This window comes from Cantharellus anzutake (genome assembly GCF_015039405.1).
Source record: "Cantharellus anzutake strain C23 chromosome Unknown EI90scaffold_9, whole genome shotgun sequence".
NCBI lineage: Eukaryota > Fungi > Basidiomycota > Agaricomycetes > Cantharellales > Hydnaceae > Cantharellus > Cantharellus anzutake.
Window position 1 is genome coordinate 205,276 of NW_024066959.1, and position 103,811 is coordinate 309,086.

The window sequence follows — 103,811 nt, forward strand, 5'->3', positions numbered from 1 at the left end:
CGCTTCAAACTCGAGTGCGATGCCTCTAACTTTGCCACCGGAGCCGTACTATCCCAGCTCCAGACAGACGGAGAGTTCCACCCCATAGCCTTCATGTCCAAGGGTTTCACGGATGTAGAGCGTAACTATGAAGTGTACGACAAGGAGATGCTCGCAATAGTGCGCACCCTCGAGGAGTGGCGGCATTTCCTACAAGGAGCGGAGGAGAAAGTCGAGGTCTACACCGACCACCACAACTTAGGATATTTCCGCACTGCGCAACGGCTGAACCGGCGCCAAGCACGGTGGTCCCTCTTCCTCTCCCAATTCCACTTCACCCTCATCCACCGCCCTGGGAAACTCATGGGAAAGCCAGACACACTCTCACGCTGCACGGACCACCCGAAAGGCAAGGACGACAATGAGGGGCTGACCCTCCTCCAACCTGCTTGGTTCGAGGCCCGTGCAGCGGAGGCAGTCTTGGTGGAGGGTGAGGAGACGACTATCCTCGAGAGGATTAGCAGGGCAAAAGACCTGGATGAAAAAGTGGTGAAGGCGATGCGGGAACTGGGAGAGGGCACACTGAGGTCAGACGAGTGGGAGAAGCAAGGAGAGCTGGTTCTGTACAGAGGGAAGATATATGTCCCGAAAGACCCACAGCTCCGCCACGACCTGGTGCGGCTACACCACGACACGTGGGCGACGGGACACCCAGGACGGTGGAAAACCCTGGAACTCGTCTCCCACGACTACTGGTGGCCACGGATGGCGGAGTATGTCGGGCAGTACGTCCACGGGTGCGACACCTGCAACCATGTCAAGTCCTTCCCCTCCTGCAAAGTGGGGAAGCTCATTCCGAACAAGATCCCCGCCCACCGCTGGCAGGTGATTTCGGTGGACATGATCAGAGAGCTCCCCGAGTCGAAGGGCTACAATGCCGTCCTGGTCGTAGTGGATCGCCTATCCAAACGCATCCACGCAATCCCAACAGTGACAACGGTGGACTCAGCGGGGATCGCGTGGCTTTTCCTTGAACATGTCTGGAAGCACCACGGCCTCCCCGAGGAAATCCTCAGTGACAGAGGGAGCGCCTTCGTCTCACGATTCTCGAAGGAACTCGTGGACCTCCTCGGCGTCAAGCTCACCCCCTCAACACCCTACCACCCCCAGACAGATGGGCAGACAGAGAGAGTAAACCAAGAGGTAGAAGCCTACCTCCGGGTATTTGTCAACCACCGCCAAGACGATTGGGTGGACTGGCTCCCGCTAGCGGAGTTCACCTATAACAACCATGTCCACTCCTCCACTCGCCACACCCCTTTTGAGCTCGACACTGGCCAACACCCCAGGATGGGGACAGAGCCTACATGCACATCTGAGGTAGAAGCCGCTGATGCCTTCTCATTGAGGATGATGAAGATGCAGGAAGAGGCGAAAGCAGTGCTAGAGCATGCGGTGGACGAGATGGCCCGCTACTATGATCGGAACTGCGAGGCGGCCCCTACGTACCAAGAAGGCGACCGGGTCTGGCTCAGCACCCAGAACTACACAACTGACCGCCCAACCAAGAAGCTAGACCATAAATGGACTGGCCCCTTCACGATCGTTAAAGTCGTCTCCCCTGCCACCGTCAAACTCCAGCTCACCGCCCGACAAAGAGGGATCCACCCAGTTGTATCCGTGACGAACATCAGACTGCACCGCCCCGATGAAATCGCAGAACGCCCCACCGAACCCTGCCCTGGCCCAGACCTCATAGACGGAGAAGAGGAGTATGAGGTCGAGAAAATCCTAGACTCTAAGTGGCTACGCCGAAAACTCCGGTACCTGGTAAAGTATACAGGCTGGCCACACTCAGAAAACCAGTGGCTCACGTGCGACCACCTGACCCACGCCTCCGACCTAGTTGAGGAATTCCACCGAACGCACCCCCACGCCCCAGGGAGAGAGAAGGAGAACCGCCCAGCCACTTCGAGGTGAAGCGGCTTAAGGGGGGGTGATGTCAGGGCACGCCCACCTGACCCTGCGCTGCACCCTGCACCATACTGCACTACCCCGCTATCACTCCCCCTCTCTCCTCCCCCACTTTCCCCTTTCTCTCTATCTCTATTTCTATTTCTATCCTACGGTCGATTTCCCTTTCTCTATGTACCACTACATACCTAACCCCACCCCCCCCTGATCGCCGCACGCACCGCGCACACTCCCGCCTACTGAGCGGCCACCCCCAGGATCTCCCGCGGAGACACCCAGGGAGGTGCGGCTGTGTGCGGAGATGACGTGGCTTCCTCCACGTGACCCTAGCCGCATGTATATAATAGTGCCTGGGGTGGGAACAGAAGAAGCAGCCTTCTTCTCAACTTCCCACTTCAGACTAAGTGGTTGGGGACGCTCACCCCGTGACAGGATCACCACTACACACAGCCGCTATTCGTCCCACCGAGTCCCGTGCGCAGGGACCTCGCCGCTTTCGGAGCTGTCCCTGACATTCAATCAGTGAACACATCGGACATTGCCGAACAGTTTTCCAGTTACTGGAAAAAGAGAAATTCTACTTGTCAACACCAGATAAATTACAATTCTTTGCTGATGAACTAAAAATCCTAGGTCATGTGATTGACAGGAACGGCATCAAAATGGACCCAAACAAAGTGAATTTACAGAATTGGAAAATTCCCACGAACGCATCACTCCTACATGGGTTCTTGGGAGTGGTAGGATACCTAGCACCCAACTGCAAAGGAATTAGGATTCCCATGGGTGGACTGACACCATTAACTAGTGCCAAGAAAGTTTGGAAATGGGATGAGACCCATCAACGGGCATTCGAGCAAATTAAGGAAATTGTCCAGAATTTCCGTGATCACCATAGAAAACCTCTGGACTACTCAGAAAATGCTCTGGCAATCAACCTAGTTACAGACGCCTCATTAACAGGAGCAGGTGGTGTCTTAAGTCAAGGGGACAACGCCCAGATTGCATGTTTCTGGTCCGGGAAGTTCACTCCGATGCAACAAAATTACCCTGTCCATGAGCGAGAATTGTTGGCTATTATTGAGTCACTAAAGCGCTTTTGCAACCAATTGTTAGGCTGTGTCAGGGGACGACTCCCAGGTCCCCATGACCCTCCCCTATGGTCCACAGTCCCAGGTGGAACCAGCCCTGTCCAGGGCACAACCTACTGTGGGTCAGAGATGATATATAAAAGAGAGGCAAGTATATACAACTTGCCTACTGTGGGTCAGAGATGAGAAGGAAGTTAACTTCTCATCTTCCCACAGTGGCCACAATACATCGAAAACTTCCGGAGATATCCGGAAGTCACATGAGACCCGAGACCCGAGGTCCGGGCCATCCGGCCGCACTGAGCATCCGGCACAGGGTGCGTGCGGGGAGTGCAACAGCCGGGTGCAGTCACAGGTGTGGGTGCGAGTGCAGGTGTGGATGCGGTATGGGCTAGGTCAGGGTGTATGCCCTGACAGGCTGTAAGTTCAGACTGTTCACAGATCACAAGCCATTGGAATTCCTGAAATCACAATGGAATTTATCACAACGTCAAGCTCGCTGGCTGGATGCATTGAGTGATTTTGACTTTTCAATCAACTATCTACCCGGTGATGTTAGAACGTGCGGATTCGGACGACTCCGGAGTGGAATCAGAGACTTAGCGTGGAAGGACCTCGGCCTCAGCGACTCAGGCGGAGCGCTGTGCCATTGCTGGTTGTCCTAGGGGTCCCTAATTTCGGATCTAGCAGAGGGAAAGTCTCTTGGGGGAATTCATGTCGATTTCGGACTGAGGTTACAAGTTACTAGGTACATTGTATATAAGGAGGGGTCCGGAATCAAAAGGAACAAGGGTAGGACAAAAGGAGACAAAGGGAGATGGAAAGAGGAACAACACCGAGGGTCAAGTGTTTGACTCAATGGTGTTTCCCAAGGGAGGAATGAAGGGCCAAGGCCCAAGAAGGAAGGAAGGAGGATGGGAGTCAGGAATGGCTAGCTGACTGAATAGAAAGGAAGCAGCAGCCCAAATAGGAATGAGGGAGAATAGCGGAATTGAAATGGACAATGCAATAGTTGCAAGGTCCGGAGTAAGTCCGGAAAGTCCGAACTCGGAGGTTAAACTCCGGAATATTGGCAAAGGTAATTAAATGGAATGGGCTAACCAATACAATGGGTATAAGCGGAGGTGGGGTCAAAGTCCGAGGTTGGAGCTAAGACCGGAGGTTCCGGAGACGAGACATGAACGGGATACCGGAGCGGAGGTCCGGAGTCGGGAGCATAGGTTTTGCGTACTCATCTGGAAGGTGTCGAGGTTGGGGTCGGACCCGGAATGTTCCGGAGTCGGACCGAAGGTGGTGTCCAAGCCAGAGGTGGGATAACCTCTTGGGAGTCGGCAAGGAGAAGGTGATGGAAGGGAAGTAGGGCTCCGGAAGTCGGAGTTCGGAGTTCCGGGAGCCCGGAGCGGAGGTCGGGATTGTATGGATATGACAGGTGAACAAAATTCATTCTCAGATTCCCTATCACGAATATACAGTGATGAGTCACTGGGGACATTACGTGCCCCCTCTGAATTTGTGTCAGAGACTATGGAGGACAATGATGCTGGAACAACGACAGATAGAGTGTACACAGCCACACTAATCACAGGCCCTGCAGTCTCCGAACCATGCAGGTTGCGTATTCATCCACCCAAACCACCTAGGAAGAAGAGAACTGGAAAGACACCCGCAACCCTAGGCTCTCAGGATGATGAACCAGAACCATCACCTGTCACACAAGAAGCCTTAGAAGAGCAACCCCAGGAGGCTTTGAAAATCAGAATCAAAATACCCACCCACATGCGAAAAAGCACCACAGATGAGGATACCCAAGCAACGGGTTCTACCTCAAACCAAGTCCATTCGGAATTGCAGTCCGAGTACGCTGAGACACCTCCAGGACTCTGCATACCAAACGTATCATACGGTGTGCGATCGCTACATGAGATTGTCATCTCTCATGCACATTCCATTCTAGCTCACTTAGGTCCTGAGAAAACAATGATCTACCTTCGTCATCATGTCTGGTGGAAAAACATTTTGCGGGATGCATGTAAGTTCTGTCTGTCTTGCCCAGTTTGCACAACGACAAAATCTTGTACAATGGCAACATTCAGCCTCCTGAAAACCTTACCAATCCCATCACAACCTTGGGAATCTGTGGGAATTGATTTCCTAGGCCCATTGCCACTCTCGAAAACTCGACATGGTGCATTTGATATGATCTGTACAATCATTGATTGTTAGAAATGGGCAGATTCAGACGACTCCGGAGTGGAATCGGAGACTTAGCGTGGAGGACCTTGGCCTCAGCGACTCAAGCGGAGTGCTGTGCCATTGCTGGTTGTCCTGGGGGTCCCTAATTTCAGATCTAGCAGAGGGAAAGTCTCTTGGGGGAATTCAAGTCGATTTCAGACTGAGGTTACAAGTTACTAGGTACATTGTATATAAGGAGGGGTCCGGAATCAAAAGGAACAAAGGTAGGACGAAAGGAGACAAAGGGAGATGGAAAGAGGAACAACACCGAGGGTCAAGTGTTTGACTCAATGGTGTTTCCCAAAGGAGGAATGAAGGGACAAGGCCCAAGGAGGAAGGAAGGAGGATGGGAGTGGGGAATGGCCAGCTGACTGAATAGAAAGGAAGCAGCAGCCCAAATAGGAATGAGGGAGAATAGCGGAATTGAATAGGACAATGCAATAGTTGCAAGGTCTGAGGTAAGTCCGGAAAGTCCGAACTCGGAAGTTAAACTCCGGAATATTGGCAAACGTAATTAAATGGAATGAGCTAACCAATACAATGGGTATAAGCGGAGGTGGGGTCAAAGTCCGAGGTCGGAGCTAAGACCAGAGGTTCCGGAGACAGAGATGCCAACGGGGTTCTGGAGCAGAGGTCCGGAGTCAGGAACATAGGTGTTGCATGCTTGTCTGGAAGGTGTCGAGGTTGAGGTCGAACCTGGAATGTTCCGGAGTCGGACCGAAGGTGGTGTTGGAGCCGGAGGTGGGATAACCTCTTGGAAGTCGGCAAGGAGGAGGTGGCAGAAGGGAAGTAGGACTCTGGAAGTCAGGTTCGGAGTTCCGGGAGCCCGGAGCGGAGGTCGGGATTGTACGGATATGACATTGATCATTTTAGCGGCATGGTTCACCTAGTACCAACGCTGCAGACCTATACAGCCCAGGATATGGCCAAAGTATTTTTCGATACCATTTACAAATTACATGGCCTCCCCCTACGCATTGTAAGTGACAGAGACAGCCTATTCACGTCGACATTTTGGACTGAACTACACAAGCTGATAGGTGTGGAACTACAATTGTCCAGTGCATACCAACCAGAAACGGACGGCACCACGGAACGCACTCACCGGACCCTGTCTCAAATGTTGAGACAAGCAATATCAGGTCATCAAAAGGATTGGGCATCCAAACTCCCAGTCATAGAACTGGCAATAAACATGTCAACATCGGATAGCACAGGATATACACCTTTCAAATTGAATGGAATACGGCAACCAAACCTGATCCTCATCTCGTGAGAGTCCCCTTATCCAGGTGTTCAGGCCGTAGCGTGCAAAATCACGGCAATGACTCTGGATGCTGTAACGGGTCTATCGCTGTAGGCAGGATAATCGCCCACATGCAGCACCAGCTCGGATACCCGTTTCCATGATTAGAAAACCCTTTTTATTCATGCGACGACTCGGTACGGAATTTGGTACCTAAAAATAGTCCTAATTCGTACGATTCTGACGATACCAAGAACGCCCCAATCGGTCGAGATTTGACGGAGTTCTGCATTGGACAGGTTAGGCATGGAAGGTCACGAGTATGTGTGGGCATGGGAACCTCAAGTGGCAATCCAGAATTCCAGCCTCACTCGTTCCCACGGCGTCTAATAAATCGGTAAAAATGCTTATCGACTGCGTAATAGTTCTATTCAGCTACATTTCCAATTTCGGATCTTAATTCCGTAAATCCGTTGAGAAACCGCTTATTTTCTTATATTTTCATATTTTGCCATCATTTCAGTTATTGATCAATATTCTTTTATTGATACTGTTACCTTTTTTTATTACTTCACCTAATAAGGTATGCAGGTGCCATATGGTACCAATATTTCCCATCAATTATTCTAAAAATAATTGTTCCTTATATCCTGTACATACTGGATTCTGGAATAGAAGTTCTCCCCTCCCCCAATTTCTCTAAGGTGCTAGGACGCACTAGAGTTGGAGTGAGTGTGTGGAATCCAACAGTAGGAATAAGGGCAACTGTCTAGCCCACAACGAGTGGGTAGTAGATTAGTTGAGCCTGGACCTTGCGGAATCCTGGAGAACTCACCACGCGGAGTTAAGGATCGAGAGTCAAGCAAAGTCTAGAGAGAAAGTGAAGTTTTAGGAGAGTTTGGCCCCACAAGCTTAGTCGGCATAGAGAGCCGCTAGCCCTCTTGCATCGCCTAGACTTGAGACAGAGAGAAGGGGGAGGGTGGTAGTGTGTGCAGGTGTGGTTCATGGGGCCGGGTTTTGGTCTGTGGGTGCTACTGAGTCTGCAAAAACCTCAAACAAACACTCACCTATGTCTCTCTTGGACGTCAAGGCTGAGTATTATGATGTGAGGGGTCTTAGAAGTGAGCAACTAGCTCAGAGGGGGCATTATAGTCGTGGATGGCGTCTTTGCCACTTTGTCAGGGATCAGCAATGACCCTGGACCCTATGCCAGCTGCACGTATGCGCATGGGAAGTATGCCGGTAATTCCCGTCTACTCCGCTTACCTAAGCCCCGGTGACCCGGATCATCTCCAGCATTGTTCTGGAACATTCTATGATCACGTGATTCTATCGGCAATCTGTTTGGTTTCCTTATTGCTGGACTCTACATGTATATAGCTGACCCTAAGATGGGGACATCCCTTTCCCCCGGCTTTAATCACAACTAGGTTATCGGAGCATCTTGTGCGAGCACACGCGTCCCCTGACACACTTGGATGTAACTTCTGCTTGTCCCTTCACGGGTCTATTCAGTACTAACTTGTTATGTACAAGCTGTTATCTAGTTTATATATGTTTGAAATGGAATGAATGGCATGGGGGAATGTAAACGGGCCGTTAGGCAACCGTAAATGATGAATATCCAATTGGGAACAAAGAAACAATAAAAGAAAAATGAATGAATGGGGAATATGTGATAACGGGTCCAAAATGGAAATTGTGAAAGTTATCTCTGCAACACTTCGCCACAGCGCCCACCTATCCTCCCGTCAGCAACCTCCTCGTCTCCAGCTTTCCAATGAGCCCTCATTCATCCCAATTGGTGCAGTACTTCTTGAGATGTGGCCATTGACAGGTGCTGTCAAGACCACGTGAGGCTATACACCATGCTGAGCCATCCGAATATGGGGTTGCCATTCTGGGAAGTGCTCCGGGGGTAAAGGAGGAAGGTATAGCATCACCAATGGGTAGAAAAATGGCTGGGTTGTATGTGTGGTTATGGAGATCTGGAGAGGGGGTGAAATTAGCGGCGTGGTTGGGCATGGGAATTTGGCTTGGGGCTGTCGGGAATGATGGGGAAAATATGGAAAAATATGGAGTGAGTGTATGGAGTGTTGGATAGTGATAGAATGAGTATCGGGAGCATCAGCAGATATGTACTGCATGTCGGTGACCAAATTCCGCAGAATCCGACTTTTTGCGGTACACGGAGTTGTCCCCACAACAACACGCACGATGCTCTCATCGATGCACAAAGTAATCAAACAGTGATAGCTAACAAACATCGTAAGCAAACACCGTTTATTTCACTCTAAGCTGCTACAACCACACATTCCTAACGATGATATTCTATTCCCCAACCGAAAAGTCAATGAGTATATAGGAATTGGCACCTTGGACGACACATTACTACAACGCATTATAAAGCATGACGGTCAAGGAAAACACGCGAAATTCTTCATTCAATGGTCAAACGGTTCCACAAGTTGGGAGCCTTGGAGCCTACTGTGCGGAAAGGCACCTTTGAATGATTACTTAGATGTCTTAGGGGTAAGCAACATTACGAAATTATGACAGGAAACTACCCCAATATCAGATGTAACTGAACATATAAAAGGACTATCCATTGTGGCAATATCGATAGGTCTCACTTGTAGCTCGACCAACCCCCCCAAATCCACCCTCCCTGACCACGGACATGCCACAATGTTCAATCCACACTCGCACACCATCATCCCGCCTAGGAGAGGATTCACTGCGAAAGTAAAACCAAGATTCACGATAGTGCCCGGCATGGAATCAAAGGACTATGCAGCAGTATGCCGCCATCTTGCCATGATTGAGTCTGGTGGCATGATTACTGGCCCCGAACCGAACTTTTGGACACAATGGGTGGAGGCTAACAACCTCACAGATGTGATTCTGAATGCAATTGAGTCTCATGCGCTCCATGCTCCCTATCTAGAAGCGCAAGCCATCTTGAATTCTGGCATGGTCATCGGTTCCCCTAGCAGGTTCATGTGTCCACTGCCCCCTCCTACATCTCCCTACCACAGCCAAGAGTGGGTGCCACCCCACCACGGAGGTCCTTACACCAGATGTGGTGTTCGCAGACGAAACAAATACCGTAATGTTGGGACGAGGCCTACTGAACGACACACCGACAATGCGGGACCTAGTGGTGGAACCCCAACTCCAACCCCGACTCCCTACCCATTCGCAAACACAGACAACGCGCCAATCAACCCCAACAATCTCTTTGTGAATGCGGAATATGTGCCATCGGTTGCCCCCCCAAACTTTGTAATGCCGGCATCCCCTTCACTTTCAAGCACCATCGGCCATATGAATGACCTCTCAATGGCAACGCTGCGGACGGAACACTCGGTCAACACCACTGAAGGAGCGGCTGAGGCAAGCTCTTCAGCTCCAAAGAACGACTAGACTTCGTCATAAGTGCAGGTTCTGAATTTATTTTATTGTTCCCTTTATCTTTAGTATTATATACAGCTTCTAACGACTAATCCCTAATTCATAGATGCGAGTCGCCAACGTCACAGGAGGGTGACTCTAAGCGATAAGTTTACATAAGCGTAGAGAACCGTATATAAGCTAGAACCTTAGTAGATAGGAAAAGCAGAGATCTTGTATTTACACCCCTAGTGTAATATCGAGTTCGACTTTGGTTCAGCGACTTTCGATTACCCTAAGATTTCATGAGTCCCTTAACCACCTGAACTCAATCGCCGGCCTCTGCCGACGTTAAGGTCCCTCACAACAGATCAGCGCTCGGTTCATGATAGTGTAACTGAATTGTCAAAAATATTACCTAGCGTGTACAGATCAGCGCTAGACAATGAAAGATGTTTAAGTAAACGGTCTAATGAGACCTCACCTCAGTTCACAATAGTGTAACTGAGGAGAGAGAAAAAACAGTCGCGACGAGTGGCTTTTAAGCCTACAATGCCGCCTATCAACAAGAAAGATGGATTGGGAATTATGGAAAATCTCCTGTGGCTGGTGAGTCCATGTGCCATAATAGTGGGACATCGACCTTGTCTCTAATAGCTGGAACGCCAAGGGAGAATCTGAGATACCTGCAGAAACGCGCAGTCTTGGAAAGAAAAGTGAAAATTGAGTCTAAATGCATGAAGAGCACAGTCTTGCGAAGGGGCGAAAGGACAACTCCAGGCCTGAACTATTTACTGTACCAAGGGCAGGTACTGGGAAGAACAGAAGTACTGGTGATGGTGGACACGACGTGGTCGTGGTCAATGGAGACCCACCTTCCAAGCGTCCAAGGGGTTTATGAGAACTTTTCTTCTCTTTGAAAGAAACGATCAAGAGACTTTATACTCTCTTCCAACTCCTGCACACATCCTTCCAAACGATCGGCAAGGCTTATCCTAGTGTTTCCTTCTTCATGCTAGACGCAGTTGCTGAGATCCCTGTGGCAACAAAGGTAGGCAGGTCGTGCCCCGTCACATTTCTGTTTATTCCAATGTAAGTCCGAGCGGAGGGTACTAGATACATGACTAACTTTCTTCCTTTGCCGACACTCTAAACATGATTGTCCATAGCCCGGAAAAGACACTGGGTTAGATGAGGAAGGCTGCTGTCCTGCATTATGCCAGAAAGGCCCCTATTCCTTCCGTAATGCCTGGTCCAGCAGACACTGCCTTGATAGAGTGAAATAACAATAAGGATGGCCGTCAGTGCACTTACACAGTCATTGGCTGGGATAGGACCGAACAAAATTCTAGGAGACTCCCGCGCCAATTCGCAGGTTAACAAGCTGTCCATCATGACTGAGTTTGTGCCCGTGCAACTCGAAACATCAAGCAAGTCATTTGAAAACTGACTTCCTGAAGGCCAACGATCACCCACAGGACGGATGAAATGAATCATCATCCACCTGTTGAATAATTTCAGGAATATAAGGTCATGATTGCTGAGCTAACTTTGTTCCGCACATAAATGATTCTAGCAGTATCAAGGTCGATCTCGTTGGACGAGCAACCAAGTCTCATTACAAGACCTTGTCAGAGACCAGATTCGAGACAAGGGAGAGTCTCCGTAGCGGAGGGCTTTGGCCTCAGTGACTTATGCCAAGAGCGCTGTGCCTAGTGACACGTCCGTGCCCTAACTTACTGACTGGCAATCAGAACCGAAGGGGGGTAACTCTAGTTGATTTTATTACTGGAGTGTAACCTATGTACAAGCGGGATATATATATGGTTACAGCGAAGACGGGTCCGCAATTGGCGGAGCCGAACGGAGCGGAGCTAACGGGGTTAAACATTAGCCGACTGAATATTACCGACGAGTCGGGTCGCGGGGTTAGCGGAAAGGCAGGCGATAACCCAGAAACGGAAAGGAGGGATAGGCCCGAAGGTGGGCTCTGCAGGGCAGGCGAGTGTATTGCCCAGCGGAGGCGGGAGTGTGCTAGCGGACATTGGAGCTGTCCGGAAGTCTTCGGGGCTCCGTACTTAGGGAGGCGTAGGTAATAAATTGAAATGAGGGGGTGGTGACCATCGAGAGGTACCGAGAGGATTGCGGAATACGGGAGCTCCGAGGTTAGTGAGGAAGGAGCGGGGGTAGACCGGAGGGATCGGAGGGACCGGAAGTCGATGGCCAGGGATGGATATGACAGACCTCATGTCTTCAAACGTAATATTGATTCAGCATGAGTCATCATCATGGTCCAAAAACAGTTTGGAGCTGAACATGAGATGTGAGACAAGGTGTCAGATGCCAAGGCTGGGGAAGGTCATCCCTGCCAGTGCAAGTGTCTCTTGAGAATCCCCTCGTTATTCGGCGAAGTCCGCATAATTTCGAGTAAGCGAGTAGCCTGTAGATGCGGAACACCAACTTTGTTTACATCGGTGGCGGTTATTCGTAGCGGTTATTCTGGGGCACTATGAGGCATTGGGGGAGTTTTGCCCTTTCTTATTCAACTTAAAACTCCCTTTGTACGACGACGTTGCCACTCAGGAATGTCGCATATATAAGGGATGAATTCTTAGACTTTTCTCCCTCAGATCTCTTATTTGAGTCTGAGGTGAGAACTATTTCTCAGTATTTTACTTTATAACTCATGTATAACTCTTGTCGCAGTCTAATGCGACATAGTCTTTATTCTAATAGCGGAACTACATCATTGTACTTAATATCATTGCATTGACAATCGGCAGGGTATGGCACATTGTCATGCAACACAGCAAAGCGAAATGAAACCCAAAGTGTATCGGGCAACCCACCCATTGCTTGTGCTCGGCAATGGATCGATAATCTCATCCGAATCGACAGCACCAATTCCAACTGAAGAAGTTCAACTACCGGCATTGCCATTAGGGAGTCCGGATCCTCCCTCCGTGGCTCCAGGCAAGATGAGTAGAGGTAACCATTCCCAAGAATACAACGACGACAATGAAACGATGAGAGTTGGAATGAGATTGTGTTGCAGTTGCAGCTGGTGGAACTGAGAAGCGCCTGGAGGGAGCAGAGAAGGAAGATTGAGAATCGGTTTGAGAGCCGGCATTATTGTTTCGCATGTCCGGGCAATTCAGTACATGATGGAATTCGCACAATCATAATTATATTGTGGGATCCAACACTGTCGCTATTTGCGCAACCAGGACAATTGAGTTTGACATGCTGCATCTTGTCACGGCCGTGCATTCCGGCCCGTTAGCCGCCCGTCCCGATGCCGCCCGAGCCCGTTCCCGCTATGCAAGCGTGAGCGCGAGCCCCAACCTCAGCCCTATCCTCCCTGAGGACTCCCTGCTCACTTCCCCGCTTGCCCCTAGGCTCCCCTACACTTGGCCGACTCCCCCGCTGCTGCACCAACCTCCCCACCCTGAGTCCGCCTCCGGCACCGTGCCCAGCGCGACTCCCCTACCCCGCCCACTTGGCCCCTACAGGGCCGCTATCATCCCCGCGCCCGACTCCGGCCCAACTCCGAGTCCAGCGCCGCTATGATACCATCGCCGCTATCGCGGCCCTACGCTCTTTCTTTATTTATCTATTATTGTTTGTTTTGACCCTCGGTCATTGCCGGCCGCTATGCGGCCAACCCCGCTCCTTCTTCTTGTTTGCTTCCGGACCCTTCGGCCTCCGGCCCGGGTCCGCTTCCATTCATTTCTTCTTCCTATATATATCCTGTATGATACTTTATTGTACCTTAGCTCTAATATCAACTTGACCACGACCCCAAGCCCTGACCCCAACAAGGCAGCCCCAGTAAGTTCGAAATGAGGGCCAAGAGACAACTAGGGGGCACAGCACTCCCTTTAGAGTTGCTGAGGCCAAATGCCCTACCCTCGGGCCTTGTCTGAGGCATCGCGGCCATCGCGGCCCTTAGCGGTCCGCATCGGCAACCTTCGGTGCCCGACCCCGGATCAGTATCTAACACATCTCCTCTTTATGGAATGAGCCACCGAAAAATAATATACTTGTCATGGGTTCATGAATTATATGTCTGACTTGTCTGACTTGATCGACATACTCGGGTCCGGATTCAAATTTTGTATTACAAATGTAGAAGTCACGCTCTGCTTTCAATACAAAAGATCACATGTTACACGGGGATAAACCCAAGTCCGATCATTTAGTCCATTCTGGGAGTGGCAACACGCTTAGGCATTTGCCGAAGTCTGGGAAAACAAGTCTGGGGCATGCGAGGTTCCCATGAAAAACACATGTAAACCACCCAGTTACTTTGCTATGAAGTCGACACCCAAGCCGGTGTTGGGTTACTGCTTATATATTACTTCGCATGCAATAAGGTGTTAGGTGTTGTGGCCCAGATGGCGGAGTGTTAGTTTGTGGCTTCCATTTTGAAGGCATAAGTTCGATTCCCACTGTGTACATATTTTTTTTGTATTCCTGTCAGGGCACACACCCTGACTAGCCCGGACCCGGACCCGCGTCCAGACCCGCTTCCACCCGCTGCACTTCCCGCATGCCTGCACGCTCCATGCGCCGCATGCTCCGGGCCCGGTTCCTACTCCTTCATGTGACTTCCGGGTATCCCCGGAAGTTTTCCTGATATGGTGGCCACTGTGGGAAGATGAGAAGTTAGCTTCCTTCTCATCTTCTTACCCACAGTAGGCAAGTGTACCTTACCTACTGTTTATCTATTCATCTTCTTACCCACAGTAGATTGTGCCCTGGATAGGGCTGGCCAGACCTGAGGCTGTGGGCCATAGGGGAGGGTCATGGGGACCCGGGAGTCGTCCCCTGACAATTCCATGCTTGGCCTGAATACTTATATGAAGGCATGGATTCGGTTCTATTTTTTTCCGGTGTTCCTAATTTACTGGCATTGTGCATAAAACATTCCCACTGCAACCAGATGAGAATGCAAAAACAAAAAAAAAAAAAACAAGATTTACCCCAAGTGGGAATTGAACCCATGGTTTCAAAATAAAAACCACAAGCTAACACTCCACCATCTAGGCCGCAACACCCAACACTTTTGAAGCGTGCGAAGTAATATATAAGTAGGAAACCCAACACAGGCTTGGGTGCCGACTTCATAGCAAAGTAACTGGGCATGTGTCTAGATTTTCCTTCTCTCTGCATGGGAACCTCCCATGCCCCAGACTTGTTTCCTCAGACTTCGGCAAATGCCTGAGCCCACTCCCAGAATGGAGTAAATGATCGGACTTGGGTTTATCTCCGTGTAACATGTGATCTTTTGTATTGAAAGCAGAGCGTGACTTCTACATTTGTAATATAAAATTTGAACCCGGACCTGAGCAGTCATATAATTCATGAACCCGTGACAAGTATATTATTTTTCGGTGGCTCATTCCATACCTCTTTCTTCCCAATGGCGGATCACAATATCTTGAGTATCCAAACTCCCCAACTGATAGACTCGCATTCACCTTCCATAAGTAACCCGATGAAAGGCGTGGTACCTCATGTCGACCATTATAGCTCTTGAGCGGTGCAGCACATATTTGCTTCACTCGTCAATGATGTCGCTCAAGCAGAAGGCCAACGCTCTCAGACGGGATGTTGATAGCTTTCTTGCAGCAGGAGGTGACATTGCCATCCCAATTCTCACAGCCATCAATGCTGCATCCGATGCATTCCCTCCCCTAAAAGGTCCCACTAGCGCCGCCCTCTTCATCTTCAGCGAGGTCCAAGTAAGTAATGGGTTAAGATGAGTCATGAACCAAGGCTCATCCTCTTAACACGCAGAAGTTTAAGGCGGATAGAAAAGAATGGAAGGGATTTGGGAAATATGTGGTTGATGTTGTAGCAAAAGTACTAGTGGCCATCGAGTCCTATGACACTTCAACGGAAGAGGCGAAACCTTGGCTAGAGGATGTCAATGAGCTGAACGAGTGCGTGCTATTGATTTTCGGTCAGTTGGCTATCCCATTTACGTACGACTTCACAGCGCACTAAAACAGATCGCCACTGAAATCGTACCAATCCTCGCAAAAATGGAGAAGCGGCATGCTGTTATCAACTACTTCTCACAGTTGAAGCATCCGGGAAGGATTGATGACTTCAAGAAAGTTCTTGACAAAGCGTTGACATCATTTCAGGTAACTCTTCCTTGCATTGCTATTTCTTTACTATCCTGACTGTTCAGCATCATGTAGCTGAGAACTAACCTGACGACTGGTGCCAAACTAACAGACATAGCAAATAAACAAAGCCGTTCAGAGAGCGCCTCAGTTTTGAGTGAACTGCGATATCCGACCATCGCCCATCATGACCCAGCTGAGGCGTGCATGGAGGGCACCCGAACACGTCTTATCGACCATATCATGAGCTGGTGTCGCAACATGGAGGACGGTGTGAAGCGGGTGATACTACTGACAGCCGTGGCTGGTGCTGGCAAGACATCCGTTGCCCATTCAATCGCAGCGAAGTGTGAGAGCGAAGGGTTACTGCTATTGAGCTTCTTCTTCAAAGCAGGCGAGCAGTCGCGGCCAGATCACCTATTCAGCGGCATGGCTCGATCTCTAGCAAAGCGCGATCCCTCATACTGTGCCAACATCATGTCCATTCTTAGGGATGATCCAACCCTCGCGACCGCATCTTTCCCAGTACAATTCGAGAAGCTTGTGGCTGGTCCTCTCCATTGGAGGGCTTTCAGTGATCCTGTGGTTGTAATCGTGGATGCTTTGGACGAGTGTGAGCCGCGAGACTTGGAACGCCTTGCCGATATACTTCGGAAAGAAGTGCCAGAATTACCATGCAACATCAAGTTCTTTGTTACGTCGAGACAAACTTACCTCGTGGATCGTCTTCTTTCACTCAATTTCCCCATTGACCGACTTGGCATAGATATCTTGGATCATGCCAATAAACAAGACTGTTCTGTCTACATCCGCACGCAGTTACACTGTCTGAAGGATGATCATTTGAGTCGGGGAGAGTAATTTGAGGAAGACTCATTGGTTCAAGACCTATCAGAAAAGGCCGGTGGCTTGTTCATCTGGATCAGCACTGTCTTCCGCTATGTGAGGCTAGCCAAGAACCCGAGGAAAACGCTGGATAGGCTGCTCAACACAGGTGCCTCTCGATCAATGGGTCCTCCTGAAGGAGTGATGGGTACACTGTATATGGCTATTCTGGACAAATGTGGCTGGGAAGATGAGGATTTCATGCATGACTACCCCATTGTTGTGGGGGCGATCTTGATCGCCAAACAACCGCTATCTATTGCGGCATGGGATGCAATTTTGTCACCCTTCTTAAACTCTCCCATCCATGAGACGTTGGTTGAACTTGCTCCCCTCTTGTTAGGAGTCTCCCATTCCAGCACACCAATCCGCATCATTCATCAGTCGTTCCGTGACTTTCTCATGGGTGAAATCGGTCCCGAACCAGATCGTTACGCGGTGGATACGATAGGGGCGAATGCCAAGATGGCCCTGCGCTGCACCGAGATCTTGAATAAGGACCTCTGCTGTGTGAATGGTTTGGGGCTGATTAAATGTTTGGGCCAAAAGGATGAACTGCCACGCATCCCTCAAGAGATTCTGTCGGAACAACTCCGTTACTCATGTCGGTATATCATGTATCACCTCAGGGAGGTTCAGGAACCACTTGAAGAGCTCATTGGACCGGTTCGCACCTTTCTGAATCAGCATATAACATGCTGGCTGGAGGTCTGTGTGAGAACGGCAGGGTACATCAGTGTATCATCATTTCTTGAGTGGGTTAAGGTATGAAACATCAGTAAGGCTTATAAGCGATCCTTATCCAGTCTTGTTCACAGTTGAATGTTAATCAGAGTCCAAAGAAAGACATTCACAAGTTGGTCCAATTACTTGGTAAGGTGGCATGGAATCTAGCATTCTTTTCAAGATTTCAGGAGGCATACGAGCTGGCAAAAGATTCCGTAACCCTCTGCCGTTATCTTGTGTTGGCGGATTCAGAGTCCTACACCCCATATTTGGCTCGATCGCTCCACAATCTTGATGGATCGCTCACTCACCTGGGACGTCATTCTGAGGCACTTGTGGTGAATGAAGAAAGTGTGATGCTCTGGCGTGAGCTCGTTGCTGTTCACCCGACATCATGCACCCCAGATTTGGCTCGGTCACTCCACAGTCTTTACATATCATTGGGAAATCTGGGACGTTATTCCGAGGCACTCCCAGTGATTGAAGAAAGTGTGAAGCTCTGGCGTGAGCTCGTTGCTGTTCATCTCACGTTATACATCCCAAATTTGGCTCGATCGCTCAACGGTCTTTATGCATCATTGGACAATATGGGACGTTATTCCGAGGCGCTCCCGGTGATCGAGGAAAGTGTGAAGTTGCAGCGCAAGCTTGTCGCTATTCATCCGACGTTATACACCCCAGATTTGGCTCAATCACTCCACAATCTTTATGTAGCATTGGAAAAACTGGGACGTCATTCGGAGGCGCTCCCAGTGATCAAAGAAAGTGTTAAGCTCTGGCGTGAGCTCATTGCTGTTCATCCCACGTCATACACCCCAAATATCGCTCAATCGCTCAACAGCCTCAAGATATCGTTGGACAATCTGGGACGTTATTCCGAGGCGCTCCCAGTGATCGAAGAAGCTGTGAAGCTCCAGCGTGAGCTTGCTGCTGTTCATCCCACATCATACAACTCATATTTGGCTGAATCACTCCACAATCTCGCACTCTCGTTTGATTACCTCGATTGCCCCACCGAAGCAGTGCCTTTCATCAAAGAATCCATTTTTATTTGGCGTTCACTACACATTACTCATCCGACCTCATGTGCTGCTGGTTTAGCCTGGGCATTGCGGGATCTATCCAGGATATTTTCACGCCTGGGGCGCTCTGCAGAAGCGTTTGATATGGGTGAAGAGGCAAGATTATACTCTCGTCAGCTTTGTTCTAAGTACCCTGACATCTATGCAAATTATCTTCGACGGTTATATGCCGGTATGGCTGTTCCGTTGGAACGTCTTGGGAGGGGTCATGAGTTAGCGGATATACGCACTCTCATGCAAAATTTATGACGAAGGGCAGAACATACCCTCTACGCGGTGAAGTCTAGCTGCACCACAGCTAACGCGACATATTCTTTCACTAGCCACATATTCAAGCACGAACCCGTGGTCACTCTCACTCTCCTCTTCGCGATGTTCTCTACCCACCAGAGGACTAGCGATTTACCTCCGTCCGATATATTAGCCAGGTGGGTGTGTTCCAACTCTATCGGGACGATGGACATGCAGGAAGAGTGGGCATGGACATGATGGCTCAGGTCGCTGAAACAGATTTGATGCATCGACCGTAATGGAGTATATATCTGGTGCAGTGATGCATACAAGTCTGCCTAACGATAATCCAAATTAATCACTTTCGAAAACTTTGCTAAGCTGTGGGTTCGTGAACTCTATGTTTGCAGTGTAACTAGTGGCTACGAGCGATTGTGAGCTCAAAAGCAACAGCACGGTTGATATCAATGAATGACCTGGTCGAAATGGTGTTGCAACGTGTCTCTCTTCCTCTCCCTGCATAGCACTCCCCAACCTAGTTCAGCCGCGACACCCATACGAACAACTCTACCAGTCCTGGGATCCTGAGAATCAGAAGCATCTGTGTTCAGGCTGTGTCCGGCCATCGCGCGGTGAATAGCAATGAATAGGTTGATAGGTATTCTTCATGCCCCTCGCGTCGCTCATTGAAACGACCCACTCAGGTGCAATTAAAGCTTCTGTTAGGGGCGCAAGGGGTTACCCTGACGCCGTGTTGTTATCCTGGTCCTTGAGAGAAAGAAAAACCCCGAGATTCATATGCGTACCGACCCGCCGACAGCACCATGCTACGGGCCTCGGGGAGCTGACAGGACCGCACGAAGTAGCTTGTAAATATTACGGAGGCCCACATAATTCCATTCGGTCTTCCACTGGGCAGCTGAGAAAAATTGAGGTGATTACGAAGTTCGGAGAGGAAGTATGGTTCCAGTGAAGAAAAAACCCCAATATAAAACGCTGCAAAATAAATGACGTGTGGTTCGTAGATGGTTGATGTCCGCAGAAAGACAGGAAAACGTGGAGTCTCAAAAAGAAAAGTGGAAAATAGATCTAAAAATGGTGTCGTATGAAACTACGTACAAGAGCTCAGCGAACATTGTGCCGATTGGCGAAGTATTATAAAGGCGCAAGGGGTAACAGACGCATAGCCAATCTCGCTTAGGCCGAAAGGACAACTCCGGTGTGGGCAATGCCTGAACTATCTTCTGTACCAAGGGTGGATACCGGGAGTACTGGTGATGGTGGACGCGACGCGGTCGCGGTCAATTGGAGACCCACCTTCCAAGCGTTCAAAGGGTTTATGAGAAGAGGCTTTCTCTTTGAAAGCAGCATCATGAGACTCTCCCAACTCCTGCACGCGTCCTTCCAACCGATCGGCAATGCTTGTTTCCTTCTTCATTGACGCAGGTGCTAAGACCCCTATGGCAACACAGGTAGGCGGGCCGTGTCCCGTCACATTTCTGTTCGTTCCCATGTATGTAAGCCGGAGCGGAGGAGGGTACTAGATACATGACCATCCATAGCCTGGCAAAGACACTGGGTTAGAAGGGCTGTCCTGCGTTATGCCAGAAAGGTCCCTGTGGTGCCTGCCAGTCCAGCAGACGCTGCCTCTATAGAATGGAATAACGGCAAGGATACGTGTCCGCGTACTTACACAGTCATCAGGTGGGATGACACCGAACAAAATTGTAGGAGGTCCCCGCGCCAATTCGTTAGTTTAACAAGCTGTCGATCATGACCGAGTTTGCACCTGCCCAACTCGGAACATCAAGCGAGTCATTGAAAACTGACTTTCTGAGGCTAACGATCCCCACTGGACGGACGAAATGAATGATCCACCCGTTGCATAATTCTGTTTCGGGGAGATGTGAAACAAGGTATCGGAAGCCAGGGTTGGGCAATGTAGTTTTAGGTGAGAAGAGCGGATGTAACTGTTCCCAAGATTAGACCCAGTGCAACGGCAAAGTATGTCCGAAGTAGACAGTAAAGTGGAACGAGGGCGAGGGATGTGAAAGATTGATCCGGAGCTGGCGGCGCGCGTCCGGCGACCGTGCATGATCAGTGATCAGTGGATGAGTTGGCGTCGAGGTGTAAACGATGCGGAGTTGGAAGTGAAGGGATCAAATGAGGGACGTTTGATAGAAAACAAAGAATTAGTGGGTCTTATACGTTATTTGTGCTCTCCGTCGGGTTGGAGCAACAAGGAAGCGAGAGAACACACGCAATTGAACAAAGGCATTTTGTGGTACGTTGAGCCCAGAATTAAAAAACAGACACGAGCAAAAAGCTCCCAAAGGAAGACGATATGAGAAACAATGACATTCTACTGTGGCTGGTGAACCAGAGAGCACTGGGAGAGCACCAGCGTCCCTTAGGAGATCGGAGAGTCGGGCACGATAAACGCGAGACCAGATAGATTTGATCGGAACGATTTCATAGCTGTTGTTGAAGGCCGGGTGTTGTGTTGGCGAATTGAGTCATTTAAACCTCGAGACTACCTGTTGAGGAAACACTTTTCGCTTCGGTTCCAAATTTGTTACTTGGAAGAACGCAGACAGGTAAATTTGTTTCCTGATCCCTGGGGGAAACATAGGTAGGATACGGCATGAAGTATGAAGCCATCAGGGTTGAGATGAGTGGGAGGTAAGTGGAAAGCGACGCGGCCGTGGGTGGAGTCAAGAAGATCAGGTTTGCTGCTCGGAGAAGCCCGAAGAAATGGGACTCTGATGCGATCGATCCAAAAGTCACAACGTCAGTGTATGTGTTGGTCGTCGGTGGGCGCCACCGGGACATCGGGCCCGGCCAAATGACATGTCTTGAGCAATTCATTGATGGGATTCACACGATCATGATTATGGGATCCAGAGCTGACAGTGCAGCCTTGCTTATCTCGCTTCAAGTTGTCCTCGTCCTATCGCTACACAACCGGGATGATCCAGTGCACACTTCGTTCCAATGGCGAATCGCAATATCAAAACCCCCAACCCAATGGAAGGCACGGTACCTCATGTCGACCATTACGGCTCTTGAGCAGTGCAGCATATATTTTATTCACTGCCACCGCGTTGCCGGTCTGCACTGGTCTGTCCCCCCATCAACGATGTCGCTCAAGGAGAAGGCCAACGCTCTCAGACGGGATGTTGATCGCCTTCTTGCAGCAGGAGGTGACATCGCCATCCCAATCCTCACAGCCATTAATGTCGCATCCGATGTATTTCTGCCCCTAAAAGGTCCCACTAGCGCCGCCCTCTTCATCTTCAGCGAGGTCCAAGTAAGTAATGATGAATCAGGAACCCGGGCTCATCACTCGTAAACGCAGAAATTCAGGTCAGATAAGGAAGAATGGAAGGAATTTGGGAAATATGTGGTTGATGTTGTAGCGGATGTGCTAGCGGCGATCGAGTCCTATGACACTTCAACGGAAGAGGCAAAACCTTGGCTAGAGAACATCAAGAGGCTCGACCAGTGCGTGCTATTGATTTTTGGTCGGTCGGCTATCCCATTTACGTGCTACTCCACAGCGCGCTAAAACAGATCGCTACCGAAATCGTACCAATCCTCAAAAAAATGAAGAAGCGTCATGCTGTTACCAACTACCTCTCATTGTTGAAAGATCCGGGAAGGATTGATGACTTCAAGAAAGTTTTGGACAAAGCGTTGGCATCATTTCAGGTAACTCTTCCTCGCATTGCTCTACCATCCTGACTGTTCCGCATCATGTAGCTGAGAACTAACCTGACGACTGGCGCCAAACTAACAAACATAGCAAATAACCAAAGCCGTTCAGAGAGTGACTCAATTTTGAGTGAACTGCGATATCCGACCATCGCCCATCATGACCCAGCTGAGGCATGCATGGAGGGCACCCGAACACGACTTATCAACCGTATCATGAGCCGGTGTCGCAACATGGAGGACGATGCGAAGCGGGTGATGCTACTGACAGCCGTAGCCGGTGCTGGCAAGACATCCGTTGCTCATTCAATCGCGGCGAAGTGCGAGAGCGAAGGGTCACTGTTGTTGACCTTTTTCTTCAAAGCAGGCGAGCAGTCGCGGCCAGATCACCTATTCAGCGGCATGGCTCGATCTCTAGCAAAGCGCGACCCCACATGCTGTGCCTCCATCATATCCACTCTAAGGAACGATCCAACCCTCGTAACTGCATCTTTCCCGGTACAATTCGAGAAGCTCGTGGCTGGACCTCTCCGTCGGAGGGCTTTCGGCGATCCTGTAGTGGTAATTATTGATGCTTTGGATGAGTGCGAGCCGGAGGCCTTGGAACGCCTTGCCGATATACTTCGGAACGAAGTGCCAAAATTACCATGCAACCTCAAATTCTTTGTCACGTCGAGACCAGCTTACCTCGTGAATCGTCTCCTCTCATCCAATTTTCCCATTGACCGGTTTGGCATAGATATCTTGGATAATCCCAATAAACAAGACTGCTCTGTTTACGTCCGCACGCAGCTGCGTCATCTGAAGGATGATCGTTCTGGTTGCGGAGACGAATTCGAGGAAGACGATTCATTGGCTCAAAACATATCGGAAAAAGCTGGTGGCTTGTTCATCTGGATTAGCACTGTCTTCCGTTATGTGAGGCTGGCCAAGAACAGGAGGAAAACGCTGGATAGGTTGCTCAACACCGGTACCTCTCGATCAACAGATCCTCCCGAAAGAGTGATGGACATGCTGTATAGGACCATTCTGGATAAATGTGGCTGGGCAGATCAGGATCTCGTGCATGACTACCCCATCGTTATGGGGGCGATTCTGATCGCCGAACAACCACTGTCTATTGCAGCGTGGGATGCAATTTTGTCACCGTTCTTAAACTCTTCCATTCGTGACACATTGGTTGAACTTGCTCCCCTCTTATTGGGGGTCCTCCATTCCGACACACCAATCCGTATCATTCATCAGTCGTTCCGTGAGTTTCTCACGGGCCAAATCGGTCCTGAATTACTTGATCATCGTTACCTGCTGGATATGACGAGGGCGAATGCCACGATGGCCCTGCGCTGTACCGAGATCTTAAATAAAGATCTTTGCTGCGTGGAGGGTTTGGGGCTGATCAAATATTTGCGCCAAAGGGACGACCTGCCACAGATCCCTTGTGAGGTGCTGTCGGAACAACTCCGTTACTCATGTCGGTATATTGTGTACCACCTCAACAAAGTTCAGGAACCACTAGAGGCGCTCAGCGGATTGGTTCACACATTTCTTAATCAGCATGTAACACGCTGGGCGGAGGTCTGTGTGAGAACCGACGGGTACATCAGTGTATCTTCGTTTCCTGAGTGGGCTAAGGTATGAAATATCAGTGAGGCTTATAGGGGATTCTTATTCAGTCCTGTTCACTTTCAGTTGAGCGTTGATCTGAATTCAAAGAAAGACATTCACAAGTTGATCCAAGTACTTGACGAAGTGAGACGGAATCTGGCATTCTTTTCAAGATTTCAGGAGGCACATGAGTTGGCAAAGGATTCCGTAACCCTCTGCCGTTGCCTCGTGTCAGCAGACTCAGAGTCCTACACCCCGGATTTGGCCCAATCGCTCAACGGTCTTTTCGTATCATTGGATGATCTGGGACATCATTCCGAGGCACTCCCAGTGATCGAAGAAAGTATGAAGCTGTGGCACGAGCTTGTTGCTGTTGATCCGACGTTGTACACCCCATATTTGGCTCAATCACTCCACAATCTTTACGTATCATTGGAAAATCTGGGACGTTACTCTGAGGCGCACCCGGTGATCGAAGAAAGTGTGAAGCTCCGGCGTGCGCTCGTTGCTGTTGATCGGACATCATACACCCCAAATTTGGCTCGATCGCTCCATAATTTAAGTATATCATTGCATCATCTGGGACGTCATTCCGAAGCGCTCCCAGTGACCGAAGAAAGTGTCAAGCTCTGGCGTGAGCTCGTCGCTGTTCATCCCACATCATACACCCCAGATTTGGCTCGATCGCTCCGCAATCTTCATGTATCATTTGGAAATTTGGGACGTTATTCCGATGCGCTCCCGGTGATTGAAGAAAGTGTCAAGCTCTGGTATGAACTCGTTGCTATTCATCCGACGTCATACACCCCAGATTTGGCTCGATCCCTCCACAGTCTTTCCGTATCATTGGAAAATCTGGGACACCATTCCAAGGCACTCCTAGTGATCGAGGAAAGTGTGAAGCTCTGGCATGAGCTCGTTACCATTCATCCCACATCATACACCCCAGATTTGGCTCGATCACTCACCAGTCTTAAGATATCATTGGACCATCTGGGACGTTATTCCGAGGCGCTCCCCGTGATCGAAGAAAGCGTGAAGCTCTGGCGCGAGCTCGTTGCTGTTCATCCGACATCATACACCCCAAATTTGGCTCAATCGCTCAACAGTCTTAAGATGGCATTGGACAATTTGGGACGTTATTCCGAAGCACTCCCGGTGATCAAAAGAAGTGTCAACCTCTGGCGCGAGCTCGTTGCTGCTCATCCCACATCATACAACTCCGATTTGGCTCGATCACTCCACAATCTCGCTCTCTCATTCGATTACCTCAATTGCCCCACCGAAGCAGTTCCTTTCATCAAAGAATCCATTTCTCTTTGGCGTCCTCTCCACATTACTCATCCGACCTCATATGCCGCTGATTTAGCCTGGGCATTGCGGGATCTATCCAGGATACTTTCACGCCTGGGGCACTATGCAGAAGCATTTGATATCGAGGAAGCGGCGAGATTATGCTCTCAACAGCTTCGTTCTGAATACCCTGACATCTATGCAAATTATCTTCGAGGGTTATATGCCTGTATGGCTGCTCCATTGGAAGGTCTTGGAAGGGGTCATGAGTTAGCAGACATACGCACTCTCATGCAAAATCTATGATGAAATATACCCTCCACCCAACGGCGTCCCTCACTCTTTTCGCGATTTCCTCTGACCCACCAGGGACCAGCGATTGTTTACCTCTGTCCGATTTATCAAAGCAGCCAGGTGGCTGTTCCAACTCTATCGAGACGACAGACAAGCAGGAAGAAGTGGGCATGAACATGATGGCTGTCACTGAGACAGATTTCAGATATGGGTCTTATTCCCGATTATGTTCCTGGTGCCGTCGATTGAGCGATTGTGATCGGACTTGGTTCTGTTTTGACGCATCGACTGTAAATGTGTAGTGATGCATACAAGACTGCCTAAAAATTTTGGGGACTTTGCTAGGCTGCGGGTTCCTGACAGTTGTAACTTGTGGCTACGAGCGATCGTGAGCTCAGAAGCGACACGATAATTCAACAGCGCGATCGATATTAATGAATAACCCGATCGAAATGTGTTATAACAACAGGAGCTAATGGAACGAGGCCGTTGTGTCTCTTTCCTCTTCCTGCATGACGCCCATACACCAATGAACTGATAAAAGGTGGTGTGGCGGATGATTATTGGTTCGAAGGCTTCCGTCCCTAGGACAATGGAGTCTGCCAGCGGAGTTATGACAGTCTCATTGTCATAAGAAATACGGGGCATGCGTCAGCGGAGTATGATAATCGACTCAGTTCGGTTGGATTTCCCCCGTGTATTTATATACTCTGATCGGCCTTGGCGCTCTCACGAACAGCCTGGAGTTTACACAACGTTCTCAGAGGAGTTCTGGACAGCAGAACACGTAAACAGCAGGAGTAACTCGAGTGCGAACCAATGAGAAGGCAACAAGTATTGGAATGTAGGGATTCCGAATCCGCTTGCTTCAGCGGTTATACTCGGGAGACCAGAGAGAATTTACTGACGATTTTGCTCAATGCACGTTCGTGCATATACACGAAATGTATTACAACGATGATATACGTAAAATAAACTACTGCGCAAGCGCGCGTACGCAAGCACAGACTAAACTGGAATTATCTAGCACAACAATCCAGAATGCCCCGGAAGGTTCCGGTGACTCGTGATTTCAACAACTAGAATAGAGCAAGAACCAAGAACCAGTGGGTGGAGCGAGAGGAGTGGCGAGAGGAATGATGAGAGGAGTGGGGTCACGTCCGAAGGTGGGTGTACAAGATAGATTTCTATCATGTGATATCCATTCATTCGGGAGCTTCGAGGTCTAGCTCTTCAGTTTCTCTGGCTTGGCGTTCAGGTGTTTCGCGACCCAGGCCTGAGGGGACGCCTCATCCAGGGTAACGTTCGGGCCATACTTGAACCAGGCCAAGACGACCCCGGAAGACGGGTCGGTGAAGGTGATTCCACACCTATTGTACCCAGCCTCCTTGCAAAACGCGACGATTTGCTCGGGAGGCGGTAAATTGGTGGGAATGACTTCGGAGAAATAGGTGAGGTTAGAGACTGCCGTGGCCACTAGAAAACGGTATAGATCATGATGCGATTCGCACGGATGGGCATAAGAAAAGCGACTTTTGACCAATCAGCAAAGGGTTGTTGTTGTTGTTATTTATTCTGGATATTTAACCCCTGCAGACTGTAGGCTGCTCGTGAGAGCGCCAGAGATAAATACACAAAAATAAGGTGAGAAAATAAAGAAATAAATCCGATTCGGGTGTCCTTAATCTCTCCGATAGGGCGTTGCCCGAATGCTGCTCCACTTTTGAGTTGGGTTGACCGTTTCTGGGTGTCGGTTTCAAAAATGGGATGGGTTCCGCCTTCCAGCGGTGTCATATCTCGGGGTGTCTATTCTGTCCTTCTCTCATTCTCGTATGCTCCACTCGCTGACAGAAATCCTGCGACCCTCTCTATTCCTTTCTCGTCCACCAGGAGGTCGGCAAGGATCAGTTTACCTTCATTGTCTGGGAGTAAGTTATTAGCAAAGGGTTGACTCTCGGTAACTGGTTGTGAGAGATCTTGAATCGGCAAAGGCGATAGACGAGCTTAGAGATCGTGAACTTAGCTCAAGAGATCACTGGACCCAAAAGACTCGATTTACACTAAAGAGAGAGGTGTAAATTACAAGATCGCTATCCTACTAGCTGGGTTTATATATCCGTGTTTTTGTTACATAAGTGGCCTCGCTTATACTAGTGTGCGCGCGTGACAGCATTTTCCAGAGTGCACGAACATTATATATTGCCAATGTGCTATTCTCTGGTGTCGTTTATAGGAGTCGTAAAACCGCTTCTCGATCGATGTGCCTCAACCTGAGTTCCAAATGCCCATCATTTGGTCCGCCATTGTCACTCATTCAGTTTTGGATGCACTGCTACAGATTCCAGTTCCGTCTAGTCTCATGTATTCCTTGCTGTTTCATTTCGGGACAAGTGACAACGCGTTGTACGTTGTGCGAATAGTGTGACACAGGTTTCACACTATGCTTTGCGTGGAATGAGTCTTAAACATCGCGCTATCTCTCAGCAACGCCTGTCTCAGTCATGCGGCCGCTAAAAGGAAGTGACCCCCTTCGTCGGACGGTTTTTCTGGCTTTCCCAGCTCACGGGTTTGCTATGCTCTTTTTGCGTTCTTGCCTGGTTTGCCAGCTGGCACTGGCTTACGTTCCTAGTCTCGCTCTTGCAGTCTTCGATAGCCAGTTTCAAGCTTCTTCACGTTCGGGTTCCTACCATGACAACAGTTCCCCTAGCACACGCTATCACAAGGCGTTCCTTCGTCGACACCTTCACAATGCCGCTGGCGGCGCAGGAGTCAATCATGGAAACAAGGTGCCCCTGAACCAAATTTTACCAAAGTATCGGCCACACGATCATTCCCATTTTCCACGAAAGAATAGAGCACATGAGGCAAACATTGATGATGCATCTGGCTCTGGTGCAGAGGTTTCGGATCAAGCTCCTTACCCGCCATCGGAGGCGATTCATCCAACTTCCAAGGTTTCTGCTGCAACCCTTCCCACCCCTACATCAATGCAAATGCATCTGCCTCAACACCCGCCTGTTCCAGCTTCCATGCCTGCTCTACCCAGCTTTGGTTCTGCTGTGCCCGACCCTCCAGTTCGTCCAAAGCCGGAATTACCTTCCCAGCTGTCAACCCCGGAAATGCGCAAACACACATGTTCGGTCCTTTCTAAAATCTACTTCGACATGAATGGCCCGAATTGGATTGTGAACTACGGATGGGCCACAGGTGCTTCATCTAGTTCTGTTCCCATCGCCGACACGTCTTCCCCGGTCCCTGGCATTGGTTCCAACGGCGCAGATGACTGCTGCGCTTGGTATGGAGTTACTTGTAAAGGGCCGGCGGTGGTATCGCTAGATCTTGGCAGGAACGGGCTCTCTGGACCACTCTCGTCGTCTGTGTTTTCCCTTGCTGAGCTCGAGCGATTGTGAGTATCGATCCTCTCTCGTTCGCCCCACCTTCTATGCTATCTCCGTCTCGCCTATCTCTCTGGGCTCTATCAGAGGACTCTAGGCATAGAGTCCTTATCCATAATCTGGTGCTAGTTGCATACTGACATATATTGTCTCATCGCTCACGTTGCAGAAATCTCTCTTCGAATGCACTTGGTGGCTCACTTCCGCCTACGTTCGATGCCCTCCGCTCGCTAAAAAACCTCGATCTTTCCAATACCTCCCTCACCGGTTCGATTCCTAGTTCGCTTTCCTCTCATTCCGTACTCAGCACACTCCACCTCTCAAATAATCAGCTCACTGGAACGGCCGATTTCTCTGCACCCAAACTCGTGAATCTATTGCTGGATAATAATCATTTTGACGGGTTGACCATCGAGAGCACTGCGTCACTGGTTAGATTGACGGCTAACGATAATCAAATGGTGGGATCTTTGCCAGATTTGAGCTCTGCAACGGGACTGCAGATCTTCAACGTCGCAGGGAATTACTTGTAAGTCAAAGATGTGGTACTCTGACATTGGTCTAGCTCATGTCGTCTTTTCGTAGCACCGGACCTCTGTTTGATCTTTCCCGATTGCAAGAACTCTATCGCCTTGATGTCCGTTATAATCAACTGACAGGCAAGTTTACTCTACTCTCGTCAGCCATTTTAGCCCTAAACAACCTATTTGGCAATTCGATGGCAATCACAAAACAAATTGAACGTTTTGACGCTCAAACCAGGCCCGTTCCCCAGCAACATCTCGGCTCTCTCACATCTGACAACCTTCATCATCTCCTCGAACCAGTTTTCAGGGCCTTTCCCTTCGACCCTCTCGCCTCCTTCGCTCAAGACATGCTCCGTGCTCCCTAACAATGTTCAGGTTGTCCCACCCGTTTCAGTCCTCGCCGACACAGATAGCTTGGCTAATCGATGCGGCGTCAAGGCGCCTGGCGGTGCTGATCCTCCAGCTGGGACTCCTGCATCAGTTAGGAGACGGGACACCCAAACGGATGGAACTGGAACGAATGTGCAAATAGAGGGACGGATGCTTGAATCGCTTGAACGTGAGGTGGCAACTTCACCTGGAAAGAGGCTTGGTGGATTGCAGAGACTAGGGCTCGGGAGGACGACGAGGCGAAGGCCAATAGCACAGTGAAATCAAAGGTCGAGAGCGACAGTTTAAATATAACTGACACATCTATTCGGTAAAGATATAATAGCTCGTGTGTTATGAATAGGCTCCTCTGATATTGTAATGTCGCTGTGTTACAGTCGTACATTTAACGGGGGCACTTGACGGAGTATAAAAATACAATGAATGCCAAGTGACTCAGGGGGATTCATGGAGTGAGGAATCTGGGAGACACAAAGTGATTATGGTTATATAAGTAATCCCCATAGTGAGGCTCGGCCCATAATGTATCCAAGGTGCAATGATAAAGGGAGGGAGGTTAAAACGATGAGGTGCTTGAGTCTCGAATGAGATGGAGTGGGGATCGTTTCACCCGCTTGCAGACTCGCAAATATGGAGATAACTCCATAGACCGTAGTCAGCTTCTGGTTCGCAATATGTAAGCACGTCAGGACAGCTCTACTAGTTACCGTATCACAATTGGGATTAGAACAGGTGTCCGGCACTTCGAAGCCAGCATGTCCATGATACTGCGCGATATCGGTTGGGAACCAATCGGGTCGCCAACAAAGGTGAGTGGTTCCTAAACTATTAAAGCTGCCATGAACGAAAAGCTGAGCCAAGATAGATACCTCACGAACAGAAAGAAGTTTCACAACAAAGCCCTCCCCGGATGGCTCGTCCTACACACATGGAGCGGCGATATTGAAAATGAAGCGTGCTTCCCCGAGAATTGGCTGAAATGCAACGGGGTTTTAGTGGGTATACCCGACCCTCCACGGTCGCGTGAGCCCCACACGGTGCGATAATGATTTCGCCAGTGCGATAACGCATTTTCCCCGCGGTGGCAATTCCCATCCTACAGGCACTGCACCGATAGGAAGGCCTCGTCCTTCCCCACAAACCTTCAGGCACTCATGCCCGCGAAAGCTACAGAAGGTTCCCCCAAAAAAAAAAACTCCAACTATCTTGGCTTAAGAAAACTGGCACTCGTGGTGGTGGGTAAACAGTGACATCAGATGAGATCCATGGCGGGGCCTCGAAATTCCTTTCTTGGAGTACGTCGCGTATTTCGACGTCTCCACTCGTATCTTCAATGCGGATAAACCTGCCGTCATTTAAGTCAACAGAGGGGGGACCCCCACGGATCGGCGTTGTAGATGCTCGTCCAGAGTGAGGCATCCCAAACATGGACATTAATTGTCAGGACAGACTGGAGCCAGCCGCTTCCATAAGGCAAGAATTTCACGCATGTAATGCTCTAGTGTACCCTTCCCAAATAACTGGATTGGCATTCTTGCTATATATGTCGGCGTGGACACGATGACTAGGTGACCGCCGCTGGGTGGTGGCAGTTTGACGACACGATGATATGGATCTTGAGTATTTCAGATGCGGATACAATTATTTGTGAAGCGAGACAATGGCCACCAGGTGAACAACGAATGTATGATGGTTCCGTGGAAACAGTGGGTATTGTCTGGATCACCATGTTTCCGATCCGAACAAATGAGTAACGGCTAGTAGGAGACGTTTTAAACCCAGACAGCCAAAACGTACAAGTCTGGCACCACGTTGAAACCGTTCCCACTGGATTGAACTTCCATCTTCTAGAACGAACTAGCCATCGGGCGAGCATCTGCAGGCCTGGATTATAAATCGGTGGAGGCTGTAGGCAAGCTTCATAAGCGAGCAGACCTCCCTATCTTGAGCGTTTGGGCGCAAAATTGAACTGTAGGGCATGGGACGTATGTACTGCCAGGCACAAATCATACAGTTCGTCAAGAGCGCGGTTGAGCTCTCCCTAGCTCTCCATGATCCCACGTGTGATCGCCAAAAACGTGACCTGTCAATCCTGTTCTGAAAATGACAATAATGTACTCTATCAGTAACACCGCTTACATCAAGCTCATACTGCACGCTGCGAAGTACCCGCACGCGACTGTGAACGGCGTCTTACTGGGATCAAAGTCAGGCAATGAAGTCTCCGTCATCGACACTATTCCATTGCTGCACCACTGGACAAGTTTGAGCCCTATGATGGAAATAGGTCTTGACCTTGTATGTGGCATGGATTTTGATTCTTCATCCTGTGTCAACTCAACACTAAGTGCTCAAAACACGACACGCATATCAGTAGGCTCGATCAAGCGCGGAGGAACGTCAGCTTCAGCTTGTAGGCTATTATCAAGCAACGAATCGACCGAACGATAAGGTCCTTGTGCCTGTTGGCGAAAAGGTCGCCTCCTCCATAAAGACAGCATTCCCCGACGCGTTTGCTCTCGTTGTATGTCTTGACTTGCTGGAACCACTGGAATCCTCATGCATTTGTATGTAGATCGATGGCACGTCGTTGGATGGGAGCAACCCAGCTCTGATTGTGTGTGTTATCATGATTCACTTGAAATGAGCCTTACACTTGCTCTGCAGCCGCACGTCTTCAATTCGTCAGCTTCGTCATGGAAACCTCAGTCACCGTTGACGAGCGCTTCTTCGCCTTTCAAGCTACGAAACACATCCTCGCCTTCCCTTGCTTTCAAGTACATCCACGAGGATGGAGTTCATCGACAATTTGGTGATTTCGATGATCATCTGGAGGACGTCACTATCGATTGGCTCAGAAACGCACCTGTTTCATATGTGATTGAAGCATAATTTATCAAGATAGTATGGCAGCTTTAAAACAGGACACAAATACATGAGAGTGTATGATAAATCGTGAGGCCAGAAATGCAGTTCTACAAATATCCCGGAATTCATCAAGTTCTGGCAACATTGTGGTAATGTGGCCCTGGATAATTATATGTCTTCAAGAACACCCTGTCATGTTGCGTTACAAGCCATCTGCCACGGCAAACTCGTCAGAATATTATTCTGTTGTCACCATGGAATTCACGTACTTCATGAAGTCGTTTACGAAATCTCGTAGGATATTGATAGATACTTCATCCATCGAGGTGTGTGCCACCATGTCAGGTAACTTGACTGCAGACAGATCAGCCGAACAAACCGCTTGTGGATACCGCAACTCACCAAAGAGCCGACACAGATGCTCCGCACCGTAGACTTGACTCATTTCTTTTTCTTCCCCTGGGTTGACATGCTGACCTGTTATGTACTGCTTACGCGTTTGTGCATACTGGGGTCGCTCGTAGCGATATAAGAGCATGCTCCCGAGGGATCGGTCGAAGTAAGTCTGGAGTCCTGCCAATAATGTTGGCAGAAGATCAATTTTGGTGCTGTAGACGAATGAGGCGCGAGAAACTGCCTTTAAGACGAATGGGAGCTTGCCTGGGATGCATCTGCGACGTAGCATACTGCTTGAACTCCTCCAGGAGATCCCGTACGCAAGGTTTTCGTGGCAGGGTAACGAGCTACGGATAAAGGTGTTCGTGTGGCGTTCCTTCACGTCAGGATGGGAAGATACCTGGTTATTCTTGGTCACAAACTCCCAATCATTCACCAATATCACTTTAATCGTTTCAGGTATCGTCAGCTTAAGTTCGTATTTCTGGGAACTGTCCTAGAGTTGTGGAGACGGAATGGGTCAATCGTTTCGTTCCCTTGGTAAACCAAACATCTCGCACAATCACCTCTTCTCTTTTTCGCTTCGACCTCGCTGTGTCCGCAACCGCTCGTGAGTCCCTCCTTCCACCACTTCCGGTCTTTGAAGAACCACCAGCGGCAGCGGATGTCCGAGTTTTCCCGTCATTTTTATTCAGCGCTTGTGAATTGATAGTCTTCTGCATTGCCAAACTCTCGTCGTTATATTTCAGCAGCCTGTCCTGGACAACCCACTCGTCCCATCTAATCCCAAAGCGTATGAACAACGGAATAAATCTAACCAAAATAAATACGCACGTTTGCTTCCACCCCTTATAGTGCACAAAATAGTGTGGGCCCGCAGTACCAGTTTTAATGTTAGCGGCATCCCAGATCTCCGCCTTCAGGACCTTGGCCTCGTATATCACAGGACCATGATAGCAGAGGACTTTCTCGCCAACTTGATAATTCAACGTTGAGCCCATTCAGATAGTCGGGCAGCGCCAGAGGGGAGCACGTGATTGCGTAAATCAACCGTTTTCCATCACCGAAGCGCCAAGCATGTCCTTGGACAACGAGCCTTTTTACCTAAGGTAAACCGTAGAGATATGGTGCGCATAGAGCGAGGCTAATCGTATTCCTATATGTATATGCGTAGATATTAGTCAGTGGTGACCTCCCAGCCTCTCCCGATGTTATATGGTCTGACTTACCCGATGTTAATGTCCATGCCGATAACACTCATCAATTTGACGATGGATTTGCATTATCGCCGTACTTGATTTATTTCGGGCATGTTCAGCACCGGGCATTCAGGCAAGCACGGACACGAGTTCCTCGAATTCGAGTATGACAATGGCCGATTACGATACGCCAACAACTCCAACTACCGTAACGACAGTCTTATCCGAAAAGAGAGTAAGCATGGTCCCCACTTGACGTTGATTTTCCTTTGCTTACGGTACTCCGATCGTCTGGATATATTCCATCGCACTCTTTTCTCCAGTGTACATTTCGCCGCTAGTGATAAAAGAGTTGAAGCGGATCGTAGACTCAAGCGAAATCACGAAGTACGTGTCCACCATTCTGCTCTGCCATATGATCCACCCACACCTGGCATGGTAACAGGGAAGATGACACAAATTGGCCCAAAAAGAACATTGTAGGGAAGCAAGAGATGGAAATAAGAATTGGGAATGACCACATTGCTTTTGAGGTACACGATTACTAACATATCCTAACATGCACCGATCTCAATATGGGATTCCATTACAGACCGCTAAAATTGGGTCACTTGTTGACGTACAGGACAGTGAAGACCCAGAAGGCCTTCGCGTCTTTTATTATCTAGTTCAAGACCTCAAGGTTAGCCCCGTCACTCTGTTATTAACTACTGGAATCCAAGAGGATATGCTCATTATCGCCCCCCTTCGCGCAGTGCCTCATTTTCTCCTTGATCACAATGCATTTCAAGATCAAGCCTATATAATGGCCTGATCGGCGTGTTAGCTCGTGGATGTAATCTTGTACTCACCGAATTAATGTGCTCCACCTCACGCACTACGGTAGCTATTGGCTCTGACGGGAGCTGCTGACCCTTCAGATGTGCACGCCTAATTTTTGCAACGACCGTTTCATATCTCCATGAATATGATTCATTGTCGGAGCACGCATTTGACTTGCCTGGTTTACTGGTCCTCGTTCCCTGAAATGTTTTTGCCACGATCCGCGATCTGTGCCCAAATCTCCTCTAGTTAGCCCTCGGTTACGGTTGAGAGTTGGTGTGATGCACTCCTGAGTTATATGTCAAGGACACTCGACTCTTGTGTTCGATGATCCGGCCTACTCTGCCCAGTCTGCAACTAGCTGCGACTCAAGTAGTTTGTGCTCAAGTCACAATGATGACCTGCTATCACGATCCACACAACTGGGCTCCTCAGGAATCTTCGAATTGGACGAGGCGTCTTCTGACTCCTCTGTATCACCCCTTACCAACTTCCCTCCATTGCAGACTTTGCTTCTTCAGAAAATTTCTCCAGGGCTTGCTAGCAACTTCATGCGGCCCGACCTCCAATGGAAGTTTGCCGTCTAGCCACGAGCTGGTGTAGACCCGGTATCAACCATCCAAAGACACTGTCGGGATGCTAGCTTTGTTTCGTGATTACTCAATCGGCACGAGTGAAAAACGGGAGGCTACCCGAAGAGAAAGAGAACAGCTTGAAGTCGAGGGGTTTGCTTCGAGTAGCTGGAGGGTAGGATGGCAGATCCAAGTTTCGCAGCTTCAGTTAATCCTACAGTGTCAGCATCTTCCCTTCCCGTCTCACGAAGTCTTCAGGGCGTCCCATTACATTCAGGCACGAAGATGACCCACATCCTCGCCAATGATAATATAGATCCTTTCTCGTCACTGTGGACAAACCATGATCATGCAGCTCCTACCCACCGCCATCTGATGGCCACGACGCAGACAGCTACCACGAATTGCTCACCATTGTCAATGGCCGATCGGAGCACTTGTTCCGCTATTTGGTCAATGCATGTGAACTTCTGCCCTAGCCACGGAGTAAACACTAAACATTTATGGGCCTTGAGTTGCCCACATCTGCCGGAATTAAACTGCAACTCGTTGTAGTTCTGGTCTTTAGCCTCTACCTGGCCTCAGGGACAAGGCGCCTGTCTTGGAAGTTTTCCACTTTGATCAGGGCCGATGAACTTGTATTGCATTCAGGACATCGTCTAGACAGGTTTAGATAATAAGTCGTGCACCACCACTGTCACGAGCAATGAAGAGTTGACGTAGCGCTTATGAGCTTGCAGATTCTTGCGATAATGATGATTCAGGGGTGGCGGTCGGTGAATCAGAATTAGAATGTATGTCTGGGGGCGAGGATTGTTGGGTTGATAGCGTGGCGGGTGACTCTACTTCTGAAGATGAAGGGTAGTTATCATTTGGCGGAAACTCCAGCCATGAAGCAGGTCCAGATTGAAATGATGCCGATTCGGCTTCAGCAGCGGCAGCGGAAGCCATTTCTGCCTTTATAATCTGGTCTGCGAGCGCTTTGACTCGACCCGAGCTTGTATCCAAATCAAACTTTTCCCGCGATTTAAATAATTCCGACTGCGCGTCCCGTATCCCCTGTAGCTTCTTGGCACCAAATCCAACTTCTGCACGCTCCCACCTAACAACCCTAATACCAATGCCTGGCATCATGTTAATTTCAAGATAACGGATCCACTTGGATAGTACGTCCGGATCCGTATCCCAGACTTTTATTGCTCGCTTGTGAACAACTCTTTCGAAGTTCTCTTGGGACTTCTTATGGACGAATGGCCCACGAAGAACAGTATAGAGGGACCGTTGAGTGGGTAGCGAGACGGCTCGTGAGACCGGCATCCCAAGAGCATAAGCCGCATGAAGTGAAAAGTGTATGAAGAGGGTAAGGAGTTCATGATGAAAGGCACGAATATGAAGAATAGCGACTGGGATTCCATGGATTCTAGGATGTTGCTGGGGAAGTGTAAGGGCTTGTGGTGGTACAGCAGGATCAAAAGCGCGCGGCTTTGGGCGACCTGTGGCTAGTCGATCGGTTGGAGCCCGTGAATCGAGAGCGTAAGGACTGCGAGATGAAGAAACGGTAGATGATGCGTATCTATTGAAATGAGTGAGATATGGGATCATAAATGAAGACAAAGGCCACACCGAACTGCCGCAGAGCAGAATGCCGGTACCTGTGTGGCGATAGGGCCAATTGCAGCCAGCAAAGCTCCTCGACTAAGCATCGTTCCAAGCTCCCAGACAAGCGCCGGGAAAAGTCACTCAATTGAGCCGGTGATCTCCGTCTTCCCAAAAGGGGCGCCGAGGGCTTCGTTGGTGAATAACAATGCCTCCGCCAAGACTCAAAGGAGAAGTCGACAAATTGGCGGGACCTCTGCATCGCCGTATGGTGGTATGCGCGGAGGAGTTCTAGAAGTCCTTGACTATATGTCTCACTAAGGTAACTTAGACGAGCGGGGAGTGGGATCGTATCAACCGGAAGTTGAAGCGCCTCCTGGACGAAAGCGGTTGGACTGATGAAACAAGAGATAGAGCAATTGGTATCCCGGCCAAACTGGACAATACACTTCTCTCATCTAATCAATTAATACCAGAGGAATACAAGCGCTCTCCTAATCTCAAGATACGGGCCTTGGAGTCTGCCGTAACTCCCCAAAGCATTTGTATGTGCTCCTCGTTACTCAAAGCCCATGCTTCCAAACCAAACTTTATTCCAATATGCAGCAAGCGTGCCAATAGAGGTCAAAAAAGAAATCATGGAAGAGATACGACAATTCGTTGAAGAAAATCTTGAACGACCATGACTGTCACCATATACCAGATTGTGCTGACACGGCGGGGATAACAGTGTGGTATATGATTGTATATGCAAACTACACTTTGTACTTTTTCCCCGTAGTGGTAAAGAATGTTTGCAGGACATATATCTGAATACTGATGGGTGTAAGCTTCAGTATAAACCGGATCTTCCAACGATAACCGTACGCACACTGCCATTGTGATGATTGCACAGCAGTCTAGTACTGCATACCAAAAAATTCGACTACAAAGTTCCAGGTGAACTGACCATCATGACCGAATAGTCATCATACTCACTTTTGTGTCGATTTTACTACGGAGAAACCCCGAGTTTCACGGGTGTGGAAGCTGGTAAGAGGATATGAGCTCAGTCGTCCACTCAAACCAATGCCGCAAGACCCACTAGCGTTGCTGGCGCTCTATTGACGTCAACGAACCCCTTAGTCGCCAGATACTTTCATCCAAGGCGCTGGTTTTTTCGGAGATTTGCCCTGGACGAGCAGGCGATTCCCGTCGGGGTTCACTTTCCACCATAATGTCAAAATCAACCAATTTGTGGGTGATTGTTGACATATCGTTCTCGAAACAGAAAGTGTATTCGCCAACATGGTTCGCAGTTAGGATGAAATCCCCTTGATGCTCTCGCTCTCCAGACAATAAAGACCAGCCATTCGGGTCGATGATTTCCCAGTCAATGTCGAACGTCCCGCCTGCTTGCACCTATAAAAGTGCCAAATAAAATAGTATCAAGACGTTGTTAGAATTACAAATGGTTTGTGGGGGTCAGAACGGTACACACCGCAAAGTAGAACTGAAAGCCCATTAGCATGTTTCCAGCTGACTATCAAAACTCGCCAACTCACAGCTATCTTTTCGCCGGCCTTGTCAACGTCAGCATAAAAGCAGAGCCTCTCGTTTGGAGCTACGGTTGTCGTTAGTGCAGAAGGTCGCACAAGGGATGGAAAAATTAGAAATAACACCAAGAGAAGATGAAGGGTCATGAAGGCCGGCCGTTCCATAGCGATGACAGCAGGGTGGATAGGCCTCTGCCTGTCCAACGAAGGCCACTAGTGTTCTGCCTGCTGGACCAAGTCGTTGTTTCAGGATTCAGTAAAAGTCCCGTGACCGTCAGCCATACACGTAGCGGTTTGATTGTCTCACACTACTAGAGCCATATGTGGAAAGAGGCGCTTGTCAGTCTCCCTCGTCTGGGTCCCCACTGCGAAAATGGGCAAGGGAGGAGGTCCCTATGGCCCCGGTAGCTCGCATTTTCCCTGGGCTAAACACGTCATCAGCTCCATGGTATCAAATGACTTGTACTTATCATGTGCAAGTACTTCACTCACCACCACTTCACCACCTCCACCACCTCCACTTCCACCATTATTACTAGCTAAATCGTACTAACCTGGGCGATTAATACTCATACAACCTGTTTCAGGTTTTATCCTCTTCCACACCATCCATAATCCGCTGGCTATAGTTTTCTCTGGATTGTGGTCATCCTAACCTACCTTTTTCGTGACTATCTTGCTTCCCTTTCACATCATACCTCTTCCTCTACCCGCTCTACTCGTTGTCTCCTGAAAACAGAGTTCGGCTCCGACGTGCCCAACAATCGGTATGAGCGAGGATAACGATGAGTTCGTTTTGCCGGGATTAGACGCAGTAGCTATCCAGCCAAGCCCGATTCAAAGCCAACAGACCCTTTCTACCCCTCTTCTCCAATGTTGTGAATTACTTGTTCGCAACCTTCCCGCTGTTTCTCCGGAGTCCGCCGAGGCCCACCTTAGGAAAGTAGTGGCTGATCTGCAAACACAATACGCCAAGGTTGCGGTCTCTCGTTCGTCTACCAGAGGAAAACCTGTTGATTACGCCTATTTGCGTCTTGATGCCTCTGTGCCAGAATCAGTCAAGCAGGCTCGTTCATTGAAGAAATGGATTAAGCCGCTTGAAGAGATGGGTTTCCCGGTCGTATGGAGTCCTATGTTTGGTTTGGATAATCGCAGGGTCATCACACTTAAGCATGATTCCGATTATGGTAACCCAAAGGAGTGGGAGGACCGGGTTATGCATGCAATCAGAGCGATCGATATCGGAGTGTACTATGTAAGCCTCCACGGTGCTTTTACCTCTGCGCTCCTACATTCCGAAGCCGATGTTGCTCTTTTGGTGGACACTGGCCTAACTGTTGGGAGGAAAACTTACAGAGTGAAGGCTAAAGCTTGTGTCCAGCCATTCTGGCCATATGCTGGAGCGGTTGTCGGACTCGCCCGCCATACTGAAAACTTTGCGCAACGACTGGCTGGCATTGTGCAGGCTAGATTTCCTAATCATTATCTGGCAAGTACTTTGGAGCTGGGGAATAACGTTTTAGTTTTCTACGTCAAAGATTGGGACACCATCTCTGAAATCACCAATAATCCTTTGTTCTTTACCGAATACCTTGCCTCATCTGGTGCCGATATTTCCCCCCGAAACTCCTCTACCACCTCAATGAGAAGGGCTTCTTTGTTCCCCGGTCTACTGTCGCCACGGTGAATGGCCCTGCCTACAAGATGTCTAGGGCCTATGACCAGCTTGCCGAGCATCTTCTACAGGCCCTGATTATGGTTGCGAGTGCGTATCATGTTATACTCTGCCTTGCGGAGCAGATGGAACAAATCCTGGACATTGTGAATACCTTGTCCGTGGTCGCCCACACACAAACACATGCGATCGCTGCAGTCAACACAGCGGTGGCTGCAATGGTGTGTGCGGTTGGAGGTCAGATGGAGATTTCAGGGGTTCGTGAGGAGATAAGTCTCCTAATTCGTGAGCGGGATTCTGCGGAATCGGATGTGGAGAAGGAAGCGTTGACCAACAAGATCATGATCCTTCACAAGACGATTCAATCCAATTCTGATGCGTACAGCGCGAACCTCAAGGCATTGGAGGACCTGCAGATGGTCCTAAGCATGGCCGTCGATTCCACGGCTCCCCAAACTATGTCCGCACAAGCCGAGGACACAGGGACCTCCTCTCAGGACCTGGAAGGTTTTGAAGTTGATGGCCTCTCTGTTGGCAACAGATACCGAGCCGATACCTAAGCAACATCGTAAGGTAATGCTTTTGCCACTTTCATACTTCCATTATCCATTTCTGCCAGTCTTTCACTCCATCTCTTTGTATCTCAGGCCTCCGTGCTCACCTCGTTCCGTTTGCTCCTTCCCAGGACGAACTCGCCCCGTCCAAACGTCATCTTTTTATGTGTCAATGTGGTGGATTCTACTGTCACTTCGCATTCTCAGTATGCTTCTTTCAACTCTGTCCGCCTTCCATGCTTGTACTGTTTCTCCGATCTCCTATTGTCCTCCCTCTGCTTTTATACCCAACGTAACCCAAACATCCTCCCACAGAGGCCATCCCCCAAAACTCGTTTTTCATACCTGTGTGTTTCTGATTGTTCTTCCTCTATTGTCAGCTTTTATGTTCACTTTCAACTGCCTGTATGTTTAACGACCCTACTTCTGCCTCCCGACACCCCAAACGCTTGATCTTTGGCCATTGCGCCCCTTTAGTTTGAATTCTACGTTTATTCATGTCATTTTGTTTCCGCTGGAGCCCGGGAATCATCCCCAGACTTCAGTATCCTTGTCACTAACAAACGCTAACATCATCAGATTCAGGAATGCATTTAAAGTGTGTTTAATCGCATCCCTGATTTCGATTTCGTTGTGTTAGCCTTTTCCCTTTGTCCTGTGTGCCTTTGCCCTGTGTGAAACCAAAGTGCCAGCTCCCGGGGCGCCTCCCCTTGCTCGAGGAATGTTCAGATACAACAGCGACTTTCTGTTCCACCCCCCTCGCAGGCTAGAGCCATTGGCCTGGACGTTCTTCTCTCTGCTGGTAGGTAGCCCAAATCTGAAAGTTTTCCTACTGTGAGAGAGAAAATATGTGCTATTCGATTTTTTCTAATTCCTTGCTTCGGAGGCTCAAGCTCCCGCATTCCCCACAACTCTAACTAGGGCGGCGATTCCGTCGTCGTTCCAGGCCGTCTTAACCTTGTCTCACAACATGTTTGCCTCGACGAAGATGACTTCCGAGTCGTAGAGTTGGCCTAATCTTATTGTTGACTATTCGAACGGTTATCTACGTGCATAGTACAATGCCCTCATAGTGTTCATGATGTTTTATACTTGATGTGAACGCTCTTCACCCTCGTCAATTGGTCATATCCTAGCATCACCACAGTTATTCGAAACCAAGGTGGCGCAGTCTCTTCATGGAGCAACTTACCGAATTTGCTCAAGCTGATGCCTCTTCCACTCCATTTAACTCCAGTCCAACTAAGAGCTGGGTCGAGATAATCACAGCGGTTCTGGTATACCGTCCCTGCCTCGACCTTGTCAACCAGCTCGAGGAAATCATCCTGCGAAGAGGTCCATATAGACGCTGTGAGGCCGTAAGGCGAGTCGTTTATTAATTTTATGGCTTCCTCGTCGGATGAAACCTGTTGCATCCACAAATGTAAGGCCGAAGAATTTAGCAGAATACTGGTGGATGCTTACTTTCATGATCCCAATGACAGGACCGAAAGTTTCCTCTTTCATGACATCCATGGCTGGGACACTCTATTAGCAACAACTCGACGCGACGAAAAAAGACTAACAATGGTTCACATCAATAAGCACCTGTGGAGCAACATACGTTGTCCCTCTTTTGCGGGGTCAGAAGGAGGCAACACGCTTTAATCGATTTCTTCTACTTACTCTCTCGCACAAGGGAATAGCTGCTCCGGTATCAAAGCCTTAGCCCCAGCGCCAACTGCGTCCGAAACCTGCTTGCGAATTTTTTCGGCACTAGCCAGAGAGACCACTGGTCCAAGATTCGTATCCTTCTCAGTTGGGTTACCAAGCTTGTATTTCTGTTTGAAGGTGTCAAGTTAGAGAGGGTCGAAACCGTGGTCACGCAAGTGACCGACCTTCACAAGCTCGACATATGCTCTGACGAATTTGTCAAATAGCGACTCATGGACATATATCCTCTATGACCAGAGGTGTCCGATGAGCAGCACCAGACATCATTATCTCGGGAGTCACATACCTCGACGGCACAACAACTTTGTCCGGAATTGAAGAAGGCGCCTTTCACGATTCGTCGTCAGCTCCGGATGCTCACAGGCTGCATGCAGAATGTACTGACCATCCACTAATTCTGCAACGGTATAATCGAAATCCGCATTACCCATTACATATGCAGGATCCTTGCCTCCGAGCTATGTCAATGACGTCAGCTGTGTACAGGCTAGAAAAAATGATCACGTATTTGCCTCTAGCGCGACTCCAGGAAAATTATCGCTTGCGGCAGCTGCTCGACTAACAACTCTCCCATTCTGGACACTTCCGGTGAAGCTGACGAAATCCACTTTGGGGTGCTTGGTAATGGCCTCTACGCCCTGAGGGGTCAGATGAACTACTTGAAGAGTCTCGGGTGGAAGGCTGGCTGTATAAAATGCCGAGGCAAGTCTTTCTGCCGTTAGCTATGCATGCGGACAGCGTTCAGGGAATCATTACTATGCGATTGGATTCTCCTTACCGGTGTCTGCGGAGACGGCTTCAAAATTACGGCGTTTCCAGCTATAAGGGCCGGAAGCACGGAATTAATCATTGTAAGGTAAGGATAGCTGCAGAACAAAGTAACATTATGCGTTAATAAGTGATGCAACATCAATAAATTGCTTACTTCCAGGGTGCGATCACAAAGACTACGCCCAAAGGTTCTCGTCTAATAAAACGCCGGAAACCTGGCTTATCTGAATCCTTCAATTCAACGTCCGAAAGAGACGATGAGGCGATGGAGATCATAAATTTGGACCTATCAAGGGTCCCTCGTATCTCCCCCGCGTTCTGCGAAACAGGCCTAACGGATGAGATGTACTTATTATGAAGCTGCTGTGGCGGTATTCAAATATATTCACCTGCCCATTTGCAACGTCAACTCTGGAATAATTTGTTCGGAAAGCTTCTCAAACTCCTCCTTCAGGCGTGACCTGGTTGAGAATGATTCGCTGCGGGCACATCAACCCGAAGGAACGCACAACGAAACGGTTTGCGATCTCGATTCTCTTCTCGATCGGCACTTTAGCCCACGACCTCTGCGCCGTTGACGCTTTGTTCAATACCGAATCGTAATCTGTGGTCAACTCCCTGGTCACATAGCGAGATTGGTCGTGAGGTGTGATAGTTGTCTGCGGCATTCCGAATGTTGAAGTAAACGGCAGGTCCCGGAGTCCGGAACCTGCGCATTCCAACTTTAAGGCCGTTGCTTGTCGCTGTTTCATAACACCCGATGGTTCATCAAGAATGAGGCAAACTTTTTCCGGATAACCAATTTTGCTACCTTCAGAATTCAAGCACGATCCTACGGAGCAGTTGATAGATATATGGGAACCTGGAGCGTGTACGTCTAAAATATTCATTGAGAACATCATACGAACTGGTTCCTATGGGTTTCACTCCCAAAGAACCACTCCAGACGCCTACGTGCCGAGATTTTGGGTCAGGCCTCCATTCCCCGCCTAATTTTCTGCCAATTCCGCTAATCCACATCAGATCTTCGCTACAATCCGAGAGATTTGTTCCAGGACATCCACTCCCTCGTTCCCGTGCGCACATCCTTGCTTGTATTCCCGGTTTTTTTTGTTTTGTTTTGGAATTTAGAATGTACTGATGTAGTGAATCATTTGTGGCTGACTTATCAGTCATATCATGTTGTACTTTTAACGTTCGGGCGTTCGAGTGTATTCCTGATTGACATTCCTCTATTTCTCGGTGTGTCATTGGCATCGTGAATCCGCAGCATCACGTCAGCAATGTACTTCCTACAGTGGATGTTCGTCGTCCCAGCCAGGCCCTGGAACCCGGCCGGTCTGGGCGAAATATTCATATCAGCGAGGAACGTCGCACCAGCGCATGCATACAACCACAGAAGCTAAATACGGCGACTTGGCCCAGGTAACTGGGCTGTATTTTTCAGGCAACGTGGTCCTCACTGCTTATGTTGGCGCCAAGAAGATTGTCAGCGGTAGGTACCGGTGATACACAAATGGGCGTTCAGGATTCGATTCGACTTGGGGATGGGCAATCACTAACTCTCGGAGGAACTTAGGAATGTGAACGATCGATCGTTACTAAGCTAAGAGCTCCGCCAGGAAGCAGCGCATTTCGTGGTGCTTTTGTGACGTCAGTCAGAGTTGTCAAGTCCTGCTTTGAACATCAGTAGAGCAGCAGCATGCCGACACATCACCTTATGGTCGATGGGCGGGTCAAAGAATTTGCGCTGTGGTTGGCCATTCATGATCATGTTCACCCCAGATCGGTAACCCAAAACTACGCAGTTTCCCACGCTTCATTACACGCGTGCATTGCGCCTGCAAACTTGGTGTGCTCAAACCTGCACCTTCAGCGTCAGAACGCTTATAATTCTTTCCCAGAAGGGTTATTCCTGGACTCGGCGCGCGGAATATACTACGGTAATTGGCTCTTAACCGCTTCAAACTTCGCTACTCAATGGGAGCTTGGCATGCATGGGTACTCTTCACGGTGTGCTGTATAATGATAACAGAGTTAACATGTGCTTCAATTTTAGGAGGAGCCGTATGCACTCCTTCGCTTGATACTAGGTGGTTTTGTTCCGTTTTTCCTTGTTATCAGTTTCGTCTTAGGCTCTCAGCCGGCTGTTCACCGGGTTTTCTCCCCAATCACTAAACATTGTTCTGCGTTCATTACCAAGCGAGAGGCGGAAGATACTCTTCTCTTCGATCGCGCATCTGATACTACAGAACTCCGAGACGGACCATCCCGGATTTCGAACTGGAAAACGGGCCTCATTGTTTCCATCGGCTTAACGGAGACCATTATTTGGATCATATATGGGGCGTATGCAGTTGCTGCATTGGTGGAATCTCATTGGGGAGCTTTGATATTCCCTTTCTTCGTGGCACTTTCCTGGGTTTACGTCCTTTTGCGGCCTCTAATTCGGCCCATCGTCACCACCCCATTCGACCTATTTGTCCTTATTGGTTTCCACTTGACAATATCCACTGTTGATATCGCAGCCCTAATATACGGGAAAATCGCAATGGGAACAGAAATGCGCAATATTTTGTTATTCGCGCTTTTGGTCAGTAAATGGCTCGCCTCCCTGGTGGTTCTTGTCATTGTCCTGGGAACTCCACTGGATATACCTTCGGCGAACGTCACTTCCGGGAAAATAGAAGGAAAGTATCCTGAAGATTATACTACGCTTTGGGGTTGGATTTCCTTCTCTTGGATGCAGCCTCTTATGCATGAGGTTCGTGTCTCGTGGTGTTGTTCATTAATTTTTTTCCGCTAACCCCACGGCTCAGGGCCTAGTACGAACACTGAACGAAGAAGACGTCCCAGACATGAGCGTCACCTCGCAATCTAAACCTCTCTTCATGAAGTTCAATACACTCCAAAATAAATCGCTCTTACGACGACTGTTCGTGGCCAATAGGCGCGATTTGTTCGTAAGTTCAGTTGTTCCCCCGCATAGTAAGAGATGTCTAATCCACGCATTGCGCAGGTCGACTTCGTACTTACTGAGGCGTCTGTGTTTCTCCAATACGCTTCACCATTCTTTCTCAACGAGATCCTCAAGACCTTCGAGAGTCCCACCCCGGAGGCGCGTTCCAAGGGTTATATTTACGCAATCCTCTCCTTTGTTTGCTTGGTCTGCAAAGCCCAGGCTGATGCTCAACACCTTTACTTTGGTCGTCGGGCTGCCACCAGATTGCGATCGGAGCTCATGGCATCTGTATACGATAAAGCGCTCAAGAGGCGTGACGTATCTGGGACTTTTAAGAAAAGGAAAGATGACGAAGAAGTCAAAGGGCATAATAAGGGGTCTTTTTTCTCATCCAGAAGTCAATTGAAGAACAAACCAACGGATGACACGAGCAGCGCAGACATCGGAAAAGTCGTCAACCTCATGAGCGGTGATGCGAACCGAGTGGCAATATTCGTTTCATCAGCATATTTCTTTTACGGGGCACCAGTAGAGATCATCATTGCCGGCACCTTCCTCTTCAAGTGCGTCTCTACGTTTCCTCTGCTGGAACTTCCGTATTAACACAAGCTCTCGTAGCATTTTGGGTTGGGCAGCATTCTCTGGCTTCCTCGTATTGATCTTGACGGCCCCTCTGAACGCTTATTTGTCACGGAGGGCAGTGAAGGTACGTACTAAAAAGCAGGTTTTGCATTCACCATGATGACCCGATTTTAATACAAAGATAAACAAATCTTTGTCGGCCGCTCGGGACAAACGTATGGGAGTTTTAAACGAGTTCATAAGTTGTAAGTTCTCGGGCGTCGCTCCTTCGAAACAAGTCGCCACTAATGTTTGCTCGCTAAGCAATAAAATTTATCAAATTCTTCGCATGGGAGGAGAATTTTCTGGGGTTCGTTCTTCCGTGAATTTATCTGCTCAAGCCGCTGACGTCTAATCAGACGATCTCAAGATGCACGGAAGAAAGAATTGAAGATATTGGCTAAAGGTGCGAATGCCTGTCGCTGATACCGGAGACATATTCAATGATAGTGAACAATATAAGAACGGACAAATACTATCCTGTTCTCACTGCTGTGGGTGACTCTGCACCTGTCTCGTTTGTACTCACCCTGATGGAAAATGAAGTTGGAGCGTTGCGCCAATATCCGTGTCCATTGTCACATTCTTGACTTACACTGTGATTCTCCAAAGGGAACTCACTGTCCCAACCGCGTTCACTGCCATCGCCATATTCAACATGTACGTTTCTAGATGCAGCTCCGTTTGCTGGTAGCTTTGACCTTCTCGCACAAGGCTCCGTATCCCTTTGAACGTCATCCCTAACTTCGTCGTTCAACTGCTCCAAGCATCTGTTTCCCTCAAGCGTATCGAAGAGTTCCTGAACGAGGAGGAGGTTGACCCGGAAGTCTCATCTTTGAAGCGAGAAGTCGTCCGTACTTCGTCGCAACCTTCAAGCATCGGGATTCGGAGTGCATCGTTTCAATGGGCTAAAGGCGCGTCTCACTCCACCCTGTCTCTGACGTCACCTCGGACAGACACCGCAGTGGATGCATCTAAAGTTACACATGCACCCGAGGATTCGGTTTTCGAATTGCGTGACATATCCGTGGAGTTCCCTAACGGTGTGCTGTCAGTGATTACAGGTGCGTCCGCCAGGAGATCCATCCAGCTCCGATGCCTGAATGCAGCCTTCATAAGGTCCTACGGCGTCGGGAAAGAGTGCACTTCTATTTGCCTTGCTCGGTGAAATGACTATGCTTCCTGAAGGGCAGCGCTTACTCCCCAAGGATCCTTCCAGCGTGGACGAGTTCGGTCTCACTAATTCCATTAGTTATTGTGCTCAGACTCCCTGTAGGCTTTATTTCATCGAATGTGACCGGCAGGTACTGACGTTGTGATAGGGCTTCAATATATGTCGATAAGGGAAAATATCTTGTTTGGTGCAAAATACGATAGCGAACGTTATAACGAAGTGCTCGAGTGCTGCGCCTTATCGCCAGATCTTGCTATATTTGAAGACGGAGATGCGACGGAGGTCGGTGCTCGTGGTGTAACATTGTGCGTATCCTTGCGGAATCATTCTATTCGTGCCGCTGACGAAACGCGACTTAAGGTCTGGTGGCCAAAAAGCAAGGTTATTGTGGCTATTGATGGTTACCCTTGACTTTTTCTGAAATTTCCATGACAGAGTTGCACTGGCTCGTGCAGCATACAGCTATTCCAAGTTTGTGCTCCTTGACGATGTATTTGCTGCTGGTGAGCTGAAGCGCTTGTTTGACGCGAAGGAGACTGAGTGTCGGCTATAGTTGACAGTCACACTGCAAATGTTTTATGGGATAAGTTATTCCAGGGACCCCTGATGAGAAACAGAACCGTTATTGTGAAGACACTGTATTTTCGACCATTCTGCTGGGCGCTGACATGGATTCTTAGCTTGTCACTCACCATCTAGATTTGGTGCTCGGAGGAGCACACTACCTGGTTCGCATGCTGGACGGACGTATCGCTCTCCAAGGAGAGATAGATGATTTACGTTCCAAAGGCAAACTGGATGCGGTTAAGCAGGATGCAGTGACTCAGGTTGAGGTCTCGCCACAGATCGCTCACATTCCTGAAGAATCCGATCCGGTCGTGGAAGGTTCTCCGGAAGCGAATGGCAACAGTAGATCGGCGCGGAAGCTCGTCAAAGACGAGGAAAGGGCGAAAGGAAGCGTCAAATGGTCTGTGTATAAAACATACCTGACCGCGTGTGGGTACTGGGTTCTGCCTTGCGTGGTCGCTGGCATCGTGCTCTATCAGATAGAGTAATTGCTACCGTTTCAACCAACCATTAGCTCTCTGACGATCCCCTTCAGTGTTTTGGGAGAAAAGCTGTGGATAAGGCAATGGGGTATTGCCTACGAATCTCACGAGCACAGTTCCCTTGTGTCAACATACTTCTCCAGTTATTCCTCGGTTATTCATTTCGAACCAAAGATGGCAATCGGTTTACCATACGCCAATGGGACTACGATCAGCGCGGAAGCGTTGCCATCGCCGTACACTCACCCGCTGTTTTATGTCCTGATATATGGAGCCATCGCTCTGGGTGGCGCTTTGGTCACCTGTATGAACACCATCGTGCAATATTACGGAGCATTCACTGCATCGAGGTTGGGCGAATGTTTCGTCTGGGGTGGGGTTTTTTTATTCACAAGATTTCACTAGGCGACTTTTTAACAGGCTTCTTGTTTCCGTTGTTCGTTCGCCAATGAGATGGTGAGGCGATTTACTAACCTAAGAGGTCGGGAGGTGCTAACTACTCGTTGTCAAATAGGTTTGATACAACGCCGATAGGTATATCTGAAAGGAAACATTTTCCTATTGTGATCTTACATTTTTCTCCCCAGGGAGGATTCTCAACCGTTTTGGCTCTGATATCATTACGATCGACTCCTCGATTAGGTCTGACTACCCTTTCTGTCTCTCAGCAGCAGCAGCTTACTAACCGCACATTACGTTAGCGCGTCCCTACGCGGTACAACATCGTGGATTGCTGCTTTCATCGCCGCCATGCTTACGGTCACAATAGTCCTCCCACTATTTTTGCCCGCTGCTTGCGTCATGGGTTCGTGTGCCTGACCTTGGACCAAGAAACAGGTTGGAGACTGACATTGGTTTTCAGGATATTTCTACTACCGGTACTCTGTTGCTTATGTGCGAACAGGAAGGGATTTGAGGCGTATGGAAAGCAATTCTCGCAGCCCCATCTTTGCATCCTTCGGTGAACTATTGGATGGAATTGTGACAGTTCGGTATGTCTTCTGTCCAGTTCACCGCCTAACGGTTCTCACCCAGTTCATAGTGCATATTCAGCGGAACAGCGTTTCTTCAACACCCTTCACACCAAAGTACAAATCTTCGCTTTCTTTCGAGTTGAAGGAGCGTTAACTTGAGCCATAGGTGGATGCGACGACTAAAATGTGGTTCCAATTTTGGATGGCCAACCGGTTCCTACTGCTCCATTTTGATTTCCTATCTGCAACCAGTATCCTGCTTACAACTATTGTAGCAATATCCTTGGGCGTTGATCCAGGCACAGCCGGTCAGTTGCGACTCGGCTTAAGCACCCATCTTCATTTTAAGTTTCATGCCCAGGTCTTTGCATTACGAGCGCCATGGCGCTCACATCCTCAGTGTACTGGACATGTCGGTTCATCACTCAGCTGGAAATGGGTGAGCACCATCATTATTACCACTTCATTTTCACATATCTATTGTAGACACTAACGCCGTTGAGCGTGTTGTTGAGTATTTGAATCTGGCCCAGGAGCCCCCCGCCATCATCGAATCAAACCGACCTCCTGCCTATTGGCCATCAAACTCGTCAGAGTATATAGTGCATGTGAATGACCTCGTTATTAAATATGCCAAGGAGTTGGATCCGGTGATAAGAGGCGTTACATTTTCGCTACGCAGCGGAGAGAGAATAGGATTGGTGGGGAGGACCGGATCTGGAAAATCGACCCTTGCGTTGTCATTTCTCCGTTTTGTTGACCCTTCCGAGGGCAGCATTATTATCGATGGCATTGACATTGTCACTATCGGAGTACAAGACCTTCGGTCTCGAGTGGTGAGTCATAGCCAGCCTTGACAGCAAGTAGTCATTTCAAGTCCCATATTTCTAGACGTTGATACCGCAGGATGCGGTGTGTACAGTTTATCGTCATGGGTTTCGCGACTGGGACTGAGTTCCGTTAAGACACTTTTCAGTGGTACTATCAGAGAGAACTTGGATCCATTCGAAGGTTCATTTCGTGGTTTCTCGCCGCTGGGTGATTTCTGACAGTACCTTAGAACATTCTGATGACGAGCTTCTCGATTCGTTATTCCGTGTTCAGCTCATCACTCCGAGTCAGTACAATTCGCGAAGATCAACTAGAGCATCTACCCGAGCGTCTTCCCCCGCTGCCCTGGAGCCTGAGGACCAGCCGCATCCAGAGACAGGGTCCATCCCTATTCCACCTCCCGTGCAGGTAGTCGCCACCCTTCCTGAAAACATGGAGCCCAAAATCGACATCAATCTGGACACACAAGTGGCAGCAGGAGGGTTGAACTTTAGCCAAGGTCAACGACAGGTACGTTGCATCAGGCCTTAATGCCTTGCAAAAGCTGATTGTTTCCAGCTCATCGCGATGGCCCGTGCTTTGCTGAGGTGAGTGCCTCATTGAGTAATCGCCATTCAGGAATAATTTTTGTCCAGACAAAACGCGATTGTCATAATGGTTCGTAGCGTTTTTGTGTAACTGCACGCTTCGCTCTTATCCAAACCTATTTCTCCAAATTTAGGATGAGGCAACGGTTAGTGGTTAGTTCGGCCATCAGTTCTTTCCGTGCTAACTACGAAGGAAGAGTTCCATTGATTTCGAGACAGACGCAAAAATTCAAAACACTATACGAGATGAGTTCAAGTCAAGCTTATTGATCACGATTGCGCACCGATTGGTGAATAACTTAACGTTGGCTAACGCACCGTGATTCTGACTTTGCTTCTACCCAGCGTACGGTCATTGATTATGATCGATTAATAGTACTCGATCAAGGGAAAATAGTGGAAATGGACACTCCAGCAAATCTCATCTGCAAAGAAGGGGGCGTCTTCCAACGAATGTGTCTCAAATCTGGAGACTTTGCGCAGCTTAAAGAATCAGCCCTGGCTGCGGCGCACACTCACACTCAGTGATGTCCATTTATGCTAGATTAACGAATTATAGACGGTGAACGCGTCACACGATGAAGCTCGTACTTCAGATTGGTCCTCTTTGATCAACCCCCGGCGCCGTTGCTCTCAGTAATTCCTTCCTTGAATCGTCCAGTTTTTTCGTGATCGCCCAAATGTCCTTGGTAAGTTCTGGGGAATGAAAGGATAGAGACATCAACCTGAAACAACGTCAAAATAAGTGGTCCAATAACGATAGGGCCGTAAGATGCATGTACACCTTGCCAATGACATCCGAAGTATGAGATCATCGGACGTGACAGGAGAAGGGGATGATTGACGCCCCCGAACATAGTCTTGCTGAATGAACTGGATGATAGCGTTAATACTTGGCTTCGGTTCAGTATTGGCTGACCAAAACCCTTACTTGCGATATCTCTTCACTGATTTGGACTTTGCCTTGCTTGGCGCCTCCGAGCAAATCCCTAAAGTGTTTCAATTTCTCCGCTGGTGGTTTCTGTACCTGCGCAGCGTCTTTATACAGCACCGAAACGCCCTCCCCAGGTCTCAATGGCACGTAAACATCGGTCTGTCGAACAATGTGAGATCCAGTCACCCATAACGCTGGATTCTCATACCTCGACGAAAGGTGATGTTCGTCCCTGTGCTAGAGCTATGAACTCCAAATCCGTTTGGAAAGGGAACGAACTATAAGGGAAAATATAATCCAGCGTCTGATTCCTGACGCATTGTTTGAGTGCTGCCACATTTCGCACTCCGGCTGGGGAGCGAACGATCATGATCTAGTTTTTAAGCCTCAAGTCGTAAACCTACTCTCGTGAAGCGTCCCTTCAGAGACAGCGCTGTCCGAAACAAGGACCACAGTCCCAGCGGGAAGCTGGAGACACCCACTAAGCAACTCCTCGTCCACGCTTTGTGGTTGGAAGCGGGATTCGTTCATGAAGGAGATAGAGAGGGGCAAATGGACTAGGGCAGGAAGCAACAGCTGTAGAACGTGCTTGATCGTTGGCTCGAGAATCACCCTTGTAGGTGAGGTGTTCGGAATAGGGGGCGGGGAGGAAAAGAGGAGATAGTCAAGGAAAGGGGAAGTATGGGTGGTTCTCGAGATTGTCTAAAGAACATTAGTTTATGGAGAAAGAAGGGGAGCGTTTTGGCTCACACACGACTTATGCACGCCATCAAGATCCACTCGGCGACGGTGGTGTCTCCGCCAAGGCCCTCCGCGGCAATCCAGGCGATAAGTTCGGAACGTAGAGCATGGAGTGGGCCCAGTGTGAGATTTTGAATTATGTCATTTGGGGCGCCCAACACAAGCATATCCATAGGGAATTTGAAGGGCAGTCTGCTCTCATCCGGAGAACGGTGAAACACGGTATGCAAAGTCGGCACCTCAATCTCTTCTTCGTTAACATTGAGTATCCTTTTTGGGATCGCAGGAAGACATGATAAGATGCGGCGGGATGAGGGAAGTTTTTAGGCTCACGGTGCGTTTACAAGGATGCCAACAAACGTCACAACATCAGTCAGTTTTAAGGATTCTGCCTCCGATCCATAAAGCTGGATGGGAGAAGGAGGTTCAGCACTGCACCTTCAGTCAGCCAGATGACGGCTTACTTTGACGTTGACTCCAAGGTGTGCTTGGGAAGGAAAAGGATTCTTCTTGGATTGAGCACTTGTTTGACTCAGCGTTTCTATGCGGGAGATGAGACAAGCGGAGGAAAGGGAGACGTCATGGGCGGACCTTCTTCTGATCCAACCTAATCGTCATCAGAATGAGACTAACGCAAGCCTGTAGGCAACTGACCGCTGTACCGGATGCCCAGGCCGATTCACCAGGAACAGATACTGCCCAAAGGGTCGTCCGATCATCGAGGAAATGCTCATAGGCGTGTGAAGTTGGATCGTCATCCACTCGGTCTCCACATTCTTCTGCAAGTCCCCAGCCACCGAGCTGCCGGGCAGGGAGCTCTTTGCAATATACTTCTGTTCCAGTCGATTGCACCATAGCACGAAAACGTACTAGAGGCCTTTTCTCGGATAGAAGGCTATCGAGGCAACCTTTGGCCGTGGTTAGATTGGGAATCTATACGATCGACATTTCCTGAACAAGTGCAGATAAACAGGTTCTGAATGCGTACTTGTTGGATGTCCGCATCAGAAGCGAAGACCGACGCAAAGTGGTGTACCACCACACGAGGGAAGTTGTTTGCTTCTCGGTTCTTCTGATAGAGATCCTGGAGGACTGATGATGGATCTGATAACGCGTCCGCAAGCAGAGAGGAGACCATCGAATCGGGTCGCGAAGATCAAGCCTATGTAAACTGAACTCAAAGCTTGCAATTTGACAGAGGTACGAGATTAAATAAGACTCGCATTGTGGTCGCCTAATACTAATACTATGTAATAGTTCATATCGGATTGTTCACATCATTCCTTACACAAACACTTTTTTCGTTGGTTGTGCGACTGGTATCCAACCACAATCCTGTTCCCATTTAATATTGGCCGGTAGCGCACAAGTCTGGGCGTGTAATCGAATTGTCTCCACATACGCTAAGCTACTGCCGTATAAAAACGAGGTGTAGGAGTAAAGTGACACAGAATGGAAGTCGTCAACGTCCCCTCTGCCGGGTAACTCGGCGTCCAGCTTGGACACGGGCCCCGGAACGCGTGACCCTTCTAGGTGGAGAAATCAATCCCGCGCGCCGTGCATGTCGGGTCCGTGTGACATGTGAACTAAGTATATTCGTACTGTTCTTGGGAGGAGGCTCAACCTCCGCGCTCGATTCTTCCTCCCCTCCTCGGCTGTCAAGAGTTTGAGATGGTGGGTAACCAGCAAAACGGGTAGGCTTACAGGTCTTCTTCTACCTCTTGTGTCGACTCGTTAGCAGCAGCACTGTTTCCATCACCGTCTGGACTTTCCTGAAGTTTGCGCGGCCGCTTGGCCCACTCCGCCTGATTTTCTGGATCCCCTTCTCTGATACGGCCGAATCCGCTCTCGCTGCTATTTGACTCGTCTGCATCACGAGAATGACTCTCAGATCGTGGAACTTCGCCTCGGGGGGAGTCCGCCGAATGGGCACTTAAATTCCGCCCCGGGCGCAGCTCTCGCACTGTAGGCCGCCTAAGTGACTGGGCGCTGTCTGACCTTTCCTCCGCAGACGAACCACTGATCCCAGCTATGTGGGAGATATGATGAATCGCAGGGGTGCGGGCGATTTTCCTGGGTTTTGGCCGTGGCCGATATTCCCCATCGCTATCGTCTTCAGAGGTGGCCCTGCTGCGTCTACTGCCATTTCCAGAGCCCTCTGGAATATCAGGGGGAGATTCGCGTCGTGGGAGCCGACGTTTGGGAAGCTCGTGACGCTGGGGAGAAACCGACCCCTCGCTGTGAAAGTCCAGATCCTCAAATTCATCATCCCCACTTGAGATGCCATGTTTCTCTTTATAGCGGTCGATTTGCCTATCATAAAACTCCATGTGCTTCTTGTAATGGTTGTTCCAAGATTGCACTGTGTGATTTTTGGCCCACGGATAGATGTCAAGGTTTCTGTAGAGGTTCTCGTAGAGCAAGTATCCGGCTCGTGACCCGGGCCGTCTTTGGCTCGATTTTTTGGGGGCCATTCGTGCTGTACGGGACAGAAGTTGTTTCACGCTAACTGTAAGCCGGAGAGGTCTTCCTACCTGCGTATCGTACTAGATTCGTCATGTCCTCTCGAGTGAAAGGGCGAGTCCTTGAAAACATTAGCTACTATCATTATCCTGAGAAGCATTGGTTGTCCTTACTCTTGCCCTGGTCGTCGGCCAGGCACCCTGGTTACTCTGTATGAAGAAAGCTTTGCGCGTTTTTTCCGGATACAGTCACGGAACCATGATATGCCCTGAACTTCGCCTTTAGCGAGTCGATAGTATTGCTCGATGTCATTCCCAGGTTCGTCGCCGACAAGAATCAGATCGGCGTCTGAGTCAACACGAGTGACTACACCTCCATATTTCTATCCACATCAAGCTGAGAATCAATATCGGTGACAGGACATCGCTTACCGCTATGTCAAATTTTAATAATTCTCTCACATCACCCCGCGGGATCGTCTGGTGTATGAAAAATTCAAGCGGTATGAAGCCACGCATATATCCTTTTGCGTTTTCATTCCCGGAGAGGAAAACGGGGTAGACATCTAGGTTCGTCGTATCGAGTAGCTCACGGGCTTGAATACATGCAGGAATGAACGTGAAACACTTGAGCGTATTCAGAGGAGAACCTAACGGAGGCAAGAGCTATTTACCACAACGGGGGTTCCATCTTCTACCTGAGGTTTGGAGGCATTATCTCGAGGATCCCAGAGGACATAATCCGCATCTAAAGGATCAGAGACGGTCTCACCCTCTTGTTCCTTCGTTGCTGATGAGGACATTTGGCAGAGTAACAGAAGTGAGCTCTCACATGTATGATTTGACGTAGTTCCTTTTGCAGAACGGGGTGAAGGCCACTCAAGTAGAACTTGTATGCCCCATTCGCGGTCCTGAAGAGAGCCATCCGGGGGGTTCGAGATGGGCTCGAGACGATGCAAGTGAAATGAGCGACTAAGTGGAAGGCAGCACCGACAGGGCTTTGTTGATATTTGTTTTGTTCTCCCATTGACGCGTCCAAAACCACCGACTCAGCACTCCAATGAAGCGAACACGCCACATACCGAGGCAAAACGCGCCCAATCACGTCCGTGTCGAAGAAAGCAGCTCGGAGAGCGCGTCAGAGCTTCGACCTCCCATGCCACCATATCCTCGCGCCGTGGAATTCCCAAACCCAAGCTCTGCTGATCCCAAGAACTTAAGGCCACCTCGCTCACCTCAACCTCGATACCGTGCGGTTTCTCCTTCTTTTGAAGTATCTTCGGCCAAAGATTTGAAAGAGTCTGAGCTGGGTGCCGAATCGTTGGGGTTTAACTCTATTTCTGCGCCGCGTGACAACCCGGTCGGGAACAAGCATCACAAATCCTCCCGTTTGCAGCCTCCGAGAGTCTCTTCTGCTCGTTACCGGAGCCGTTCACCCTCTAATCTTCCCCCCAGACGAGAAAGGCACATTGCAGACGATATTTCCTCATCTGATGAAGCGGGACACCCGTATCGGAAGTCTATGGCCCCCCAGCCCCAACTGCAGCATGTCCTTCCGTCGCCCCGATCTAAAGATGGAAGCACTACTGTTAGAGGCAGAGATGGTGGTTTGGCTGCTCCACCAGTCGCAGAAGTCCCTCTTTCCCCATTCACTGGCGATGCCGTCCAGAAGAGAGCGGGACGTTTCGATACTCCCCAAAGGATTGCCATATCCGGTCAATATCGGCTTGCCGAAGGGAGTAACCAGGCTACACCACCCTACGCTGCAATGATGATGCCAAGGCCGCAGGCTCTCGACCAACCCCCGTCTTCTGTTCCGTCGCCTTCACCCACCGGGAATCGTATTGACTCTTATGTGGGGCCCATTGACCCCAGGGCCACTCCCACTGAGGGGAGTAAAAGCTTTGTCTCCTCATCTCGGGTCACGTTTGCATCTCGTCCGCGAGCGTCAACTTTCAATCTTGGCGGGAGAAGCGAAGCGAACCCACGAAAACCGAATTTGGATAGGAAAATACCTGAAGTCAAGGCCATAAGTGATATCAATGCATCTAAGGACCAAACGAGGAATGGCCTTCCGGCGTCCAATGAGGAATTTAGATCAGAAGTCTCCGATGCTGACAGTCAAACCTCCCAGATCGTGATTGATGAGGAAAGGAGTCGTTCTCAGAAGAGGGAACTTAAGCCTGGCTTACGCTCGAAAAGTGTTGGACATTCTTCGCATTCTGCGTTCCGCAGGTCAGTAATCACAGTCATCTGGTTGTTTAACTTTCCTAAAACGTGGACATAGTCACAAAATTTCCCCAACGATTGCTTTTGACAAGTCGAAACGAGATCCGCTTCCAGTGAGTTTGGATATCGTCACAGACCATCAAGACGCTACTGGAGGAATCCCGAAATCATCTCGCATGTGAGACTTCCGGACCAGTTTATGTTCCGGTTCCTGACTATGTTGTGTACTAGCCCGCAACACGCATCTCAAACGAGGAAAAAAGGAGCCGTCTCGTTCGCTCCAGGGAACGAGTATGTCTCAGGTCGTACTCAGACAGTTGACACAAAGAAAAGTCGTGCCGAATCAAATAGCCTTACTGAAGCGCGGAGGCTTGATACACCTGCTCCTCTTCCCCAAGGTCCTCTCGCGAGGCCCCGCAACACAATAAATGAGTCGGGAGGCGACTTGCATGTATCAGAACATTTCGTGCCTGGTTCGCCGAGTGCCCATCCCCATGAAGAGAAACTTGATACAACGCCGATCATTCCGTCCTTCACCACGGTGCACCAGGATACACATTCTCAGCCGTCTTGTGGTCAAGGTACTCCGCATGCGAATGCTCAGGCTCAAAATTCTTGTATCTTTAACTCGCCCGGCGTGTCTCAAGCCACAGCTGTTCATCCTGCTACTGATAGAAAGAAGAGATTGTCTGCTCTCAAAAGGATCACGCTTACCCAAACTGCACAGCCCGAACAACGGCGCCTTGCTAGGGACCTTTCTCACGTTGGTGATTACTCTCGGTCACCAGGTCCCACTTCGGCGAATGACGCATCTCCTTTATCTAATCCTTTGTTCTTGGCTTTGACAGACGCACTGTCTCAATCGAACCCGAGTGCTCTTCATTCCGCCGGCTATCCTCGGTTGTCTTGGCTTGGCGACAATGATGCCGAGGAACAATATTGGACACCAGTTGATGACTCAGCCCAGAAGCCTGCGGCTGGTCATTTTCCCTCAGTGTCTAGTCCAATCTCATATGTCGTCGCACCCAAAATCCGGGGGAATAAAAACTCCCCGCCAGAACAGCCCGCCGTCCAGAGCGCATTTTCTAGCTTCCAAAGCGACCTCTCTTCGCTGGTGACCGACGAACCTTCTGTTTCAGATACTGGTACATCTATCAGTGCTCCAGCCGAGGAGCTGTTCAAGACTCTGGAGGACTCAAGACAAGATGAGAATCATTCATCGTCTACGCGCCATCACAATGACCTCAGTGGTGTTGAGCCGAAAACGTGGAGAGAGACATTAACTGATGATGCTTATGCTGCTCTACTTGCTAAATATGACGTGTTTGAAATGCGACGCCAGGAAGTGATCTGGGAATTGCGTCGATCAGAATCGGACTTCATCGCTGACTTGCAAACAGCAGTTCGCCTCTTTGTACAACCTCTTCGTGTCGAACACAATACGCGGTGGATCCCAGGTCTGAACTCAGACATTGCAAAACTTTTCGACTGGCTGGATGATATCGCTCAGCTCCACAGAAGATTACTTTCAACAATGCAAGGATGCAGAGAAAACCAGGTGACGTAAGATGTGTCATTGTGCAGTGGTACCTCTCATCTCTGCTCTAGTTCCCTATTGTCACTCAAATTGCCGAGTCACTTCGTCCTTTTGTCTCAGAACTTGAGGTCTATCAGCCTTACTTAGTTCACCTCGATGACTGTATAGACTGGATTGAAGGCGTTGCTCTTAATCCAGACAGTGATTTTGGGGAATTCATTAGGATACAGTCCATGGCCCCCGAATGCCCAGCCTCTCTTTCAGTCTTATTGCAGAAGCCCGTTCAGCGATTACTCAGGTATCCTTCTCGCTTCAAGGTCAGCGTCCGATCCCGGTTGTTTGAACTTCTCTTAAAACAATTTTCAGGAATTACTGAGTCTGACGCCTCATCGTCATCCTGATCACTTGAGCATGTTCTCATTACTTCATAGCACCGAACTGGTCATCAGGGTTCTTCAGACCGTTAAACTGCGGGAGTCGGAATACACAACAGTTAAGCACTTGGCTGCAAAGATTCATGGCCTTCCGACGGAGTTTGAGCTCGCCAGCAGAGAGCGAAGATTAATAGCGCAAGGCCCTCTTCTTAGGTTACGTCCTGCAGAAGGGGATCCAAATAATGAGATTCCACCTTTACGTACTCCTCTCATCAGAAAATACAGCCCAGACCCGTTGTCACCAGACTCTGGCTCTCCTACTTTGGGATCCAAAAAATACAAGGAACGTCACTCGCCGCGTCGTACACCCAAGAACACTTATGACCACTCCATGTCTAACATCCGACACCGTGATAACACTCCCGATACCTCGGTAAACATCAAGGTTGTGATAACAAAAGCTGAAGAGCCAGAAGCCGACGGAGCCTTTGAAGAGGACAAATGGATATACGCCTTCGTCTTCACTGACGTCGTTGTCCTTACGGAGACCCTGGAGTGGACGGCTCCAATCTCAAGGCATCATGGAATGGATTCACCACTTGAGGATTCATGGGATCTGTTGGAAGACATTGGACTAGCTCGAGTTCTTGGCTTTTCTGACCTATCGACTCAAGCGCGTAAGGGCTTCTACTATCGTTGTGCCTATATCCCCTATAAATATGTTTCCAGGAGGCCACTTGATTGCTGTGGATCTTCTGCCTCTGGATGTTGGATCAACCGAGCATCTCCATTCCTCCGCCACTCGGACGTATTTCAGTTTGCAAGCTTCATCGGAAGTGGGTCCAAACAACGTTTCGACTGTGCTGGGTGATGCTCGTCAGCAATGGAATGTCGCCTTCGGTCGGTGCTACGTCTACACTTTACGTTCTTTGTGTTTCCCAGAAGCATACAGTATGGATGGCTCAAGGAAAGATACCCGTCCAAGAACGATTTTGTCCGTCTTATCATCCGGTCAACCCCTCCCAAGGAGCCCCTCACTACAACTTCAGGACACACGGCTGGATTCTGTTAACCAAGAGCGAGAGGAGCGCGTTTGGTGGGCTATGCGCTTTCGTCAGATCCTTGAAGAAGTGACTTCGAGAGATGATGTTGAGGACTTCACGCCACCTGTGCAATCCGACATGAAAGACAACGTTTTCGACGACCACAATCTGGCACCAAATCAAGCCTCAAATCGATCCACGTCATTGTTCAAAGAAGCAACATCAAAGCTTTTCCGACTCAGGCGATAACTATGTCTATATTTATTGTATTCGTGTATGTGTGTACTTCGTTACTTTTGTTCGTCACTTCTCGTACAACTTCGTCCAAAAATGCGTACAAGCGTGTTCTCTGCGTGACCACTACTTCAACTGAGCAAGACTGGCAAGTAAAACGTCCTGATCGATTTTTGAGGCTGAAAGGACGAGCGCGTCAGAGGTAAACAAATGATGGAGGAAGGATAGTCGTCACCTTTGAGAACAAGCTTGGTGAACCGTTTTGCGTCCTCCGGATGTTCTTTCTCCAGGCGAGTAAGAGCTGTGTTTTCCATCTTCCACAGTACAGATGGCCGCTCTGCGACCATCGTGGCATTTCTCGGTTCCCCAGCAAGTGCAGTTAACTCTCCCGCCAAGGTACCAGCCACGCAACTCTCCTCGACAACATCAGCGTGTTCGCCAAAGATGTACGTAGCTCGAAGGATGCCGGATTCTATGAGATATAGTCCATCTGCGATATCACCTTGGCGGAAGACAACCTCGCCAGGTTCGAAGATCAAAGGTTTGAAATATGGTGTGATGCGGGAGATAAAACCGTCATCCAAGTCGGTATGTGTTGGGAATGTTTTCATGATGGTGCTGAAGGGTTGCTCATTATGGTTCGGAACTTCTTGTGTACCTGAAGGAGAGTATGAGATCAATTCCCAGTGCGAGAACTAGAGAAGCGACTGACCAGCAGGCGTTTCCATGATTCTTAATCCCGCAGCTCGGACGTGTATGCGACGCGGTGAGTTTGTGAAAGACTCGCTAAGGAGGGATGGTACATCGAGATGTCTGTTACGAACGTCTAAGAATGGAAGTTGTAAGACGCGGAGTGAATAGGGGATGTTGCAAGGCGAAGGGCAACTCACTGATAGGGACGTTTATTGCATCTTCCTGTTTGTGGGCCAGTGAATTGAACCATAGCTTGATATAGGCATTCTCAGTCCACTCAAGTGCCTACCACGTGGGAGTGAGTGCAACGACCCTGCGCCAAAATCGTCATGAGTACTCACTTCGTTCAGAGTTGCAAACACTTCGGTTTTTCCTTGCCAGAGGTTCACAGCTCGAAGTGCCTTAGCTACATTGGACGTAGTCGACTGACCACAAAAGACGAGCTGAACGCGACGAGCTTCGAGAAGTCGATGCAAGCGAACAAATGCCTCAGCGGCGGAAAGATCCAGCCCACTGACCAGGGTGAGGTCGATGATGAGGAAGCGAATCGGATTTTTTTCCCACGTCGCGGCTTCGAGATACGCCCGGCATCTTTCTTCCACATTAGATATCGTCCCTGTACGATCAAGTGGGATGATCTTTGAGAAAACAGAATAAGAGATAGGCTCCATGTGACTATACCCACCAAAGAAAAGGAACCCTAACACACGTGCAAAGAATAAAAGTCAGAAACAAACCATCATCTTCCTAGAACGTTTGATCGTTACCTTGAAGACGCATGATGCAAGTCTGGGTCCCAACTTCCTGAAGATATCTCCGATGCGCACTTGGCCTTCTAACGGTCGACAGAGCCGTTGAACCCTTGAGATGGATTTGAAACAATCACAGTGGCGTCAGAACATGACTCTTCTTGGCCTATGAGCAGGAAGCACGTTGCTTACCGAGAAGGCGGTCCTAATGGACTCTCCTCGTGAATTTTGAACAACAAAGGATATGCACGCCACAATGATCCCAAATACAACTCCGGACACAAAGTCATACTGTTCCGATCAGAAGTTCCCGGTCTATAAGATTTCGGCCGAAACCAGGAGGCAACTTTCTTCCGACTTACCACAGTCATAACGGCCATGATCCCTAAATAACCCAGCGTCAGAGCGATAATATTCCATGCGAAATTGCGAATTCGACCTACCGAGGATGGTAATATACTCGGAAGTGCTAGCCTTTTTCCGTGTCTCCCAAGCCGCTTCAACAGCGAGGTCGATACCCAAAACGAAAATCAATGCTCCGACTTCGATCACCGCTGTTTTCATGATGCACCAGGTGAACCCTTCAGAATGAACTGAACTTCCAAAGAGCGGTGTAGAAACACGTACGGATATAAGCGATAGGCCCAGTTCCGATGAACAGCAATCCAGCAGTAGCAATTGTAAGAAGAATTCCAGAGTAACGCGTCGTACCGCCCACGCGATAGAACCTTTTGCAAGTGAACATCAATCCAAGGCCCGAATAGATCCATCATAACTGGGGAAACAACTCACAATAACGTATTCACATACGCAAGATAATTGCTTGGTACGCCAGCGAATCCAGCAATGAGGTTGCTCACACCATGCCCCGTCAATTCGAGGTTCAAATCTACGTCATCCTTTCCCAAAGAAACCCCTTAAGAGAAAAAAAAAAAAGCCGCCCACGTTCAGCTCTACCCCCCAAAAACAAAAACAACCATCATCCGGACAACTTACCAAGAGCTGGGACATTGAGTGGCGGATGCAAAATGTTGAAAAACAAAAGGGCCAATTGGGTGGGCATTGTTGCCCAAATCGCTTTCCAGCTTGTCTCATGAAAATCTTTTTTGCACGAGCCAGAAAAAAAATTTGTAACAGTTGTGGGAAATGAGGAATGTAGGGGACTTTACCGAAATAAGAGTAAAACCTGTACCAAGGCTCATCTGACCCTCCAGTATTGAAGATCCACCCACTTTCCCTAAGCCGATTGACATCCCAGCCTCCAATGGCCACAATGATATAGAACACAATGGGTAACACAACGAAATCTATTGCCGATCAAGTCACCCGTCAGGAACACAGCGAGCCGAAATGAACTCCACGGGGGGGGAGAAAGTCAGATGAACTCACAAGCTGGGAAAATCAGCTGATGGTGATAATGGTGCGTTATCACGCGAAGCAATACGGCGGAGGCAAACGCGGGGACCCAAAGCACCAACACGTGCAAATCCATAAAATACATCTTGAGCAAGCGCCATGTAAATTCAGCCTTCTCTTCGCCCATTCCGGCCGAAACGTTGATTCCTGTTTGAATCAGAAACACGCCGACGCCGCCGATACACCTACGAGAGAGAAGAAGGTAAGCCATCGGGGCCGAGCAGAAGGAAAGAACAAAATGAGAGGCGGAGGCGAGATGGAGGAAAGAAATGAATTGAAAAATCGCGCAAGGTCTTTTCGTTAAATCCTCACCCTACTAGGATATGCCTTGGAAAGAATCCAATCACCGAGCCCAATCTCAGCAAACCGAGAAGCAAGAAAGTTAACCCCGTCAAAATGGAAGATAGAGCGAAGGCGACCATGGTCGTAGCGATAATTTGCATCCTATTTTCCTCACCGACGATTCTCATTATTTCCGTCGTCATGAGTTGGAAGAAGGGGATAACTTCGATGATCATAGATCCGGCGGCGCCAGGAAATGAAGATCCGCCCAAAGAATACACCAGCTGGGATATCACCGTACTATGGAAAGGATTGAGGAAGGGAGGGGGGAACAATTAAATTTTCCGACTTCGGGAGAGAATGTAATTCGAAAAAACTTTACCTGAGAAAGAACATGGATACACCAAGGGACCCGAACCCAGAGAAAATAGGCCCAGCAGGGAAAATAATGAACCCGTAGCTCACGGCATCCAAGATGTTCAATAGTAGTCCAAGTAAAACGGAAGGAATTAATCCGACGGTGATCAGCACGCCATCGAAGAAAGCCTTGGGAGTCGCATGCGCCTTGACAACCTTGGTTCTCGCTCGAAGAGTGTTCATCGCGCGAACGTGTATTGGCATGTCGCTGTCGTCATCATTAGGAAGGGAAATCACGAAATGATGTTCGGGTGGCGTTTCAATGTTCGCGGCAGATGTACCATACGCCACGGTGTCGGCACGACCATGAGCGAGTAAAGGCGTACGCATAGTACTACTCGTCATCACCTCCGTCCCCGTGGTCACCATGCCCTCTTCCTCATCAGGTAACTTCCTTTTCGCGGCAACAGTGTGAGTGTCGGAAGGGAGGAAGAAATGGATTCACGTGATGGGGGGTCAGTGAAAAGCAAAGGTACAGTCCTCCGTAGCGAGGATGGCGTGGTGGAAGCATGGTGGCCATCGAAAGTTTCGGCAATGTGGGGTGGCGATGCAATTGGCAAAACTTGTCGCGAAGGGGTTGGGGGACGGACGGTATCAGTGCTAGCGGCACTATCGGCACGTTCGCGTGCCTCACGGGCGAGTAGCATGGTCAGTGCCGATCGGTTAGTCGTATTTGGACTTAGAATTTTTGGGGTGACTTCGCCTAGGACGGGAGTGCCTCCTCTTGAAATAGTAACCTTGGGAGAACCTGGCACCGATGGGGTCTCTTGTCCATGACTGAAGGACGTCGAGACACCAATAGCGGTGCGAGAAGGGGGACGTCTTGGAAAGCTGGTACCAGTAGCAGTTACTCTGTCTGTGAAGGAATGATATTGGTGCGCGGGCAGTAAGGAGGGAGCCGGGGACAGCAACATATCAGAGAGAAGCGCAGTGTCGTCTCGAATGGACTCTCCAGTGTCGGAGTATGTCACGGGGGAGTTGCTCGGCTGAGAAGGGACTCGCCTGGCAGGAAGGAAAACATATATACGTGTCAGAAGGTAATGGTTGGTATAGTTGTTCAAGAGGAAGGAAGAGAAGAGGATAAAAAAAAAATAGAGCCGAGTTGCCACAATTTGAAAAGTTAACTCACAAACGTTCCTGTCGCTGGGGGGTCCTAGTGAGAGAGCGCCTTGAGAACGATGGGCCCGCACACTGAAATAACCATCTTGAGTGTGGGATGGACCGTCGTCTTGGGTTGCGTCAGCCGTAGGAGAAAAGGCGCGAACATTACTCATGCTCGCCACTGAAATTTCGCCATAGGAAGGAGAGGGTCTGCCGGAAATAGCAAAACCCCACCTCGATCGCCAATCTGAGTTAGGATCTGACGTATGATGAGGTGTAGAAGGACCTCCATGAGGCACAGAAAGCAGGAGAGCGTTGGGATCTCTTCCGGGCATGAGTTTCGCAGCTGTCTGTTCTGTGACCTTGAAGACATCTCCTTCATAATCTATGGAAGCAACCCATAGAAAAAGAAAAAAAGCAATTCAACAGAAGAAAATTTAATCAAGAAAGAATTGTTGCAATTGTCGTAATGATGATCGACAAACTGAATTGGATTCAGCAGTCAGGCTGAATCGCGGGAATAACCGACCATTCCCACGCCCGAGAAATTCAGCTGATAATCTTGAACGGTGGCTCTCAGTCGTTGCTCGTTAGCGCTCCATGCAAATCCAGAAACACAAGCGAAAAAGCACGCTTTCCATTCAGAACCGATAAGCGCCGATGACATTACTCAACCGCTTTCATTTAACCGTATTCTAGAACATTACAATCACAGGGATCCGTGCACATATGACAAGGTCAGATGGCGAATACAATTCGTCAACTGAACAATGTAGCTTTCGCTTCTGGTTTGATTTCCCTTCCCCGTAATGCCCCCATGATGATTCGCAAATAGCGTCATATCAACGTCCGCACCCTTGTAACTTGGTGAACTAAATCAAGTGTGCATCGCCCAAACGCACTAGATGCTCGATTGCGCGATATCGGACCAAATGAATGTCACCACGCTCCATTTCTAGTGTGCTTCCGCTGAATACCACAGGAAACAGCCGAGTTTCCTTTAGCTTCCAATCATGACTCATAAACAAACAACAAGCACCCACTTTGTCAATGTAACAGGTTGACACCGTTTCTTTGCTCGTACGAACACAGGTTGGTCAAGGTTGGGCCGGGTGACTAGACATTCAAGATCCCCAATCAAGGAGGCATGTCATCACAAGCCCCCCAAGCCACGATTGGAAAACAAGAACACAGCATACGCACCCATTTCCGGTACCCCCGGTTCGTTATCCGTCAACGAGCGCAAATTTTCGGGTATCCCGTTGAGCGCACAAACTTCAAAATGTTTCTTCAACATTTCTTGGTACCTGCCCGAGACGGAACGAACGTTCATGGCCACGTTCCTTCCCCTAGACGACACAACAACAAAAGATGCACGCACCGCTCAGCGTGAGAAAGTTCAATTACAGATAATCGGCCGCGTAAATCCGGGGTCGCAATAATATGAGCTGCATACTTCTCGACCTGTAGAAAAAGGAAATTTTTTCGTAAGCTCAGGGACCATATGTCAGCAGACAGAACGACTTCTTCTTCCTTACCCCCCTCAGGCAGAGTGATCCAAGTGGAACAGATCAGGCAAAAGAAAACCAGACCCACCTTGTACAGTCGTGTGCGCAAGTACGATCGCAACAAGTACCGTACACGTTCCGCCTCGGTCTGAATCAACACGATTCGAAAGTGCTCTTCTTCAGACGTTCTTGGATCGGATTGTAAATGTTCCACCATCTCACTCTACACACATTCCCCCGAAAATGGAAGTCATGAACCAATTTACCAGTCACGCACACACAAATGAACAACAACAACAACAACAACATCCCAAATAGGGCGCAATCTCTCTCTATATGCGTGTGTGTGTAGAACAAGCACTTAGTGTCAGCGGTGGTGGCGGCGGTGAACAATTGGTAGTGATGACGACCAATCGCAACAGCGCCAGGAAGATCAGGGACCAGCCCCATGATCATGCACCATCAGGAGGACACACAACTGGAAGGAACGAGAGGGGGAAAAATTGTTGTAGGGGAAAGAGAAATATAACAGGAAGCTGACCTAACCTGAGCCTGCAACTTATCGAGTACTTCTTCCACCATCAAACCCGGCCACAGGAGGATATCAGGCGCACTCCGTTCGTCCATCCACAATCGCGTTAGTCTATCCAATACACCTTCCTCTTCCTCTTCCGCCCTGCCGAAAACATCTATCTCTGGCCCCGTTGTTGAGCCAGCGCGAAGGATCTGATTCAGCTCATCGGGAGGTGATCCGCCGTCGCGTCGGTGAGACGTCGCCGCGCGATTAGAGATGTGATCATCGATATCCATTTTGCTAATCTGGGGTGGGTGGGGGGAGATCGCGCAGCCAAATGAGCTCAAGATGAATAGGAACGATCCGAAATATAAGAATGTCCCCGTTTCTGGCGTGGGGTCGTGGGTGATGGTTGGTAGTTTGTCCCGATCCGTAAACTCTAAAGCGCGAAAGAAAAGAACGCAAAATAGGTCATGTGATCAATAACGGAATGTGCCGACATTCGCACCAGCACTGCCATTTTGGTATTCACCCTACAGAAAACAAAAGATGTCCAATACCATCGCTTTGTACGCATCGGGTCTCCCTCCCAAAACCATGTAATGCTATGTATACTCATTTAGATCTTCTTCAAGGTATCCGTTGTCAAATTTCACCTTCAGGTGAGCAACATTTTGAGCAAGCGCCTCCGTTGGCACGCAAAAAAAAAAAGATGAATGACGCGCCTAAATCTCAAAAACCGACGTGTTTCGTTGCCCGTTTCCCGTTACGCGCTTAATTTTCTCCTCCGTCTCCTTTCTCAGTACGAAAGAAGCTCAGCCTGAAGAGGATCCCTCCGTTCAAGCCCGCCTGCAACGCCTTCAGAATAACTACGAAGATTATGGTATGCGCAGAACGGTCGAAGGTGTCCTAGTCGTACACGATCACGGCCATCCGCATATTCTCATGCTCCAGATTGCCAATGCCTTCTTTAAACTGTGCGTTAGTTTTCGAACCCACCCCCCTTCCTGACACGCTCTGTATCTGATGATTTTTTGAACGCGTCTTTTTCTGATCTGATTTGGATCCTGGATTTGGGGCGCTCGTAATTCGATAGACCGGGAGACTACCTCAAGCCTGGCGAAGATGAGATAGAAGGACTTAAACGCCGTCTAGACGAGCGCCTCGCCCCGATCGAGGGTCAGTACGAAGTGGACACTTCCACGGAGAACGACTGGGAAATCGGCGATTGTCTGGCTCAGTGGTGGAGACCTAATTTCGAAACTTTCATGGTGACTTTTTTCTTTTTTTCCCTTCAACCTGCTGGCCAGGACTTATCTTATCACTCTCTACTTATGTGCACCAACTAATTCCAAATTTCGTTTCCTCCCACCCTCCACTCCCTGCTATGTTACGGCTCTGATCTGCCCTTCTTTTCACATCAGTATCCCTTCGTTCCTGCTCATATCACCAAACCGAAAGAATGCAAGAAACTCTTCCTTGTCCAAATGCCTGAACGTAGTACGTAGGAAAAAAATCCATCTTACTATCCCTATTCTAATCACATCAATTATCCCCTTGCACCTCGCACGGGACCCTTGCAGAAGTTCTTGCTGTACCAAAGAACATGAAACTGCTCGCTATCCCGCTTTTCGAACTGTACGATAACTCTGCTCGGTACGTATTAATGTTTCCCTTCACATTTGGCACAAAAAAAACTCTTTTTCTAACATTTCTCACTGCACTTTCAGCTATGGTCCCCAACTTTCTGCTCTTCCGCATCTTCTTTCTCGGTAAGTTTTCGTACGACATTGCTTCATGATCTCCTTGCAAAACTCCCTCAAGGAATTCACTAAAAAAGGCTCCAATACAGGTATAATTTCATATATCAATGAGAACTTTGCGCGTTAAGTTCTCGCTCGCTCACTTGACGAACTCCCCCCTCATCAACTTCTTCCCTCTCCAAGACAGACTCTGTCATTATTTTATCACCTTGATGAAAAAAAGGTCCTTTCTCTTTTTTTTTTTACCCAGAAACTCATTTTTCCCCTCGCTTCCATCACATCATCCACTCGATTCACGTTGAACGCTGGCTGATAGCGATAGCGCTCCTCATGTTCTAAAATCCATGTTCCAATAACTTTGTGTAATACAAACAACCAACTGGGCTCGAGTTCCAGCTAGATGTCTTGTGTCGCGTTTGCTATGTCGTCATGATTTATGACTTGCCCGCTGGTTAGACTAGTTGATATCGCTGCTCCTCCCCCTTGACTTTCAGAGCTTTCACCTTGCCAGTTATTCCCTTTCCTTCTCCGTGGTTGAGGGGATTGCCTATGATGGTTAATCAGTACTGTACAGGCTACCAAACAATGAGAAACTCCAGGCAAATCCATAAAACTAAAGTTGCCTAGCTAGATATATGCGTGACGTCAGTCGTATCAACTTCAAGTGTGTACATAACAGCACGGAATCAGCCGGGAGCAGTGCATATATCCGATAGAACGGTATGACGCCATAAATGCATGCCATTGAAGTACTTGGTACCTTATATGACACTATACATAACAATTCGCGTTTAATTTCGCAGATTATGGGCGCAACTATCATCTGATATTAGCTGATCTGATGTTCTCTGTTTGAAATTGGACTGAATATCGGACATCTCGGTGTTGACAGGTTTTCATGGCGCCCATATCCAGATATCGCCGTTTTCTTGACGTTGGAGTCCCTTGTCTCGAACGAACAGTACGCAACATTACATAAGTAATTCGAAACGAGAATATAAGTGCTGACACTTTGTCCAGATATGTATTGTGCCATCATGACTACGTCATCCCCGATAGTGACTTCCAATCTGTCATTCCACTCCACCCCCCCATAGGTTTTGGGTACAGCACGAGCAACCTCAGGCTAATACTACTTCGTTGGTCAGTAGGTTCACTCGGAGAGAACGCGAAGAATCCCTTCAGCGCCGTCCGATTCATTGACCACAAACCCCCCAGCCCCCAGCGGATCTGGACCAGCATAGCCCCCATCTCGCGGATGAGGTCCATCACAACGTCAGTTACCTATACTTTGGTGGTCCTAAAGTCAGTACTTGCATTAGCCGCGTTCAAGGTAGCATGAGGTCCTTTGGTGAGGCACGTAATCTTGGGACTAGACACTCAACCATGGCTATCGGAAAGAAGGATGAAAACCCGACGTCCGCGATCGCTCTTGTGCAGGCGGTACACCCTTGTATATAGGCAGGGGGAGTTCGCCATTGACTAATGTTTAGTTTGGTTAGAGAGCTCGTGCACGAACATCGTACTAGGCTGCCGGTCTAGCACACTCATTCGCTAGTTTAAAATTTCCCGTGCTATCGATCGACGACCTAGGCCAGGAAGGCGTTTACAAAACTCGCGATCGAGCGAGTTTGTGACCAGTACCACTAAGCAAGTAAGACTCCAGCCTCTATGACTTTGTAATCCCCGCTACGGAGGGTCCCCTTCAACCTCTTCCCTCAATCTGTATCCTCCCCATGTCTTCGTATGCTGCTAATCGCACAGTATCTGACCCACTTCTTCAGCCCTGCGCGGCCTCGTTCAAATCAAAAGCTACGCCTTTTGAACTCGATCTTTTTTCTGTATTCCGCTTGGAGTTGAGCAATCACTTCAGGTTAACGTAATTCTGAAAGATTTGTACAGGAATGAATTAATGTCGGTTTCATGGACTCCATTGCCATCGTTGTAGTGTGAATTTAGCATATAATTCGAATTAGGCTCCCTAGCCGGTATCATTCGAGAACCATTCCTACGGCGATTGCACCGAATGACTATCGCTTGGGTTTCGATTTAACGTGCAATTTCAGTGATCACCATTATGCGGGTCATATTACTACATCATGCCTGACGATGTGTAACTATCATCGTTCCCTGGTCCCTGCCTCTTCTTCATCGCCAATGGCAGGAACAATGCGTCGCCACTCGATGGCCGGAGAAACTGGCTAAGAATGCGGAAACGCAGTTACCGAGGAGGCACCCCCCCCCCCCCCAACACCTTGCGACTCCATCATGCGTGCCTGCGCCCTATCAATCTGCATAATTACCAGGCTACAATTGTTATGAGGGTGCCCCTCAAACTGGATGGCCGAGCTTGCATTTGGATCCGATGAAGTCCCACGGGGTGACGATTTCTCACGGGGTGACGATGCGCAATTCACAATGCGCTTTCCCACGGAAAAAAAAACGAACCCCCTCTGTAAACAAACGCCTCGCAAGCTCGGCCAATAACTTCTCCCCTTTTCACGGAGACTAGCCTATCCAATCTATGCCCCACATCTCTTTCTTCCCCTTGGTGTTGGTATTACACATATGCCCCGAAGGGGTGATATCATATTGTCTGATGGCTGCCAAGATCCCCAGGTTTTTACTATTCTGATCCTCATTTGCTACCTATGTTCCCCTCGCGGGGTAGGAATTCATTGAGTCACATGGGAAACGAGCCAGGTAATTGCGCGTCCAGCGCTGCGGACCAAGCCTGCGGATATGGACGACCCGTACACAACTCTGCATGTGTGCGTAAAATACCATACCACATCGGAAGCCTGCACCCATCTACAGAGAGTAACGGCACCCACCATGACTTATGTTATAACCAGGCTGCTGTTATGGGGGTTGAGGTGATGATGATGATGATAAATCAGAATCTATCTTTAATACCCCGCGGCCTCGTGGGCAGTGCGGCTATCCCGTCCTAACACCGGAGCGTATGGGGGGAATATCTATACATGATGGTATTCTGGTTGGTGTATTGTGGTTGGTGTATTCGGGTGTCAATGGTCCTCGGGTTCTGTAGTGTCCATAGGTATTGTCGTGGTGATAAAAAATAAAAATGAGAAATGGGAAAAAGTGAAACGGTTCCGTCTGACCCCTGCAAACTCTGCTCTGCTTCGTCTGTCCTGTGGGTCGGTCGGGCGGTGGTGGTCCTCGCGATGTGTTTGTTGTCCTCGGATTTAACGTTTGTCACCTGTCTTTGGATTTGGATCCGATGTTGGCGGTGATTACGTTCCCATGAAAGAAATTTAATAGGCAGGACTCCAGCCTCTCTGACTTCGTAACAATAAAGAGAGGCTGGAACCAAACCCCAGTTGATGAATGCGGATTTTTACTGAATGGTTGTCACAGTCGAGAAAGGGTCCTCACAGTTGCCATGGGTTACTTAAGCAATACAGTTTAAGTGAATGGAAGGAGAACTTCGGGATGAAAGATATTTGTTTATATTTACAGTACAAACAAGTGCAAATTCTTTTCTCGATCCCACAATGGATGCATTCCAAGTCAAGATCCCTTCTCTACCGATATTCTACACGCCTGGTCAGACTGGGAATCTTGCAGGCTATAGACAACAAAAAATATTTTCTAGACCTCACCCCAATGAAACTTACAGCCCTGCTACCTCAATTCCATCACGGGGCCGTCCCAAGCACAAAGCTGCAGAGGACCAGGATTCTCCAGTGAAAAAAATCTGCGAGAATTCAGGAAGAACTGCTGTTATCGCCAACCAACGGGCAGAGTTCATTGGAAGCCCACCAGAACCACTCTCACCATCAAAGCGGCTTAACAGAGAAGACCAAGCCAGGAGCTGCAACGCATTCAATACCATCGAGTCGGAATGGATGGCATCCAGTTCTTCCCAGACACCGACGGAGTGTGATAAATGGCAAAGTACCTCGAGGTGCCCTTCATGTTATAGCTCTGCCCCCGAGCAATTATACCTGCTGGGCAGCCAGCCCAGGCCCAAGCCTCTGGCAACAGTAGAACTGATACTGTCGATACTGAGATCGCGGGATATCACACTCGGCGAGTTTCTCATTACGCTTTTTGGGGATACCACGCACTTAAGTACATCAGCAAAGGAGATGCTCAAGTGGTTCATAGGGGGACGTACCGTGAAGAACCACCCTGTTGACATCGTCCATGCATTATACAGTCATCCATGGGCCCGGCCCCAGCAATCGTATGAACCCACCTATGACACACTGCCAGAATACGCTATTCCAATGATGAGTTCTCAGCCAGGAACTCATTCAGACATCAAGAACACGTACAGCAAGCTACAGGAGTACTTTATTGCACGCGTTGTTGACCGGCTGGAGACAGAAGTCAGGGCTCTTCTCAAAAGCCCTTACTTGCGTGCAAGAGACACCGCGACAAGCCGATTTAGCTGGGATACGGTCCTAGACTTCTCTGTTAACACAGTCCAGAAGATGGCCCTCAGCGTCGCACCTGTGACCTGGATGTTGTTAACATGGATTGCAGTTGGTGGGGAGAGGGCGGAGCAGCTGAAAGAAGCGAAATTAAGGGACTCTGGGAAGGGACGTGGGTCGAATCACGTACGAGATCCCTATTTAGTGAGTGAACGATTCAGTACTTGCTAGCGAATTAACTGATGATCGTGTGAGGGATGCACCGTTGTGCTGATGGTGCTGTTGTACTTTCGTAATAAAGGGTTAAACAAATTCCAGAGCATCATGGGATTACTCATGTTCTCTGAGAATTCTTCAAAGTCATTACAATCCATCACTGGCTGCATCGGACTTGCAGTCGCGAATAGCTCAACTCTTCAGCGCTTATACTCAATGAGCGCGGTTGCATCCGAGAAAATTCGCAACATAGGGGCTAACTGGGTCAACAAGCTGGCTTCATTCCATGTCGTTTATGATAACATCAATCAGTACCATAAAGACTGGCGGCCATCCCTCTCTTCACAAACATGTATGGAAAGTGGGACTGCTGCCACCTTGATCATGCAGCCTGGCGTGGCTGCAGATGCTTTCGATGGTTTTGAATATGAGGAACGCCGGCGGCACGTCAAACGTGATGACATCACGTTAACGAGGATTTGGGATGACGTTGACCGCAAGCACCTGGAAAACGTCTGTGTCATCAACATATTGCGTCTGTTACTCGATCACATACCTGGCCTGAAGCGACACAAGAACGACTTCGACAATTTCAGGCAAACTGCTGCGATTCACCCAACGCCACTCCAAATCACCGAAGTTATCCCCCTTGAGACGTCGGGCTTTGATGAGGCAACTACTATGGGAAACCGTCAGACAATCCGCGACATCATCGAACGCCAACTTGGGATCCCTCCACATGCTGTCGAAGGACGACTCATACCATTCTCCGGTGATCAGGCCACAATATCACGCATCCGAACCCTGAAGCGCCACACAGCTTCAGGGTCTTCTTGGTTCTCTTCAAACCGTTATGTCCTACCGCTTATCGAGCTTTGGCACATGAAGTTCGCAATGCTCAAAGGGATAATTAAAGCTCACTGGCCAGAGCAGACCGAAAAGGGCGACGTTGGTCTTCGCTTCGCTGCCGATAAACTTCGTCGGAATTTAAACCCCAACAAAGTGGATTTCTATCCCGCTGAGAGACTCATTGAAGTTGTACTCACAGCGATGACGCTAAATTACATCAGGTATTTTTTACTTCCCACTTCCTCCTTCACAGCTCACTCGTAAGTTTTCTTAGACATATACTTCGCCAGAAATCTTTGAAATGCCCTGTCCGGGAGGACAGGAAGCCGATGCACCTTACCGAAGAACTCGAGGCATACACAAAGGAAGGAAACTTTCTCCATTCATGTAGTTTCAACGATCTCTACCGCCTTGCTTGCGATGCATACCATGCATTTGGCTCGACACGTTCCGGTTACATGGCCTTGTCACCCGATGTAAGCGATGGCCAGTCATACTTCGCCCGCTTCATCGATCCTCAACTGGACTCTCTCTTCCCAATGCCAGAAGAGCCCTCGATTGTATCCAATATGGCCCGACGAAGCTGTGAGCAGGGTGAAAGCGATGAAGACGATGTGGACGAAAGTGATGACGAGGCTGGTAATGCCAATGACTGCATCGGAGCATCAATGAATATTGATTTGACTTTCGATAATGAATCTCTCACCTTCGAGATGCCAAACAACACTCGTGGCGACATCTTAATGCACAACAATGCATTTCTTTGGCGAGATTTGCTTCATTACTGGGAGCTCAAGAGTAGTGTGAAGGAAGGAGATGTAGGACGGACGTTTGAAGTGATTAAGGTGAGAATAGTTGGAATTTGGGATTAAACAGTGCCAACTAACCAAGCAACAGTGGCTACGCATGTGGTTCTTCGGCGTTGGGGCGAGCAATTATGGCCACGAACTTTTACATCAAGCGATTGATTTATGGTTCAATTTCACGGCGGCGACGAAGAAGGCAGTCTTTGACTGGTACATTTTGAATGTATCAGGGTTAGTTGGGGGGCGAAAGGAGAGAGATCTCCTTCAGGAGCACCACAACCTTGCAATCAAGCGGGTGCATAATGGACGCTTGGCAAGGTTTGATTCGAGGTTCATTCGGGAGGCCGTCTCCTTGAATGTCGTGCCACTGGGTCAACTTGCAAACACGATCAAGGATCGGCTTGGTCTTCACAAAACCGTATCGAACCGAACCGATGCCGAATTGACAGCGGACATCAACTTACTGGGTCACTCGTACTTAGTTCAGCGACATCATCTCTATCATCCAAACCGATCACAATCCTACTTGGCAATTGATGCACTCTCGCATGGTTATGCAAAACTTCGCAATGGGGCATTGAGCAACTTCTTGGACAAGTACATGACTTGATAGGTGAGTATTCTATTTATGAATCAGTGCCCAGCTGTCTATGCCTGCTTTTCTAATTGCAGGGTTTCGTCCATTAACAGGCCACGTGCCGATCGCACTCTCTTTCGCTTTGACTTCCCCCCATCTTCCATCTCACCATTATCCCCTGTTGGCTCCTTGGACCCTGTGGCACGCCCTGCCCCTCCGTCACCATCTATCGCTTCGGCACCATCACTTGCATGCGATGTTGAGGGCTTCTCGCGTGTAGCCTTCTTTCTTGTCAACCTCTTTTTCTGTGCCTCCGTTGCCTTGACACGTTTAATGATAATCTCTTGCAATTCCGCGTTAAGTGCTTGAACTTTCTCCCACAGTCCATCTATCTCGGCTTCCGACAGAGGCCTGACTGATAACCAGGTTCTGACCACAAAGTCTAAACGCTCGCGCGTGGAGATCGTGTATAGCCGCTCTGCAAGGCCACGAATATCACCATCACCGACGATAACTTCAGGTGAGATATCATCAGGAGAATCAAAGCTGAATGGTCGCTTTCTCCAGACGCTGTGCCTCCAACTCAGCAGATCATTTATTGCATGCTCGCGAAGGTCTTTTGATGGCTTACGAAAGTTCTCCCCAGGCAAGCGGCTAACCTGCTTGCTCTTTTTCGGCTTTTTCCCAGAAAGAACGGCCATGTAGTCTTTTACCATGGCGAGGTGGGATTCCATTGGTCCGGGTTCACACCGTTCACAGCAGTTTGCCACTTCCTTGAACTCGTCACCAAAGTATCGGCATAGTACCATGCGGGGGCAGTCACTGGGGTGAGGATTGAAGAACTCGACCAGCGCAGGCTGTACCATCGCTTGTACTTTATCACGACGCTCGATCTTCGCCGCTGTGAGGCCCTTAGCATTCGATGGCACATATGTCTTCAAATCTCGATGCTCAGCAGGTACGACCTGGAGATCTTCGTTTGCGTACACAACTAACATCCCACCACTGCCATCCCGACTTGCTCGTCCTGCCCACTGTGTCAACTCTTCGACCGAGTTGGGAAGATCGATACAGATGACATTGGTAACACTCATGTCAATTCCGACATTAGCACTAACGGTAGCGACAATGTACCGGATGGAACCTGCGCAAAGGCCGGCAAGCACTTCTCGACGGTCGCTGTCATCCATTTCCGCGTGAAAGGGCGATACCATCTTTGATGCCACTCCACGGCACTTGATCACATCCGTCCAAGGCAACCCTTCTGCTAGTTCCATCACAAGCCACTGACAAAGCACCATTACTTTGTTAATAGTACGGCATGCAAAGAGGGTCGGGGTAAGATCAAGCGATGAATTGATGATTGGGGGAATGACCCAGGCGAGGTCAGGGAATGTCGTCCCTTCGGTGGAATTGAGAAGGAAGCGTGGACAATATTTCAGGTCAGGGCGGTCAATGGGTAGTTTGATATCATGGAACTGATTCTTCTTGAATCCCAGGATTCCCTGGACTTTGGTACGGGCATCATCATGAAGGGAGGCGGACATTGCAAGGAAGGTGATCCGTGTTGGTAAACGCGCGCGCAGTTCACATAATTTCAGGTAATCTTTCCGGAATGTTAATCCCCATTGAAGTACTAGGTGGACTTCATCTATGAAGATGAACCCAAGCTTCCGCATAAAATTCTCATTCCGGAATAGCCGAGCCACTGGTGGGCTTTGCAGCATCTCCGGGCCCATTCCAATCACATCCCATATACCGTCACTAATTTCTTTCCACAGATCGCGACCTTCCTTGGCTGCCATGGAGGCAAGGATGTTGGCGCTCACTCCGATAAACCGGACGCCTTTCTGACGTGCCTTGGCTTCCTGGATGCCAATTTGGTTTGTAAGTGTATAGCATTGTTGAAAGCAGGTACTGACTTGGTCAATTATTAGTGATTCTGTTGGGTAGATAACCACCGCAATGTAATCTTTTTGAGCAATCTTTCGAGCAATCACCGGCGCTAAGGTGAGGACGGACTTCCCGCTTCCCGTCTTGGCTGTTAGAAATACTTCCTGTCCTTTGAACAGGTCGAGTGAGTGTGAAATCTGCCATGGTCGGGGTGCTGCAATTGTCAGCCATTCCTTAAATATTGTACACATCCATTCTTCGGATCGAGTCTCGAAATGTGCCAAACTCCTACGAAATTGATCGAGCTTGTTGTCGTATTCATTCTGCTTGAGGGATGATGCGCCCTCGATAAGTGCACTCATATGGCAAGTTTTTTAGGATAGATACAATATATTCGGCCACCCCCGCCATCACGCTGCTAAGGCATGACTAGATGAGAACCCGAGATTTCCCGGCACGTGATTCATTGTATTGATTAACAAATTGGGACATAGATACAAGGACCCTTTATGAGACCTTAGCAACAATTTAAAAAAAATCCGCATTCAGAACCGCACTGATGAGTCCCAGACTAGAAATTTAACCCCATTATTGTAAACAAAAGCCTCGCAAGCTCGGCTCATGAACATAGATGTGACAAATCTGTTAGAACCATTCTATTTCAGGCACTGTGATTGATCATTCCAAAGGCATTTTACAGAGACCTACACAACCAAACCTTGGCAGGCAGCTGGACGAATATTCGGACAACTCGAAGATTTCTGATTTCTGCATTGGTCACTTCCCGCACAAGTACGAATCGCACCAGTACAAATCGATGTAAACATACGAGTTTGCGAAAGTGCACGACGCATAATGCATCTTATTGGTACCCGGATAAGTTGGGTAACACGCCCCGCTTGAGTTCGAGGTTCGCCACCCATCAAGCGTAGGGAGAACTATAACGTGTTCCCCGCAAATTGTGCCGTTTATGTATCCGAGCTGGACGTACGCCTCCCCGCCGTCGCTCTTGCCAAGTGACTGAAGGCAACCATCTGTTAGGAAAATCATTAGTTAAACAGGATAAATTTTCATCTCTGGCTTCAATTCACCGTGGTTCCATGGGAGCAAAACCCACCATATATAATACACGCCGCTACCCCCGAAGATGGGGTCTGCAAAGCGGGCTGCAGTGACAAAGCCGAAGTGGAAATCAGCCGCGACGATCGGAAGCAGAGCGATTGCAACCAAGGCATTCCAGAATCGCATGGTGACTTCGGAGCACTGCCAGCAGGTAATGTTGGTGAGTAGCTATGTAGGGCACATGAATCAAGGACTTCTGACCTCGGTTTTGAGCGGAACGCCCAGAAAACTGAGAAAGAGGGGGGACCATCCCTCAGATGCTTTATAGGAGATTTCGGTACCTTATCAATAGGACGCGTAGTGGATCGGATAAAACAAACATCGGTTAGCGCCAAAAGTAAAGCCATGTGGGCACCAGTTCCATATGTAGCACCAGTTTTTGGTTTGTCGCTGCACTAAAAGATGTTCTCCACAACGACAGCACACGCCAACTGCGTTGTATATGTAGCACCGGTTTTTGGTTTGTTGCTGCACTAAAAGATGTTCTCCACGACAGCAGCACCCCCTGAATGATGAAAAACTTATGTTTGTTCAATAATATTGACGTTCCTATTTTAAACGGCCTCTCCAGGCGGGTGACCAGCCTCCATTAACAACCGTTAGTAATTCGAGATTTAGACTGTCGGTGCATCCCATCGTTGCTTTCCAATGATGCTTCGCCCCCCCGACCGCACGGTTCTGATTGGTGGTTTTTGGGTCATAAGTACTCCTTTTCTGAAGAAGGATTTCCCTGGCCTTCCAGAGTCTGCCTTGTGTCGCATATGGCATATTGCTTTCATTCAACTGGTCAGTTGTATTTGGAGTCATGTCCAAAGACCCTTTGGCTCTCGTCCCCGCTTGTTGGTGTATTCTAGTTGATCTGGATTGCTGGCGTGCGAGTCTTCTCTGCTTGGTTTGTTGTTTCGTGGATCGGTCAACGAGGCTTAACTTCGTCTTAGCTGTATCTAGCGGAGTTGTCTGGATGATATTGTAATATTGTAATAGGAGCATGTGAGGTTATGTAACTGACGCGCCGCCAAACCGTCGATCTTTCCATCAAATTGGCAATGTCTTTGCAGCCGATGTTAAACGTCGTGATCATCCAAAAATGGTAGGAAATCAGGTATATACAATACTATTCTGATTTAGCGCAAGTGGAAACCAGGCCTGCACAGAGGCCAAGAAGCACAAATCGCTTGAAAGATCCACTTTCAGACAGAAATACACTAGTTGAAACCGTGATAACCCATACCCTTGTGTTCCCAGACTTCAGTATGGGCAGTGCACTAAATGTTGGCCCGTTTGGATGAACCTTATTAGGCAGGAGAACCTTATCCCCGTGAGAACCTGGGGAGATAGATGTCCCCAGAAACAGGCGTTCGGGCCCAAATCGTTGAAAGCGCCGTAAATGATGCACGCGTCGTTCGACGCGTTCAGCCCCCGATATGACCGTATGTTTCCCTGTAGATAGGCTTTTGATCACTGGTTTGGGCTCGGCGTCCTATCCATTACAATAGGTATTAGGGGTCATATCCGGTGGGCACAAAATCCGTCGTTCACGTTTTGTGAAATCGCATCTAATCTGCGCAGCACCCCATTTCCTTTCCACATTACTCAAGGCCATCACGCGCAAACTCATTCGTCCCTGTTGGTTATCGTTGGGCTTATTACCCGTGCCAGGCCTCTCGCCGGTAAGGGCACTCTCGTCAAACCTTCTGCCTGTATCGACACCCCTCACAACACACCCTGCATTCGCCCTCAATCGCCCTACAGATATCACTGAAGGATCCTCTCGTCGCAGCTAACTGAAGACGACCGGAGGTGCTTAGTGTGTCGCTGGCGCGTCGCGGTCGAAGCACGCTCTTCAGCCAATGGAGCTACGTCGTCTGTGTGGAACGGTGATTGCTTTTGACGTCCCGTGCAGTTCCATAGCCTTTTTGTAGAGATACCCGACTAAGGAGGGCTGGAGGCTGCACCCTTGCACCGCTGGCGTCTCGTTGTCGTTTCCTTCGTCCAGGCAACGCGCTGCAAAGGCCGATCTCACACTCCGATCCCGTACGGCCCCCTTCACAGGCACAACCTCTACGAACCGCCTCGTTCCCACATTTCGTCTGAACGGCGCATTACGCGACACACATACCTACTTGCCCTGCTCCTCACTCGCGCACAGAGACTTAGATCTTGCTCTATGTTGTGGGACATCCCCAGAATAGCAATCAAATCTCTGTGTATCGTCTACTGCCATTGGACGGGCGTAAACGGCCTCAACCGGCGGAATTGTTGGTAGTTGTCGCAACCCTCTGCACACCCCCGTTTTCCACGCCACCCCCTTATCCAATTTGGATTAGTGGGATCGCATTCACATTGGGTCTGAGTGACCGCGAACTCCTCGGTCAGTGCTGGTCAATTCCTGACGGTGCAATCGGACAGAACCTGACCCGACGTGTGCCCCCTACCGCTCCGTGCCCAATACCCACACAGAATAACCGCTTTTGAAGCTTCAGCGCCCTGGCTTTATTCCCCGCTGCAACACGACCGAGCAATCGTTCCAGCTCACCTCGTTTGGTGTCCACCCTTATTGGTATGCCCTGCAGCCATATCCGCATGGCTATTCAGCTGAGCGCGCATTTCCTTTATAGATCAATTAACAGCGCGACCCGCGCATTCTTGTTGAAGGGCCTGCCCTGTTCTTTGCTTTGACCTGAATGCGTCAGTTTTCCAAAGCAACTACACCATGCCGAGGAGATACAAACTTGCAAAGCCTCCCGTTTCTACCTCACCTGCAAAAAGGTATCACCCATATAATTATAATAAACCTAAAAAACATGGCCATCTCCTTAACCCCCAACCTGCACGTTATCCTGAATTCTCAATGTCCAATGTCCAATGTCTCAAGCTCGTGATAACATCGCCCCCAGCCATCACGACGGGTGGAGATAGCAGCCTCCGGTGGCTCTGTGGTGATCCAACGCTGGGGACCAGGAATCCAGTCCACCCATCGGTGGCAGGTCCCAAATCGCCACGATCATGTGGGGAGTGCGATGCAGGCGTGTACCGACAACATCTCGACTCCCCTCCCCTCACCGCAGGCTCCAAAAACGGAGTCGCCCATATGGGAAGAATCTCCCCATTCTTTGGTTGGAAAATGCCGCAGAAGCCACCATCCCAAGCTCAGACACCCCTTCATTGCCATCAGCTTCCAAAAAGCGAAACAAGAGAGCATTTCGGAACCCACAAAAGCAGGCAGCCTGGCTTCATTAGCGCGAGGACGTGATATATAAAGCAGTGGGAATTTACTTATATTTGGAGGCGAAGAAGGCAGGACGCATATCTCTTGGCACTCCTGGTGAGACTTTGTCCAGATCTGTACTGTGCCCTCATGACTACGTCATCCCCGATAGTGACTTCCAATCTGTCATTCCACTCCACCCATACACTTTGGGCGACCCGAATGGGTTGTAATTGCCACAAGCAGAGATAAAGGTAGTAACTGAGGGAAGGATTCTTGCATTAACGAATGTTCTCTATCGGTGACCTGGTTTTGGGTATAGCACGAGCGACCTCAGGCTAATATTGCTTCGCCGGTCACTAGGTTCACTCGGAGAGAACGCTTCAGCGCCGTCCGATTCATTGACCACAAACCCCCTGGCCCCACGGCGGATCTGGACCAGCATAGCACCCATCTCGCGGATGAGGTCCATCACAACGTCACTGAAATGGGTTACCTAGACTTTGATGGTCCTAAAGTCAGTACTTGCATTAACCGCGTTCAAGGTAGCATGAGGTCCTTTGGTGAGCTTGTGCAGGCGGTACACCCTTGTATATAGGCTGCCGGTCTAGCACACTCACTCGCTAGTTCAAATTTCCCGTGCTGTCGATCGACGACCCAGGCCAAGATACGAATGGTAGGCGTTTCAAAAACTCGCGATCGAGCGAGTTTTTTGACCAGTGCCACCAAGTAGGCAAGACTCCAGCCTCTATGGCTTCGTATTTCCCGCTATGGAGGATCCCCTTCCTCTTTCCTCAATCTGTATCCGCCCTATGCTGCTAGTCGCACAATATCCGACCCTCTTCAACCCTTGTGCAGCCCCATTCAAATCAAAGCTATATCTTTTGAACTCAATCTTTTTTTGTAATGTGAGTTTATCATATAATTCGAATTAGGCTTCCTAGCCAGCATCATTCGAGAACCATTTCTACGGCGATCGCACTGAACTAATATCGTTTAACATGCAATATCAGTGATCACCACTATGCGGGACATATTACTTACATCACGCCTGACGATGTGTAACTACCATCGTTCCCTGGTCCCTGCCTCTTCTTCATCGCCACTCGATGGCCGGAGAAACTGGCTGAGAGTGCGAAAACGCAGTTACCGAGGAGGTACTATACACACCCTTTTTTTCCCCAACACCTTGTGACTCCATCATGTGTGCCCATCACTTATGCTATACATAGATGTGACGAATTTGTTGGAACCATTCTATTTCAGGCACTGTGGCAGGTGATTGATCATTTCAAGGGTGTTTTACAACAATTTTTGGCTTACACAACCAAGTCTTGTCAGGCAGCTAGGTGAAGATTCCCGATTTTTGCATTGGTCACTGGGTCTCTTTGCACACGTACGAATCGCACCAGTACAAATCGAGGTAAATAACGCTGTTGGAGGCTTTACACGTCGCATAATGCACATGGGGGGTACTCGGATAAGTTGGGCAACACTTTCCGCTTCCGTTCGAGGTGGGCCACCCGCCAAGCGTAGAGTAAACCGTAACGGGAAGCCCGCAAAGTGTAGCGTTTACTATTGACCCGAGCTGGACGGCCACCCCGTCGTGGCCGGCCGTATCCTGCCTAACCCAGGGGGGTGCAAGGCATATGCCTGACGGCAACCATCTGCCAGTGTTAGGAAAACCATTGGTTAAACAGGAGAAATTTTCATCTCTGCATGACTTCGACCCGGGGAGCAGAACCGTCCAAAGTCGGGCCTTGCCGAGGCCGTTAGCAGTGACAACGCCAAGGTGGAAATCAGCCGCGACGATCGGAAGTAGAGCGATTGCAACCAAGGCATTCCAGAATCGCATTGTGACCTGCCAGTAGGTAATGTTGGTGAGTAGCTATGTAGGCCACATGAATCAAAGACTTCTAACCTCGGTATTGAGCGGAGCGCCTAGAAAACTGAGGAGAAAGAGGGGGGGAACCATCCTTCAGAGGCTTATAGGAGATTTCGGTATCTTCTCAATAGGGCTAGGATGACAATCCCGGTCAGCGCCAAAGAAAATACTAATTCCCTTCCAGCTACAGCCTACCTTCCGGCCCGCTCCCAACTGCGCTGTCTATGTAGCACCAGTTTTTGGCTTGTTGCTGGCCTCTATACAACACCCCCTGTATGAGAAACTTAATTTCCTATTTTGCATAATCTGCGGGTCATAAGATTAATCTCAGGCCTGTCGGCCAAACCGATCTTTCCATCAAATTGGTAATGTCTTGGTCGGATTATCATGGTGCCGTTTCGGCAACATACCCTGCACGCGGCGCAAATCCCACACCCCCGACTTGACACCGCCTCTCCGCGCGATGATCATTCTGTAACATAGCGCCGCCTTACTATCTCCGCTGCAGGAGTCCGGGCACATCCCAACATTCAACTTCACTAGCACAGTATTCTGTCACTGCACTGACCGATCTCGTCTGCAACATGCAGATTGTGTCCAATAAGGTGAAAGCTGATTACATCAACGATAAGAGCTTCTATGGATAAATATATTGCACACAAGGATGTTGTGAAACTATCATAGTAAATGATTCGGCGGCAGAGGGCAAGCATTCTCGGAGACTCTAGCTCTGTGCCCCCCCCCCGTATTACTCGGTATGCGCCCGCGCGACATGTACGTTGTGCCTCACTTTGTGGTGTCGTGAAAGGGGTTCCACTGGGGTGCGATTGCGGGTGCGAGAGTTCAATGTGCTCTGGGGAATATTCTTTCAGGTTGTTTTGAAATTGTTCCCATTCGTTTGCACAATGTGTTCGGCTTAGCACTACCTTTGTAAAGTATGACATGATTATAAGGTAAACAAAGGTTTATTCCGATCTGGTCCTAAAAATGTGATGCGAAGGAGAAGGACATATAGAAAATTGGGCATGCGTCTGATCATATTGATGTGGGGATTCAAGATGTGCTCACTGATAACAGGGGCAATTGGCAGGAAAGGAACGAAACAAAGATGAGGCTAGAGATGTGAGGGCTGCTCAAGGGAGTTCCTGTGAACTTCGGGATAAGACAGAGCGAAGGTGCTGATTATTATTCTGCGGCTTCGTCCTCGTACTCCCTTTCTTCCTCGACACTAGAATTCAGTGGATACGTGAACTCTCCTTAGTTCATCTTCTGTGAGAACTTACGCAGCATCCTGGTACTGTTGATATTCAGCGACCAAGTCTTGTAAGTTGGATTCCGCTTCCGTGAACTACGAAGCCCATGAAGTTTTATAAATGTTAAACATGTAACGGGAAGGGGGGAGGAAAGGATTCCTCACCTCCATTTCATCCATACCCTCCTGGGTATACCAATGAAGGAAAGCCTTACGCCTATGTGAACGTGTGAAGATGTTATTTCAAATAAACTTCAAGAATGACGAACCTGAACATTGCAGTGAACTGTTCATTGACTCGCTTGAACAGCTCTTGAATGGCAGTTGAATTACCAATGAAAGTAGCAGACATCTTGAATCCACGAGGAGGGATATCACATTGAGCAGTGAGAATGTTATTAGGGATCCATTCCACAAAGTACGCGGAGTTCTTCTGTTGGATGATCCGCATTTGGTCTTCGACTTCCTTCATGCTCACTTTACCACGGAAAATAGCGGCAACCTGATACAGAAGGCAATGTCATCCGAGTCAGGTCATGGAGCTGGGCACGAAGCGTACAGTAAGGTATCGACCGTGTCTCGGGTCAGAGGCAGCCATCATATTTTTGGCGTCGAACATTTGCTGGGTGAGCTCGGGAACGGTGACGCCACGGAAATGCTGAGCACCGCGAGCAACAAGCGGCGCAAAGCCAACCATAAAGAAGTGTAAACGTGGGAAGGGGACTGGTAATAATTAGTAGCTCCAGAAAGGAATTGTGACGAGACGACGCACCAAGGTTGACTGCCATCTTTCGCAAATCCGAGTTAAGTTGGCCAGGGAACTACGAAGCCCGTTAGGGAGGAAAGCCTGAACAGACTCAGACCACAGCTTACTCGAAGGGAGGTTGAGATGCCGCTCATAGCGATGGAGATGAGGTGATTCAAGTCGCCATATCTGGGTGTGTGGAGCTTGAGCGTACGCGTGCAAATGTCATACAAAGCCTCGTTGTCAATACAGAATGTCTCATCCGAGTTTTCAACAAGCTGATGAACTGAAAGCGTAGCATTGTACGGCTAGAAGGGTACAGTAAGGCCTGTCTGAGATAATCGGCGAAACCTATTGAACATGCCTCGACTACTGTATCAGAAACCTGAATCGAAAGGGTTCCATAAGCGAGGGGAGGGAAGTCTGTTAGACGGTAGTCTTACCTTCGGGCTGGGAACCACGGAGAATGTACACATCATACGGTCCGGATATTCCTCACGAATCTTCGAGATCAAGAGAGTGCCCATCCCGGAGCCTGTGCCACCTCCCAACGAGTGGGTGATTTGGAAACCTTGCAAGGAATCACAATTCTCTGCTTCCTTTCGTACCACATCCAAGACGTTATCGACTAGCTCGGCACCCTCAGTATAGTCTGCAGTTCACAGCACGATGCGTCCAGAAGTGGTCTCAGAAAGAAACTCTGAGAATGGCTTACGGCCTTTGGCCCAGTTGTTTCCTGCACTGCTTTGTCCAAACACAAAATTGTCAGGACGGAACATGTTACCCAATGGCCCTGATCGCAAAGAATCCATCGTCCCAGGTTCAAGATCCACGAGTACAGCCCGCGGAACATACTTGTTTGCTGCATGATCGCAAGTCATCACTCAGTCAAATTGAGTTCTATGGCAAAATTACCTCCAACAGAGTTGTAGTACACGTTGATCTTCTCTAGTTGCAAATCGTTCGTGCCACGGTATCTGTGTAATACGTAGTTGTTGGTTAGGCACCAGAATCACTCGTTTGAAGGGACTGACACGCCATCGAGCTCAATGCCATGCTCGTCAGAGAGTATGCCCCAGAACTTTGCACCTTTTAATGAATAACTATCACTTTGGGACCAACGGAGAAGAATTGTCAGGTTACCAATCTGATTCCCGCACTGTTAAGTGGAAAACCGCAGCAAGGAAAGAAACATTGTCCTTGAGTTTCTGCATCAAGTGAAGCAAAACCTGGCCATTTACCTGGCCAATTTGAAGATGGACAATCTCGCGCATCCTAAAGGGGAAAAGTGAAGATGATCGTCGTTAGAAACGGGGTCGTTACGAAAGATATGACCCGTGTTCGGGGAAAGATCGTGCCAAATGCCAAACAAATGATGCCCTTGTGAAGGTATGCTGGCTCAATCGCTTCGAGCATGCAGCATGTGGGGAAGTGGTATGCCAGTTGTTCATAAAACTCACGCTGCAGCAGTGCACCTCGGCTTTGCTTGGAATGTCGATATATTTGATTTCGAATAGCGTTCTATTTGGACAGCTACTTTGCATCCGCACAAATCTTTTCGCACGGACCGCCTATCTCTCGGGCAAGGACACACTTTTATGGCTTCAAAGGGTGAGAAGGAAACATCGTAGTTATGTGCATTCGTATAGGTATCTTCATCTGACGTGCAAACTAGAAGAGAGTAGAAGAGAGACCAAGGAGTAAGAATATGAGGAGAACGGAGGAATTGCATTTTAAACGGGTAACTGGAGGGGAGAATGGAGCAGCTAAGACCATCTACTCTTGACCTTCTTGTTCATAAGCACCATCTTCGTACTCGGGATCGTCCTCAGCACTGTCAACGGTTGACGTTGAGCACCTCAAGTCAATGGGAAAACACAATAGCACATACACGGCATCCTGATATTGCTGGTACTCTGCAACCAGGTCCTGCATGTTTGACTCAGCTTCGGTGAATTCCATCTCATCCATACCCTCCTGGGTGTACCAGTGAAGGAAAGCCTTGCGCCTGTGCGGTCACCAGTTAGTGGTCCACCATTAAGTAGATGCCGCAGAAACCACAGGGTAGACTTACTTGAACATCGCTGAGAACTGATCGCTGACGCGCTTGAATAATTCCTGGATAGAAGTTGAATTACCAATAAAGGTCACCGACATCTTGAATCCGCGCGGAGGAATATCACATTGTGCGGTGAGGACGTTGCTAGGAATCCATTCCACGAAGTAGGACGAGTTCTTCTGCTGAACGATTTGCATTTGGTCCTCCACCTCCTTCATACTGACTTTCCCACGGAAGACGGCAGCAACCTTAGAAGCAGGGAAAGTTAGCCTCTAAGAATCATACAGCTCAAAGTCTCTGCTTACAGTGAGGTATCGGCCATGTCTCGGGTCAGAAGCGGCCATCATGTTCTTAGCGTCGAACATCTGTTGCGTGAGGTCGGCAACAGTGACGGCGCGGAATTGCTGGCTTCCACGAGCAGTCAAGGGCGCGAAGCCAACCATGAAGAAGTGAAGACGGGGGAAAGGAACTAGAAAGCAGATCAATGAGCAATGAGTCTGAAAATTTTTTCATGAATGAAACACGAACCCAGGTTGACAGCCATCTTTCTAAGGTCTGAGTTAAGCTGGCCAGGGAACTAAATCAAAAGTAATTTGATTGTGCTTCAATAGCCACCATTCCGTTTGAACGTACTCGGAGCGAGGTGGAAATGCCACTCATGACAACGGAGACAAGGTGGTTTAAGTCACCATAAGTCGGAGTGCTAAGCTTCAGTGTACGCGTGCAAATGTCGTATAAGGCCTCATTATCGATGCAGAAAGTCTCATCTGAATTTTCCACGAGCTGGTGGACTGACAGAGTGGCGTTGTAAGGCTGAAGGGATGGATCTTAAGCTCAACTCAATGCATATAGAGTTTGTTGTACCTCGACAACTGTGTCAGAAGTCTAAAATGAAGGGATAATAAGATTGCTACTCCCAAAGCAGCCCAGAAACACTGCGCACCTTTGGACTAGGCACCACAGAAAAGGTGCACATCATGCGGTCGGGGTACTCTTCACGGATTTTTGAAATCAAAAGTGTCCCCATACCGGCCCCTGTCCCTCCACCCAAGGAATGTGTGATTTGGAACCCTTGCAGGCAGTCACAGTTCTCGGCTTCTTTTCGCACCACGTCCAGAACGCTATCAACCAACTCCGCGCCTTCGGTGTAGTCTATATCCAAATTAGGGATCTAGATAAGGCTGTTGGAATAGATAGGACGCACGGCCTTTGGCCCAGTTGTTTCCAGCACCGCTCTGCCCGAAGACAAAGTTGTCGGGGCGGAAGAGACCACCCAGAGGACCAGATCGAAGTGAGTCCATGGTACCAGGTTCCAGATCTACCAAAACAGCACGTGGAACATATTTATTCGCTGTGTGTCGAGAAATTTTTTTGATAGAAACTTTTAGGCGAAGGACTAGTGTGATCAATGCGAGAATCCCACCTCCAGTCGAGTTGTAATAAACATTTATCCTTTCTAGCTGGATGTCGGAAGTCCCGCGGTACCTGCGAAGGGGCACAAAGGTCAACAAGAAATGTGAAAGCGCGCCTGCTAAATACTGACACTCCATCGTTATCGATCCCATGCTCGTCTGAAACAACCTCCCAGAATTTGGATCCTGAAAAAAGTCATTGAGCCACATGCTAGATAGTGTGATCAAGGACACACACCAATTTGGTTGCCACACTGGCGGAATCAGGCCGACAGCGAGTGATTTGAAAAAAATTTGTGAGTTTTCCGCAAAACGTACCACTCGCACACCGCAAAGCATACCTGACCGGTCTGGAGGTGGACGATCTCGCGCATGCTAGAAAGGAATACCGAAATTGTGAGCAATCAAGAAGCGACATAAAGTAGTCAGAGAAACACGCGATTTTGGCGCGTCCGAAGATTGATCGTGTCATGTTTCGAGTAGCAGCCCGGGTCGGATGACGTGAAGACCCAAATGGCATGTCCAATGACAAGCATCGCAGTGGACGACGCGTGTCAAATGCTTAAGAGACTTACGTTTAAGAGAATCCCAGCTGGGTGATGGATTTGACGAAGAGAAATTGAGGAAGTTGGCAGATTTCTGATTGAAACGGAGCTTCAAATTCTCGGACCATGTCTTAAATCCGTTTAACTCCGAGAGCATTTGCATCTCCCATCCTGTTGCCGCACTTGTCCAGAATTCACTCATAGAGTCGAGCGACTCTATGCATGAACTTCAGGCCAAAACAGAAATTTGAAGCAAATACGACAGTGAATATCATGCCTGCAGTCGACTTCATGGCAGTTTCCGGAAGCAGGTATAAAATCTTCTCTGGAGCTTTGCCAGCCAGATATGCTGAAGTTGTTCCCGTGAGTGTCATCTTCCACCCCATATCCTTTTTTTCTTCTCCATGATGAGTAAACTTTATGACTGCTGTGCACCAGACCGAGCTTGTGCAAACAAGCGATGGTGACAATTACCACGTTTCCCTACAACCGCTTGGGATTCCTGAGTCTGTCTGCCCCTCGCCTGATCATGGTCCGGGGTTTCACAAGCTGACCCAATTTTCTAGAACTCTCTGTTGTTCTGTACCGCTCTTTCTGGCCATCATTTGTACATACTACAACGATCCGCACTAGTTCTGCATATTTTCAAAACACTAGCAGTTGGGCGAAAGAGAATTCAAACGTCATAGCAAAATGAAAATGAGGATAATATTGTCCATCCATCATGATTTGTACCACTGTTTACGCAACGCTCAGTGGTCTCGCGATTTTCTATGCAAACCGGTAAGGGAAGTCATGCGCGGACTTTGCATCTACACACCTGTACTCGCCCTCAGCGGCTACAGCGAGCTCCTCGATCTCGCCTTGGACTGCTTGGAGGGTTTCAGTGATCTGTGAATGGTACAGTAGCTATGGAGAGCGGTGAATCACAGGGGACGACGACGAGGGGTTCGCCTTACTTGAGCTTTGGCGAGCTCATTCAAATTCTTGATAGGCTCTGGATTCTCAAGAACCGTCTTCATCAATTGAATAGCAACCTCTGTCTTTTGGACGAGATCATCCTCAGCATTCTCAACTTCAAGTCTGGTGAACGCGCTGAGCATCGGGGCGTAGACTGGGACATCAATGACTCACTTTGCCTGGTCTTGTTTAGGGCCAATTGCACCCTTCAGCCTGTGTGATAAGGTAAGCGCCCAGCCAACTTGAATTATAAATGGCAGGTACCTTTGCTTGGCAGCGTCGAGCTCCAATCGGCTTACTCTAACGGCTTGCCTCGCCTTAATAGCAAGAGTGATCGAGTTGTTCAGCGTCACCTGCCATGGTGCTAAGAACCTATTGACAATGGCTACCAACGAATGAGAAGTTTAAGCCAACCAAAAATCACCCATCACGCAGAATGCTCATAAAAACGAACCATCATCCTGATCGAGCCTGGCAGCGCCAATCTTTTCATATGCAAGAGAGTATTCTTTCAGCGCTTGCCCGAGGCGCGTCTCCGGGCCTCCAGGTGCCTCCAGAGCTCTAGCAGCAACGGCGGCTCCTCTTGAGACGGCATGGGGAAGCGTCTTCACTGTCGGGGAAGTTGGCGGACTAGGGTTTGGAACGGGGAGTGCCGTTCCCTAAAATGTCGCAAAATCTTTAGCAAACTATAAAACTAATGTATACATTGGGCTCACCTTAAGGTTAGTAGCAGCAAAGGTAGTTAAGCTGTGTGAAACGGTCGCGCCAAACTCCCCGAGAGACTCTTGAATCTGTGTCGGATAATCATAGGAGCTATCTGCGTAGACCTTGGCGATCCTTGTAGAACAGCACATTTGCACTTATAAAATAACAAAAATCAACGTCCCTACTTCAAGAATGCCAAATGGGCGGCCTTCAACGCGTCAACTCGCGCCTCTAACTCCCTGTACTCAGAAGGAAGTTCCGTGATGTCCTCAGGGTTTACGGCGCCGAGTCGCTCCCTTTATCAATGAAGGGTAGAGGAAGGGAATGTAAGCATCGAATCATACCAAAACATCAACATCACGTATAAAGGATTGTATGGAAAGGAACATAGAAACTTTGTCACACCTGGTTGCTTGAACAGAACTTTGGAGGCCCTTAGCGAACTTATTGGCAGAATTACCAAGCTGCAGCCCCGATATGCTCGATTGGATCTTGCTCCAACCGTTCATTTTCTTGCCGTTGGAATAAACTACGAGGGTGTGGCTCTCAAGTTCAGAACGTCGTTGGCAAGGATCGGGTACAGCCACCGGAAGCAAGTAGCCTCAGCTCTGTCATACAAAGTCACAAAGTCTCTCCCGACCGCGGTTTCGGTCGCTAAGGGCCTATTTAGTGTGGGGCCGTGGCCTACAGATCCGCTATCTTCAGGAAAGCCCACCAGCAGCCGCGGCGGTCTGGTTTTGAGCCCCTGCACAGCATTACTCTAATGTGGCGGACATGTGTCCCTTGAAGGGAAGAATTGATTACCCGCTTACATAATTTTTGGCTGCAAATAGACAGCGGATGGTGCAGGTCGATTGGCTCATCCAGCTCCAGATACCGAATGGCCACAGCTGCTTGGCTCGATATAAGTACAATCGGCGTTTTCGCCCTCTTTCTGGGTGGTGAAACACCTCACTGTTCGGGTACCATTTGTACAGATGACTGCGTATGTGAATCCCCTTGTGGGGGAACCCAGGGATATCCGTGGAAATGTTCCTTCATGTTTACGCATAAATATACATTTACAAGCAAGAAGGCACGAAGCTGGATTCCACAACGGTGTACTCCATCATCTATCTCATGCCGTTGGATCGGAGCAAGTCCCGCAACTAAGACTTGTGACGATGCAGATCGGGACTTCAAAGTATCGGAATGGCAGAGGCGCCCTTTTCGGACGTGTAAGGTCCTTAGGCTAACTTGAAGTTGGGTTTGGATTCCACACTTCTGGTGTGGTCTCGCGTCCTTCAGCCGTTTGATATTTGCAGTCGCGAATATCGTAACGATGGCGAGCCAGATCAATTCGTCGGGGAAATGCAGTCCAGGACAAAGTCGGATTGACACGAGGTAGCGAACGCGACGTGTACCTGATTATCACCCACCTTCTCCCATACCGACAAAGGTCGGATCTATAGTATTTGGCGGGCTGACTGTTTTCATGTCGGAACCCCGAATCGCTCCGGAACGAATTTTTCTGGGTCAGGGTAAATGGACTCATCTACCTGAGACTCAGTGCTTAGGATCATAGCGATGCTCACCATCAGTTAGCAATGGCAGTAGCACACTGAGTTTCAAGGTAGGCAATACATCGTGAGGATGGGAGGTTTGAGCATGGATGAGTGAGACAACCTCTGGAATTAACAGACATACAGTGGATCAATTGTGAATATTATTATAATCGCACTTGTGGCTTTTACCTTCTTGAACCGGCCGGTATGGTACAGAAAGCGGAACCATTGGTTGCCACCGCAATGTTTCCTTGAAAATGGTTTGCACATATGGGAACTGGTCTCGGCTACGCAATGGCGGTATCATGAGAGAAACTCGTCGAGCCGGATGGTACTGACTCGGATAGAATGGGCAGTCCTAATCACGATGTCAATTTCCTTTTGAGCTTTCTGTTGGATTTCTGGCTTCAGTACCATCGCCAACCCAAATGCGACAACCGCTGCGGTAGAAATATCCCGGCACCTGCAACTGATTAAGTTAGGATTTCCGCTTACATGCATTAGCTTCTACCTTGATCGCAAGTTCGGTGGACTACTCACCCAGCAAGCCGAAAAGCCACTTAAGGATCCACTTTCCTTCTAGAATCTATAACTGCACTAAATGAACGGTTGTCCACGCCCGCAACCTTGTAACGAAATTTAATGAAAACTTTCCTCTGACGCCGTATGTCATTGTCTACGTACAATATCTCGTTCCACCTTCTCGAAGGGAATCTCGGTGCAATTACAAGTCACCTCGGCCCATACCTACGCCTTACGTTTGAACCCGGCGAAGGGGAGCCAAGAAGGCACGTACTTCACTGTAGGTGTTTCATGAATGGGAGTTGGCACCTTCACAGTGCTCGTTCAATAAACTCAGAATGAATTCTCATAGGGATAAGACTAAATTAAATTCGGGTAGGCCGGGCGTCGAACGACGCACGCATTCATGATAACGGGGGACATGGTGGCCATTGTTGAATGGGTTCCCACAGGACAGAGGAAGTTGTCAGCGGGAGCGGGGCAGTCAAGGCCTTTCCCTAATGTAGTCGAGGTCTTCTATCTCGCTTTGGCTCTTATTGTGTTTCCCTTTGCTGATTCCCGGATTATTAGCTGACGATTCCATATTCAACACATATCCCACAGCAGAAAGATATAATTAAAATGTGGGCTATTCTAGAGGCCTAGTAGCATAAAAAATGCCGAGCAGCTAACTCACAAATTGAGCGTGGTTCAATAGCGGTGGACCTAAGGAGGCAAGTTATTAGAAAGTTGGAGTGGAACGTAAGCTGATCTACCTCTTCACGCTCCCGACCACGCATGTAAGGAGGTTCGGTTCCTGGATAGTAAATGTCCGTCCAGAGGTCTTTTGGTACGGGCTCGGGAGATGCTTTCGACTCCTCGACTGCCTGGTCAACCTCGGTTTTGGCTTGCTTGTCAATACGCTGGTGGAAATTGGTGAATTGCGAAGGAATGTTAGAGGGCCTAGTGACACTTTACTTTCAGCTCTTCTTCTGTGGTAACGCCCCAGTCCTCAAGATATTTTTGAAGGCCTTTGATAGGATCTTGGGTGCTGCGCATGCGCTGAATCTCATCACGAGTGCGGTAAGTTGTACCAGGGTCGGACATCCTAAAAATCGTGCAATAGTATCAGAATATGGAGTTGCGACTGACGCAACTTACGAGTGACCACCATAACGATATGTCACGAATTCCAAAAGGACAGGTCCTTTTCCATCAAGAGTCCACTGCTTGGCCCATTTAGAAGCTTGATACGTGGCAATGATATCCATCGCATTGACCTGGAGACCAGGTATTAAGTCTCCACGCTTGAAGTATTCGGTGTTTGACGAGGAACGAGCAGCGGAGGTGCCCATTCCGTACTTATTGTTCTCGCACACGAAAATAACGGGAAGATTCCAGAGTTTAGCCTACAACGAACGAGTTGTTACCTTGATATTATAGAGATTGTATCACTTGCCATGTTGTATGCTTCGAAGACTTGACCCTGGTTACTGGCACCATCTCCATACAGCGCAAATGTGGTGACCGGTTTGTTTGAGTACTTCATTGCAAACGCGATACCAGCGCCCACAGGGACCTGAGCGCCCACAATACCATTCCCACCAAAGAATGACGGTGTGAAGATGTGCATGGAACCACCCTTGCCTTTCGACATGCCAGCCTGGCGACCTGGTACAAGCTGAGTGTCGCACACGTATGTCAAACAGGAGACGTGCCTAGTAGCTCCGCTAATACACCCTTCACACTTCCGCCACGAAGGACAGCAAAAGGATGGCAGCGATATGCAGTGATGAGAAGGTCCTGAGGAGTAATGGCATTTTCAACGCCAACGGCGACGGCTTCCTGGCCAATAGCAAGGTGGCAGAAACCACGGATGAGTTTAGCCTTATACAGAGCATCAGCAGCCATTTCCATTCGCCTCATTGTCGTCATGTTGCGGTACATCCCAATGAGCATGTCTTTCGTCACTTCAACATCAAGCGAGGGCGGGTCGCATCGGTATGAGTGGAACGAATCCTCGTGGAGCTTGAGGGTAAAGGGCTCATCCTTGGCCTCTGGTGCCTGCCCCTTTAACGATGTGGTATCTGCTGTTGTTTGCAAACCTCGGGCAATGGTCTGTAAAAATAAAAATAAAAATAATCGTGACGAAGCATAAGTTGTGTGGTTTGCCGGCCAATAGAATGGAGAGATGCGCACCAGCCTAGAGGACCTCACCCCTCGACGAGCAATTAGGCGCGCAAGGCTGGCCATGATGAGCACAAATTGCTTGGGGAACGGAGATTGGGGATTGAGGCAATTCCCAGACGCGTTTTCGCGACAAAGCGTCCCACCACGTGACGTTGCCTGTCTGCAGCCATGGCTGCAAGCGATGCGGCGACGACCACCTTAGTAAGAGCTTCAGTACCTGAGCGCCATTCACGCTGAATAGATGTTGTAGAGTCGCCAATTTTCTTTTTTCAATTTGTCTTCAGTCAAGGATGTAAACGATGCTGCGAGCTCCCCTGAAGTCGTTCGGGTAAGCAACAAGGATCCGTCAGACCAAATTGTGATTCATGATGTTGTGACTCGAAGTCGCCCTCCGAGATATCCGTAACGGCTTCATCATCAGTTGGGATTCTAATAGCCGACATCTATGGACTTGTGCACATTCTGGACCGAACTTGGGTTAAGCTCCACAGTTGGCAAGCTTTCCTTAATGGACGTGTCACGCATATGGCAGAAAGCCGGGGGATTTTAGTCAGCATAGGGGTGAGCCATTTCGGTGGTTAAGAATGTGAACTTTATCTACCGCGTCTGCTCAGGAAGAGGAGAGCAGAATCCCTCAGCTGAAGGTTTGGGACATCACACACAAGGATAAAAAGACAGGGAAACCTACCCTCCTCCGCTCTGCGAAAGTACCCTTGGGTCCTAAGCCGTTTCCGGTCCGCAAATATAATGAGCCCCTACAGCATTCCTTGCTCACTCTTGCTTAGGTGTCTACGATTGCGATTTCTCCTTCCCTCTCTCATCTTGCAGTAGGTGTGAGTGACGGGACGGTTCTTTTTTATCGTCATTTGGACCAGTCCCTCTTCTCCGGTGCTCTTTCGCTTTCTGCTTTACCAAAACCCAAAGTTATCCATGAGAACAGCAATGAGCCTATAACTGGTTTGGCCTTTCGTAGTTCCCCACCCTCATCAGCCGCTGATGGGTCTGGAAAGGAGCTGCTGCATCTGTTTATCGTCACTACCAATCGAATATTGTCATATCTGGTTTTGGGAAAAGGGAGCGGCGGCGTTCCTGTCCTGGTTGATGACATAGGATGTGGTCTCGGCTGCGCTGCCATCAATGAAAAACTAGGAGAGATGGCTGTTGCGCGGGATGAAGCTATCTATATGTGCACTCCTGCAGGGCGAGGCGCATGCTATGCTGTAGAATGTAAGCAACTGCATTTTGTCCTGCAAGGCATATCTGAAATAACGCCACGACCCAGGGCCAAAGTCGCTGGTTCGCTCCTTCCGAAATTACCTTGTTATGGTTTCCCCTCCCTTCTTCCCAACCGGTGCATCCACTCCAGCAACAGTCCGTAATTATGTCGCGAGGGCCGCAATCCCTACGGTTGCCCCACAAACTGACGTTAGCAAAGTGATTGTTTACAATCTCGAAAACAAGTTTACCGCGTACTCCGAAAGTGCTTTCATCGAGGGCGTTAGGGATGTGGTGTGCGATAGTGATTCCGTGTATATAATTGGAAATGATGGCAAGGTAACACGACCTTCGGTGAGACATCAGGCTAAGTTTAACGACATACCGTGCAGCTGTTTCGACTCGAGGAGAAACCAACGGTACAAAAACTTGCTATTCTCTTCAGCAAATCCCAATACCTACTTGCGATTAGTCTGGCCCAATCCGAAGGGATGGACGAGGAGGGCGTTGCCTCCATTCGCAAGCAATACGGTGATCATCTTTATTTGAAGGGTAATTACGATGAGGCAATCAACCAATTCATCAAGACACTTGGCCATGTTCAGCCAAGCTATGTCATTCGGAAGGTGCGAGATTAGCAGGCGTTCATGACAAGGAGTCTGACTGCGGCTCGTTGTCCTTACCTGTCCCCGAGCCAGTTTCTGGATGCCCAACAAATACACAACCTTGCATCCTATCTTCAAGAGCTTCACGCGTGCGGCCTAGCAAGCTCGGATCACACGACTTTGCTTCTGAATACGTACACCAAGTTACGCGATACGGAGTGCCTGTCCCAGTTTATCAAGATGGATTCCTTGCCGAAACAGCAGCCAGGAGATGCAGGCAGCGGGGATACGACGTCAAGATTCGAATTGCCCTTTGATCTAGATACCGCTATCCGTGTCTGTCGTCAAGCGGGTTATTTTGAACATGCTGGGTTTCTAGCGAAGAAGTATTCGAGACACGACGACTACCTCAGAATCCAAATTGATGATGCGGGGAACTTTGAGGATGCTTTGGTCTATTTGAAAGAGCTGTCCATTGATGTGGCAAGTACCGATCTCCAGTTGTGATCCCTCAAGCTTCTCAACCGATTTTGCAAGGCTTCGGAAAATCTATTGCGATATGGTCGGATCTTATTATCCAACTTGCCAGAGGACACAATGCAATTTTTAGTTGATATCTGTGCTGGGCCAGCTCCAGAGCAGCTCACCGAAACTCCATCGGGAGCCGCTCCCAACGGAACTTCGCACCAACGAGCCTCTTCTGGGATTCCGTTCCTGCCATATCTTACTTTAAACCGCTCGACCGGAACGGACAATGTTGCCGCAGGACAATTCTCTTCACCTCATCCAGCGTCCCACATCCATCCTGGAACCCACGATCAGGCTGACGTACAACAATTAAGTTCGGATATCTCAGGACCATCCGCACCTGCTCAAGCAAAGGGCTCCAATCCTATCATTCAGCGCCCATCTCCATCCCAGTTCTTCGCGCATTTTGTACAGCACCCAGACTACTTCATTCGTTTTCTGGAGGCTGTTGCTTTCCGCAAGTGGAACAAAAGAGTCGATCTGGAACATACAATAACCCAAAGCGGGAGGGTGCCTAACCCTGGCGAGGACGCGCAGAGTCAAACCGCTGTATGGAACACTCTCCTCGAACTCTACCTTTCAGCTGCTTCTGAAGCGGACTCCGGCTCGGATTCCAAAAACGGGACCTTGCTCAGGAAGAAGGCAATGCACGTTCTAGAGAATGATGATCAATTCTTGTATGATCCAACCCACGCATTAATCGTTTGCTCAACGCATTCCTTCACCGAAGGGCTGGTTCTTCTCTGGGAGAAAATGGGGATGTATGAAGATGTGCTTCGTTTCTGGATGGATCGTGCGAATTCCCCGGACAAGATTGATTCTAATGACCCATCTGCAGTGGACGCTTCTAGTCGAGTGATCAATTATCTAACATTATACGGTCCACAGCATGCACATCTCTATTCACTCGTGCTCCGCTTTCTTACGTCCAGCCCAGCGCTCCTGTCCCGTCACTCTGCGGATATTAAGAACATACTTGATTACATTGAACAGGAGAAGATTTTGCCTCCGATCGTGGTGATCCAAGTCCTGAGCAGGAACGACGTCGCAAGTGTGGGATTGGTCAAGCAATGGCTCATGACTCGCATAGCTGAAACCCGAGAAGAGATTGATGCTGCGAGTTGTTTTTATTGCTAACGTTTCAACGACTTCTGATTCTGCGATTTCTCAGGATCGTCAGCTCGTTGAGTCCTATCGCGGGGAGACGAAAGCGAAACTCCAGGAAATCGCTGAGCTTTCAGATGCAGAAAATCCTCGAATATTCCATGTCACTCGGTGCTCGGCGTGCGGAGGACAATTGGATCTTCCCAGTGTTCATTTCATGTGTAATCATAGCTATCACCAAAGGTGCGTGCACAGCGTTGCCGAGTCATAGGGCAGACCAAACAAGTTTCTTCCTAGGTGTCTCAGTGACCATGACACAGAGTGCCCCAACTGCGCTAAGAATCACAGCCTAATTCGGGAGATACGAAGAGATAACGAGGAATTTGCCAAGCAGCCTGACCTGTTTTATTATAATGTGGATAGTCAAGGCTTCGCTGCGATCGCCTCAGCCTTCTCGAAGGGTGTGTACGATATTCATTTGATGTATCTCAAAATTAATGGCTGCCTCAACGAGACAGGTATCATCGCAAGAGTCCCAACAGAAGGCGAAATGCATTCAATGTTGACCTAACCCGCTACTACAATTTATCTCGCGTTAATGTGCTTGGAATTTATCATCCCCCGAGACCTCCGTGCTGGCACTAACGCTGAATGAGTCGATGCTATCTTACGGGACGCCCAGTACGAATGGCAGCTTTTGAAATCCACAAATGAACCTGAAACAAGATCATTAGGACTCCAGTCTTGAACCTTGAGCCATTTGCGAAGCGACAACTGGTTTTATCCATAAGCCACCCTGTAACCAATGAAACCACGTTGGATGTTCGCGAGATTTCCCCAGAAGCGAAACGTACGCACCTGTGCAAATAATGCGACAGCAACCCTTGGCCATACTTGTTCAATGGCTTTTCTCCCTCCCGCATTACGCCAAGAATCTGGAGGACAGGAACCAGGTGGAGCACCGTCTTTTTGGCGTAGTTCAAAGGAATCGAAAACTTGCAAAAGCCGAATGATCACTAATCATATGGGTGAATATCAATATCAAAACTTGATCAGATCCAAGCTCTTAACGCTTACCAAAGCTAGTATGATGGTATGCGAAACTCTGAATAGGTTTGATTCACTATCAGTTGATGTCGCCGCCATGGACGCACTTACTTGTCCTAAGCACCTCTTGGGTCCGACCCCAAATGGGAGGAACGCCGAAGAATCGAAATTCATGGTCCGACGTTCATCCAACCATCGCTCGGGTTTGAACTGGTCCGCATCTTCACCCCATAGATCCTTGCGTCGTTGCATTAGCAAGAATGGGAAGATAATAAGAGTATCATTCCCAGGTATAAATATGGGTTTATCCTCCGAAGTTCGATCAGGGGGAAGGAGGAATGATTCCCTCGAAGCACGACCCGAGAGTACGACCGGTGGGAAGAGGCGAAGAGTCTCATTGATAACGGCCCGTACTGGAATAGTAGCGAGCAATCAGTTTTAGGGTTTGCGGGAATAGGAGTCGCCGACGAATTTACAGTACTTCATCTCTCGAATTTGATCGAATGATGGTAAGCCTTCAGGCACGGTGTCGATCACTTCCGCTCGTAGCCTCGAAGTAATATCAGGGTGAATGCTGAGAGCGTACATGACGAATGTGAAAAGAGACGCCAAGTCATCCCTTGCAGCTATCAACGCATTGAGCAACTGGGCCCCCACCAAACATGAGTTAGCTTGTGCATCGCACTGCATCAGAGGCAGCATTTCGAACCTCGTCTCTGATGAATTTCAAGTCCCCAGTAGAGTCAACGAGATAATCAACAAAGCTAGCTTCGTCACTCTTGGCATCGCCTTCTCGTAGTTCCTTCTTGTTAAGCGCCTCCATCACACGGGGCATGATCCATGAGTCCACCGTTTGAGTATACGTAGTGGTTTTGTTCTTGAAGAACTCCTTGACGGGCCAAAAGTAACTCGAACGTTGACGGTCCAGCGTAAGCACTTGAAGCTGATGAAATGCACGGGCAAATTCACTATAACTTCCTTTCGCGCTAGATTCTTGATCCTCTACAGTGGTTTGCTCTGGTTCTGGCAAAGGTTCGTCCAAGGTCCTAACAATATCAGTCCCGAACAACAACTCTCCTGCCACATCGAATGTGAAACGCCGGAATATGTCTTGAAAGTCCACTGGCTTATTTGACTGAGCGCGGCTGCGCATAGCCCCGATGCATTTCTGCAGATATCGATCGGAAAGTTGGAAATCCCTTGAACGCTCTCGTGCTGTCGAGTTCATGATGAAAGTGCCTTTTCCCCTGAACGGCAGATACCCACCGAAGAAGGGCCGAACGAGAGCCCGATGTGCTGTTGATGCCTCTCCTTGGCACATAATAATGCCATCACCAAATAGGTCATGCATTCTGAACAATACTAACGTCAGTCACTCAATCGACTAGCTTAGGGTGAATCTTACTGAGTCTGGGTGGAACGCCCAACTCCGAAATTTGAGTTTGTGGTGAGGACGGTTTTTATAATGCGGTTGTCCCTCGTCAAGTACAGGTCCGTCCAGAAGAACCTTAGGTTCAGTGTGTCACAGTTGTTTTCATTGAGTCGTCTTTCGTAGAACTCCAGTGCATATCCAGTTCTGTAGCTTTTGACGGCACTGGGGTGATTCAGGTCTAGGCCTGGATCGAGTATAATGATCACACAAAATAATACGCACTCCACAACGACGTCTATATTGCCTGGCCATTTGCCTCTCAAGCGCACCGGCATGACGCTCCCTCGGCGCGATGCCTCCAGCTCATTCTTAAGCTGCTTGTACTTGACATTGGCAGCCCAGTAGCTCAGATATACGAGAAGATAGGAGGAGATCCTAAGGAATGAACTTGACCTCACGACATAGGGAAGCACATCGAACAGCAGCAAGCCATAAACCAACACGGTCGGCGGCAAGAAGATATTCGCAAGTAATACAAGGAAGTCAAGACGGTAATTGATGTGAGATTGCATTTGAGCGAGTGGGGGAACCGCAAGGTGCCGAAATGTGGGCTCGCTCCATTGGACATTTCAAACATATTTTTGGTCTCATATCGGCGCTGGTATTTATTTAGTGAACGGTTCTGACAAGATACCACCCCAGCTCAATCCGCGTGAACTGATAAAAGTTGAGGTGTGGCGAGAAGTTAAATAATGCAGGTTGATTTATATAATTACAAGCACCACAACAAGAAAAACTTTACTATGTAAGGTACGTGCACCGTCGACCTATTCCCGATCTGAGGGTGCTTCGTGTAGAATTTCTTGGGAGCTCGACGTACGCTGTGAGCGCGGCGTTGTGTTACCTTTCTTGCATGGTAAATGCTTGTGCGCTATTCAAAGCGCCTCACTTATAAAGAGAAACTCTCTTTACCTCTTT

General features: G+C 49.0%; 33 protein-coding genes across 33 annotated transcripts; 15 read left to right on the forward strand and 18 right to left on the reverse strand.

Moving 5' to 3' along the window:
- The first annotated feature begins 15,315 nt into the window (after positions 1–15,315).
- EI90DRAFT_3152050 (uncharacterized protein) lies at positions 15,316–19,363 on the forward strand. Its single transcript, XM_039065769.1, has 6 exons — positions 15,316–15,662; positions 15,718–15,863; positions 15,920–16,070; positions 16,128–16,899; positions 16,948–17,702; positions 17,756–19,363. The coding sequence occupies exons 1-6, from the start codon at positions 15,435–15,437 to the stop codon at positions 18,992–18,994; spliced, it is 3,291 nt and encodes a 1,096-aa protein (XP_038919800.1). The 5' UTR covers positions 15,316–15,434; the 3' UTR covers positions 18,995–19,363.
- Positions 19,364–22,594: 3,231 nt separating this feature from the next.
- Positions 22,595–25,989, forward strand: EI90DRAFT_2637848 (uncharacterized protein). Its single transcript, XM_039053374.1, has 3 exons — positions 22,595–22,671; positions 22,739–24,322; positions 24,380–25,989. The coding sequence occupies exons 2-3, from the start codon at positions 22,871–22,873 to the stop codon at positions 25,892–25,894; spliced, it is 2,967 nt and encodes a 988-aa protein (XP_038919801.1). The 5' UTR covers positions 22,595–22,671; positions 22,739–22,870; the 3' UTR covers positions 25,895–25,989.
- A 2,093-nt stretch (positions 25,990–28,082) lies between these two features.
- EI90DRAFT_3042600 (uncharacterized protein) lies at positions 28,083–30,630 on the forward strand. The gene is made up of 4 exons (XM_039059196.1): positions 28,083–29,288; positions 29,447–29,806; positions 29,863–29,936; positions 30,040–30,630. The coding sequence occupies exons 1-4, from the start codon at positions 28,384–28,386 to the stop codon at positions 30,453–30,455; spliced, it is 1,755 nt and encodes a 584-aa protein (XP_038919802.1). The 5' UTR covers positions 28,083–28,383; the 3' UTR covers positions 30,456–30,630.
- EI90DRAFT_3042603 (uncharacterized protein) lies at positions 30,606–32,260 on the forward strand. The gene is given in 5 exon segments (XM_039059197.1): positions 30,606–31,017; positions 31,034–31,231; positions 31,763–32,070; positions 32,100–32,227; positions 32,238–32,260. The coding sequence occupies 2 exon segments, from the start codon at positions 31,034–31,036 to the stop codon at positions 31,946–31,948; spliced, it is 384 nt and encodes a 127-aa protein (XP_038919803.1). The 5' UTR covers positions 30,606–31,017; the 3' UTR covers positions 31,949–32,070; positions 32,100–32,227; positions 32,238–32,260.
- Positions 32,261–32,287: 27 nt separating this feature from the next.
- Positions 32,288–33,233, forward strand: EI90DRAFT_3042606 (uncharacterized protein). The gene is made up of 4 exons (XM_039059198.1): positions 32,288–32,492; positions 32,572–32,718; positions 32,770–32,811; positions 32,862–33,233. Exons 1-4 carry the CDS (start codon positions 32,298–32,300, stop codon positions 33,084–33,086), a joined length of 609 nt encoding a protein of 202 aa, XP_038919804.1. The 5' UTR covers positions 32,288–32,297; the 3' UTR covers positions 33,087–33,233.
- Positions 33,060–34,459, reverse strand: EI90DRAFT_2968156 (MRG-domain-containing protein; the record flags this gene model as incomplete). The annotated part of the gene is made up of 6 exons (XM_039055617.1): positions 33,060–33,275; positions 33,332–33,670; positions 33,723–33,805; positions 33,859–33,954; positions 34,019–34,238; positions 34,293–34,459. 6 exons carry the CDS (start codon positions 34,457–34,459, stop codon positions 33,191–33,193), a joined length of 990 nt encoding a protein of 329 aa, XP_038919805.1. The 3' UTR covers positions 33,060–33,190.
- Positions 34,460–34,527: 68 nt separating this feature from the next.
- On the forward strand, positions 34,528–35,705 carry EI90DRAFT_3042610 (Mago nashi protein). Its single transcript, XM_039059199.1, has 7 exons — positions 34,528–34,567; positions 34,633–34,638; positions 34,777–34,892; positions 34,981–35,044; positions 35,103–35,190; positions 35,250–35,339; positions 35,413–35,705. The coding sequence occupies exons 1-7, from the start codon at positions 34,536–34,538 to the stop codon at positions 35,461–35,463; spliced, it is 447 nt and encodes a 148-aa protein (XP_038919806.1). The 5' UTR covers positions 34,528–34,535; the 3' UTR covers positions 35,464–35,705.
- EI90DRAFT_3042612 (uncharacterized protein) lies at positions 35,396–36,543 on the forward strand. Its single transcript, XM_039059200.1, has 4 exons — positions 35,396–35,455; positions 35,509–35,587; positions 35,658–36,381; positions 36,464–36,543. The coding sequence occupies exon 3, from the start codon at positions 35,807–35,809 to the stop codon at positions 36,080–36,082; it is 276 nt and encodes a 91-aa protein (XP_038919807.1). The 5' UTR covers positions 35,396–35,455; positions 35,509–35,587; positions 35,658–35,806; the 3' UTR covers positions 36,083–36,381; positions 36,464–36,543.
- A 447-nt stretch (positions 36,544–36,990) lies between these two features.
- On the reverse strand, positions 36,991–37,488 carry EI90DRAFT_2843380 (ribosomal protein S10 domain-containing protein; the record flags this gene model as incomplete). The annotated part of the gene is made up of 1 exon (XM_039053701.1): positions 36,991–37,488. A coding segment is annotated over one exon (498 nt), but the record flags the coding sequence as incomplete, so codon positions are not given.
- A 384-nt stretch (positions 37,489–37,872) lies between these two features.
- EI90DRAFT_3042613 (uncharacterized protein) lies at positions 37,873–38,462 on the forward strand. The gene is made up of 3 exons (XM_039059201.1): positions 37,873–37,921; positions 37,979–38,192; positions 38,254–38,462. The coding sequence occupies exons 1-3, from the start codon at positions 37,916–37,918 to the stop codon at positions 38,331–38,333; spliced, it is 300 nt and encodes a 99-aa protein (XP_038919809.1). The 5' UTR covers positions 37,873–37,915; the 3' UTR covers positions 38,334–38,462.
- EI90DRAFT_2909967 (emp24/gp25L/p24 family/GOLD-domain-containing protein) lies at positions 38,403–39,329 on the reverse strand (the record flags this gene model as incomplete). The annotated part of the gene is made up of 5 exons (XM_039054383.1): positions 38,403–38,463; positions 38,519–38,572; positions 38,626–38,676; positions 38,732–39,048; positions 39,180–39,329. 5 exons carry the CDS (start codon positions 39,327–39,329, stop codon positions 38,403–38,405), a joined length of 633 nt encoding a protein of 210 aa, XP_038919810.1.
- Positions 39,330–39,465: 136 nt separating this feature from the next.
- On the forward strand, positions 39,466–41,442 carry EI90DRAFT_3042616 (uncharacterized protein). The gene is made up of 3 exons (XM_039059202.1): positions 39,466–39,850; positions 39,942–40,713; positions 40,833–41,442. The coding sequence occupies exons 2-3, from the start codon at positions 39,952–39,954 to the stop codon at positions 41,415–41,417; spliced, it is 1,347 nt and encodes a 448-aa protein (XP_038919811.1). The 5' UTR covers positions 39,466–39,850; positions 39,942–39,951; the 3' UTR covers positions 41,418–41,442.
- An 836-nt stretch (positions 41,443–42,278) lies between these two features.
- EI90DRAFT_2968170 (succinate semialdehyde dehydrogenase) lies at positions 42,279–44,563 on the reverse strand (the record flags this gene model as incomplete). The annotated part of the gene is made up of 13 exons (XM_039055618.1): positions 42,279–42,543; positions 42,604–42,817; positions 42,876–42,928; positions 42,977–43,023; positions 43,077–43,231; positions 43,289–43,351; positions 43,411–43,451; positions 43,510–43,582; positions 43,637–43,846; positions 43,903–43,990; positions 44,050–44,226; positions 44,285–44,343; positions 44,405–44,563. 13 exons carry the CDS (start codon positions 44,561–44,563, stop codon positions 42,488–42,490), a joined length of 1,395 nt encoding a protein of 464 aa, XP_038919812.1. The 3' UTR covers positions 42,279–42,487.
- A 49-nt stretch (positions 44,564–44,612) lies between these two features.
- On the reverse strand, positions 44,613–44,997 carry EI90DRAFT_3042621 (uncharacterized protein). Its single transcript, XM_039059203.1, has 2 exons — positions 44,919–44,997; positions 44,613–44,864 (listed from the first exon to the last, which is right to left on the reverse strand). The coding sequence occupies exons 1-2, from the start codon at positions 44,979–44,981 to the stop codon at positions 44,709–44,711; spliced, it is 219 nt and encodes a 72-aa protein (XP_038919813.1). The 5' UTR covers positions 44,982–44,997; the 3' UTR covers positions 44,613–44,708.
- Positions 44,998–45,875: 878 nt separating this feature from the next.
- EI90DRAFT_3118791 (multidrug resistance-associated ABC transporter) lies at positions 45,876–52,621 on the forward strand (the record flags this gene model as incomplete). The annotated part of the gene is made up of 33 exons (XM_039063139.1): positions 45,876–45,896; positions 45,955–46,659; positions 46,715–46,858; positions 46,915–47,420; positions 47,476–47,563; positions 47,621–47,684; positions 47,743–47,788; positions 47,838–47,884; positions 47,929–47,995; positions 48,025–48,138; positions 48,193–48,542; positions 48,598–48,750; positions 48,801–48,957; positions 49,013–49,033; positions 49,088–49,155; positions 49,206–49,279; positions 49,333–49,703; positions 49,755–50,005; positions 50,289–50,343; positions 50,403–50,506; positions 50,564–50,693; positions 50,744–50,789; positions 50,842–50,983; positions 51,037–51,114; positions 51,162–51,511; positions 51,567–51,587; positions 51,641–51,686; positions 51,736–52,016; positions 52,065–52,093; positions 52,142–52,163; positions 52,228–52,239; positions 52,291–52,383; positions 52,439–52,621. 33 exons carry the CDS (start codon positions 45,876–45,878, stop codon positions 52,619–52,621), a joined length of 4,839 nt encoding a protein of 1,612 aa, XP_038919814.1.
- A 64-nt stretch (positions 52,622–52,685) lies between these two features.
- On the reverse strand, positions 52,686–57,033 carry EI90DRAFT_3118792 (uncharacterized protein; the record flags this gene model as incomplete). The annotated part of the gene is made up of 18 exons (XM_039063140.1): positions 52,686–52,818; positions 52,878–52,966; positions 53,025–53,186; positions 53,236–53,378; positions 53,432–53,729; positions 53,780–54,038; positions 54,102–54,175; positions 54,233–54,309; positions 54,360–54,375; positions 54,423–54,701; positions 54,757–54,872; positions 55,136–55,297; positions 55,371–55,423; positions 55,473–56,247; positions 56,303–56,352; positions 56,405–56,613; positions 56,663–56,857; positions 56,905–57,033. 18 exons carry the CDS (start codon positions 57,031–57,033, stop codon positions 52,686–52,688), a joined length of 3,219 nt encoding a protein of 1,072 aa, XP_038919815.1.
- A 228-nt stretch (positions 57,034–57,261) lies between these two features.
- EI90DRAFT_3152063 (uncharacterized protein) lies at positions 57,262–61,662 on the forward strand (the record flags this gene model as incomplete). The annotated part of the gene is made up of 6 exons (XM_039065770.1): positions 57,262–58,465; positions 58,518–58,637; positions 58,691–60,017; positions 60,068–60,313; positions 60,363–61,047; positions 61,100–61,662. The coding sequence occupies exons 1-6, from the start codon at positions 57,291–57,293 to the stop codon at positions 61,660–61,662; spliced, it is 4,116 nt and encodes a 1,371-aa protein (XP_038919816.1). The 5' UTR covers positions 57,262–57,290.
- Positions 61,663–61,773: 111 nt separating this feature from the next.
- On the reverse strand, positions 61,774–65,387 carry EI90DRAFT_2910517 (uncharacterized protein; the record flags this gene model as incomplete). The annotated part of the gene is made up of 17 exons (XM_039054401.1): positions 61,774–61,826; positions 61,883–62,305; positions 62,360–62,473; positions 62,538–62,625; positions 62,682–62,956; positions 63,026–63,040; positions 63,108–63,201; positions 63,282–63,380; positions 63,452–63,474; positions 63,533–63,643; positions 63,717–63,817; positions 63,882–64,005; positions 64,086–64,190; positions 64,259–64,396; positions 64,479–64,690; positions 64,818–65,087; positions 65,170–65,387. 17 exons carry the CDS (start codon positions 65,385–65,387, stop codon positions 61,774–61,776), a joined length of 2,463 nt encoding a protein of 820 aa, XP_038919817.1.
- Positions 65,388–65,507: 120 nt separating this feature from the next.
- EI90DRAFT_2636324 (uncharacterized protein) lies at positions 65,508–66,790 on the reverse strand. Its single transcript, XM_039053371.1, has one exon. The coding sequence runs from the start codon at positions 66,638–66,640 to the stop codon at positions 65,567–65,569; it is 1,074 nt and encodes a 357-aa protein (XP_038919818.1). The 5' UTR covers positions 66,641–66,790; the 3' UTR covers positions 65,508–65,566.
- A 177-nt stretch (positions 66,791–66,967) lies between these two features.
- EI90DRAFT_2991631 (GINS complex Sld5 component) lies at positions 66,968–68,805 on the reverse strand. Its single transcript, XM_039056119.1, has 6 exons — positions 68,360–68,805; positions 67,902–68,036; positions 67,687–67,769; positions 67,509–67,612; positions 67,349–67,421; positions 66,968–67,274 (listed from the first exon to the last, which is right to left on the reverse strand). Exons 1-6 carry the CDS (start codon positions 68,621–68,623, stop codon positions 67,178–67,180), a joined length of 756 nt encoding a protein of 251 aa, XP_038919819.1. The 5' UTR covers positions 68,624–68,805; the 3' UTR covers positions 66,968–67,177.
- Positions 68,692–70,344, forward strand: EI90DRAFT_2639353 (cleavage and polyadenylation specificity factor 25 kDa subunit). Its single transcript, XM_039053375.1, has 8 exons — positions 68,692–68,896; positions 68,963–68,989; positions 69,131–69,304; positions 69,424–69,598; positions 69,752–69,827; positions 69,911–69,983; positions 70,058–70,099; positions 70,180–70,344. Exons 1-8 carry the CDS (start codon positions 68,877–68,879, stop codon positions 70,199–70,201), a joined length of 609 nt encoding a protein of 202 aa, XP_038919820.1. The 5' UTR covers positions 68,692–68,876; the 3' UTR covers positions 70,202–70,344.
- Positions 70,345–73,608: 3,264 nt separating this feature from the next.
- On the forward strand, positions 73,609–74,736 carry EI90DRAFT_3254935 (uncharacterized protein; the record flags this gene model as incomplete). The annotated part of the gene is made up of 2 exons (XM_039066594.1): positions 73,609–74,697; positions 74,725–74,736. The coding sequence occupies 2 exons, from the start codon at positions 73,609–73,611 to the stop codon at positions 74,734–74,736; spliced, it is 1,101 nt and encodes a 366-aa protein (XP_038919821.1).
- Positions 74,737–79,611: 4,875 nt separating this feature from the next.
- EI90DRAFT_3013593 (uncharacterized protein) lies at positions 79,612–80,082 on the reverse strand (the record flags this gene model as incomplete). Its single annotated transcript, XM_039056680.1, has 2 exons — positions 79,612–79,868; positions 79,926–80,082. 2 exons carry the CDS (start codon positions 80,080–80,082, stop codon positions 79,612–79,614), a joined length of 414 nt encoding a protein of 137 aa, XP_038919822.1.
- A 1,306-nt stretch (positions 80,083–81,388) lies between these two features.
- EI90DRAFT_3286994 (uncharacterized protein) lies at positions 81,389–83,158 on the reverse strand (the record flags this gene model as incomplete). Its single annotated transcript, XM_039067034.1, has 5 exons — positions 81,389–82,046; positions 82,080–82,264; positions 82,413–82,523; positions 82,669–82,715; positions 83,020–83,158. The coding sequence occupies 5 exons, from the start codon at positions 83,156–83,158 to the stop codon at positions 81,800–81,802; spliced, it is 729 nt and encodes a 242-aa protein (XP_038919823.1). The 3' UTR covers positions 81,389–81,799.
- Positions 83,159–83,912: 754 nt separating this feature from the next.
- On the reverse strand, positions 83,913–85,530 carry EI90DRAFT_3286995 (uncharacterized protein; the record flags this gene model as incomplete). The annotated part of the gene is made up of 7 exons (XM_039067035.1): positions 85,460–85,530; positions 85,245–85,306; positions 85,086–85,182; positions 84,565–85,025; positions 84,335–84,352; positions 84,209–84,286; positions 83,913–84,045 (listed from the first exon to the last, which is right to left on the reverse strand). Exons 3-7 carry the CDS (start codon positions 85,137–85,139, stop codon positions 83,913–83,915), a joined length of 744 nt encoding a protein of 247 aa, XP_038919824.1. The 5' UTR covers positions 85,140–85,182; positions 85,245–85,306; positions 85,460–85,530.
- A 222-nt stretch (positions 85,531–85,752) lies between these two features.
- Positions 85,753–88,320, reverse strand: EI90DRAFT_3152067 (beta-tubulin 1 tubb1; the record flags this gene model as incomplete). Its single annotated transcript, XM_039065771.1, has 13 exons — positions 85,753–86,277; positions 86,333–86,397; positions 86,467–86,518; positions 86,571–86,803; positions 86,861–87,024; positions 87,074–87,122; positions 87,175–87,354; positions 87,420–87,469; positions 87,528–87,698; positions 87,762–87,908; positions 87,962–88,023; positions 88,081–88,205; positions 88,288–88,320. 13 exons carry the CDS (start codon positions 88,318–88,320, stop codon positions 86,235–86,237), a joined length of 1,374 nt encoding a protein of 457 aa, XP_038919825.1. The 3' UTR covers positions 85,753–86,234.
- A 211-nt stretch (positions 88,321–88,531) lies between these two features.
- EI90DRAFT_2640378 (beta-tubulin) lies at positions 88,532–91,193 on the reverse strand. The gene is made up of 14 exons (XM_039053376.1): positions 91,093–91,193; positions 90,859–90,892; positions 90,756–90,771; positions 90,649–90,703; positions 90,529–90,590; positions 90,310–90,423; positions 90,049–90,257; positions 89,970–89,990; positions 89,739–89,918; positions 89,634–89,682; positions 89,411–89,574; positions 89,121–89,353; positions 88,938–89,054; positions 88,532–88,880 (listed from the first exon to the last, which is right to left on the reverse strand). Exons 2-14 carry the CDS (start codon positions 90,889–90,891, stop codon positions 88,823–88,825), a joined length of 1,311 nt encoding a protein of 436 aa, XP_038919826.1. The 5' UTR covers position 90,892; positions 91,093–91,193; the 3' UTR covers positions 88,532–88,822.
- Positions 91,194–91,613: 420 nt separating this feature from the next.
- EI90DRAFT_3279669 (BAR domain-containing family protein) lies at positions 91,614–93,236 on the reverse strand (the record flags this gene model as incomplete). The annotated part of the gene is made up of 9 exons (XM_039066695.1): positions 91,614–91,833; positions 91,883–91,971; positions 92,022–92,145; positions 92,197–92,235; positions 92,287–92,407; positions 92,477–92,681; positions 92,739–92,859; positions 92,913–93,023; positions 93,133–93,236. 9 exons carry the CDS (start codon positions 93,234–93,236, stop codon positions 91,815–91,817), a joined length of 933 nt encoding a protein of 310 aa, XP_038919827.1. The 3' UTR covers positions 91,614–91,814.
- A 129-nt stretch (positions 93,237–93,365) lies between these two features.
- EI90DRAFT_3042674 (uncharacterized protein) lies at positions 93,366–94,125 on the forward strand. The gene has a single exon (XM_039059204.1). The coding sequence runs from the start codon at positions 93,608–93,610 to the stop codon at positions 93,965–93,967; it is 360 nt and encodes a 119-aa protein (XP_038919828.1). The 5' UTR covers positions 93,366–93,607; the 3' UTR covers positions 93,968–94,125.
- On the reverse strand, positions 94,084–94,689 carry EI90DRAFT_2640919 (uncharacterized protein). Its single transcript, XM_039053377.1, has 3 exons — positions 94,461–94,689; positions 94,302–94,394; positions 94,084–94,237 (listed from the first exon to the last, which is right to left on the reverse strand). The coding sequence occupies exons 1-3, from the start codon at positions 94,576–94,578 to the stop codon at positions 94,200–94,202; spliced, it is 249 nt and encodes an 82-aa protein (XP_038919829.1). The 5' UTR covers positions 94,579–94,689; the 3' UTR covers positions 94,084–94,199.
- A 486-nt stretch (positions 94,690–95,175) lies between these two features.
- EI90DRAFT_3279671 (mitochondrial pyruvate dehydrogenase E1 component beta subunit) lies at positions 95,176–97,101 on the reverse strand. The gene is made up of 8 exons (XM_039066696.1): positions 96,972–97,101; positions 96,491–96,890; positions 96,232–96,443; positions 95,934–96,181; positions 95,751–95,880; positions 95,549–95,695; positions 95,466–95,498; positions 95,176–95,356 (listed from the first exon to the last, which is right to left on the reverse strand). Exons 1-7 carry the CDS (start codon positions 97,023–97,025, stop codon positions 95,484–95,486), a joined length of 1,206 nt encoding a protein of 401 aa, XP_038919830.1. The 5' UTR covers positions 97,026–97,101; the 3' UTR covers positions 95,176–95,356; positions 95,466–95,483.
- Positions 97,102–97,130: 29 nt separating this feature from the next.
- On the forward strand, positions 97,131–100,985 carry EI90DRAFT_3144449 (uncharacterized protein; the record flags this gene model as incomplete). Its single annotated transcript, XM_039065145.1, has 12 exons — positions 97,131–97,163; positions 97,213–97,290; positions 97,347–97,523; positions 97,577–97,696; positions 97,748–98,189; positions 98,245–98,516; positions 98,570–98,803; positions 98,876–99,262; positions 99,320–100,430; positions 100,522–100,657; positions 100,712–100,875; positions 100,933–100,985. The coding sequence occupies 12 exons, from the start codon at positions 97,131–97,133 to the stop codon at positions 100,983–100,985; spliced, it is 3,207 nt and encodes a 1,068-aa protein (XP_038919831.1).
- On the reverse strand, positions 100,977–103,405 carry EI90DRAFT_3152071 (cytochrome P450 monooxygenase CYP63; the record flags this gene model as incomplete). The annotated part of the gene is made up of 8 exons (XM_039065772.1): positions 100,977–101,210; positions 101,273–101,430; positions 101,492–101,519; positions 101,573–101,874; positions 101,938–102,106; positions 102,171–102,813; positions 102,867–103,055; positions 103,116–103,405. The coding sequence occupies 8 exons, from the start codon at positions 103,403–103,405 to the stop codon at positions 101,145–101,147; spliced, it is 1,845 nt and encodes a 614-aa protein (XP_038919832.1). The 3' UTR covers positions 100,977–101,144.
- Between the last annotated feature and the right edge of the window lie 406 nt (positions 103,406–103,811).

Bases quoted from the DNA above. Each gene is read 5' to 3' on its own strand.
- EI90DRAFT_3042606 (XM_039059198.1), top strand. From the start codon at position 32,298: ATGACAATAATGTACTCTATCAGTAACACCGCTTACATCAAGCTCATA. The intron at 32,493-32,571 runs GTATGTGGCATG...GCATATCAGTAG, and splicing joins TGGAAATAGGTCTTGACCTT to GCTCGATCAAGCGCGGAGGA. The intron at 32,812-32,861 runs GTGTGTGTTATC...CTTGCTCTGCAG, and splicing joins GGAGCAACCCAGCTCTGATT to CCGCACGTCTTCAATTCGTC.
- EI90DRAFT_2640919 (XM_039053377.1), bottom strand. From the start codon at position 94,578: ATGATACCGCCATTGCGTAGCCGAGACCAGTTCCCATATGTGCAAACC. The intron at 94,395-94,460 runs GTAAAAGCCACA...TGTTAATTCCAG, and splicing joins ATACCGGCCGGTTCAAGAAG to AGGTTGTCTCACTCATCCAT. The intron at 94,238-94,301 runs GTGAGCATCGCT...ACCCTGACCCAG, and splicing joins ACTGCCATTGCTAACTGATG to AAAAATTCGTTCCGGAGCGA.
- EI90DRAFT_2637848 (XM_039053374.1), top strand. From the start codon at position 22,871: ATGGAGGGCACCCGAACACGACTTATCAACCGTATCATGAGCCGGTGT. The intron at 24,323-24,379 runs GTATGAAATATC...GTTCACTTTCAG, and splicing joins CGTTTCCTGAGTGGGCTAAG to TTGAGCGTTGATCTGAATTC.
- EI90DRAFT_3042603 (XM_039059197.1), top strand. From the start codon at position 31,034: ATGAACGAAAAGCTGAGCCAAGATAGATACCTCACGAACAGAAAGAAG. The intron at 31,232-31,762 runs GTGCGATAATGA...CACGATGACTAG, and splicing joins GGTCGCGTGAGCCCCACACG to GTGACCGCCGCTGGGTGGTG.
- EI90DRAFT_2639353 (XM_039053375.1), top strand. From the start codon at position 68,877: ATGTCCAATACCATCGCTTT. The intron at 68,897-68,962 runs GTACGCATCGGG...ATCTTCTTCAAG, and splicing joins ATGTCCAATACCATCGCTTT to GTATCCGTTGTCAAATTTCA. The intron at 68,990-69,130 runs GTGAGCAACATT...CTCCTTTCTCAG, and splicing joins TTGTCAAATTTCACCTTCAG to TACGAAAGAAGCTCAGCCTG.
- EI90DRAFT_3042616 (XM_039059202.1), top strand. From the start codon at position 39,952: ATGAGCGAGGATAACGATGAGTTCGTTTTGCCGGGATTAGACGCAGTA. The intron at 40,714-40,832 runs GTCAAAGATTGG...CTCAATGAGAAG, and splicing joins ATAACGTTTTAGTTTTCTAC to GGCTTCTTTGTTCCCCGGTC.
- EI90DRAFT_3042610 (XM_039059199.1), top strand. From the start codon at position 34,536: ATGTCCTTGGACAACGAGCCTTTTTACCTAAG. The intron at 34,893-34,980 runs GTAAGCATGGTC...TCTTTTCTCCAG, and splicing joins CAGTCTTATCCGAAAAGAGA to TGTACATTTCGCCGCTAGTG. The intron at 35,191-35,249 runs GTACACGATTAC...ATTCCATTACAG, and splicing joins ATGACCACATTGCTTTTGAG to ACCGCTAAAATTGGGTCACT.
- EI90DRAFT_3152050 (XM_039065769.1), top strand. From the start codon at position 15,435: ATGTCGACCATTATAGCTCTTGAGCGGTGCAGCACATATTTGCTTCAC. The intron at 15,663-15,717 runs GTAAGTAATGGG...CTTAACACGCAG, and splicing joins TCATCTTCAGCGAGGTCCAA to AAGTTTAAGGCGGATAGAAA. The intron at 15,864-15,919 runs GTGCGTGCTATT...ACGACTTCACAG, and splicing joins GATGTCAATGAGCTGAACGA to CGCACTAAAACAGATCGCCA.
- EI90DRAFT_3042612 (XM_039059200.1), top strand. From the start codon at position 35,807: ATGATCCGGCCTACTCTGCCCAGTCTGCAACTAGCTGCGACTCAAGTA.
- EI90DRAFT_2991631 (XM_039056119.1), bottom strand. From the start codon at position 68,623: ATGGATATCGATGATCACATCTCTAATCGCGCGGCGACGTCTCACCGA. The intron at 68,037-68,359 runs GTTAGGTCAGCT...GAATGTGTGTAG, and splicing joins TCGATAAGTTGCAGGCTCAG to AGTGAGATGGTGGAACATTT. The intron at 67,613-67,686 runs GTGCGTGCATCT...CGTCTCGGGCAG, and splicing joins GAACTTTCTCACGCTGAGCG to GTACCAAGAAATGTTGAAGA.
- EI90DRAFT_3042674 (XM_039059204.1), top strand. From the start codon at position 93,608: ATGGCCACAGCTGCTTGGCTCGATATAAGTACAATCGGCGTTTTCGCC.
- EI90DRAFT_3042600 (XM_039059196.1), top strand. From the start codon at position 28,384: ATGCGGCCGCTAAAAGGAAGTGACCCCCTTCGTCGGACGGTTTTTCTG. The intron at 29,289-29,446 runs GTGAGTATCGAT...CTCACGTTGCAG, and splicing joins CTTGCTGAGCTCGAGCGATT to AAATCTCTCTTCGAATGCAC. The intron at 29,937-30,039 runs GCAAGTTTACTC...CGCTCAAACCAG, and splicing joins CCGTTATAATCAACTGACAG to GCCCGTTCCCCAGCAACATC.
- EI90DRAFT_3042621 (XM_039059203.1), bottom strand. From the start codon at position 44,981: ATGTGCGCACGGGAACGAGGGAGTGGATGTCCTGGAACAAATCTCTCG. The intron at 44,865-44,918 runs CTGATGTGGATT...TGGAGGCCTGAC, and splicing joins TCTCGGATTGTAGCGAAGAT to CCAAAATCTCGGCACGTAGG.
- EI90DRAFT_3042613 (XM_039059201.1), top strand. The intron at 38,193-38,253 runs GTATGTGCTCCT...TCCAATATGCAG, and splicing joins CGTAACTCCCCAAAGCATTT to CAAGCGTGCCAATAGAGGTC.
- EI90DRAFT_2640378 (XM_039053376.1), bottom strand. From the start codon at position 90,891: ATGCGCGAGATCGTCCACCTCCAGACCGGTCAG. The intron at 89,354-89,410 runs GTAAGCAGAGAC...CCTGCTTCTAAG, and splicing joins GACATGGCCGATACCTCACT to GTTGCTGCCGTCTTCCGTGG. The intron at 88,881-88,937 runs GTATGTGCTATT...AACCGTTGACAG, and splicing joins CAGCAATATCAGGATGCCGT to TGCTGAGGACGATCCCGAGT.
- EI90DRAFT_3279671 (XM_039066696.1), bottom strand. From the start codon at position 97,025: ATGGCCAGCCTTGCGCGCCTAATTGCTCGTCGAGGGGTGAGGTCCTCT. The intron at 96,891-96,971 runs GTGCGCATCTCT...TTATTTTTACAG, and splicing joins GGGTGAGGTCCTCTAGGCTG to ACCATTGCCCGAGGTTTGCA. The intron at 95,881-95,933 runs GTAAGTTGCGTC...CACGATTTTTAG, and splicing joins TATCGTTATGGTGGTCACTC to GATGTCCGACCCTGGTACAA.
- EI90DRAFT_2636324 (XM_039053371.1), bottom strand. From the start codon at position 66,640: ATGCCCGGAAGAGATCCCAACGCTCTCCTGCTTTCTGTGCCTCATGGA.